At 41.5% G+C, this 142186-nt stretch overlaps 7 protein-coding genes and 1 long non-coding RNA gene across 19 annotated transcripts; 5 read left to right on the top strand and 3 right to left on the bottom strand.

The window, feature by feature from the left end:
* Window positions 1–5806: 5806 nt before the first annotated feature.
* On the bottom strand, window positions 5807–8291 carry snai1b (snail family zinc finger 1b). Its single transcript, XM_080898670.1, has 3 exons — window positions 8009–8291; window positions 7150–7686; window positions 5807–6826 (listed from the first exon to the last, which is right to left on the bottom strand). The coding sequence occupies exons 1-3, from the start codon at window positions 8088–8090 to the stop codon at window positions 6645–6647; spliced, it is 801 nt and encodes a 266-aa protein (XP_080754796.1). The 5' UTR covers window positions 8091–8291; the 3' UTR covers window positions 5807–6644.
* Window positions 8292–23872: 15581 nt separating this feature from the next.
* On the top strand, window positions 23873–35438 carry tp53inp2b (tumor protein p53 inducible nuclear protein 2b). Of its 3 annotated transcripts, none has more exons than XM_080899307.1 (4): window positions 23873–25239; window positions 31904–32242; window positions 32953–33523; window positions 33618–35438. In XM_080899307.1, exons 2-4 carry the CDS (start codon window positions 32119–32121, stop codon window positions 33880–33882), a joined length of 960 nt encoding a protein of 319 aa, XP_080755433.1. In that variant the 5' UTR covers window positions 23873–25239; window positions 31904–32118; the 3' UTR covers window positions 33883–35438. The 3 variants fall into 3 exon arrangements, with proteins under 3 accessions (XP_080755433.1, XP_080755432.1, XP_080755434.1); XM_080899306.1 differs by having other exon boundaries at window positions 23876–25239; window positions 32950–33523; XM_080899308.1 differs by having other exon boundaries at window positions 23925–25239; window positions 33367–33523.
* LOC308407562 lies at window positions 27124–39141 on the bottom strand. 2 transcript variants are annotated; one of them, XR_013973690.1, is made up of 4 exons: window positions 38194–39141; window positions 29769–29855; window positions 28995–29065; window positions 27124–27434 (listed from the first exon to the last, which is right to left on the bottom strand). It is a non-coding gene; the product is annotated as an uncharacterized lncRNA (long non-coding RNA). The 2 variants fall into 2 exon arrangements; XR_013973691.1 differs by lacking the exon at window positions 38194–39141 and adding an exon at window positions 30059–31887.
* A 3176-nt stretch (window positions 39142–42317) lies between these two features.
* On the top strand, window positions 42318–54356 carry ggt7 (gamma-glutamyltransferase 7). Of its 6 annotated transcripts, none has more exons than XM_080899303.1 (17): window positions 42318–42471; window positions 43153–43291; window positions 43449–43742; window positions 43859–44085; window positions 44268–44419; window positions 44509–44626; window positions 44737–44804; window positions 45305–45378; window positions 45480–45673; window positions 48102–48189; window positions 48609–48736; window positions 48844–48932; window positions 49032–49184; window positions 49306–49420; window positions 49516–49653; window positions 49759–49858; window positions 52695–54356. In XM_080899303.1, the coding sequence occupies exons 3-17, from the start codon at window positions 43526–43528 to the stop codon at window positions 52865–52867; spliced, it is 2034 nt and encodes a 677-aa protein (XP_080755429.1). In that variant the 5' UTR covers window positions 42318–42471; window positions 43153–43291; window positions 43449–43525; the 3' UTR covers window positions 52868–54356. The 6 variants fall into 6 exon arrangements, with proteins under 6 accessions (XP_080755429.1, XP_080755428.1, XP_080755426.1 ...); XM_080899302.1 differs by having other exon boundaries at window positions 43153–43379; window positions 43492–43742; XM_080899300.1 differs by having other exon boundaries at window positions 43153–43742.
* A 2507-nt stretch (window positions 54357–56863) lies between these two features.
* Window positions 56864–71695, top strand: ncoa6 (nuclear receptor coactivator 6). 3 transcript variants are annotated; one of them, XM_080899478.1, is made up of 17 exons: window positions 56864–56975; window positions 60137–60474; window positions 60913–61068; window positions 61214–61336; window positions 61590–61712; window positions 61809–62615; window positions 62732–62863; window positions 63974–65270; window positions 65377–65492; window positions 65791–66302; window positions 66396–66632; window positions 66766–69793; window positions 70152–70208; window positions 70322–70352; window positions 70806–70847; window positions 71096–71229; window positions 71320–71695. In XM_080899478.1, exons 2-17 carry the CDS (start codon window positions 60177–60179, stop codon window positions 71364–71366), a joined length of 7140 nt encoding a protein of 2379 aa, XP_080755604.1. In that variant the 5' UTR covers window positions 56864–56975; window positions 60137–60176; the 3' UTR covers window positions 71367–71695. The 3 variants fall into 3 exon arrangements, with proteins under 3 accessions (XP_080755604.1, XP_080755603.1, XP_080755605.1); XM_080899477.1 differs by having other exon boundaries at window positions 65374–65492; XM_080899479.1 differs by lacking the exon at window positions 70806–70847 and having other exon boundaries at window positions 65374–65492.
* Window positions 71696–75248: 3553 nt separating this feature from the next.
* top1b (DNA topoisomerase Ib) lies at window positions 75249–91289 on the top strand. The gene is made up of 21 exons (XM_080899889.1): window positions 75249–75407; window positions 75720–75744; window positions 77765–77861; window positions 78699–78831; window positions 79126–79181; window positions 80063–80167; window positions 80251–80341; window positions 80445–80530; window positions 80651–80766; window positions 80853–80974; window positions 81060–81182; window positions 81257–81444; window positions 82343–82487; window positions 82590–82733; window positions 83949–84134; window positions 84690–84758; window positions 84880–84994; window positions 86689–86816; window positions 86980–87074; window positions 87318–87467; window positions 90070–91289. The coding sequence occupies exons 1-21, from the start codon at window positions 75375–75377 to the stop codon at window positions 90170–90172; spliced, it is 2310 nt and encodes a 769-aa protein (XP_080756015.1). The 5' UTR covers window positions 75249–75374; the 3' UTR covers window positions 90173–91289.
* Window positions 91290–93558: 2269 nt separating this feature from the next.
* plcg1 (phospholipase C, gamma 1) lies at window positions 93559–124541 on the top strand. Its single transcript, XM_080899848.1, has 33 exons — window positions 93559–93827; window positions 94871–95158; window positions 103522–103674; window positions 103854–103947; window positions 104046–104093; window positions 104632–104716; window positions 104876–104959; window positions 105308–105330; window positions 105419–105488; window positions 105579–105680; window positions 107311–107429; window positions 107933–108018; window positions 108451–108571; window positions 108834–109002; window positions 109100–109222; window positions 109576–109677; window positions 109851–110038; window positions 110518–110718; window positions 110810–110929; window positions 111043–111223; window positions 111375–111452; window positions 111551–111654; window positions 111874–111967; window positions 112119–112188; window positions 113378–113541; window positions 113664–113760; window positions 113866–114090; window positions 114204–114352; window positions 114982–115096; window positions 116084–116245; window positions 119668–119756; window positions 121026–121291; window positions 121400–124541. Exons 2-33 carry the CDS (start codon window positions 94942–94944, stop codon window positions 121434–121436), a joined length of 3936 nt encoding a protein of 1311 aa, XP_080755974.1. The 5' UTR covers window positions 93559–93827; window positions 94871–94941; the 3' UTR covers window positions 121437–124541.
* Window positions 124542–126569: 2028 nt separating this feature from the next.
* zhx3b (zinc fingers and homeoboxes 3b) lies at window positions 126570–140532 on the bottom strand. Of its 2 annotated transcripts, none has more exons than XM_080897801.1 (7): window positions 140298–140532; window positions 133617–134531; window positions 133389–133496; window positions 131748–133313; window positions 130426–131142; window positions 128319–128604; window positions 126570–127843 (listed from the first exon to the last, which is right to left on the bottom strand). In XM_080897801.1, the coding sequence occupies exons 2-7, from the start codon at window positions 134355–134357 to the stop codon at window positions 127833–127835; spliced, it is 3429 nt and encodes a 1142-aa protein (XP_080753927.1). In that variant the 5' UTR covers window positions 134358–134531; window positions 140298–140532; the 3' UTR covers window positions 126570–127832. The 2 variants fall into 2 exon arrangements, with proteins under 2 accessions (XP_080753927.1, XP_080753928.1); XM_080897802.1 differs by lacking the exon at window positions 140298–140532 and adding an exon at window positions 134685–134919.
* Between the last annotated feature and the right edge of the window lie 1654 nt (window positions 140533–142186).

The raw sequence follows: 142186 nt of genomic DNA, 5'->3' as shown, positions 1-142186 counted from the left end.
GTTACACAAAGCTTTGCGTGGATATTTGGTTACCATGAAAAATGTGCATGACAAAGAGAGAGAGACAGCTTATAGAAAGTTTGTCTGGATGTGATTTTTCCAAATATACTGTGGCTTAAGTTCCCCTGTGTAATGTGGCTCAGAAAATCAGTGTTGACTCTGTTGATGAACTTAGGAAGATGGCAAACCAGTGAAATGAGGAGGTTAACGCCCTACATCCAAAATGTTTAACGGCTAGTACTTGACTAACTAAGAATATCATCACAGCAGAGGCTGATTTATTCTCCTCTGAGTTCGTCTGAGAGCTAATGTAGCCTCAAGCCCTTGTGATTTTTTTTTTTTTGCTTTTGCAGACTTGTCATCTTAAGCTGAAATGTACGCTGACTCAAGTTACAAAGTTGAAGCAATTTATTGGATTTCACTCAGCTTCCCCTGGAGCCATTAAATGTGTTATACAGCTTCTTTTTACATACACTATTGTCATCCTTAAAAGCTGTAAACAGACTTCAATTCCAGATTTTGGACCCTTAAGGTGCACCGTTGCTACATGTCCCTCTGTGCTTTCCATTTAAAAGAGTGTAAGTGGACACCAGTGTGTGTGGCACATGCGGCATTTCTGTAAAACCTTGGAGATGGGGAGATAGGCGTCTGGCCCTGGGGTGTGGATTTCAGGCAGGTGCATGTGCCTGCCCTGCGGCTCCTCAAGGGACAGGACAGGACGGGACAAAACGAAGAGGAGGAGGAGGAGAAGAGGGGAGGCAATCTGCAGTAACACACACAAACCCCAGATCCTCACTCAAAGGCTGTCCCCCACCCATCTTGTCCTCCCTGCCCAGAGCCCCTCCTTCCTTCGCTCCCCACCATATCCTTCATTGACTGGAATGTGCTTGGACAATAGAACTGTCCTGGTCCTTCGGCTGGTGCCCACCCACTCCACGCCGGGCCCACACAGGCCCTGACAAGAGGACAAAAGTGCACCTTGCACTTCTCAGCACTACCAGCAGCACCCTGGGGGCGAATACCTGAATACCTTTGGTAAAGAAAAGGAGACAGGCGGGCAAGAAAGAATGAAACAACATGAGGAGAGAGAGGGGAGAAGGATGAATTTTTAAAAAACAAAAACAAAATAATACTCAGTGCAAGATAATTTTCACTCTCAGCTGCCAAATGAAACACAGACTCCTGGAGAGATCCAAGCAAAACACAAGAGAGGTATTGCAGTTTTAATATCCTCCCCCTCATTAGTCATTATGTTGCTCATGCTTGTATATTATATCCATTTTGATACCTGCTTTCTTGGCAATATCTCACCCAGAAAGTGTTTGATCCTGCTCTTCCTCCAGTACTCCTTTATTCCCTCATGTCACGACTTGCTGGCCCCTGCCTAGCTTGTCCTGCGTGTGGTTTGCTCACAATCAACCCTTACACTCCTTTTCTTGCATCACAGTTAGTCCTAACTGGCTCACAGCTGAAATACACACCAATGCCACTGGCAGAGCAGCAGATTGGTGATTTAACTGTTGAGCTTCGAACAACTTTTCTCACCAAATTGAAGCTTCACAGCCTCTCCTTTCATTCCCTCCTCCTGTCTCTGGGCGAAGGCGTGCTAATCAGTGAAGTGAAGTGTGCTAAGCCTCAGTCACATTACCGCTGATGAAACCGTAATCACTTTTCCACCGCACGGCAAATGTATGTGAGGTCATGATACTGAAAAAGTAAAGCAACTTTTAATAGAATACGCAGTCGCTTCACCTCTGGCAATACTTCATCAGTGCTTCTGCTCTTTGCCCAAGTAAGAACTTCATGAAGCATACTGTATGCAAAACCTCTCCTCCACCATTTCCTAAACCATGCTGCTCCCTTTGCACATGCATTACAATACCTACAGGTAGTGTGCAGTTGCAAAAGGTTAACAGATAAAATAACGTCAAATAAAGGTGCACATAAGACAACTTCAACATGAATATCTGTTGGTAGACACTGAGCATCTGCAGCCAAAACTACTCTGATCCACTGGGGCAAAGACACAGGATCTCAGGGGGTTTCCTGTGGTTGCACTGGGATGTTGGCAGCAAGCTCTTTGGGATAGAGCCTCCGTGAATCGGGAATATTCCACCATCTTGAGGGATTGTTGATCAGATTTTGATGTGGGGAGTCTGGGCTCTTTTTTTCCCCCCTCCAGCTGTTCTTGAGCACTCTTTATGTGTGGCAGGGAGTCTTGTCCTGCTGTTGACTACAGGGTTTTGCATGGCGGTCTTTAACAATGTTAACGTGGGTGGTACATGTCACGTACACGTGAATTCTGAAGATCACTGCAGATCATTGCACTGTGACGAGATGAAGAATGTCTCTCATTTCACCAGCCATGTTGTGGCTCATTAACAGACCTGTTTGAATCTAAATCTAACTTGAATCTAAGTTGAATCTAAAGGAATTTTGTCCTAACATATTGGTATGTTTTAACAATTACATAATCATCTATTTATTTTTGTTTATTCTGACGAGAGATATTTGCATCCATACTACCCCTGTATTCTCTTGCCCCATATTCCCATGTAACTAAAGATTAGTAGTTCTTTAACTGTTTATGAGCAGTAGAAACATTCATGTAGAGAGCTCTGCAGGACACAAAGTTGGAAACTTCTGTTAAGCACAAAGTATCTCATTTGTTTACGCTCTTGTTTCTTTATGGCTCATCCTCTACCCTCTGACCCTGTGGGACAGAGTGTCTGTGTTTAGGAGGAAAGCACTGGCCACATAACACTGATACACTCACACACTCACACACACACACCACTGAAAGGGGACAGCAGGAGTGCGGAGGTGGGCAGGAAATGGCGTGTACCCCCTCCTGCAGGCCATATCCTGTCCTTGGGTAAAACTGGTTTATTTGTGCAGAGATCTGAGCTCTGCGTGCGCATGTCTCACATAGTTGAATGTGGATGTCTTCGGAGAGGTAATGAAAAACAAGAATTTAAAACAAACAGAGTTGGAACAAGAAATTATTTCTTTGGACTCGGCACAGGAATAAAAAATAAATTTAAAAAAAAGATCTGCACGTGATTTGCACATTGATTGTGTGTTTGTGGGAAACTCTCACTTGAAAACCTTCCATAGTCAGCATATCTCACACAGCATGTCATTGATCAAGTCTGCATTGCAACATGTAGCATTCCTCTGTAAATTCTACTCCCTAGTGATTTGATTAATGGCCCACAAACAGAAACAGTCATTCTTCTCCAGACACCCACCAAGCCACCCCACCCCCACGCTCCTCCACTGTCCAGTCTCCTCTCCCTCGTTCTGTTCCTCCTCCCGTTATTATCTTCTTATCCTTACTTCACCCTCCCATGCAAACCTCAAGCCATTACTTTCCCCATCCTGCATTATTTTCTGGAGTAGAGAGGTGGAGATTTGTCAGCCCTCTGAAAAAATTGAGCTTTTTTAATGGCTTTTTAAGGACAAAGGTAGACAAGAGTCCATTGGGACAGCTCCAGGAGAAGAGCGGTGGCATTGTGTAAGAGCCACTTGCAAAAAAAAAAGTTTGAAACTTTAACCCAGTGACTTAACCCTCCTGGCTTGAATCTGATCCTCTAGTGAATTGGTTTTGCAACCCCTGCCAATTCTGATTTCAGCAACATACCTTCTTCAATATGGACCACTGTAAAATCCCAGCAGAGACACATCAGCCCCTCACAGAGACTCACAAATGCTCTCATGCAGTATGTGCACAGAAACAGCCGTAGCCGCACCCAGATGCTTTATATCAGCACTTTTTGGGGCAGGCTGTGTTTGTACAAGACCGACAGGCCACTTCCCGTGTCCTAAACATTACCCGAAACCTTTCAACATATCGGGTCCCAAAAATGTTCATGCTACACATTTGAAAAAAGTTTATTTCATTGTTGATATCCTCTGCTGCTTACCATTTCTCAAATCCAGAGACCCGGCTTAATCCAGCCTTGTGATCTGTTCTTTTACACTCATGCAAAGCCCCACTTATGAGTCAGGGTGATTGTTTAGAGAAAGCCATATATTTTGTGTTTCCAGGATGATGCCATCCTAACAAAATAAAACTCATCCCGCTGCGTATTGTCAAACATCAGCTTTTGCATACACAAAACCAAAAGCAGGGTTTGCTCATCACTGGACACCGTCCAGCTTTTAAAATCACAGAGTTATCAGTGAATACATTTTCACTGTTTCATTTGTTGGAGCAAACTAATAACACTTCAGACATTCTTTCCATGACAGTAACACATGTGGTATATTTAAATGATCGGCAATCCCCTTTTCTTCGTAATCATCTCAGCATTACATTATTTCCTGTTACTGGAAAATCTAATTATTACTTTAATTCAGGAGCAAACTGCAATGACAGTAGACAGAGCAGCCCTCTCTGTGTTAGGCTGTGGTATTGTATGTCTGTCACTAATGGCTCAGGAATGTTAAATTAGTCAGGGGCTACATGCGTGACGATGTGAACATTAAAGCACTTTGAGGAGACCAATATGATATTACACACACACCGAAAAAGAAAGGTGACAGGTCCAGTGATCTCATTGCCTCAAAGCTACAGAGTGATAGACTGCCTCCCACACACTGCAAACCAGGAAAAATGCCCCCTGAGCAAGATGTCAGAGTTAAATTTCAAAACGGCCGAAACACATAAGAAATGACAGTCTGTTTGGTGGCATTGTTTTGGATAAATTTGGTTTGGCCAAGCTTCAATGTCCCAAGGAGAAAATGCAATATCTTTCTTTTCTATCTTTCTTTTTTCTTTTTTGCATTATTTGACATGTTTTGCATCTATCTAACACATAAAAGTGACAAGTTCAAGCTCAGTTCAGTCCCTTGTGGCGTGCTTCTCTGCTTTTCTGACTCACTGCCTGCGTAGGTGTGCAATGACTAAATGACTCTCACCTCACAATTAACAGGAGCCCAGGACAGACAAATGTTTAAAAAAAAATCCCCCTTGATCACCTCTTTATTCAGCCGGTGTGTGTTTGAATGTGTGCACACACGTGTGTAGTCTTTCGGGTGCTGTTTACATTGGACAAGCTAAGTCATGCAATCTGATCTCAAGCTTTTTGAGTGCCCCCGCAAACCCCTGTCACACACACACACATGCATCCACCTCTCAACACCGTGAGCTATTGGAGGAAACACTTTGTTACCTCACTAAGACATGCTGGCGTCAGTGTGTGTGGGTCAGGAGGGCAGTAGGGATTGGAGACACATTGCTGCCATGTGTTCACCCTGAATGTTCACATTCAGGTTGTGGAAGACTGCACTTTCACCAGAACTTCCTACCAGGTAACCCAGAGATTAACCATTCCTGCACAAGCTGCAAGTTATTTCTGCATTTGCTCATCTTGACCCCAGAGCGCTCCTTCCTCTCCCAAAGCTGGACGTGGGTCAGTGGGACTCTTCTCAGCTGATTTCACACAAATTTTCTTCTGAAAAATAAAATCACATCCTTACCATCTTCTTTGACGCCAGTTTACTTGCCTGCCTTTTTCCCCCGCACCTGCAACCGCAGTGTTCCCCGCCTCTTGGGCATGTGTCCTCCATCTGTGCATGCTGACAGCCTGGCAGGTGTGCGCAGGTGTTCCCCTCATCACTCAGCATCACACAAACCCATCACCGCTCCCCCTTAACACACATGAACCCATATACAACAACGCACAGCTCTATCTTCCCATTCAGAAACTGTCATGTCTGTCCTGATGAACTCATTTGTATTTAAATAAGAAGCCTGCTGACACACTTCTTTAAAGAACAAGAAGCAGACGAGAACGAGCTGTTATTTTAAAACAATGCTTTTATTTACAAATGACAGAAAAATTCACAACCTTTAAAAAAGGCACATTCAGTTCAATGTTTCATAAAAACTGTATGTCAACACTTATCCTAAATACAAATGTCATTTAGATTGTAAAATAGCCCTGAGCAGTTAGTCCCTGGTTCAATTCCTGGCTGACTGAACCATTTGTTGCACGTCATGAGTGTCTGTTGTATATTTCCACCATTTCCTGTGACTCTCCACTTAAAAATGACAACTTTTTTCTTTTCAAATGAGACATTTGTAAAAAGGCAAGGTGTATTTTTGGTCCTATAACACACATATATTGGAGTGCCTATTGAAAGTGTTTCTGGCTTGCAGAGAGGCACACCAGGCGGGGGGTGTCACCTGTTGTCGAGGTCACAGCTAACACATCCCTCGGCGCCCTGCCTCCACAGTGCACCATGCAGACAGCTGTCTCAACACTCACATTTGCTCAGATACACACATGTCATGTATGCATAGTATAGTGAGGAAGGACATCCCCACATACACACACACACACACACACACAAACACAAGCAGCTGCAACATTGCCAAAGTCCCGGACTGGCGGGCACCAATGGGCTCCCCTGGGAATTAATTGAATGTCCACCTGCTCTCAAATCACAATGGATGAGACAAAATTGTGCCACAGATAGGACCTCAATCTGATCCTCTAATTGATTAAGGCACATTTCATAAAAGTATAACTGCATTTTTTTTTTCATGTGTGTGTGTGTGTGTGCGCAGCTAATAGCATTGGCTCCCATCACAACAGGTAGCTTCAACTGAAAGGACAACAGGAGGAATGTGACTTTTACGAGGAAGGACAGCATCCGGAGGCGCTGTGTTTGTTCAGAAGAGACATGCGACTGAAGGTCCTGGAGCAGGAGCCACACTGGTACTTCTTCACCTCAGAGTGGGTCTGCATGTGGGCGCGCAGATTGGAGCGATCGGCAAAGGCCCGGCTACAGTGCTGACAAGCAAAGGGGCGCTCACCTGGTTAAAAAGAAAAGAAAGAAAGAGAGAGACAATCAGTGCCAGCCCAACATTCCCAACACATTAACAAAAGTTTACCCCCGAGTCATTGTTTTTTCAGATACTCTAGAGATAACAGAAAACAGTGGTAGGACACACTAACTTCATTAATGCAGAGTGCCTTTTAACATGCAAAGCACCTGTGAGGAAGATTAGATTATGTCCCCCCCCCAGCATTTGCTCACACATCAGGAAACATCAATGAATATCAATGAGAACAAGGTGCAACCAGCTGTTAAGTTAACAAGCCTACAGATCTTGGAAAAATCAATTGTCTGACATACCTGTGTGTGTGCGAATGTGTCCTCTGAGGAGCCACGGTCTGGAGAAAGCCTTGCCACACGTGGTGCACACGCAGGGCAACGTGTGTGATCGAATGTGCATTTTCAGGGCACCCAGGCTGTTGTACTCCTTGGGGCAGTGTTTGCAGTGGAAGACCGGGCGTGCTGAAGCCTCTGTGGTCATAGGAGTCTCGGGAGCACAGGGGGGGAGCTGGTGGGACATCTGATGCTGGGAAAATGCAGAGAGGCTGGTGTAGCTCTTGGTGCAGTGCAAACAGTGATAGATTGGCTGAATTGTATCTGGGCTTGGTGGATCTGAAGTACGTCCGCCGTCCTCCTCTTCCTCACCGCTGCTGCAGGAGGGAGAGCTGCTGAGGTCCAAAGGGCCCATGGGTGAAGGGGGGAGAGATTCTGGGGAAATCAGGGGGTGAGGTCGAGGCAGGATGTCCACGCTGAATATTAGCGTGGCGGGTTGGCAGGTCAGTGCAGAGCTGTTCTCTGATGGAAGCTCAGCCAGTGGAAAATTTTCTGGCACAAAAGCTGGAGATGCAAAGGAAATGAGGTCAGGTTAGTTAAATGGGACAGACGATCTAATAAACCACTAAACCTATTTTCATTCTTCGGGTTCACGTTACAGCCTATTTTAATCACAAGCTTTCTTATCATGAGTTTTTCCAGGTGACAGGGACAAGAATTAGGAATGCCCAAGCTGCTACATGACAGGTATACACCTTATCACGTCTGCCACATGACTGTTATGTGTCTGCAGGTAACTTGATGGGGAGCTCATGACTGTGATTCCCTATGTGTCTAATGCACTCGCAAATATCTTGCATACAATCACGGACAATAGCAAACTTACCTGTGTGGCTCTCCGGGTAGCTTTCCCTATTATGCTGCTTCTTGTAGGGAAAATACTTCTTGACAAGGAACGACCGAGGCATCTTGAGCTCTAGCTTCACCGATGGAATAACAATACAAAATAAAAAACGGGGGGAAAAATACAGTCCAAGGCGTTGTGCGCTCTAATCACAGCTTGAGCAAACAGCAGATTCCTGTCGGGGTGGAGAGAAAACTCTTGGAAGATTGACAAGACGACTACCAAAGTTGAATCTGTCTGGGGGATCCCAAACTTGCCTCCTCATATAGTAAGCAGAGGAGAGAAGCAGCGGAGTGGGTGGGCACGTCTCCGCCCACATACACACCCCCGTGTGTCCGGGCTGGGCGCCACCGGCTCCATTCATCACAGGTGACCAATGTGCCAAAAGCTGTTGCAGCGCCCTGATCTAATTATGCATTTCACGCCTCTAATGGCTGACTTTCAAACATCGGGCATACGCGTATTGTCATGTGAACGGCCGAGTGTTCAATTCAATGTGCCGAACTGTTTTCATACCCTACCTGAACTGAAATGTGCATATCAATGCTTTTCATTGTGAGGAAGACCCGGAGGGAGAAGTGAATATGTAAAACAGACGGAGGGGGAGAAGTTTGCCTTCAGGGCCAAAAAATTACTTTTATATTGTGTTCAGTCGAAGATCCTGATATGAGTTCAAATATGTCCACGGTAATCCTAACGGGGCGTCCTGCAGGAAAAGCACCAAAACCAAAGCATTTCCCATTTTTGCAATAATTTTGCAAAGAAATAAATCATACACCTTACCAAAAAGTCGCAGCCCTTTAAAAAAAAAAAAGGACCAGCAATAACTTGAGCGTCCTCTGTTGGTCCATACTGCAATGCAGTCAGTGGTTTGTGGTGGAAGAATATGTTTTGCACAATATATATATTCACAAATACCCGAAAAGCAGTGTTAAAAAAATAAGATTTGTGGCACTGATTTGCACAAAATATTGTTATTTCTACGTACAACCCGCACAATAATGTGCAAAAATGTCAGAAGTAATCGCATAAGCAGTTTGAGAATTTCACCATTATCATTGCATTGCAAAACAAGTGACACTACATGACTTTTACAAGCAAATGAGAATAAGCTGAGGTTTTGTCCTCACTGACTACCCCTCTCATTCTCTCTCTGCGGGGGACACGTCCGTTTGAATAAAGGCGCCGCTGTTCTCCAGATTGCTCACAGCGTGATATAAGGTAAAAAATTAACAGAGCCGACAGGAGCACATGATGATGTAAACTGAGACCTATTAAATCCACTTTAGGCGCTTCTCTCGAATGAGCATCACATGATGTTTTAGACTTCACCCCAAGGTTTTCCAATCAAAAGTCATGTCTTTGTCTCCGTTGTGTTTGTGACTAAAGTGAGCATGGGTTACAGGGACCGTTGGAAAGATCAGCAGGCAAAGGTTTATTGTTGTTATTATTATTATTATATTTTTTTTATTACATACCAGAAAGTTATTTTACCTTGATCACTTTAGAAAGCTGTATTTTTCTCTAATATCCTTGCTTAGATTGGTTATAGTGGTAAATATTGTCTAGTCTTAAAGATTTATGTATATATATAAAAAAGAAATTACCTCTTTTTGTAAATATCCTTATTACTTGTACCCATTCTGTGTTTTACGTAATAATCAATCCCAAAAGAAGTGTAATTTATGGACAGATAAAATACCTTTATGGTACTGTTGTGTTCTATTTGTTGCTGTTTCTGCTGCTCTCTTGACCAGATATCGCAGTGACACTTTTTACCTGGATAAATAAAGGATAAAAGTCACCTTGCCAAAAACTGTTTTGAAGCATCCTCCTGAAATGACAGATGTATATTTAAAAGACTCTATGTCGACGGGTTATCTACAAAATGTTAAAAACCCACAATCTTTTTTTTTCTTTTGCAAATGCCAGCAGTCACCGTGCACCCTCTAAGTGTGAATATCACGTGAATGCCATTCACTAGACAAGACCATCACAGTCTTCACTGGTCCTATTTAGCACTGCAAAAGAGAGTGTGTAAAGGGTGTATATACACCTGTCTCAAGGCGCCATTGTCATGGCAGGCCCGATAGTTCACACATCGTTAGAGCGCTCCTTGACTCCGACGCCACGTAGGCTGGAGGGTCATGAGGGCAGGTCGGCAGTAAAAACAAAAGCAAATAGCAAAGACACACGTGAAAGTGATCTGAGCGGTGCTTCTGTGCATGTTTAACCTGACTCTTAAAAGTCCGTTGAAATAATTGACATTAAAGGTATGCGCAGTGATATGATTACGTGTGTGTCTAACCCTGACACACTTTCATAAGATTTTCTCTTTTGAAGAAGTAAGAGTGAAAACAGCTGATTATACACTGCTGAATCTGCCCCTCCGTGCAGAGCAGTGTGTCTGCGGACAATTTGTGACACAACAGGGTTGGAGTGACCTCATGACACAGTGGGGACACGAAGACATGAAAAGTTTTCTGCTTGGAACAGATGTTATTCTTTTTTCTGGCCTCCAGAATAAAGCAGCCAGTGTTCTCAAAGCCTCCTCAAAAGGAAACTGTTGTGGAGGACGAGTCTTAATTCAGAATCATCTTAGAAGGGCTTTACTGGTGGAGAACCACAAAACTAAAACGAGACGCTGTCTGTCTAACGTTAACTGGGTTCTTTAGAAAACTGAATAAAGATATGGATGAAACCAAAGGGTAAAAGAAAAGGTGTCACACAGTCCAGGATAAACTGTAGTACAGAGCAGGTTACAAAAACTAAACTCTGGGCGTTTATCAATAAACTCAGAGTACAAAGAACAACTTACTGTTTTTCTATGACATTATAAAGCATCATAAATTGTCTTCTGTATGAGGATAGACCGTTTTATAATGACAGGAATAGGTCATTTCATTGAATTGTACATTGCTAAACTAGTAAATATTTCATCACCAGTGTACTGTAGATAAAATGTGTTTCTTGTATGCACACATAAATGAATGCATTCATTCATTTATAAAGTATAACTTTTTTCTGGCATTGAATGGAACATTTCAAAGCAAGCCTTACCTGTGCAGCTGCATGTAAACAAAGCATATATCAAGTATTATAAACGTGAGTTGTGAAAGTGATACAATATAAAATCAGTGGGAGTCAAACTGACATTTTAAACCTCTGTAGCTGCTGACCACTGCTGACCGCCCCCATTTCATTCTCATTAGATTCTGTGTCCTTGTGTGGGGACATCACATTGTGGCTTTTCTGCACCTTTATCCCCTGTTCTTCTCAAGAAATTATTAGCAGTCTGTTCTAATGTCATACACAAACCTTTACTTCAGGATTCATTTTTTGAGCACTTAATCCTGAAATTGAAGATCCAGAGTTTTGTACAGGGTCAAAAATTATTCATTATTTATATAAGTGATATATGTCAGGTATGTGATATTTTTAAATCAGTATTTATTGCAAATCACACAAATTTTTTTTTTTCTCTGGGGCTAATCTAAAGGAGCCACTGTGATCACTTCATAAATGTGCAAAATAAAAAAAAAAAGAAGCTTGACAGGAACAAACTGTCATTAAATCTAAAGAAAGTTAAATAAGGTCATTTGGGAATTTTAAAAGAAATTAACAAGTGCATATAGATGGGCTCGACATGGAAGAAGTTCATGAAAATAGGTTTGTTGGTGTGATAATAAATGATAAAATAAGCTGTAAATCTCATATAAAACATACAGTATTAACTAAAGCAAAACATATACTGGATCTCAAATCACTTCACATTCTCTACTGCTGACTGATATCACTGTATTCAAATTACTGTGCAGAGGGTTTCATTAGTGCTTATAAATGTTCCATATTGCAGAGAAGAAGGGTGTGTGTGTGTGTGTGGGGGGGGGGGGGGGGGGGGGGGGGCTCCTTAATACTGGATATAAATCTTAAAGGAGCACAAATTATGTACGAAGCTTTAAACAATCTACTTACTCACAGTATGCTCAAATTGTTTTCTAGAGAATAAGTTAAATTTAAAACATTCATGTATCCGTACGACATAAAAAAGGAGTGAAGCTGTGGAACACACTGAGTGATGAACCGTCCCAGCATGACTCTATTAAAAAGCAGCACAAAAATATGTTTTTGCAAGGTACAGAGTGTGCACTATTTAAACACTATGTGTGTTTATACATGTATGTGTGTGTGTACATTTATGTGTATATATACATCTGTAAATATCTAAATCTCTTTTCATGTTACTGAGGTTATAAAACCTAATTCATGTAACAAATTATAAGAAAGGATTTATGATAGGACAGGGCAAAAACAGGGGGAAACTTGTGGTTATAAGTTACTAAATAGTTTCAAAGTAGAGGGAATAAATAAGATTGTCTCCTCGTACTCATTTTAAACAGTTGTAAAGTTATTTATTAAGATTTGTCATTTTACCCTGGGGGGGGGTCTGTGTTGTTGTTGTTTTATTATTTTCAACATGTTCAAAATAAAGGCACACATCCCATCTCATAATACAATAAGGATAAACATTATAAGCTCCTAAATCTTTTATTTAGCCAACTTTTACTGGAGCTGAGCATATTTATTTAGAATGTTTTGATATGTTTTTTTTGTTTTGTTTTCTGAGCAAGTCACCATTTCATTATCTTGACATCACACATCAGATCAACATCCAAACACTTGCTTGGACATGTGTTTCTTTTGCTCAAGTGCAGCTTAAAACCCTTTTTTTGCATTTTAAAACCACCTTGATCACCTTTGGTCAGCCAGGTGCATTGTTACCATTCAGTCTATTCAAGCAGCAGGTAACAGCCACTCAAGCACATTAGCATTTGTTTATGCATATTGACTTCCAGGCTGAAAACAGGTCAAGTCTTCTTTGAACAACAATTGATGATAGGCAGGAATACTGTAGCCCTCCTGGTGTGCCTCTAATTTAATCTGGAAGAAAGGTGATAAGTCTTTAATTTTTGGCTCTGTTGAGTTTTTTTAAGGGTTTCATCTACTAAGTGATGCATTTTCACATATTAAACTGAGCAGTTATATCTTCAACTCACAGGATGGAAAATATTTGTTCCTTGAACAAAATGCTCCATCCTTTCACCACCACAAGTTTGCTTTGTTTGTGCTTGTGCATGTGAGAGTGTTGCCCTACAGTTCAGAGGTCTTTAAGCTCATCAGCAGGGAGATAAGATTATCCCAGAGGAATGCAGAGGTGGACTCCGACACATATGTTCTGTGGATTGCACATGTTTCTGTTCCAGTCTCTTTCTCCAAGACACAATCACTGGTGGTTAAACTCCGGCCCATTCAAGCACATTTTGATGTGGGGAGGCAAACCGACATATCATGCAGATTAAAGCTGGTCTACCAGGAGTTTATGCAATCGACTGGATATTGTCTGTTTTTGTAATCAGCCAAGTGAATTGCACACTCACTTACATTTACAGTGGCTCTTTCAATCATCACTAACAATTTCAAAGGCTCGGTTCAATTAGTTTTCATTTAAATAGCGCCAGTTCACAATAACAGTCTGCCACTGAAACTGTGGAGCAAAAGCGTCGTTAGATTTATAGTAAGGATAAGGTCAAGTTACATATTTAAAGACATTTTGTGCTTTACTTTAGTGGTAAATATTGTACTTTGTACTCAACTAAATGTAACTAAAAGTTGCATTACTTCAGCTACAACTTTATACAAAACCTACGAGTCTTACAATAAACCATGCGACACATGCATCATGATAAATAAAGCCTGAGCTTCGGGAATTAGCTCATTTAAATGGTTAAACATCTGTAGTGAAAGGGTTACTAGACTTTATTTCATTTTTTTTATGTCACCTTTATTTATTGTGATACTGACATTGTATCCTCTGTATGCTTTAACCACGGGTTTTGTCTTAAACAGAGACAATAACTACATTTTGGTTCTAAAATCTTTTTGTGCTTTTCTACCAGACTCAGACTGTTCAAATCTCACGTGTGCCATCTCCATCCTAAACTTGCAATGTCTTTCTGAACTCCACCCCTGCCATGAAAATATGATAGGAAGATAAGCTGCTACTTTATAAAGGCAGTTTTTCTTGGATTTGATGCTTTGTGTTCCTTATATTACATTTTGACAGTGCACTATGAAACATACAGACATATACAGGATAAGAAAACAAAACATACATGCAAACAAAAAACACATCATCATAACACAATTTACACTTCATGTCAGGATAAATACTAATAACATAGGATTTGCATAACATAACTTTAAATAAACTATTAATGCTACAGCACAAAAATGACGATGTCGAACTGAAGTGGCCAAATCAGGCGGTCAGATTTGACTTTGATTTTCTCATCAGTTATAATTCATTTACTGTGTTTTATATGCTACAAATGTGGAGTTTGTTGTGCTGAATGCCAGATATCATAATGACAGTTGTTTCTTTACAATCAGCACGTAGCAGAAGTCTAAAGAGTTGAAATAATAATTTGACAAACTGTCAGTGATTACCATGAAAATACAAATTAACAGTGTTTTTATGTTAAATATGAAGAGCTAAGTTGGTCAGATGAACAAATAAAAGTGAGATTGTTTACTCTTTACTATTATATTAAACACCGATTTTCGGGAACTACTAAAATGCTGAATAATAAGTATCATCGCTATTCTTATTCTCATCAATGTGTGTATGCTGCACAAGCGTATTGCATTATGTACAGTTTTCATACACCTGTCACCACCAGATAATAACTCTGGTGATAATAGACTTCTGCTGCTGCACGGCGGTCGTCTAAACAAACATTTGACAAGACAACAGACTTGGTAATGAGAAAACACATAGATGGAAACATTTTCTTTCTTTAAATGAGGCGATGAAGGCTGATGTTTGTTTAAAACAACTTCTGGAAATTTGAAGCACAGAGTTAGTTTCTGTGCCTTTACATTTGCTTTTCTTTCCTTCAATCCTAAAACTCGGATCAATTCCCATCTCCAGATGCTGACAGAGATGGAATTTGCCCAGATGCATTCAAGCGTCTGTTTCTGTGCGTCTGTTTGCAAGCTTCTGTTCTACCCTTATCTGGATAACATGCAGACACCACAGTCCAATCACAGGCAACCTTTGATGTAATATATGCTACAAGCAAAGGTCAGTTGATGGCCAGTTTTTTTCTAGGCAAAATTAAAGCTCTTGCAAAGAGCACATAAGGAAAGTGCATGCTTTTTTTTTCTTTTTTGCTTTGTTTTTACAGCATAGTGTGATCTAATCTAAATTACACCTTTGAAAGCCTTTTATTTTTCTTTTCATCCAAAGCTCATGTCTCACGTAAAGCTTTGTTAAATATGTTTGCAGAAAATGTGTTAATTAGAAGAAAGAAAGAAAGAAAGAAAGAAAGAAAGAAAGAAAGAAAGAAAGAAAGAAAGAAAGAAAGAAAGAAAGAAAGAAAGAAAGAAAGAAAGAAAGAAAGAAAGAAAGTTAACAACTTTATAAAAACATATGCAAATTTGGGGGATTAAATCAATAAAAAATTCAATACAATTTTTATTTAAAACATGTAAGTGACAAGCATTGATAAGCATAAAAAACGGAACATGAAACCTGGGAAAACCTTCATATTCACATTTTAAACATCTGTTTTGATCATACGGTCTGATATCTACACGAACTCTATAAATAATACCCTACAAATAGTTTACACTGGCAATACTAACCTGTACCTTTGCAACTGTGCACACAATATATTAATCATTGTTATAAACATTAAACAGTTTTATATAACACTCATACACTCTGAATGTTTTAACATGCATAACTCAATGCACATTATATTCTGACCATTATTTTCACACGCAACATAATAATTTCGTTCCCCAGGGTAACCAGTGTGTTTCACAGTGTTTAAGACAATACATTTTTTGAGTCTTGATAAATATACCTTCCCCATACACAGCCTTCACAATCACTAATTCTCTGATATCTCTTTCCACTTTAATTTAGTGATTTTTCAGGAGAGGAATTGGCGCCCCCTACTCTTCATAAACTGAACTGATATACAGAAGGGATATTCTAGGATTAATCACAGGGGGGCGACTGTAGACCAGAAATAACACTGCTGTTCACGAATCAATTATCAGGTCAGAAACAACCAAATAATCTGGCCAATAATCTGGCTGCTCCGCATTAATCTGTTATGTGTGATTAGTAGGTGAGAAAACAGGTTGGATCATAACAGCACTTAAGCTGATGACAGGGTGAAGTACAAGAATCCTACCTGCCCAGAAACACACACCAAACACACTGTTGGTGGGTTGTTGTTTTTTTCTTTAGTGGTTATCAATGAAAATCTTTATGCAAACCGACACTTGCATGCGTTCTGTAGAAAACATGTTATGTAACACTTTGATAAATAAAACACTGACCTTTTTGATAAGACGTTTTTGATAAGATTCTGATCTCTGTAGGCAATATGGTTCCTCTACAAATCCTTTATTAACTTGTTTCGCTGATGAGCTTGTGGCTCCTGCGTTTCTGTTTTTTTGTTTTTGTTGTGTGTTTTTTTTAAAGGTACACTTTTTGCACGCGTCTAAACGTGCATTTCAAATGGGACAAACACGTGGTGCAGCAGGCAGCTGGGGTGTTAAAAGTGACTGACGTTTCTCCTCCTTTCCCACCTTCAGCAATATTTGCATGACACTTTGTATGCATGTATCACACTTTGGAAATGTAAAGGTTCTTGTGATACAACATTTTCAGTTCGTAATGTGCTGTATTATGTGGGTCAGGCTGGATCTAGATTATTTTCTAGGAAGCATTTTGAAAGGAATATAGGTCATTTTTAAAGTGTTGCTTCAAAATTGTAAAAAATAAGACAAATATACACCAATAGAAATCATATGTAAATATCTGTGTTTGCAGTGGGTGTAAAATAAACATAGTTTTTTGTTTGGTTGTTTTTAATGATTAAGCTACGTTAGATTAACGTACAAAGTTTTCTCTTAGGTAAGAGAACTGTAGACTCTATGCCTCTTAATAATTAAGACTTGCAAGAACTAAGAGACAAACACGACCTGATGACATACTGCGAGAAAATGCAGGTGATTAGGTGTGGCTGTTGCGCTTTTGTCTGAAAACTCAGCACAACTTACTCATGTACATGAAAATCACCATGTGTACCACACCTTTATATTTATTCATTTATAGTTAAAGGCATCTGAAAAGATGGACCTGACTGTCCAAACCGGCCCTTCAGTTTCTCAGAAAAATGTCTTGGAAGTATTTTGCATAATGATTGTTAACACACAAATGTAACAAAGAGGCTCTGGTGCTCACGTCCCTGGGTTCAACCTTTCCTCAAACTGAATAAAAACTACAAACAAGATAATAAGATTAAGTTCAAGACCCCTCAATACAAAAATGTAAAGGACATTAAGTAAAACATAAAGATGTAGACGTGCAGAACCTGATGATGGTGTGAAGAATGTAATAATCTGGATTAGCAAAACATTACTGTGTAATATAAAGATATAAATACAGGTGCATAAATTAGAGCATGTAAGCATATTTTATAAGGTTATCTAATGAATTAAAATAGCAATTAAAACTTAAGCTTATATCAAATAGCCAATATTCACGTTTAATGGCGTAGAGCACAGACTTGTCAAGTTTTTATTTGTACAAAAAATAAAGTACCCTATATTTCATTACTCCGTATGTTAAAGTTTTGCTCCTCTGCTCCATTTTTCATAAATCTCAACGTTTTAGTGACTAGATACAGTAACATTCTTTGTTAGGCTGAAGAATAAAATGTGATTCAGCGCCTCCTGGCGGTTGAAAGAAGGGCCTGCCAATCAAAAACACGCTAAAAGTGTATCGTTTAATTTTTATAACAACATTTTATTTAATTATGTTTTACTGTGGATCTTAGGTTGCTAAAGGCCGCGTGTTTTTTAATATAAATGCACAACCCCCCCCCCCCCCCACACACACACACACACACACACACACACACACCAAAAAAAGAAAAACACACACATACACCCTCCTCTTGAAATTCTAAGTAAAGCAAACGCGATTTAATCAATGTAAGCAAAATAAACAGGCGTACATTTGATTAGCTGCTAGGCTTCTACTCAGAAAATAAATTCAGATAAAAGCTAACAGTTTATCTCAACCTGATTTAACCTGAGTGCTAGATCCAAATCAGATCACTGCTAAAATAAACGTTATCGTTCAATAATAGCTTCGTAAAAAGAGAAGGTATCGCAGTATTTGCTCGCCTTCCCCCACTCACAACACACACAAAATATAAACCCTGGTAAAACAAGTGGAGATGCCGGGGATTGAACCCGGGGCCTCATACATGCAAAGCATGCGCTCTACCACTGAGCTACATCCCCTGTTGGAAATCATGGCGCATTATTACGTATATAACAGTACGCATTCATGAACCGGAAGTTGATATTCCTTCTGTAAAATGAGTCGACGTTGAGCAGGTTATTTTTGCTCTCCTTGAGACCAGGTTATATAATTTCAGATCACAGCTTTAGCCTTTGACCCTTGCAGTATTTCTCTGGGTACAAGTACATTACTGTAAGTTACCTTTTTGAATGGATGAAGAAAAGTCCCGAGGTACTCCAGCTCAAAGGGTTTGTTTTTTTTTAGTAGTGGTTTTGTAAACACAGGAACTCAACTGACGTCAGGATGGATGAATGGGAAATGTATCTGCTTTTTTGTATCCTTGTTTTGTGCTATTTTTAGCCTGCACATCTGAGCAATCTGCTCCTCATTTTCCATGCTATCTGTAAAGCAGATAAACTGATGGTGGTGATGAGGGCTAAAACTATACTGAAAGACACAGGCACAAAGCCTGATTATAATAATTCTGAAATTAAGTGAGTTTGACACGAGTGGCTGAAAAGCAGGTCCTTCTCACCATCCTAGGTACCCTAATCCTTCAGAGAATTTAAAATAGCTCCCCTCATTAAGTTTCATAATATTCTCCAGGGGAGCACGAGCGAGGGGCTGTCGGCCCCCTCTGGAGAGCACAGTCTGTCCTCACTCATTCTGTGTTTATCTGCACACCCTTGCCAAGGACACCACTTACAGGCCCTGTTTGCTCTGCCCATGTAGGGACAGACCCGACCCATGGGATGCACGCATGGCCTGAGGGTTGAAGGAGGGCTGAAGGAAGGAGAAGAGAAAGGGTGAGAGCCTTTGTCTACACAGGGCTCTCCCAGGATGAGGAGGGATGGGCACCCACTGATGCTGTTATTGTGTAAATTGTGTAAATTTGGACTGGTGACAGAACGCCACCATGCTGAGTCTGTGCTGAGTAATAAGGAAAGGCTGACAACCGTTATGTGGTGAGGGTTATCTGGGGACTGTAGAGTGCTGCATGTACAGACAGGCTGTATGCAATATGAGATCCAAAAAGGAATTCTTTATCTAAGGCCACAGACCTCCAGACGTTACACTGGACAGTGTCAAAGAGGAAGACCCCAACTTTGGAGTTTCAAGTGTTTCATACAGTTAGTGTGGATTAGTTATAGTGTGGATTTTTAAAAGAATGGTTTGATATTTATGTTTTGACAATGTTCTTGTAGTCTTAACACTTGCAAAGTTAGATGACCTGTGCATGAGCTTTGGTGGTAGAGCTACCATATCCAAGTAAAACAGAGCTGATCAGTAAGTCTAGCTCTTACCAGATTTCAAAAAATATACTTAAAAGCCTTAAAAATAAATACATTTATTAGCAAGTCTTCTCTTCACAATCAAATTGTGGTTTTGCATCTGGGTGTCATTACTACCCTCCACTGGCTGCATTGCAAACCTCATTGAGGCAGGATTATGCAACCTTTTTCTCCCCCATATGATCAAACTGATGTAGACAAAGTATTCATAACGCCACATATTCAACAACTCATGAAAACAGGGCTACAAGCTACTATGAAATTCACTTACTTACGACAGCTCTTCGACTGCATAGGACACGGATGAATCACACTAAACATTACAGTCACCTGCCTCGAGCTTCTTTGGCACGATGATACCACTTATAGATTTTTGTGGGTTTTCTTTTGTTTTTCTGGATAGAGATGTGCAGCCAGTTTTGTACCTCTGCCTGTGTTTGTTTTACCTAAAGGTGTTCGAGGAAGTAGGAAGTAATGAATTGTTTCAACATATAACGTACTGTTAAACCCTACAAACTGCGATGTCAGTCAGTCTGTCATTTTTATACAGATTAAAATATCCTTTGTACAGAGGCTCATAATTCCTAGAGTATAAATCCTAATGATTGGTGCTCTAGTACCTACTAAATTAGCATTATCACTTCTTTTAGCAGTGCTAACACATAGGGACAGACAACCATTCACACTCACTAACACATTCACACCTAGTGGCAATTTGGATTATCCAATTAACCTATCCCCACAAGCTGCATGTCTTTGGACGGTGGGAGAAAGCCAGAGTACCCGGAGGGAACCCACGCAAACACGGGGAGAACATGCAAACTCCACACAGAAAGACCGCAGCCTGATGGTGGAATTGAACTCAGGACCTTCTTGCTGTGCGGCAACAGTGCTAACCACCGTGCCACAGTGCTGCCGCCATTAACACCTTTTTTATACAAATATCAGAAGAAACTCGCAGATTATCCAACTAGTCCTTTAAGTTCTCCACCCCTTGTAATGTGTGTCATTTACTTTACTTCTGGTACTGTTAAGTTGTCTGACCTCCTATCTCCTGGGGCTGCTGTCTTATCATCAGCTGACAGCCAGCAGAAGCAGAAAGGCCCGAAAGAAGAGAGGGGCACCAAAAATAAAGCCTTCATAACAGGGTGAAGAAGAGGTGAATAAGGTAATGCTGGGAGTCGACTCAAAACAAAGTGACATACTTTTGAAAGTATGTCAGATCAGTCGATTTGATTTATGAGCCAAAATACAAAAAGATTTTATGCAAACCACGAAGAAAATAAATTCTCTGAAGATCAAACTGAAAATGTTGTTTAGAAGTAAAACACAAATTGTCATGGTCTGGAGTCTGCGACTCCGTGTTTATGTTTAGTTTATTAGTATTCTGTGGTTTTGGTTGCCTTGGGTGTTTGTACTCCTCTGTTTCATGGTTCATGTTCCTATGTTCTGTGTCCCCCAGTCTGTGTTACGTTGGTGGGTTATGTCATTGCGTGTATGTGTTTCCTGTTTTATTGTGAAGGTCTGCGTCTTATGTGAGTGTTTTCAGTTTGCCTCCCTAGTCTCGTCACGTTAATCACTCCCAGCTGTGTTCCCCACCTGTGTGTAATCTCCCTGTGTTCTCTGAGTGTATTTAAGTTGTGTCTTCTGTCATGGTAGTTGCTGGTTCGTCTGTGTTGTTTCCCCTCGGTCTTCCTGCATCTCTCCATGTGTATTTCCCCGGATCTCCCTGCATCTTCGTTTCTGGTTTGTGTTGTTAGTTTACCCAGTTTAGGTTTCCGGTTTCATGTTTTCCCACCATTGCTGTTTGTACCCACCCTTGTAAATAAATACCCACCTGCACCAGAGCTGCTGTCTTTTGGGTCCTTTCTTCAACTCCACACGGCTTGCCCCGGCAAACCGTGACACAAATTTCTGTTAACACTAAGTCCTAATCGTCTCTCCTGCTCCCAGCAAGTCCCATCAGTATTTGTTTTGTTCCAGTCAGGAACTCACTTTATTGTCTGATTCAAGCTTCAACAGGCAACAAGCTGGACTTCCGAGTGAGCTGAATCATTGCTGCGCCTCGGTGTTTCACCACAGTGTTATCCTTCTCTTGCTGGGAACCTGGGTTAGCTGTGTTGGCCAGGAAAAGAACAGGTTTGCTGTGAAATAGGAACATGACCATGAACGTGAACCCAAACAGGGAGGGGGAATAAGGGAGCTAGAGAGGGAAATACTGCCCTGACCTTTCGCCTATATTTTTTCCAGCTGGTAGTGGAAACTGTGGGAATCCACGAATGCAGGAAAAAGCTCTATAGCCTTAGGCAGAAAATGGAAAACCGGAGCCTCTCTTCTCTGTGAGCAAGCTGGTGTGGCTGTGCTGCTATTCATTGCAGCATATTGCTAACACCTTAAAAAGCATCTGAAGCACGTCATAGCGACTGACAAAGTGTTTTACAAGGACGTACACAGGAGCGAGCCAGTGACATGTACTGATTAGTTTGAGAACACAGACATTACACAAACACAAGCACAGATAGCTCTTCCTGAATGTTTGTGTTCACTGTGTTACTGGGGTTGAGATATCATCATCACTGCAGGGTGAATGAGTCTGTGTCTTCAAGAGTTGCCAAGCACCTGGTAACCATATAGGCCGATACCTTATCAACCTGACGTTAGAAAGCTCGTGCTGAACTCATTGTCTGTGACCAGGCAGCAATTACATACCAAATGTCTAAAGCAGAAAAAACTAGCTCTCAAAGAATGTGTGTGAAACATGAGAGGTGTGGCACATTTGTTTGTTTGCATTTGAGACATCCAGTCAAAGATGCTTCAAAATATAAGACAGCATTTCCAGCTAAATCAACTATGGAGAAATTTCAAGATCATGCTCTTGTCATTGTGTAAAAGCTTCTTAACTTAAAAACATAAGCATAGGCCTTTAATAACACGTTTATTATAATCTATTCTTAAGAAATACACCAACAGATTTACAATTAAAAACTCTCACACTCAGCTGCCGGTATGCCTGTTCGCCAGCTTTTTAGTGCAAATATCTAGTCAGCGATCACATAGCAGCAGCTCAGTGCATATCTACATTTTGGTCTAGAAGAGCTCCTGAAGTTCAAACTAAGCATCAGAAATTGAAAGCAAGTGTCAGTGTCAGCTATCTCTGGAGTTTTACAGAGAATGGCCCAAAAAAGGGAAAATATCCAGTGAGCAGCAGTTCTCTGGGTGAAAATACCTTATTGATGTTAGAGGTCAGAGGAGAATGGCGAGACTGCTTTGAGCTAGTAACTCAAATAATAACCACATATTTATCTAAGGTAAGCAGAAAAGCAGCTGCACAAAACAGCAAACCTTGAATCAGATATAGCAGCAGACTGCGTGGCCTCACCTACGTTGGCTGGTCTGAGTCTCGATTTCTGCTGTGGAAAATCAGACACTAGTCTGTTGGATTTGTTGTAAACAACATGAAAGCTTGAATCTGTCCTGTTTTTTATCAACGGTTTGGGCTGCTGCTGGTAGTTTAATTGTGTGGGGATATTTTCTTGGCACACTTTGGTTCCCTTAGCACCAGTGAAGCCTTGTTTAAATGCCATAGCCTACCTGACTATTCTTGCTAACCAGGCCTAACACTTTATGACTACAGCACACCCATCATTTTGTTAACACACCATGTCACAAAGCTCAGATGAACTCAAAGTAGTCTTTTGAACATGGCAATGAGTTTGATGTATTCAGGTGGTCTGCACAGTCGCAGAACCTCAATCAAATAGACGACTTTTGGGATGTGGTGGAACCGAAGATTGATCTTAGATGTACAGCTGACAAATCTGCAGCATGGTATCATTTTAATATGGACTGTGTGGAACCTTTAGCACCTTGTTGGATCAGTGCCATGAACTATTAAAGCAGCTCTGGGGGCAAAAGGAGCTCCAATCCAGTACTAGCAAGTTGCATCTGATAAGGTGTGAATACATACAGTTATCCACTTATTTAAAGAGGACCAGCTGCTACTGAATAATTCCCAAATTTATTGCATCCATGTTATAAAATTTAAATAAGTCATTATGTGTTTGGCTGAGTTTCAGCTAGAAGAACAGAGGTATGTTTCACCCTGAATGGTGACTGCGAAGCATGCAGGTACACACCCATGGAGACATAAACATGCGTGTTGCGAACAAGAACCATTTCTATTAATCATTATACAATATGTATTTTATAAAAAACACAACACCTAAAGAAACACACATGTATAAAACACACACAGTAATGGCAACAGTCACAATGTGCTAACACAAAGAGCAGTGGATAATCTCATTGCTTTACAAACTGCTGGGTACAAAAGTGACCACAAGGGGTATTTCAAACATCTAAAAATCCCATTGGTTACACAAAAGCTGCATTCAAAATAGCAAATATGATTGGCCGATATAGGCTGAAAAGCAAAAGTCGTCCCCACCAGTGGAATGAAAAAAAAAAAAAAGGTGAAGGGGAAGAGAATGAGGTTTATTTACTATTGAAATGTAAAGTAAAACCACCAGCATCACCTGACAAGAAAAAATTAACATGATGTAAACTGCGGCTATTAAATGATTTGAATATTTGAGGTTTTAGTAAATAAGTCACCCTCAGGGAAAAACATGCAAATGAGATTGCTGTTGTCAGTGTTGTCCAGCATCCAGCATATGAGTAGAAGTAAAAACTACACCGGAAATGATACTGTTTCATATTTTAAATATCTTGTTTATAGGATTTCACCTCATATCACATTTGGGCCCCTAATATGTTAAAAATTAACTGCAAAGGCCTCACTAAAACTGGATCACACAAAGTTATTGCAAACATGTTGTGTCTGTGGTTCAAATTCCATTCAGATGGTGACATAACCGGTTTGTTGCATCAGATTCCTCTTTCTCATTCTCTTGATAGTTTAAATACTTTCATTTCTACATCCTACTTTTTCCTAGTCCTATATTAAAGACGTGTGGAAACAGACCCAGAGTCAGTTTACCTCCCCCCAGCCAAGCTTTCAAAAACCACGGATGCTGTTCGTGGAAGCTGATTAGAGTTCAGATTCCCAGTGAAGTCACCCTTTCCATCTGGGTGCAGGTTTACGGCTCATCTTGCCCAGCCCCCACCCTGTCACCAAGTAGACCGGCTTGCATCGGGTGTAATATTCTGATTGGCCGCTTTCTTTGGCGTGGGCGGGGTGATAGGCGTGGCTCTGAGTGATCTCACAATCAGCTGTTTTGTACGCTCTACATTCTGATCCGAGGATCAGCTGGAGGCAGCAATAAACAGGAAAATCTGCAGCGTAAAAACTAGAGGAAAGGAGGGGAAAGCTGCAGATGTTATGATCTGAAAACGTCCGTGTAAACATTTTTACACGAAGCCCTTCTTCTAAGAAGAAAGCCTTTTATTTTTATATAATGGTGTTCTAACTACCTCACATAAAGGCTATCTAAAGCTATGCTTTAAGAGTTGTCGTTTCTACTGTGTGTGAGATCTCGTTTACAACTTGAATAACACTGCAAGGGCAGGTAAGCTATTTCATTTTCTGTATTTTTTTATCTCTATTTCTTTTTCCAGATTAAACGCTCGGTGTGTTTTGTGTCTAACTGTGCTTATAAAGAGGCATCAGACTAACCTACATCTTTGCAATTGAACCTGCTGCTTTCCTTTTAAGGTTATTCATAAAAAAAATACCCATTACATATCAGCTGTCGTGAATCATAGAGATTCTTATTATTGAATTGCATCCCTTTGTCTTGGCCTGCCTTTGAGTGTGTGTTTTTTCTTATACTATGAAATGACCTGTTAATAGGACATGAATAAATGGGGAAGCAGTATGTTATAGGCCCAAATAAACAGCCTTAGTTGGGTCGATTCGACGTCCTGCATCTGCAGAAATGACACCAGCCTGCATAGATTAATCCTATAGGACGCCAGCAGTCGTTGTTTTGCAAACTGCACCAAATGCTGGTGTGGAGTCGATGGCGGATGTTGATGTATTTGTTGCAGGTCGACCTTTTTAGGTTTTGATTTCCACTAAAAATACACCAGGCCTAACCTGAGCTGCTCTGTCAAATAACCGACTCGCTGTGTATTCAGGAGCCTCTTTTCTCCTGTCTTTCGTGCAGTGTTGCTGAGCCACAACTGTCATTGCTTTGACCCCTCAGCTGTAGCCAGAGCTTATACGGATAATTCATGTTTAACCTGGATACCCTGCGCAGAAAGTCGCGTCTTCTCTGGGCTCGTCGATGCTCTGGCATCGAGGTCGATGTTTTATTTTACATGAAGAGCCTATTCTTTGTGTTGGAAACGTAAACACCGCTGCATATTTTTTTCATAAGCGTTTCAAGTCCAGACGACAGCCGTCGACAACAGCAGCCGCTCTCACACGGATGGTTTTTCGGTACCGTGTTGCAAAATGCAGATCAAACACGAAAACCATGTCGACTGCAAACACGCGATCAGAAAATCTTGATATTTTTCCCCTGTTTGTTATTCTGACCGATTTTCTTTTTTCCTCCGGTCGCAAAATAGGCTGGAGCCTCTCCGTCAGTGGCGTGACGTCAGACGCAGCTTGTTTTTACTTCTCGGGAGCCCCGCCCACTCCTCTTATGAAATAAATAAAATAAAAAACCTCAATCAATAGAGCTGCCTATACATCCGGAACATATTAAATATATACTGTTGTGTTACTGCCACATTTTAACAAATCCACAAAACTTCTTGTTCAACATGTAAGAAGGCTTTCTTCTGCATTATTCATGCATATATATATATATATATATATATATATATATATATATATATATATATATATATATATATATATATATATATATATATATATATATATATATATATATATATATATATATATATATAGTTCCCTGGGCTCTCTGTCCTGGTCGTTGTGTCCTTGGGTAAGACACTTTACCCTACTTGCCTACTGGTGTTGGCCAGAGGGGCCGATGGCGCGATATAGCAGCCTCGCTTCTGTCAGTCTGCCCCAGGGCAGCTGTGGCTACAACTGTAGCTTGCCTCCTCCAGTGTGTGAATGTGAGAGTGAATGAATAGTGGCATTGTAAAGTGCTTTGGGTGCCTTGAAAAGCGCTATATAAATCCAATCCATTATTATTATTATTATTTTGACCTGTAAGGTCTCCTTATTATCTAACAGCATCAGTGATCATATAAACTATAAATGGGCTACAGTTACCCTAGAGGGCCAAATGTCACCTGCTGTCCCTGGCCAGATAAGGTATCCTAAAATAGAAAAAACAAAATGTGTTATGAAAATATTATTTACCTCACAAGAAATATTCAATCAGCTCTATTTCCTACTGTACTGTACATATGCTCAGCTACAAGCAGTGATAATAAAGAAAAAGAAAGGGAAAATGTAATGAGTGAGAGTCACTTTTATTGCTTTTAACTTTCAGATAACGCATATCTTTCTGCTTTTTTACAAAACAGTCAGCATCATGAATCTTTGTCATTGTGTTAATGGGTGGATTTGACAAGGTTTCCACAAAACATACATCATCTGGTCATTAGCTATCATTGTTTCTTTGGGCCCTTTTGGCAGTGTCAGTACCTATAAGGCCAATCAGTAGCTCTCAGTTGGCAAGCTAACAAAATGGTCAGGGAAGTGCTTCTTACGAGTCCATGTTGGGTGTTTATTGTGCGGATCTCCTCTCCACCTTATGCAAAGCAGCACTGAGGCCTGAAAAACATTGTTTATCAGAATTTACTTGTCATAGTCCCATGACTTAATGCTTTATTAGTCAAGGAATGCATTAATCTTTGTGCTGAGGTATGCACTGCACCGCATCAGCTGAAAGACAGTTCCTCAAAAACATTTCATAGTCATTGTTTAGTGACTGAATGTTTTTTTTCTCACAAGATCTAAAATACAGGTCATGCAACCCAGATCTTTTTTTAATTAAGAGATAAGAGATAAGAAAGATAAGTCTTTATTGTCATTGCACAGTCATACCTAGTACAATAGTACAACAACATTGGAAACTGTCCTGCATCGGCACTATGCACAACAAAACACAACACAAATAAGACAACACAACACAAGACAATAACTTAACTGAATAAATTTAAAAGAGAATGAGTGTATGACAGTAACTTAATTATATATATAACAAGTTAAATAGCTTTCATCATTTAAAGAAAAGGCTTATAAGGTTTAGCTTTTTTTCTTTTTGCACCAGTTACTGCTTCACTTGATTTATCTCATATCTTATCGTATCACTTCAAGCACCTGACATCAGCAATCCCACAAGCATGCTCTGTATGACTGCAATTAGGATGTGTCTTCCCTTTTTTGCTCCGTTATCATGGTGATTCTCCAAATAAGGACAGAAACCCATCATGCATCCATGCATATCTGCTCCCATGACTCTTTGCTCTATAAATCCTTGTCTTTCACCTTATTTTTACTAACCTTCTCATTTATTTAGTGAGAAAGTTCAGCTTCATACACTTTACATTATAGTCAATGAGATTTCTGGGGCAAATGAGACTGTGGTTGAATGTGATGATTACTTAAATAGGTTATGGCCTGATATCGAACCTCTCCTTTAGTAAATAAACACTAACCTTGAATTCACAAACAAAAATAACTGTGTCAGACAGTTGCAGAGCGTGTTGAACAGAGGCGGAGCCAGACATTTGAAACACCCGGGGCTTAGCCCAAAAGGATAGTATGCATGTGGGATTTTTTTTTCCCTTGGGGGGGGGTAGAAATGACTGAAAGATTAATTGGCTCTGTTTTGAGTTTTGTTCAAAAAAGAATGACTTCATATAGGGAAAAATATATATCACATGTGCAGAACACCTTAAACTAGTTTTTTAATTAAGCAGCAAGGCAGAACAAAATCAGGGCTGTATCAAGACACGAGGACTAAACCCCAATTCAACCAGACCCAGAACTGATCCAGAATTAAAACAGGACTACAACAGTTCAAAATCAGGACTACTTGGGACTTAACCAAGACAGAACCAGAATCAGAACTAGATGATAGTAGCACTAAAAATCATCATAGACCTGCACTACATTTATTTTTTAATTTTACCAAAGTACAATATTTAGATTGAGAAAGGTTTATATAATTATTTAGCCTTGTTGTGCAAACAAGCCTGCATAACTTAATAAATATAGAATTTGAAAAATAACAAACCTAAAAAGAAACACTAGGTATGAGATACATGAGTACCTATGATACGGTGATACTTTTGGTAAACAACCATTTGACTAACATGTGTGTCTCACCTGCTCTTGTTCATCTCTGTTCTGTCCTCATTCTCCATCTCCCTCTCTGTTCCTCTCTCTCCCTCTTTGTGCTGACAATCATCAAATATACAGATATTTACAAACTCTTCAGATAAAAACACAAACACTTTTTAATTGTAACATCAAATCAGACTAAATGTTTATTTTTTTAGATTGATAAATATAAAAAACATATTTGTTAACTTTAAGAGTAAAGAGAGAAATCGTCTGTATTTCTTAATTGCAAATGGCACCAAATTGTATTCAAAATTGAGCCACACTTATGGAGCTCCACAGTTCTTTTCCTGGTGTTTTGGTTGACATCTCTTGATTTTCCCATGTCACAGAAACAGGCTCTGTGTTTTGCCTTATATGCATCCACAGCTGTGCCACCTGTTTACTCACATGGACTCTACTAACCTATCAGAAGCTTCTTCAGCTCAGAATGGAATCGTCTGGAGTTTTCTTATTAATTAACAATAAACTTAGTGTACATGTACTCCTAAATTTGATGAAAGTGATAAAAAACAGAAAGCTCTGTCTCTCTTTATTCTGACATTTAACTAATTCAAAAGATATTTCAATATTTATCTAAAACAAAAGTTTACTCTAAATTGATGTTGTGCAGTAAAAATGTTTTATGTTTTCTCCCTAAAGTGTATGTAAATATCTGGTTACAAATGTGAATATCCTGCTGTGTACTGAAATTCCTCTTGTTTTGCATAGAAATATACTGAACAACATACAAAGCATAATATATAAAATAACATTTACCTGAGTTTTTCTTTGAAAGAACCCTCTAATGTCCATTCTTATATTTCAGTACATAACTGAAACCGATTTAGTCGGGGAGGGTAAGAACTGAAAATATGAAATAAACACACGTAAGCTAAGAATCTCTAAAAAAAAAATAGCATTTGTTCGGCTTTTCATTTCGCCATTTGTTGATTCACTTGAAGAGCAAGTAACGTAATATTGGTCAAGTGATCAGTTTGATATCAATCTTTCGTGATGCACCGTCATATTTACATTATTTGTACGGTACGAATGATTTGCTTTGGTACCTGGTCAAACTTAAGCTCTCCTTAGTATGGCTGGCTCCGTCTCTCCAACAGCGCACTGACGGGCAGCAGCTGCCCCGCCCCCTCGCTCAGTCGCTTAGTGCCTGAGCTTGGATCATACCAATATCAGGGGGGGATTCACGCACAGTCGTAAATTCCCACAGTGTGCACTATGTGCTTCGAATATTGTGTGTACTTTTTGTTTTATACAGTTGTCAGCCAGGCATCTAACTATGAAAAAATTGCACTCCAAAATACCCCGGGCTTCTGACAAAACAACCCGGGCTTAAGCCCAGTAAGCCACCCCCACGCTCCGCCCCTGGTGTTGAACTCTGTGATCTCTTGGGTCTCTTTGCCCTATATACTCAGTTTAAATAAAACTCAACCTTCGAACATGCAGAGCGTTGTCACATAAGCTAAACTTCAGGTTAACATTACACCAGTGTGTTCACGTGTAGTTCACATCCTCGTCCTTTGGCCTCAGCACCTGCTGTCACAATGTTTCTGGTTTTCTTTGCATCTTTCACATGTGTGCACACACATTACTTGGTTTTGTAAGAGTGTGGCTCTTTGTAAATATACCTTTTTTAGTTTTGCCTACCTTTTTCTAGAGGTGGATACCAACACTGGACAGATACTTTGTTTCACTATGTTGCCTTCTTAATTGTGTTAAATAATGAATTATTTCAAAATTAATAATTTCTAAATACACGAAAAGCCGAAAGGTGTGTTTTGTTTTATTAGCTAATAATTAATCACAACCACAATAAATTACAATGAAAAGTCTTCATTCAAATTTGCACAGAAATGCAAATGAATGTTGATTCAACTCACAAACCATGACACACTGCTCTCCCCTACATAAGCTGCCTTTATAGGTTAAAAGTATCAGTATTGATACTGATATCAGTAATACTGGCCCTATATTTACTTGGTATTAGATGAATACCAAAATCTTCTTCTTCTTCTTCTTCTTCTTCTGTGCTCTGCCCATCTGCCTAGAAACTGAGAGTTGATTGGTTTTCTTGACCTAATAGGGGAGGGCAGTGTAGTTATTACACACTGGCTTGCTGATTAACTCATTAACTCCTGTTTCTTATGTAACTTCGCAGTACCTTCATAGTCCACTAGGGGGGCCCGACCCACATTTTGGAAATCACTGCACGAGATTGCTTGTAGTAACAAACCTGTAATTATTATTCGATCGTTCTCAGCTCTAAAAAATATTTCAGCATCTTTCAAGTATTTGTCCTTTTGTTTAGTTTCATCTACTATTACTGCAGTAACTGTTAAAAAAAAACGCATTCCTTACCACATTTACCTGGACAGGCAGGCAAAATTAGCAACTATCTTGGAAATATGAGGAGATGTTTAGCTGCTAAGGCCAAATATTCCCTCAGGGGTGCATGGCAACCAAAAACACAGCAGCCAGAAGTAAGATGCCAAATGAATGACAGGCACAGTGTTGATGTGCAGCCCCCAAGTGGTCAAAACATTTTTTTTCAGTTTTCTGTGACCTTTCAGAAGTGTTAAGATATAAAGTGTTTAAAGTGAGTGGTGTTGAAGTTTGTTTGTTTTTTCAAAAAAGCCCTGTTGTTTTATAAACTCATTATAAGATTCCCACCTCTTCTAATTAACACGTTAATGTTCAAAATAATAATAGTAATTTTTTTAAAAAGAGCAACACTTTTAATGCCACTAAGGTTTGAGTTCACGCTAAAAACAATGACTGCATTGCATTTTTAAATAATCCTGACCTCTTTTGTTTCTTACTCTCTTTATCTAATGTATGTTTCATCTTTTCATTGCAACTAATTATCCCCTTTTTCCTCTCTCCCTCTCCCTCAGGCCTTTGCTCCAAACCAAGTGAAACCTTATATTTGCACTACAGAAGCCTGTCCACACCTGTTTGTCAAAACAAGGTCCAGCAAGAGGCTTCAAGTTGGGGAAAAAAATAATCAAAGAACAGCGTAAAATAGCAACCGACAAGAAATTCAAAAAGGCAGCTACAGCTTTTTCTTTGTGCACCACAACAAAAGCACCAGAGTCGTCAACACTTGACAATGTTTCAGCGTCTTAGCAACCTGCTGTTTGGGGAGGTGGAAGAGGTGGTAGCTGAGCTGAAGGGACCCAACCCATGTGTGACTGAGGCCGACGAGGAGGGATGGATGATTGTCAATCTGCCTGGTGAGTCAGAGAGAGCATTGTGCTGGGCTTGTGTTGAAGGGATGGTTATTTTAAAAGCTACATCAAAAGTGAGGAAATAGTCAAATTATGCTTTGTGTGCTGCTGTGCATGTTTATGATACTGACTAATATATGAAGTGTAGTGATAACAACAGTGGGATGATGAGATGGGGTGAAGTATTATGATAAGGGCGTGGCTCAGCTACACTGCCGCTCATCCATATGGCTGCCATGCCAAAGGTTGTGTTGTCCGTCAAATGGCGGAAACACATAGCTACCTGTGAACATGCATCTCCTTCCACTTTGTTTATGATCTTGATCATGACAAAGACTATTTTAAAGTATGAGAATGTGCTTTAATGCCTGCTCAGAAGAAGCCAAGCAAACAACATAACATAAAAGTACCTCTCAGCAGAGTCAAGGCAGAAATTATGTCAATGACATAATCACAGCTTTAGAGGGTCAACACAACTAATGATGTGACTCTTTTATGTTTCCTTACCCCTCCTCCCCCCTCTTCCTTTCCTCCAATTTTTTTAAATACCCTTACATTCCTCACACTGGTATGTGTGTGCGTGCGTATGTGATCCCTTCTTTGACCTGCATGGCTTTTTGAAAAATCTGCCACATTTGCATAACTTGTGCAACATCTTCCCCCACCCTGACCCCCCTCTCATCTGAACCATCTCATCGCTGCCATGTGCTCAGAAGAGTCTGACTGCATGATGCAGGTTGATGATGAGTCAGGAATCCCACTGATCGCACAATCATTCCCAGAGAATAACTTGTCAAATCGTCAAGACGCACGTACAAGGACTGAATGCCCGGCCCCTGTCCCCCACCCCCCTCACAAGCGTCGTAGGACACATAAAGGCCGGCCACAAGGTGCAGTAGCATTAGTAGACCCTGTGTCCTGTCCCAGCCCCAGCCCATCAGACATGGGTGCTACTACACCCGTAACCCTGCCAAGACGGGTCAGACTGTCCACGCCCTCCTCCACGCCGTCAATGTCCCCAGGCTCTGGGAGTGAGTGTGGGGGCAGTGGGTGTAGCAGTAGGGCAGGCTCAGAGAGAGGCTGCATGGATGAGAGCTGGTTTGTCACCCCTCCCCCCTGTTTCACTGCAGAGGGAGCCACTGCAGAGGCCAGCCCGATGGAAGACTTGCTCATAGAGCACCCCAGCATGTCTGTGTACGTCTCCCCGAGCAACCTGTCCATGGTGTCCAACAGCAACCTGTCTGCAGTGGCAGAGGAAAGCATGGTTAGCCTGGGGGGCAGCGTGAGGTGAGAGCGATTGGCTAAAAATATACCTGCCCTTTATCCACTTTTTTCCCCAGCATCAGCATAACTATGTTATCTTTTCTCTCTTTTCCATCAGAGCGGCTGAACCAGCTTCGGTCCCCGCCACTCACGGCACTATGCCCACCAGGGTGAGCCGTGGAGCAGCTGCCCAGGCCGGTGCTCTGGCCAAGGTCACCCAAGTGGCCAGGGTCCAGCGTAGCAAAGCCCGAGTGGAACGCCGCCATCTGGGGCGCAACCGCATCCAACGCCAAAACCGCACCAGGGAGCAGATCCCTCGCCACACAGCCCACAGCAGAAACACCTTCCTTCACCAGCCCAGCAAGCGTAACTTCTGCCACTAAACTCCCCAGCGCACATGGGGCATTGTTTACTCTGAGGGCATTAGTAGTCACACATGAATAAACGCAGTCAACCACAGCATTTTTAATTTCCGTTGCACTTAAGATAACAGTAGTGTTTTGTTGTTTAGACATAATCTGACTTCACCTGGTAGCTCAATTCCCATTCTGGTGTTATGAAACCGAACCCTCTGAGTAGATATTGTTGACCTTTTTACTACTTATTGTCCGACGCAGTATCCAAACCACAAAAAAAGTCTTTAAAATCTTAAAAGAAGCTATTCGTAGTAATAATAATGCTTGAAAAGCACGAAAAACTTGATTTCTATAAAGTTTCTGTCCAATCTTGCCTCCCCAAGTTCATTCCTCCGCAGTGCATTTTATTTTAGAGAGATTAATTCAGCTAATACACCTCCGTTAAATGTATTTAATTATTTTGGAGACAATAAATTCAAATTGAAGTTTATTTTTCTCTGGCTGGAATAACAGTTTTCTGACTTTTCCAGTGGAAACAATGCAAGACAGATTTTGTCTTTATAACACCAAAAACAAGTCATCATGTCTTCAAAGCTTTATGTTAAAGAGATAAAAGAATTCAATCAAAATATGATTTTTTTTTAATAGTTCAGAAGAGGTGGAAGGATATACCGTGTGTGACGAGGGGGAGAGGAAATTCACTAGACATTTGTTTCTCTCCAATTTGGTGCGCTAATGAGCAAAGTACACGACAAAGCCCAGGAAACATGAAGCAACCGATTTCATCAGAGGAAACCAAATGTTGTGAGATTTTCTCTCTTCTTACTTTGTGAAGGATAACAGCAAGTTGATGATGGCGAGAGCAAAACAGATTAAAGAGTAAAGCAAAAAGACATGATGAATTGGAACATAACTGAATGAAGACTGAGGTGGTTTAACGAGAAAGGTTCACAGGAAAGTGTAACGTAACCCTCTGAGCAGCCTGAGTCCTTAAAATGTAACATCACATTTTATTGGAGAGCTTTTAGAGTACAGCTGCTGCTTTTGCATATTCAAATAGTTGTCGTTGGCACTTCTATAGTCATTAAAGGTGAGGATTATAAATGCAGTGGAAATATCCAAGGCTAGCCTTTGGGTTACAGGGTATGGCAGGTCATAGTAAGTGCAGAGCGGTATCGGTGGTAACTCATTATTTTGTTTTGTCATGTGTTTTTCTGCTTACTTTGTCTCGTAAACAGTAATTTTATTGGACTGTTTCTGTTTGCATGATTCCATCCGGAGAGAAAATCTAAACTGTTCCCTGCCAGATAAACAGAAAGTAGACATTTGGGCTTTTTAAAGTCAACACATTATAATCGTTTCTCCCCCCGCAGATCATAAAACAGCACGCTTATCATTATTTGTGTCCTCTGTAAACTAAAGCAATGTGCCCAGCACACACATCAGTCATTCTTTTACACAGTGTGTGCTGTGATCTTATGTTATCCATGTGAACACCAACACAGAGAGCATTTTTACGTCTGTCCCTTTTATGGATAAAAGCACTGTCTTCACGGGACTTTTTTTTTTTTTTTTTTTTTTTAAAGCCTAACACAAGCATCTTCACCCCAGATTCAACACTTTCAACAAATATCATCTTCCTCATGGACGCGCAGCGCATTGCTGATATCTCCTTCATGGTTCTCATATTTCATATTAGCACATGCAGCTCTAACAGTGTCCACTTAAAAATCTAGCTTACTGATATGTATTCAACAACAATAGTAAACAATGGTGCTGAAGTGTATACTGATGTTTGTAAATTATTTGAGAAATGGATGTACGTTTGCACTGTCATACATTTTGTGAGTCAAAAAGTTTTAGCGGTGTGCCGTGTGCTTGTTTTGTTTTTTCCTTTTGTGATCATTTTTTTTTTCTTCTTTTCATTTTGACCCGGACTGTGTGTGAGGTGCCCCGATCCGTTGAATCCTACGAAAAAGACACAAATATCTGTCATCTTTTTCTTCTTGTAAATATTACAGAACAATTTATAATGCTTTGCTAGATGTCATAGCCTCTCAGAACTCGTGTCCAACGGGACTGATGAGAATCCAGTCTCTGCCGCATCTCTGTGCTCGCTTTTTAAACCAGGAGGGCCACAAGTGGTGTCATTGCTCCATTTTCAGTGTCACCTTGTTGAGATGCACCATTTAAAAAAGAAAAAAAAGATATAGGCTCAGAGTTGACGTGCCATAGGCAAACACTGCCCTCCAGAGGGCCCACTCGACACAGCACCAGCTGCTGTGTAAATGCTGTTGAGGGTCCAGTCTTATGACCGTACTGAAGTGTTAAAAGGACAGACTGAGATACATCGAGAAAATAGATGTCCTGTGTGGTTCTTGAGTCACATGCTAAACCTTTTTTTCTGTCAATAATCCTACAAATTACTTAATTTTATTAAATTACAAATGTTTCTGCTTTAAGGGTGGCTATAATGTATCCTGTCAGTCTCTCAAGTGCAGCGGGTGTATCTGAGGTGATGAGCCTGCACACATACACATCAAGATATCTCTGTTTAGGCTTTCACACTCTCTCCAAGGGGCTTTTACTATTCTCACTGTGCCTCAGAGGAAGCATCTTGTTTGAGGGGAAAACAGTAAAAACAGGTTAATGATGAGAGATCACAGGTGGATTATGGGTGCATGCCAAATCGCCGCAGATACCTCTGATGCTGCAAATTTCATTTACTTTTATTTTCTGTCCTTTATCAGCAATGAAATGTAAAAAGGAAACATGTTTAGGTATGTTGTGTGTGATTATTGCAATGTGTGGTTTTAGGAGGCAAGGTCATTCAAAACTTGCAGGGGAGGGAGTGGGCACCCACTGTGTTGAGCCTATAGCAGATGTGGGATGTGGATAGTGACAAAATGAGGCAGTAGACATATAGTTTATATATTTAAAAAAAAAAAAGAAATGTACTATAAAAATACAATAGAACATGCTTGTATTTTCCCATATAGTTATTAGAAGAGTTGTTCGACAATATAATCTTTTAAATGAAAGCGTTGAATGTCTGGGGAGTTTCACATGTTTTACGTCGTGCCCTAATATGACGGCAGCTTCAAAACACTTGGGGTTTCCCCCCCATGTTACATCTCAGTTAGTACACCCTCCCTCCCCTCCATGAAAATGAAAGATATAGACATATAAAATTTGATGTATCTGATATCTATGGTGATTGTGCCTTTCACTATTTCTGCATGGTTTTTGTGATGTACTGATTTTTTTTTTTCCACACCCAAAGCGGACAGTTGTCCACTGACAGGCAAGACCTATGCAAAAATCAACGGATGGGTTGTCCAACATCCATTCAGAAAACACAGGTACCCGCCAAAAATACCCCCCACGACAATAACAACAATAAATGCTCAGGTTAACACCTGAATCTCGTGTCATTATTTTCATGTGGGACCGCAAAAAGAGGTGTTGGAATGCAGTCTTATATAGGAAAGCTTAAAAAGGCCGTAGTACTTATTATTATAACACTCAGTGTTATTATTTTATAGCCTAACATTTAGAATAATGCATAAGCACCTGGTTGAAAGCGCAATAATTGTGAATATTAAACTATATATGGTAAATGGCCTGCATTTGTATAGTGCTTTTACTCAGTCCCTAAGGACCCCCAAAGCGCTTTACACTACATTCAGTCATTCACCCATTCACACACACATTCACACACTGGCAATGGCAAGCTACATTGTAGCAGCTGCCCTGGGGCGCACTGACACACTGACAGAGGCGAGGCTGCCGGACACTGGCCCTCTGACCACCACCAGTAGGCAAACATGGGGTTAATATCTTGCCCAATGCCATATTTGGCATGCAGCCAGGAGGCAGCCTTCTGATTAGTGGCTGACCTGCTCTGCCACCTGAGCTACAGCCACCCGCTATATGGCTTATGACTTGGCATTATAAATATCCAAATTGGTTGGATTATAAAATTTTATAGCTGAAGTATTTAACCAAATAATTGTACAGTGTAGGGTTAAGGTGACCAGATGTCCCTCTTTAGCATGTTTATTCCTTGTCCCCCTGTCCCACATCTGGAGACAATGTCCCACATTTTGACTTGTTCTACACTCCTTCTAAAGTCTTTCTTTTACCAGACGTGTGTGAAGGGAAGACTTTTTATGATATTCAAAACACAGAGGGTCAGTTTGTTTAATGCCTGTTTAATGATTTTGTCTTTTTTTCCCTTAAGTATATTTTTCTGTTTCATGCAGTGGCAGTGACACTCAAAAAGGTATGCTAATGTTACGGGTCCCAAGGATGAAGACCACGATGACAATATGTTACCTGTAAAAGCAGGTGAAGAGCGGAGTAAGGAAGACACGATGCGTCTCTGCTTTCCTCCAGAACGTGTCTGAGTCTGATTTATTTCACACAAATAAATGCTATAAAACACTAAACATGAGCTTTCAATATACTGTTCAGCTGGTTCCTCATTCACATCAATTACATTTACTTATTTCACAACATCAGTGAAATATACTCTTTTTAACTGGTTCAGTTTCTTAAGTTCACACTTCTTTCCATAACAACTACATTCTTTTATCATATCAATAAACACATCACATTGTCTTCTGCAGTGTCTTACTGGCTAAACAGTTATATTCAATAACAGCATTGGTAAATACATTACATTTGTTCCCTCCAGTAATTTACTGGCAAAATCACTATTTAGTGCATCATGAAACACAGCTTGTTTAATTAACCCGTGAATGCCTCTGTTAGCTACACAGAGTTGCTCAGAGTGCTTGTGTTACACTAGCTAATCTACTCAGTCACTTTCAACATAACTATTAACATTCACATCTCAGAGAACTGATTCGATTGGAGCATTACAACACGTTTGCACCGAGCATAGGAGCGCACTGACTCTGCTTCACGAGCGCTCCACCCAACGAGCGGGCTCGCGGCGCGGTCGCACGGGACACTCTTCTGGCTTTCTCCCGCGTCCACATGTAACCAACTCGGGCGGACCGCCCTAACTCTCTCATTCACGTTAACGTGGGTAACCATGGTAACAATAAACAACATTTTCGGTGCGAGCACCATTTACCGACCTGTAAAAGCAGGTGAAGAGCGGAGTAAGGAAGACACGATGCGTCTCTGCTTTCCTCCAGAACGTGTCTGAGGAAGCAGCGGAAGGTGGGCTCGACTTACTGCACCCCCAAACCCCGGAGCAAGCACCAAAGTTCCGCCCTCACTGCTTTCTAACATAAAATGAATCCCTATTACATGGATTTTCTATCCTCTTAAAGAACTGAAAATAAATACATATAGCAATGAAAAATGTCCCGTTACATGAGTGTTTTACACAAAATAACATTAATGTGGTCATTCCCTCACAGGGGTGCCACACAAATCTAGTGATAAATATGAACTGAAAGTAAGAACGTGTTAGCATAGAGAAGAGCAGCTGAAATAACACTTAATATATAAAGTGGAATTTATAAAGATTGTCGTATGAGAGCATGGACACATTGTATTTGTTTGGAGAGAGAGCAGGGGATATATTTGGCATGTGCTTGCTGTTAACAATATAAAACCATACACATTTTATCAAATTTCTATTTGCAAGCTAGACGTGAAAATTTCATTGGTGGCATTGATGATGTTTTCCTCTCTGCCCACCAAAAACACAGTGTTTGTTTTGCATTAGTTTGCTGAGACCTGGCTACCAAGTAGCAAGTACCTTTAAGTACACCTATTTGAATATAGGCAGTTCTTTAAGTGTCTTAACTGCTGATGAAAGTAGGGTTTTTTTTGTAGGCAGATGTAACTGTTTGCAAAAAGGGAACAAGCAAATAGACAGGTGTGGTTAAAGAGAGTACTGTCTGTGGACTGAAACTGGGTGAAGTCCTGTTATGCTTAGCTTTGAGTACATTAGTCCAAGCTGAGCAGGAAACTTAAAAGGCTGACGAGGATTTAAAAAATAAAATAAAATAATTATGTCACACAGCAGGGTTTTTCATTGTTTTAAACAAACCAAAATACTTTTTATTATTTGGATTTCTCAAAGCTGCCACTAGTGTTTGTCCTGATCCAGCACAGACTGCTGCTGTCTGGTAAAAATGCAAACTAATGTGCAAAATACAAGTGAACAAAAGAATCTAAATGAAGCTTAATTTGGATAGCGCCTCACGTACCTTAAAATGTTCTTGTTTCAAAACCTAACCCAATGACCCTGAATGTTCTAACAAGGACAGCGCCTGCAATGTTTTAACCTCTGAGGGGTTTGCTGCCAGTCAACATCGGGCCCATTACTCCCCCCTAGCGGCCAGGAGTACTTCCGGTTTCTTTCTCGCGGTCATTCACTGTTTATGATATGTATGGAGCGCATTTCTCTTAATGTGTGTGCCTTACTCATACATCTGTTGACTTTACAGTTCTCCGCTATTACTCAGCTCTATGATATGGCAAGTTAGAGCCTGCCCCCCAAAGCTTCCTCCAAATATTTTTAATCATTAACAACAAAAGAGGATCCAAGTTAGAATGTAGAGACATAAAGGTCACCATGATAACATTTGCAAACACTTCTTTGTTTACTTTTTCCTGTTTAAATCGTGCTAACAAGACTCTTATCAAGTTAGTTACTACTTCTCCACAGTCCAGCCCTTTAGTTGGTGCAAGAAGTTTTCAGGAACTTTAAAAATGTCTTTGAGTGCAAGAAAGTAAGATTAATCACTACAGAGGATGTATTCATTAGACACTGGGGACTGACAGTTAAAAAAGTCAAACTAATGGTTTTTGAAGTATAGGGAAACAAAAAAATGCAAAGCTCAGGGTTCACATAATGCAAATAAAACACGACATTATGCTTCGATATAGAGAACAGAAATTAAACTATGTGGTGATTTTTAATATATCATTCCTCCATTCACAGAGAATATACAGTGATTCTTGAATTTGCAAAGCATGCCCCAAGCATCTTAATCTGAACGTTAGAAGATGTACTGTATGAGATTAGATCATATATACAATACGTCAACACTTCACAGTTCAGATACATATCTCAGCAGGAAGCTGCATGAACCAGATCTTCAGACTAGAAACTACAAGGCTGAATGAGACAAGTGAACACAGATAAAATGTAACTCGAGAAAGGGGACTTCAGTTAGTGGAAAATTAGGTCAGGATGACTTTAAATGTATGTGTTTGCTGGGCACAGAGAATGTGCACTGATTGTACATGCATATGGATTCTCTGTTGTGAAGCCTGAAGCTAGGGGCGTGATGGTATAATGAGTGCTTTGCATTTGACACTGTTTTTTTCTTCTTTTTTTTTAAATATCAGGTTTCAAGGCAACACTTTATAAGCAATGGTAGTCCCAGAGTAGCAGCTACACAAAATCCCATTTCATTTGTGGTCATGGGATTCATTTATCATCAGGAAATGACGCAAAAACACACAGACTTACACCACAGACTAAGAGGAATAAACTGAAGTAGCGACCTGACCTCCATAATCTCCTGGCGTGCAGCTTACATGCTTGGTGAATATAATTTATTTGGTTTTGTTTGTTTTCCTCTGCACCTTGTTTCTGAAATCTGTCAGATTTTTCAAGGTAAGTTCTTTACCCCTTTGCCTCTACCACTATTGGATTTGGTATATTCCTACTGATCTACCACAGTAAAACTTTGGTTCTTCAATCAGTCAACCAAAACTTTATTTCAAACATATAAGTAACAAATGTTCATACATGTAAAATAATAACTGAAAGCATCATATTCACATGAAAAAGAAAATGTTGACCATTTCCAGTTCAAAAGAAGCAGGAGGAAGCAAATCCTTTTTAATTCATACCCCTGTCTAGCTCATCTTCTATACTGGTTTCAGTTAATAACAGTACCACTTTTAAATATGCCCATTTAACACACTGATTCATGCTATGTTGATACATAGATCTTTACACATTGATCTATAACTATTTAACTACACTTATGCAAAAGTATTGCTTTTTAAAATAAATCATTATATGTAAATATCAATTTTGTAATGCACAGCACAAAAGTATAAACATATAACACATACCTCATCCATAAACTGCGTTATAAATGTTTTTTTTTACACAATTTCAACACTGATTCATATCCTTAGTGTCCTTGTTTTAACATATGTATTAAATATGGATTATTTTAGCCCTTAATTGGACTACTTTTCTTTTAATCAGGCTTATTGTTGTTGTTTTTAATATGAAGCATAAGATCCCCCCCCCCCCCCCCCCCAATCACAGTCAATCTAGCCCCAGACGCTTTGCTTTGAAAGAAATAAACAGAGGAATTTCCCCTTAAGAGATGGCATAAGCAGGCCACTATTGCAACTCTATCACTGAAGTAATTTCATGTCTCTTGCCTCCTATTTCACAGACGGAGGAACAAGAATAGAATAAGGCTTCATGGGAGGGACCGAAGTTTTGTGAGTAGAACAGGTTTTTGTGCACCTGCTGTGACCTGTTTGTCCAGCTCACAAACACACAGGGTGGAGGTGGACGGTGTGCTATGGTCGACCCTTGTGAAAACAGAACTGGATTAATGGTCTTCAGCTGTTCGAGGCCCCAACGCTATCTAAGTAAGTTTAATATTGGTAGGGGGACTGTCGACGAATAATTTAATAATTGTTTAATAATGTTTATTTACAGTATAATTTATTTAAATTATTAGCTTCCCTCGGTTATTAGTTCGCACTCACATGTATATTTAAAACACCCTTATCCCGAACAAGTCCAGCCGGTTATCCTGAGCTGTGGGGCTTTGGTGTGGGCTGTAACACGAAGCTAGCTTCCCAGAGCTGCGCGGTGGTGATTCAGCTTTGGCGACGGAGCTGCGTTCACCTCAGCTCACCTGCTGCTTTTAAAAATCCAAAACAACCCAGTCGGGAACGACTTTTTATTTTAGTATCACTGGTATTATTTGACTGGAGGTACCTTACAACGACGGTAAGTGACGTTAGCCGAGCTCCGAGCGCTTTGTAGCTGAATTTAAAAAAGGAGATGTGCTAGCTTGTGGCATCGCGGTGGTGGAGGCGCCGCGGAGGGAGGAAGGTCCGTGTTTAACCGGCAATAACGCTGTTATTCTGCAATAGTAATAGTTTATGTGTCTGTGTGTGTTATAGGCAAGCATGAAAATATTTAGATTAAGCCATATTTCGCGAGGGTTTAGATACATAATAAGCATGGTTATGAACATGTGCGTCTTTAAGGAAATTCATCCTCAAAAACTAGTTATTCTGCGTGGTTTCTCGTCTTTGCAGGTTGTAGAAAATGCACCATCACTGGAGCTACACATCCGCGTCTTGGCCTATTAATAACATTCCCCTAAGGAGGACAAATGAGGCTGCTGTGATCTTTTTGTAAGGGTGCCAATGTCACACTAGAGATTTACAGATCACGGTAAGAAAACTGTGATTTATTGGGACATTAAAGATAAAGCAGATGAGGTCATTCTCCAGCGCCACAGCAACACTAGCGGTCCATAAAGGTATATTTTAGTGATTTATTTGTGTTTTAGTGTGGATAATAGTAGCATGTGTGTGGCTTACTATCCCAGACAAGGAACAAGTGGGACAGTGAATATGGATATCCTGCATTAGGTCCTCAAAGATAAAGATACAGTACGTAGAAGTCATGCACAACGCTGCTCCAGAAATTGTGGCCGGATACCCGAGTGGAAGCGTGGTGGATAAAGATGCCAATCCAGAGACAACCTTGGGGAGCGCTTACTCTCCAGTGGACTACATGAGCATCACCAGCTTCCCCAGGTTGCCAGAAGATGACGTGTCTGGGGAAAATACCCTGAAATCCCGCAAGGATGATGACAACGTCCTGAGTGAGCAAGATACAGGTCAGACAGAAGTTATCAAAGAAAATCGTTTATCTCACACACAGTCATGGTTACAAGGGAGCTTTTTTTGTGATTTGCTGACTAATAGCATTTGGTATGGTGGTGCTGTGTCTCAGACCCAGATCTGTTTCTGAAGTCGGCTCGCCTCCAGCGCCTCCCCTCCTCGGCTTCAGACCTAGCTAGCCATGATGCTGTGTCGCTGCAGGAGACCAACAGAGACCCTTTTACAGAAGAATGTGCCTGCCAGCGAGATGGCTTGACAGTCATCATCACGGCCTGTCTCACCTTTGCTACAGGAGTCACTGTGGCTCTCATCATGCAGATCTACTTTGGAGATCCACAGGTAGGGTTGCATGTCATTTTTCTGTAGTCGTGTTGCAATGCTGTTGCTTCACTCAAATAAGTATGGGTTATTATAGGATTATGGGTGACTCCACATGCTTCTTAGCCTCCTTACATGCAAGCCTCTGTCATTCTGAATGTTTTTTAACTGCCTCTCTCCCTTTCTGCTTTGTCTACTGCAAGGTCTTTAACCAAGGAGCAGTGGTGACAGATGTGGCTCAGTGTACATCTCTGGGCTTTGACGTTCTTGAAAAGCAGGGCTCCAGCGTTGACGCCGCCATCACCGCTGCTCTCTGTTTGGGAATTGTGCACCCTCACACGTCTGGTATTGGAGGGTGAGTTATAGGAACAGATCAATCTCTGCTAAGCAGAACCACCATTAAGTATGAATTTGAAGACCACTTTTTGCTCTTTTGATGATCAGTGGAGGCGTTATGTTGGTGCACGACATCCGTAAGAATGAGACAAGGGTCATTGACTTCAGAGAGACAGCACCATCGGCAATCGACGAGAAGATGCTGCTGACAGACCTTCAAGATAATGTAAGGAATTACTCTGGAGGACTCTTTATTATACCTATATGGGGTTGCTCAGAGAGCCTTGTCACTCTTTTGATTATTTATGCACTGTTTACTTTGCATTGGCATTTCAGAATGGCTTGCTGGTAGGAGTTCCTGGCATGCTCAGTGGGCTGCATCAGGCACACCAGCTCTATGGCAGGTAAACAGCATATCATGCAGTCCTTTCTTCTTATGCCATAAATAGTTGTGGCTTTCTGGATTATCTGCATTCCTTTCTTCTTGGTTATTGTTTAATTCACTTTGTTTGTGACACTCCTCAATGAAACAAATCATTTTCTTTCATTGATCTTTTAAGGCAAGAATAGCAAAAACTGATATTTTGAGCTGTTGACAATGACTGTGCTTCTCTCATTGTTCAGAACTTAAGCAGTGACTCATTGTGAATGTACACCAGCTGTGTTTAAAGAAAAGCCAGTAGCTTATTTTTGTCAGATTGTTAAGCCGCAGTTACTCTAATGCTGTGTAATTATCCTGATCCAGAGGCCTCAGCTGTTAAGAGCTAACCTGTTTGATCCGTTTAGGGAGAAAATGTGGCTTCTCAATTTGGCAAAATATACTCTTTGAAAATGAGGAGTGTCTGTATGAAACATATCATATTTGTAAAAGAAGGCAGACTTGTATGACCTTTGATTTCAACAGGATCCCCTGGAAAGATGTCGTTGCCATGGCAGCAGATGTGGCCAGAAATGGATTTAACGTTACTCATGACTTTGGTAAGTATAGGGTAATATATAGAACAAATTGCTTGGTGTGAAATCAGTGGGGGTGTTTATTTTTTTTTATCTCATCTGCCTCCCTTTTGTTCTCTCCACAGCTGAAGCTTTGGCTAATGTTAAGAGCCAAAACATGTCGGCTGCATTTCGGGATTTATTCCTACCCAAAGACCAGGTTCCCCTCACCGGACAGTTCACCAGACGCCTCGATTTAGCAGCTGTTCTCGATGCTGTCGCTGTTAAAGGGATATCAGAGTTCTATAGTGGAAATGTGGCTCAGAAAATGGCATCTGCAGTAAGGATAAACATTTTTTTCACCAAGCTACAGATGTGATTATGTAAGTGGTCATGAATCCTGCATAGTCTCAGTGGCGAGTCGTTTTCCCTCTCCTATGCTAAGTCACTGTTATACTTGCCCTCTTGTTCCCTGTACGACTCGGGGAAATAAGGCTTCAGAGAAATTCAACTTCACTGTGACTCTCGACTACCTATCTTCAGATTAAAATAAACACATTTTATAAACTAGAAGTATTGCTTCTTTTTGGAAGTACTTTCATGTCTACAAAATTAAAACATATAAGAAAAAGCTTACATAAATACAAAAATATTTAGTGCAGTATTCAATATTCATAGCAGTTCATGAGATAGCCATGACCTCTAATCTACTTCTTCCTGTTCCTGGGCAATAATTTCTATTACTTTTAGGCCCCTGAACATAATTTTTCATTAGTCTTGCCTCATATGTCCTGAAACGTGTCCATCACTGTTGGGTGTAACAGTTTTCAGTAAAGGTCTAGGTTCAGTAATAACATTACAGTTATTTGTACAGTTAGTCCAGTAATTACTTACAGGTATCGCTGCGCTAATAACTGTAAGTAATTACAAAAAATATATGCCTTTTTCTTCCTGTACACTTGCGCTGCAATCAGCTGATTTCAGTTTGTCAGAAGGGAAATGATGGAGCGGTCTCCACTCTTTGAGGAGTGGAGATGTTGAGACGACTTTTATCTTTACTGCACGTTTTTTTCTGAGAAGAGCAAAATGCAAACCACAGCATTTGCTCTTTGCAAGCATCTGGTAGGTAGTAATAGGTGTGTCCTCATTAATAATAACTAGAAAGCAATGCAACAAGTAGTGTAACAAATTACTTTCTCCGGTGAGTAACTGTGTGAGTAAAATACTGCATTACATTTCAGTAAAATAATGAACATTGTGTAAAAGAGTACTTTTTGGTGTGTGTAAATCTACACAAAATCAACATGAACTGGATTAGACATTTTAAAGAACTTGTTTAGAGCTGGGGATTAAAAACTAGTGGATTAGGTTTAACAAAAATAAGATGCAACAGTTGCTACTTCTTTTACAGCGCAGATTTCTTGGTTGCCAAGGTGATCCATCTCCACTTTGTCTGAACAATATAAGTGATGTCATGATTCAGGTCAACAAAGATGGATGATGACAGAAATTGCTTTTTTGTGATTGTTTCACATTTTGCTCTGAGACTGGGCTAAAAATTACAGATCTCACAACAGAAAATCATTACACGCAATTATTGTGACAGTGACTGGTGTAGATTTAATGATATTCCAAGCAGCACTAGCTTAATAAAATAATTCATTGCAATGAAATTTGAATATGAGTTCTCTAATTAAGCATAAGTTGTTGGGGGGTTTTTTTGTTTGTTTTTTTAACATGTGGGGTAGCAGGCATCACAGCAGGTTATACCAGACCTGATATTTTCAGTCTTCAAATGTTTGTTTGTTTTTTTTACTTTTTTCTGTAAACAAAATCATAAATTACACAATCTTAAATTAATCCTGAGATTCTAAATAATAGGGCTGTGCGATATTACCAAATATAAGATATTTCTCATCCCAATAACGATATATATATATATATATATATATATATATATATATATATGTATATATATATATATATATATATATATATATATATATATATATATATATAAATAGTGCTTTTTCTGTAAATTCTGTGAATCTCTGGCAAATCGACTTATGTGAAGTGTTTTCAGCTGGGCGTCATGTACCTGGAGTCGAGTGTTTTGACCGATGCATGAAGTGATATATTTTTAGACATAAGTTGTAACAGCTACCATTTTCTTTGTGAGTATTTATTACATGGCGTGCTGCAGAGGAAAGCCTGTTCTAACGTTTGAGTCTAGGGTTTATTTTGAGCACCTGATGCCTCTTTTTTGTTTCTTATCCGTAAACTCTCTCCATTCTCTTTCATGTGATTCTTGCATAGGTGGTTGACGAGGTTTGTCGTGTTTGAGTCCGTGTTGGGATCGGTTTGTGGCATAATTTGCATAGTTTTCTGGTCCGTGTCAGACTTTTCATAACCAAACCATGTCCATGCTACAGAGGTAGCCTCTTGTTTAGGAATAATGTCCTCGATTTGTTTTGACTGATCTCTCTGTTTGGAGCTATCTGGTTCTGCCTCATCTTCACGGGCTATGCTGGTATTAACAGTGTATTTTGCGACAACATGAAACAACGATAGCGTATAATTTCAAAAGATAGATGTTTTCATTTCGTCATCCAATATATTTCTTCATATCGCACAGCCCTACTAAATAAGCATAAGAGTAAGGTAAATGAAATGTTCCTGACTCTTAAAATGTCCAGTTAGTAACAGTAACACACAGGATAAAGAATACTCGCCTCTAAATTTCAGTTTATCCTTTCATTTTTTAATAGGTGAAAGCGAGAGGCGGAGTGCTTACAGAGGATGACATTCGAAACTACAGCTCAATCATACAGAAGCCAGCAGAAATCACCTATCAGGGTAAATACCAGTTCAGCTATTTTCAAGAACACAGCACTGATCTGAAGCAGTTCTGTGAACACAGCTTGTCCTTCCAGTATTTATTTAGTAACAGCCAGTTACATTTGAAGTTGACAAGGTTAAAGGGTTAAAGCTGGGTTGGGCAACATGTTTTTGGTATCATCAGACAGAAATCCGTAACAGCCTTTCAGCATATTGTTATTTAACCGATCTGTAAATGAACTGCACCGCCTCCGGGCTTCAGGCTCTGTTTTGCAGCTAGATAAAATCCAGCCCCTGACCAGACTTTGGCCTGTTTTTTGATCAGATCAGGTGTATAGAGTGAAGAAGTCCATGGCAGAAATGAGAGTTGGTGCCCTTGGCGAACACATTTCCGATGTATATCTATTCTGTCTAATGATCTGTTGGTGTTTCTGAAGGACACCACGTGATGGCAGCCCCAGCCCCACATGCAGGCGTTGCTTTGATCACTGCACTCAACATCCTTGAAGGGTACAACATCACCAGCCAGATGCCGAGGACCACTACCTACCACTGGATTGCAGAGGTAATGCAAAACAGTTTAGCACAATTTACAAAGCCTATTAAATGTGTGTAAAGTAAATTAATTGACAGGATTAAAAAAAATATGTTAATTATGCGTTAATCTTCCAGGCTGTGAAAATATCTCTGGGCCTGGCTAGTAAGCTGGGAGATCCCATGTATGACTCCACCGTTCCAGAGATTGTTGATAAGATGCTGAGGTAGATATCAGCTCCCACTGCCTTTTATATTTTATAAATACAGCCTAATTAAGTAAGATATTTTATTTGAACCCTGCCCTTTCTTTTGCAACCTTCAAGTAAATCCCAGGCTTCCCAACTTCGCGAGATGATCAGTGACTCTCAGGCATTCCCTGTCCAGCATTACACAACAACCTTTACCTTGGAGGATGGTGCAGCAGCGGCCCAAGTCATGGTCATGGGCCCAGACGACCTCATTGTGTCTGTAATGAGGTATGCAACCCTTTAAAAGGACTGTAGGGGATTTAAACAATCCCAAAGATGTTTAAGCGTTGATTAAAATTCATGAATAATACAAGTTAAGACTTTTTTTCCTCACTTCTGCTTGTTTTAGCTCGCTAAACAAGCCCTTTGGCAGTGGGATTGTGACTCCTTCAGGAATCCTTTTGAATAGCCAGATTCTGGACTTCTCATGGACTAATAAAACACAGAGCTCATCACCCAACCCAGTAACTACGACTTTTTTCTTTCAGTGTTAACGGATTTGTTCTTAACACATTTGCAGCATTTCTTATGGATTTTGTTTTCTTTTGGTTGGCTGTAGCATAACAACCTCCACCCTGGGAAAAGACCCATGTCCTTCTTGATGCCCACAGCAGTGAGGCCAGCCGTGGGGTTATGTGGCACATATGTGGCCGTTGGATCATCCAATGGAGAGAAGGCTCTCAGCGGCATAACACAGGTTGCTTGATTTCTGGAGGAATTTGTAACATTCATAGTTATTCTTATAAATGTGGAAATACACGTTGACAGAAGTTTACTTTGATGTTATTCTGATCCTTCGTAGGTGCTGATGAATGTTTTGTCTTCACGTAAAAACATGAGTGACAGTTTAGCATATGGAAGACTCCACCCACAGCTGCAGCCCAACACCCTCCTAGTGGACTGTGAGTTTTTCTTACTGATAACCTCTTTTATCAGGTTTGATCCAAGCATAACAGTGTTGGCTCACCATTACTGCTATGACATGCAGTATACACCATGCAGAGAGTCCTGTAGTACCCTTGCACCTCTATGGCGTTATTTTTGTTCCACTCTTCTGAGCGCACGCAAAAAAAATTTGAGCACACGTAAAAAAAAGTTTGCAGGTGCAAGTGTTGCATTTTGAGGAGAAATTTATTTTGAGTGAAGAAAAGCTGAATTTGAGTGAACAAAATTCATTGCTGCTTGCAAAAAATGTATTTCTGTGTTTGCTATTATCCACACACACACAATAGCAGCCCCTCTCGCTCAGTTTTTGCATTTGCGCTTGCTCACATTGTGTTGCTCGCGCTCTCAACATTTCTGCCTGTGCGCGCTCAATTCTTTCCGTTATATTTGTGCCACAAAACCAGCCAATCACAGACTTGGATGCAAAAAAATAAACTTATATTTTGAGAGCACTTGTGCAAATATGTGATGCCTTGATAAATCGAGCAGGTATTTGAAGTTTACACAGCACCATTCTCGCATGAAAATATCTTAAAAGTTTATTTTGTGACCCAGTAAGAGTAATATTTCAAACTCCGCCACTGCCTCGTTTGAGTTTTGGACGAAATGGATTTTGGGATATTGCATTTCGTCATTTCGAGCTGATTGGAGACCAGAACAGCCAATCAGATTTTTTTGCATCCAAGTCTGTGATTGGCTGGTTTTGTGGCACAAATATAACGGTGTACAGAAAGAGCTGAGCGCGCACGGGCAGAAATGTTGAGAGCGCGAGCAAAACATTGCGAGCAAGTGCAAATGCAAAAACTGAGCGAGAGGGGCTGCTACTGTGTGTGTGTGTGTGTGGATAATAGCAAACACTGAAATACATTTTTTGCACGCAGCAATGAATTTTGTTCGCTCTAATTCAGCTTTTCTTTGCTCAAAATAAATTTCTCCTCAAAATACAACACTTGCACCTGCAAACTTTTTTTTTACGTGCGCTCAGAATAGTGGCACAAAAATAACGCCATACACCTCTGCTTACGTTGTCTTTAGGTTGTGTTTTCTGTGTACACTATGCAAAGTAGAGGAGGAGCAGGAAAAGCAGCAGGTACTTCTGCTGTAATGGGAAGCAGATGCTGAGGTTTAGTGTTTCCATGGAACAGCGAAGTGTCTTGATTAAGAGATCAGTCTTCTGTAGTTTTAGTAGGATGTAGCATAAATGGACTGGAGTGGTACTTTGTATAGCACTTCTCTGACTGAGCACTCAAAGTGGTTTTTACTACAAGCCTAATTCTTTCAGTCACACACATTCACACAGCGCTTCCATTCTATACCTTAAAGCACTATGTCTTACATTCGCACACACCCTCATACTCAGACTGATCCATCGAGAGCAACTTGGCCGATGATCAAACCACCAACCTTCCAATCAGTGGACGACCTGAGCCACACCCACCCCCTAAATCTTAAGGTCATATGTGGAAATTCCATGAGAATTTTGTTTATGAATAATAATATAGAATCAGTAGCCAATTCATTAGTTATACATAGACTAACCGATATTGGACTACAGAAGAAAAGCATTGCCTGCTCTGATGGGTCTTGATTTGCGCTGCAGCATTTAGATTCATACTTTGGCAACATGAAGACATGGATCCAGCCTGACTTTCCTCAACAGTTCAGGCTGTTGCTGGTGGTGTAATGATGGGGATGATATTTTCTTGCCACACTTTGGGCCACTTAGTAAGAATTAAGCCTCATTTAAATGTCACAGCTTAACTGAGTATTGTTGGTAACTGTTATGACCAAAGTGTACACACCTTCTGATGGCTGCTAACTGAAGCCAGCCATTGATCTGGCTAATAATGAACCCACAGTTAACATGTCCACGTAATCTAGCAACTTGGTGCACGGGCTCTTAAAAAAGAATGAAGCTTGGCAGTTTGATATCTATTATTGCCTGGGAAAATTGTGAGGATGAATACTGTGTTACAAAAAAAAAATTATCTGGTTTATACACTTTAATTCTTGTCCTCTGGCTCCATTTTTATAGCAAGAGGGACAAACTACTAACTGAAAGCTTCTAGATAGATCTAACCAATCTACAGCATTTGGCTCCAATCAGTTCACTAAAGAACAAAAGAAAAATGTGACCAGCTAATCTAGGTAGCCTGAATCTATTGGTATTAATTCAAAGGGATCCTAATGTAGAATCACGAATTATCATCTTGGTTGAATTAATAATGGATTGGATTTATATAGCACTTTTCAAGGCACCCAAAGGGCTTTACAATGCCACTATTCATTCACACACTGGTGGAGGTAGCTACGGTTGTAGCCACAGCTGCCCTGGGGCAGACTGACAGAAGCGAGGCTGCCAACACCAGTAGGTGGTAGGGTAAAGTGTCTTGCCCAAGGACACAACGACCAGGACAGAGAGCCCAGGGATCGAACCGGCGACCTTCCGGTTACAGATACGGTTCCCAACCCCCTGAGCCACGGTCGCCCATGGATCAGGGGCAATAGTCCATCTCTCACCTACCAGAGCTTATTGACTGGTATATGAGCAGCAGAGTGATGATCATTGGCTCAATCAGAGCCTCTGCTAACTTCTCACTTGTCTTAATCTTGCCCTTGAATCCATTCATAAGTCAAAAGCCAAAAAACACGTGCTTGGTTACAAACATGATATACTAGGTCCTTGTAGAATTAGAGTTTAACCTAATTGTGATCCCACAGCTACTGTGTTTATTAGCTCAACATTATGTTAGTACCGTCTTCTGTCTCACACTTTCTCTTTCTCTCTTGCAGCCAAGTTTTTAGAAGAGGATGTGGAGGGGCTGGAAGCTAAAGGTCACAAAGTTCAGAAAAGAGATATTTTGTCATTGGTGGAGGGCACACGGAGAACTAATGACCTCATCATTGGAGTGAAGGACCCCCGTAGTGCAGATGCCTCTGCCCTTACTATGTCCAATATGCCTTAGTGCATCCGTCCAATTTTACAAACATATAATGCCAAGATAGTAAGACTTACTCTGTATGATGCCTAAAGAGGGAGTAAGAAGGCTGCTGATCAGATAAAAGTAGATAGGCAAAAGATTCTGAAAGGGATCCTCTGATACTAATTTGTTTTGCTCACAAGAATACTAAACTGGTCACCATCTTGCATATCAGTCACTCTGCCACATCCTCACATAACGTCCAGTCACGGTGTACATAGTGTTGAAAATGTGTGTTCAGTACCTTTACCCTTAGTGGCATCAGTCTGCAGCCTGCATTATGCACAGCAGGGTAAAGAAATGTTAGGTGTGCTCATTAATTATTATCCAACACACTCGAGGTCGGTGATGAAAACAGTAATTTTTAAAGGTTAGAAATTATTGGGAGTAGCAGCTAGTTGAGACCTGAGTGAGCGGTTTTATATAAATTAATGAAAGAAATGATGCCACACCATTTAAACGACACATGCATGGTGCAAAGTGCATATGAGCCATCGGATTGCTTTTCATCCTTTGCACTACATTTCACCATTAAACCAGATTGCGCGTGAGATCAAGTGGAGTGGTGAAAGTGATTAAGACGTGTATTGTCACGCATGAACAAGACTGTCCTGAACTGAAACACAGAGGCTAAAGCTTTTACTTTCCTGTTCGTTATATGGTGTGTAACTGTGATTTGATGTTGTTTGGTACAGCTGCTGCAGCTTTAACTGTTGCAAACAATCAGTGGCTCTCTGGACCATTTTTAAGACTAGCATTATATGTTGTACACAAATGTGATGAGACCGTCCTATCTCAATCGATTTCCTTCATCAAGTGGATTTGATTCAGTTTAAAGGGTTTTAAATATCAGTAGAGTGAACGTATTTAAATACATAATTTAAGAAATTTGAGTTGTTGCATCATTTTGTTCTCACTTTGAACCTGTGAAGGCTTTTTTTTTTCTAGAGCTGGGTGCACTTGTTCGTAAATTTGGATTGATCAAATTCTTTAGAGATGGAATGAATGTAATGACTATTTTTATATGAACATTTGTTGTGCTGTACACATTATTTTTACTGTTGGAGCAATACATTCACTCGGCACATATTTAGGAAGGGATGTTCTGTTTACTTTTTGCCTACTTTTGTTGTTATATTAGCCAGAATATTTGAGAAGCCAGCAACTTTTGTAAAGCATTGCACTTGTACACAAAATGGGTTTGATCTTTGCGTCCAGAACGGCCAGTGCTGACTAATCAAATTGGGGTTTTCACCTTGTTTTCTCCCTCACCAGTGCAATATGACTGTTGATACTTGTTTCCTGTACTGTAGAGTGCCATGCCTTAAGGCACACATTTGCACAGTCTGATGTTGCACCTGTCTGGTTTTTTGTTTGTTTGTTTTTTTATGTTTGCATTTGTTGCTGATTTTAACAAAGATCGGCACTGTTCAGACCCAACAAATAAAAAGCTTGCACACATCCTAAACAGTAATGATTGTTTATCTGTTTTTTGAGTCTTCATACACTGAGCAAAACATTTGAGCCACCACCTATTTCCAGCAGATTTTCTTGTAATTTTTACAAATTGGTCTTGAGCAGTAGCTCTCCAGGCTTTTTGGAGACTTTTCAAAGTGTTTCTCTGGACGTTACCACTCATTTTCATTCCTATCTGTTTAACTGAGGAATCTGTTTTTGTCAGTTAAACCATTTGACACTGACCTCTCAATCATTCAAACAACAAAAACCTTAGCAAAGGATTTTTAATTGTATCTTTACATGACTATGAAAAATGCAAAATATAGAAGTTTAATTGGCATAAAATTTTCTTTTAACATTTAACAAGGTGATTCCCAAAGTGCTGAAAATTTTGGTTATCTTGGTCCTGTGTGCAATGTGTCCCTAAAAAAAATTTGAGTAAACTGGATAAGTGGAGGACAGAAGAAGTGCCAGGCTGAGAAAACTACCAGATAAAGATTACCTTTAACAAAAAGAAAAAAAGGGCAGCACGATGGCACGGTGGTTAGCACTGTTGCCGCACAGCAAGAAGGTCCTGAGTTCAATTCCACCATCAGGCCGGGGTCTTTCTGTGTGGAGTTTGCATGTTCTCCCCGTGTTTGCGTGGGTTCTCTCCGGGTACTCCGGCTTCCTCCCACCGTCCAAAGACATGCAGCTTGTGGGGATAGGTTAATTGGATAATCCAAATTGCCACTAGGTGTGAACGTGCGAGTGAATGTGAGTGTGAATGGTTGTCTGTCCCTGTGTGTTAGCCCTGCGACAGACTGGCAACCTGTCCAGGGTGTACCCCGCCTTTCGCTCTATGACAGCTGGGATAGGCTCCAGCGCCCCCCGCGACCCTGAAAAGGATGAGCGGAAGTGAATGGATGGATGGGTGGAAAAAGAAAAAAAATCCCTGCAGTTAATACATCTACTGAAGCCTGATCGCAAATGATCTTAGTGGAAGGGTGTCATCAAGGAATCATTGAGAAGGGAAATGGGGAGAAAATGCTGAGGGATGTCAAATTATGCAAGACCTGAACTGAAAATCAGTGGCAAAGAGTTATATGGATGCATGAAAGCAAACATTTTCCAAGCAAAGTATAAAGAAATGAGGGGTGGGTCAAGGCTTTTGTACTGTACTGTACTGTATTTGACCAAAAACTGAAGGAATAAGGTAGACCCTGGTAGACCAGGGTTGGTTGTCACATGCTTTTCTCTTGCACAAACTGCTCTTTCAGTACTCCTTCAGTAACCATTCCTTTGTTCAATCAAAATGTGTGTCCTTCTCATTTTTGCAATTAATTGCAACAAAACGTAATTAACCATCACCAGCACTGACACTTTGTGACAACCAACCCCATAGCAGGTTTGGTTGTACCTATAGTTATTAATTGGGTTTCAATAAAAATTGTGATTAAAAAAAGAATGTGTAATGTTGTGAGGGGGTTTTCTGCCTTTCAGATAGAGCCATCAATAAGTTTGAACACCACCTAGTGTTCTGTGTATTTAAACTGTGAATTTGAAGCAGTGATAATTATTGTGACTTATTCTACATATGAGCAGTTAAAATTAGGAATTTGCAGTGTTTTGACAATGTAACCTTTATTAAAGCCACAAAAACACATGAGAACAGATTCCACATTCATGAGTGTATTCTGAAGTTTTGTATCACTGATATCATTAAAACAGCCAGAATCTTTTTAAAATCTTTTTGTGCAGGATTTTTACCACAGGTAATCTACGCAATAGTAAACAAGTCAGTGTAAACATGTCAGAAGAAGAATGAAAGTCTGGATGGATGCTCAGTTATACATGTAAGGAAAGAGATGTATTTTAAAGTTCTAAAGATCTAGCAACCCTGTAACTTACCCAGGTCAATTATGACAAATGTACACCCCTGGACTGGTACAATATTTGTGAGATTATTTTTTTCAGACAACAAATTGGTCTGGCTATTTGTGCATGACTTAACACAAACCATTCTGCCAACCAACAAACAAAAAGATTTGTCATACCTGTGAGAACCAACCCTAAGACCAGTGAGACAACCATCCCCAACTGACCTCTTGTTAAACATTTTAACTTTTCTACCACCACGGCTTGTGAAAAACTGTTTCAAAGCAAAGCTACTGCTTTGAGCTTTTTAATAAGTGTCTATTTTTAATTACTAATATTATGGGATCTTTTAATACCAAAACAAAACAAAAAATAGTCGCACCAATTAAAATTACAAGATACAAGTGCAAATGTGTGATACTGACAGAATTCCATAGTGCTTTCTAATGTGGTAGTAACAAGTAGTGACAACCCCACTACTCTATTTGACAGAAAATGCCCATTTAAAATTATTCAGCTGGTATTTTACAAAACCGAATTATAAAATAATAATATTTATTATTATTATTACAATTTTAGAATGATGTAAATTATTTTTATTTACTTCAGTTACCTTTATTACAAAAAAACGTTGTTACTTCCTCTGTTTTTATTTTGAAAATCATCGCCGGAAGTTGTAACTTGCTGTAAATTTACACTGTATTTGATTCATGTTTTGTTAGCTAATCTAGCAAGCAGATGCCGACTGCTTCAACTTATTTTCAGATGAATATATGTGGTAAGGCTTTTGCTTTTCTTACGCCTATTTTACTTATCATATGTTGTAAGCTAAACTTAGGGAATTGGAAAGCTAATGCATTGCGTTTCAATGCATTCATGCTGAATTACCTTCTGTGCTAACCAGCTAACGTAGCTAACGATCGCTAACTGGAGCCTATGGAGAAGCCAGGGGGAACAGCCTTGACGTTAATTTTGACGTCTTTCACAGTGTGGTGAAAGCCGTGTTACTTTCGGCTATTAAATGTGCTCAAGAGGCCAAGAAAATGCATAGCAGCATAGGATATGGGCAATCTGTGGTCGCCCTGCGGATTTTGATCGCTTTACGTTAGCTTATGTTTGCGCTAAGGCCTGTGCCACGGCTGGGCCGTTGATGTAAAGCAAGTTACGGTTCATGGCAGTAAATTTATGTGTTGTAACACTTTAATTGGCAGTGATGGAAATTAACCTATACTTCAAATAACTGTACCTCTTACAGAACAATCTTCTGTTATTTGACATGTCTTCGATAATAACTTCACCATCACCGGTCAAAGTGACGTCATTGTATTACAGGTGTGTTAACGTATGATTTGCAATGATGGCCATTTACATACTTGACGGGAATTTATAGGTCTTTGCTGTACTGTGCTATTGTCTTGAGCCACTACTCATTTCTGTTCAGTTTGCTTGAGAAATGGTGCAGAGATTTAGTTAAACATGTGGAAAAATACAGTATATGAGGTGAAAGCAGAGTTTGTACAATTCTAAAAAGCTTGAAAGTCAACATCTGATATGACCACGTTTATTCTTCAACACAGCCTGAACTCTTAGGCAAGCTTTCTTTTAGGCAAGTAATTTCCTTAAGTAGCCTTTAGGAGTAGGTCTATGGAACAGAGCTAACAACCATGCCACCATGCTATTGTATAGTGGATCAAAATCTGACGGTGCTTTTCCTCAATGCAGCCCTAAACCAAGACAGAGTGGTCCACCGTGTTTGACAGATGGTTGTAGATACTTTTTTCTCTCCTGACTTCTCCCATACATTATCTGCCATTTGACACAGAACAGGGCTGTAGACTAGCCTTTTGCCACGGTTGCACTGGTGCGTCTAACTTTTTTTTTTTTAGGTGGATCAGCACAAAAGAACAGCTTGATAGCTTATGGACTATCCTCCATTGCAGTGCATCATGTTGTTAGCTTTACTGTATCTTATCAGGGAAACTGGTCAAGCCACTCTCTTCGAAATGTATACACTTTCCCCCTTTTACTTTCAGTAGGCTCTGGCCCGGAGTTGATCGTATGTGGCTCATTATCTGATGCCGTCTCCAGACCAGTATTAGACATAACCTGAGAGGATGATGGGTCCGTGTCAGAACACTGGCTATGAATTTCGGACGGATCGGGCCTTAACTTAACGAAGAAGTTATCAAGCGTTCTTTTCATCTTTTCTCATTACCCACAGCTACATCCACTTCTATCGGGCCTAGGCTACTTACCCCTTTCTATCCACCTGCACTTTCAAATGTACACACACACGTAGGCCTACAGGAATATCTGGACCACGGCCAATCAGAGAGGTCCTGCACCCTTGACTATCTCTGATTGGTTTAGACCACGATATGGGCATAATGTGTGTCTGTTGCTGACCACGCAAAGACTTTTTTTTATTTACTCGAATGGTTGGTCGCACTGGTGCAACCTAGCCTAACCCAATTTTTTTTTTAGTCACACCATTAAGAAATTAGGTCGCATGTGCGACCAAATTGGTTGCACTCTAGAGCCCTGCAGAACTTTCAAATTTCGGTTCATCAATCTGTAAGTTCATCACTCTAATTTTTGGTCCATTTCAGGCGTAATTTGGCATACCACTGCCTTTTTTCCTCTTTTCCCTTTCCTTAAGAATGGTACTGTTTTTTTGCAATATGTAGTTCAGTTTAGCCCTGTCACTTCTGTTGTACCCCAGATTTTTAAGGACAGTTTTTTTGTTTCACCTCAAACAAAACAAGATGTCTCCTGGGAACAAATTATGTTTTTGCAACAGGCTGCTTGCAACAAAGTGCCTTAAGATACATTTTAGACAGGTTCTTTGCTGTTTGTTATGTGTAGACACAACACGGGTCATTCCTTTAGTTAGGTGCCTTTTTATGTTTGAATGATTCATAGGTCAGTGTTAATTGACTTCACAAATAAAACTACATTCTTCTGAAATGGTCATGGACAGTGAATGAAAAAGCCAAAGACCAGTGAAAATCTTTGAAAGACCTTCAGAAAGCCTGGAGAACTATTGCTGGAGACCACTTAAAAAAATAAAAGCAAGTGTAGCTCCATCCTTCTATTTTCGTCCACTTAGCAGGGTTGTTGGGGGTTCTGGAGCCTATCCCAACCTGCGATAGGGCTACAGACTGAGTACGCCTTGGATAGGTTGCCAGTCTGTCGCAGGACAGACAGAGAGACAGACAATCATTCACACTCAAATTCACACTATGGACAATTTAGAATTACCATATTACTAGTTAACCAAACCTAACTGCATGTCTTTGGACTGTAGGGGGAAGCCAGAGTACCCAGAAAGAACTCACACAGATGTGGGGAGAACATGTAAACTCCACTCAGAAACTGCTCAATGTGACAGCGGTTAGCATTTGTTACCTCACAGCAAGAAGGGCCTGAGTTTAAATCTACCATCAGGCCAGGGCCTTTTTGTGTAGTGTTTCCAAAGAAAATATAAACAAATGAGGGGTCATGCAACTCTTTTTCATAGAACTTTGTGTCCTTACCTTGTTTCCCTTTAAGATTGGTGCCTACCACCTACAGCTGAGCCATCAAGCATATATATTATACTAATATATAATACATATTTAAAAAAATTCAATTATAACTCACATTTTCAGTTATTTGTCACAAACACTGATGCTGTCCAGTTTATTTTATTTTTTCAACTGAGACATTTTGGATTATAAAATGAATTTGGGATTATTTATGTATTTAATCTTTTTTCTGAACCAGTGTAGTTAGTTTGGTTTGGGTTTCAACAGAGGTCACATATCAGTTAAAATAGTTAAAATGTAAAATAAAATAATTGGCTGTATACTGTCTATCAGGCATCATGTGGCTTAACATAAACTTTGTGTCAGGCCTACCCTATTATACTCTTAATCTATGTCTAATGTGTGATTGCAGCATAAAACAGCTCATACGCCACTCCTACTAAGAAGGGAGGATGGCACACCACCGCACCCCACCTGAGACATCCCAGAGGACGGAGTACCTAGAGGCTGATAATGAATCCGACAGGGACTCTGGTGTTGGGGATGATGCAGGAGAGGATGCTGACAGTTGCCATGAAAGCACAGTAACAGAAGAAGAGAAACTTGAGAACCACGATGGCGGGGAAGGAAAAAGTGGGGAGGGAGAAGATTTTACAGTCTTTGTTGCCTTTCAAGGAAATATGGATGATGAAGACTTCATTCAGAAACTTGAGACAATCCTCAGAGGGATACCAAACGTGCTTGATATGGGTTAGTTCTATTTCCTTTAATGCTTTTATTTTGAAAAAGTTATTTGTGTTTGACAATTTGCATTTTAAAAAGCTGCTCATTAATAGATGAACAAATGCAAACTTTCAAGTGCTACTGAAAGTTGTTTCTACTGATGTCTGCATTTATATCAGTCTTGAGCAGAATCCACTTGGATCTTTCCATGTTTCTGATTGTAATGTTGACTCTTAGGGGTCTGTTGACACTTGACAATATAAAATGGCATTCTAATGTGATGAATCTTTAACGATCTATGGTACACTGACTTTGATTCTGTCTTGTAAAACAAGTTTTACAAGGATTGCAAATGCAGACATGTTACCATTTGTGTCCTGGTCTTTCCCCCCCAATAACCAGAAAAAAAATTCCCTTCTGTGCACTGTAATTGCAAGACCACCTCATTAATTATTGCTCCTCTAGGCCCTGAGCGGCTTCAACCACAGCATGTGGAGCCGTGGAACAGTGTGCGGGTTACCTTCAACATTCCTCGGGATGCTGCTGAGCGTCTCCGTCTGTTGGCCCAGAACAACCAGCAGCAGCTCAGAGACCTGGGGATTCTCTCTGTCCAGATAGAAGGTAACGGCACAGTCCTCACGGTTCACTGCACGTCAAAGCAGGATGCATGAGACCATTTTTGTCGATGGCACTTCAATATAAAGCATGCAAACAGGACTTTCTGTACAGATTAAGTTACTTATTGTTTCTGTCCATTGATGTTCAGGGGAAGGTGCCATCAATGTGGCTATGGGACCAAATCGAGGACAAGAAGTCAGGGTGAATGGACCAATGGGTGCACCTGGTCAGATAAGAATGGATGCTGGTTTTCCTGGTCAGCCTGGTCCAGGTATTACTTTACTCAAATTAACACACAGAGTAGCCATAGGAAGTTCTTGAAAATTTGTTTAATATTTCTTTTACTAGTTTTTTGAATAAATTACAATTTGTATTGGATACTTCGTTTTTGGTTCTTGTTATCCCTAATGTGGTCTTGTTAGTAATTGTGAATTTGTTTTGTTTTCAAAGAAGTATTTACACATTTTTGTATTATTTTTATTTTTGTATTTCATAATGAATAAATATGCTTATATTTCCTCTAGGAGGGGTTCGAATGGCTAATCCATCAATGGTTCCTCCAGGGCCTGGCATGGTAGGTCAGACTATGTTACCAAGTAGTAGTGGACAGATCCACCCTCGACTTCAGAGACCACCTTCACAAACAGGTTCAGGTTTCTTATTTCTCTACATGTTGCATTTTAGGATATGTTGCATTTTATACTGTACTGTAACAGGAAAAATTGCACCTTCCTGACTCACAGATGCGATGGATCCAATGATGTCAGTCCAACAGCAGCAACAGCTTCAGCACCAACAGGCTGGTCCCCATGGCTCAGGCCCCATGCCTCCTCAAGCTGCACATCACATGCAGGCTCTACAGGCTGGGAGACCGCTCAATCCTGCTGCACTGCAGCAGCTACAACATCAGCATCACCAGCAGCAACAGGCTCAGCTCTCCCAACTTGGACCTAGACCTCCATTCAACCAATCAGGCCAGATGGCTGCGCCCTCTGGCTGGAATCAGTTGCCTCCTGGTGTCCTCCAACCACCCACAGCCCAAGGAGGCCCTGCCTGGAGAAAGCCCCCACCCCAAGCACAGATGGTTCAACGCCCACCTTCCCTTGCTACAGTTCAGACCCCCAGTCATCCTCCGCCCCCCTACCCAGTTGGCAGCCAGCAGGCTGGGCAGGTATTCGGTGCGATGGGACAGGGACAATTACAGCAACAACAACAACAGGCTGGAATGGGTCAGTTTGCTGCTCCCCAGCCTAAAGGTCAACAGCCTGCCACTGGTGTTGCAGGGCCACCAAGACCCCCTCCACCCCTACCACCAACTACTGGACCACAGGGTAACCTCACTGCCAAATCCCCTGGTTCGTCCTCATCTCCTTTTCAGCAGGGTTCACCAGGGACACCACCTATGATGGCTCAGAGACCTACAACTCCACAGGGCTTCCCCCAGGGTATAGGTTCACCAGGAAGGGCAGCCCTCAGTCAACAGGGTAACATGCAACAGGCATTCATGGGAATGCCCCAGCATGGACAGCCTGGGGCCCAAGTTCACCCAGGTGAGATGCTTCATAATTATTTATTGTCACACTAAAAACACGTTTTTGGTTATCAGAAAAACATTACGTATTTGGTTCTAAGATGTCTAAAATATCAAAATGTTTTATATATGCAGGTATGCCAAAGCGACCCATAGGCTTTCCAACCCCAAACTTTGTTCAAGGTCAGGTGAGTGCTAGCACTCCAGGAACCCCTGTTGGAGGCCCCGGCCAGCAGCTACAGAGCAGCCAAGCAATGGCTCACACAGGTAAAATGTCTACAACACTGCACACATGTGGGATTTATGTCTTAGGTGCAACACAGTTATCTGCTTTTCTAATACATGGGCGTCTTTTATATAGTTATTTATTTTCTTTTGGCCATTAAACTGTTAAGACAATCAGAATTTTTTACATTTAATAAATATATTTGTATTGTTAGAGCGTATAGTTGCAGAGTTTGTAGTTTAGCATTATTAGATCACTGAGAAACAGCTTAAAATAGTTAATAATGTATAATAATGCAATAATGTATAATAAATAGCAATAAATTCATTATAGGCCTTAACTTTGATTTTGACAAACTTAATAGCGGTCGGCAGGCCATACAGTGCCATTTGTACTAAAATAAAAGGGTTCATTAAAAAAATGGCATCAGTAAGTAGCTTAATCTATTTTCCTTTTTGTTAAGAGTAATGTATTCTGTTTACCCTTGTTAAGACCAAGTCACAATTTGGCTTTTTTTTTTATCAAGTTTTTCATTAAAATATTAGAGTAATGTATTTTAAATTATTTATGCTATGGATCCACCTGTGCCGTTTCTGATAAAGATGAGAATGTATTTGTCAGTGTCAGTGCAACATGCATAAGACTGACACATTGAATAAGAGCACGATCTTAACTCTGCAAAAAGCCAGTGCTCCATTTTGTCAAGCAGGCCTAGAGACCCATCAGCAAGCCCGTAGCAACTCAGCAACCTAGGTGGTTGGCATAAGCGATAACACATTTTCCCTAGTAATCAGTGGTTGCCGATTCGTCGCAGACCGAATCGGCAACTGGGGCTTTAAAGAAAGTGATGAGAATTCACACCAAAATTTAATCGACTCTTCCTTTGGACATGTTTCACTTCTCCAGCAATTCAGATGAAAGATATGGTAGTTTTTGTGTGAACTTCATGTCAAACAAATTAACTACACCTTTCACATAATAGTAGGTGACTTATAGTAGACTAATAGTAACTTATCTCTGGACACTTTATAATCTAATTTAACAAAGCATGGCTCTGTGTGCAGTTAGCAGAAGGCATAATAGCTGATTACCTCACATGAAATCCATTAAGTTATTGTCTTTATGTCCCTCCCCAACCCATTTTGCATTAGGAGCTCAACCATCATCCTCTACACCAAACTCAATGCAGGGACCACCCCATGCTCCACCTAATGTTATGGGTGTTCAAAGTAGCATGGCAGGTTCAGCACCTGGTACAACTGCTGGGCCTAGTATGGGCCAGCAACAGCCTGGCCTCCAGACCCAGATGATGGGCCTCCAGCATCAGGCCCAGCCTGTGTCCTCCTCCCCCAGCCAGATGGTTCAAGGCCAGGGTGCAGGTCAGACTGTCCTCTCAAGGCCCATCAATCAAGGGCAGAGAGGAGGGATGACCCCACCCAAGCAGATGATGCCTCAGCAAGGCCAGGGGGTGATGCATGGGCAGGGTCAGATGGTTGGAGGCCAAGGGCACCAGGCCATGCTCCTGCAGCAGCAGCAGCAACAACAACAGCAGCAACAAAACTCAATGATGGAACAAATGGTTGCCAACCAGATGCAAGGCAACAAGCAGGCTTTCGGGGGCAAGATGCCAGCCGGGGTTATGCCTGGGCAGATGATGCGTGGCCCTTCTCCAAATGTACCAGGTAACATGGCTCAGTTCCAGGGTCAGGTTGGCCCACAGCAGATGACTCCACAGCAACAACAACAAATGGCTCAACTTCAGCAGCAGCAAATGCAACAACACCAGCTGCAACAGCAGCTGCAACAGCAACAGCAGCACCAGCAGATGAATCAGCAACAGTCTCAGCAGGTTCCTGTTGCTGGAAATCCTAATCAAGTTATGGGCATGCATGGGCAACAGATGAGACTGCCTTCAGGGCACCCTCTCATTCAACAACAGTTGCAACAGCAGCAGTTACAACAGCAGCAGAAGCAACAACAAGCCATGATGCAACAGCAGCAGCAGCAACAACAACAACAGGCAGCTCAGCAACATCCACATGCCATGGGGGATCCAAACAGTGGGACAGGAGATTTGGGAGTACAACAAATGGTTCCTGATATGCAGGCACAGCAACAGCAAAGCATGATGGGAGGCCCCCAGCACATGCAGATGGGAAATGGGCACTTTCCAGGTCATGGCATGAATTTCAACTCACAGTTTCCAGGTCAGATGCAGATTGCAGGACCTTGTGGACAGCCAGGTGGCTTTCCTGTTAGCAAAGATGTTACACTGACTAGCCCACTGCTGGTCAATCTGCTGCAGAGTGATATTTCAGCCAGCCAATTTGGACCAGGAGGAAAACAAGGAGCAGGTGGGGGAAATCCAGCCAAACCCAAAAAGAAGAAGCCAGCACGCAAGAAGAAGCCCAAAGAGGGAGAAGGTCAACAGCAAGTAGAGGGACTTGGGTAATAATTTGTACTTGTAACAGTTTTTGCCATGGGATGCAATTTATTTTCATCACTCATTGGTTAATTGTCTAATTGTTCAACAATTTCTTTCTCTTCTTAGTAGTCTTGAAGTGGCTGCTGGCATGGAGGATGCTGAACTGCCAAATCTTGGTGGTGAACATGGTATGGGCTTAGACAACGCAGGCCAGAAACACCCTGAATTTGCTAACAGGCCTGGAGGTAAATAGCAACATACATTTCTAGTTATTTTGTGCACATTTAAGTTGCATTCAGTCCAGGGTAAATACCCTAACTTTATTTATTTGCAGTAAACTTTTTTACTGCATCTTTAAAAAAAAATAAAATAAATAAATAAATAAATATATATATATATATATATATATATATATATATATATATATATATATATATATATATATATATATATATATATATATATATATATATATATATATATATATATATGTATATGTTTGTTTGTTTGTTTGTTTGTGAATCTTTTTATGCTTTTACTTAGGCTTTCCTGGCCAGCCTGGAGATCAAAGAGTATTGCAGCAAGTACCCATGCAATTTATGCAGCAGCAACAACAACAACCACCATCGCAACAACAACAGCAGCAGCAGCAACAACAACCACCATCACAGCAACAACAACAGCAGATGCAGCAGCAGCAACAACAACCACCATCACAGCAACAACAACAACAACAGATGCAGCACATACAACAACAGCAGATGCAGCAACAACAAATGCAGCATCAGCAGCAGCAAATGCAACAGCAAATACAGCAACAGCAGCAACAGTTGCAGCAGCAGCAACAGTTACAGCAACAGCAGCAACAGTTGCAGCAGCAGCAACAGTTGCAGCAGCAGCAGCAGATGCAACACATGCAACAGATACAAGGTCTCCAGAATGCACAAGGACAGCAGGGAATGACAGGACAGCAGACTACAGGTCAAGGCCAGCCCCAAATGCACCCTCATCAGCTACAGCAGCAACCACAACAGCAACCACACCTGCAACAGCAGGTAATAAAGTTATGTACATTGGTGATAATTTTTGGTATTAGCATAACAATATGTCAGTTCATACTTAGCAGTGAGCCTCATGTTTCTTTCTAGCAACAACAGCAGATGATGATGATGCTGAAGATGCAGCAGGAGCAGGCGAAGAATCGTATGCCCATCCCTCCAGGAGGGCAGCTACCTCCCCGAGGAATGGGCAATCAAACTGAGGTGCAAAGACATCCTGTCTCACAGCAAGGCAACATGCCTGTGATGATCAGCCTTCAAGGACCTGGAGGGGTGCCACCATCACCTGACAAAGCCAGAGGAATGCCCCTGATAGTGAACCCACAGGTGAGGGCCCTGTTGGGACATACATTAACATAGTGCTGAAATTCTCATCTATTTTTTTTTTTTAGCATTTAAGTTTGGAGTGCAAAGATGTAATATGAACAATTTGCCTTTGTTTTTCCTCTCTACTTTTTAGCTTGCAGGGGCTGCACGACGAATGTCCCATTCTGATGCAGGACAGGCTCCCCAAGGAACTGGATCTGAAGAAGCCCCTTCAGGTGCCCACTCAAAGCAGGACAGACCTGGTGGCCCAGAAATGGGGGGACAACCAGGAAATGGCACTCAACAGATTGTGGGCAATCAGGCCTCCAACACTCACATGATGAAGCAAGTCCCTGGTTCAGCGCAAATGCCCCAGCATACTGGAGCTAGTCCTCAGCAGCAGTTACCCACTCAACCTCAACAAGGAGGTCCCATGCCTGGTCTTCATTTCCCCAATGTCCCCACAACCTCACAGAGTTCAAGACCTAAAACCCCCAACAGAGCCAGCCCCAGACCATACCACCATCCCCTCACCCCAACCAATCGTCCACCCAGTACTGAACCCTCAGAAATTAACCTTTCACCCGAGAGGCTAAATGCCTCTATTGCAGGGCTTTTTCCTCCCAAAATTAACATTCCTTTGCCTCCAAGGCAGCCAAACCTAAACAGGGGATTTGATCAGCAAGGTCTTAATCCAACAACTCTGAAAGCCATTGGACAGGCACCTCCTAACCTAACTTTACCAGGAAACAACAATGGCAGTGCTGGTGGAAATAACACTAACAACAATCAGCAGGCATTTTCTGCTGGTTCTGGTACTGGGATGGTAGGTGCTAAACAGGACAAACCAGCTGGAGTGCAGGGTAAGAGGGCAAGTCCCAGCAATAGTAGGAGGTCAAGCCCAGCCTCTAGTCGTAAGTCAGCCACCCCGAGTCCAGGAAGACAGAAAGGGGCAAAAATGGCTGTCACTGGCCCTCCACACCAGCAGCAGTTGGTCAGTCCTCAGGGGCAAACAATGATGCTAAGCCCTACCTCAGTACTTCCAAGTCCAGTATCTATGGCTTCACAAGTGACTGGTTCCATGGAGGCGCAGCAGACCCAGAGCAACCTTCATGGAATTCAAGGTAACCCTGCTGATGGAGTCAGGGATAGTCAGGGAATGATAACAGCAGAGCAGCGACAGATACCACAGTCTCAGTCACAGCCACAGCCTTTAAGGGAGTTATCAGCACCCAGAATGACTAGCCCTCGTCTGCCTGCACCTCAGCAGCCTAAAACTGACTTGGAACTGCAGGCTTGCACTGTTGATAGGCAGCTGACGCATTCAGCGCCTGTACAGGAGTCCGAGGTCTCACCTGCTATCAGAGCAGCCCCGACTTCCCTAAACCAGTTACTGGATAACACAGGTGTTCCAAATATGTCCCTGAGAACCGTACAGAGTAGTACTGTTAGGGATGTAATGGGAAAGGACAGTCCTAAGTCTGCTTTTGATCCAGAAAGACCACTTCACAGTAATTCCCAAAGCACAGATGTGGCAGTGTCTGTTGCTAATACTGCAGAAACCGAAGCTAAACTCAAACCTGCTGTCCCAGTCCCTACCAGCAGTCCTAACTTACTGCCTGTTTCAGTTCCTGGTTCACATCCTCCCAATAGCATGAACTCCAATACCACTCCCAGCCTTAATCAAAACCCAGTTTCCAGTCTTGGTGTCATTCCTAGTTCAAATGTAAATGCAACACCTACACACACAGTCAGTACCAACACTAATGCCACCACAAGTGTAAACCCCAGTACAATTGCTTCCAGTCAGATTAGTTCTGCGTCCACAGTTAGTAGTAGTTCGAACTCTAGCTCTGCTGTAAACCCAATTGGTTCGGCTACTAAACCAAGCCCTAGTCCTAAAACTGTGACAAGTGTACACTCAGTCATACAGATCCCTGCCTCTTCTAGCACCATTTCCCCCAACCAGATCACTGTGTTTGTGGCCTCAAACCCTATCACTTCTGCCCCTGCTTCACAGCCGCCCACATCTATGGTTTCAACTATGGTGGCTGTCCCTCACAGGAACATTAGACCTCAGGACATCCGGCAGCAGAGCTCAGCATCCCGACCTCCTCAGTTCATCACAACCACCCCTGTATTTATCAACCCAATTTTCCAGGTCCCAAGTTCATCTGTGGCTCCCAATACTACAGTGGTATCTCAGTCAGTCACCATGGTGGGGTCTATCCAAGTGTCAAATGCAAATATCCAGCTTTCTGCTGCTCCAAGCTCTACCCAGTCCTCAGGGACTAACATGACCAGCAGTCAGCCCACTAGAAATGCTGTTGGACAGCTTCAGATTGCCACTAGTATGTCATCACCGGCCCCAGCACCTCCCCTAGGTCTTCAAAGTAACCCAGCAGCTAACAAAACAGAAAGCCCCGGTGAGGCTATTTCTACTCCAAAATCTCACCCAGTTCCACAGCCATCTCCTCATCCCAACCCTTCAGCATCTCCCTTTCAGCCACCTCTGGCTTCTCCTCTTCCCTGCTCTAGTCCTGGGGCTGTTAACACCGTCCGGAAAAGCCCTGTTTCTTCATCTCCAACTGCCCAGTTAAGAAGTAAGCCTGCACAGGTTGCTGTAGCTGTTTCTGTTACAGCGGACTCCCAGCAAAGTCCTGTGGAAAGGCCTGCACAGGGGCACACAGGGGCTGTGCCACCACAGGTCTTTCATCCTCCTGCTAGTCCAGCCATTCAGATTGAAGCACAAGCCCCCCATACTACTGCTGTTTCCCAAAACACCCTTGCTATATCTGCAGTTTCATCTCCAGTCCCAGTTCCTGGTCAAGTCACTGCTCCTACTCAGATTATAAGCCAGACTCAAGCACATGCACCAGCTTCAGTCTCAACCCCAATGCAAGCTGTAACATCTCAAGCTCCTGTTGTGGCTGTAGTTGGTACTCCCACTGGTGTTTCTTCTTCAGCTGTGCTCTCCACAGTTCCTCTTGTGCAAAGTCCAGTACCGTCCATTATTCCAACCCTTGCCACACCTGGACCTGTTCGCGAGGGTTCCCAGACCACATCCTCTCCAGCTGCTAACCCAAGCGGAGTTCCAGCAGGCCAGTCTGACCCTGCAACAGCTGTGGAGCCCTCCATCCCAACAGCTGGAGCAGCTGCTGAAACCACTCAGACCACAGCAGGTAAACGTGCAGCCGTGAGCTACATTAATTTTTGAAGCTGATGAGCACCTTAATGCACTACATGTCAGTCATGTGCTTAGGTCCACTTATTGTATGTTACAAAAAACGTGTATAATGCTAGCTTATGTATGAAGTATTGTTTAATGTTTATGTCTTTTTCGATAGAAAAAGGCTGTTTCTCTGTGCAAATATTCTGGCAACTGATTCCCATAGTGGGAAGAACCCACTGCTTAGCTCCCTATATACAATTACATAGCTATATCATATGTGCCCATATGTGAACAGTTAGTGGTGTGTATTTTAATGTGTTATTTATTTAGATATGTCAATTGAACTGTTTTATTCTTTCACCTCCCAGCACCTATTCAACAAGAAGCTCCACAGTCACAGGAACCTACTGCTACCGAGAAGACCGGTTAGTGTTGTCATCCTTGTTTTTGAGCTGTTAAAATACTTCTCTCTAAAATAGAATATAAGCAATTGGAATTTAAATTGCACGTGAATAATTCCTGTTTTTGTTTTGTTCAGGTGAAGAGGCTTCGACCGGTTCTGAACAGGGGTAAGATCATGTTCTTTGTTATGGTTTGTTAATTGCTGTGTAATGTGTCACGGGCTAGGGTTTTTAAGGTGTCCCTTACTGCTGATCTTTGAAAAAGCTGGCCTAATCTTAAGATTGATGCTTTTGAAGAAGAAATGCTTAGACATTTCAAGCTTCACTGAAACTCAGGGAGTTCATTTGCTTGGCCACGGAGGGATACATGGTGAAATCAATGAGCCATATGGCCCCAGCAATGGGTACGTATGATAAGCATGCAACAATATAATTATATTAATGCATGTCAAAAGGTTGAACAATGAGCAGCCCATCACAGAACAAATTGCAGCTCTCCCACTGACCTTTATGGCCATGTTTCTTTTCCTGGGGATTGTCGTGTTGTGGTGGGGGGAAGTGAAGCCATGTTTTGTTCAGCACAGTGTATAGTTTACCGCTGTTTTTCCACTTCTATCACAGATGGGCAAAGAAAAGAAAGGCGCCCATCAACTTAGTCTCAAGGTATGTATTTTAACACGTTTGTGCTGAAAAGACACAAGCAGTGATCATGTCAGCGTAGTGGATGCTGTCGGGATGAAGATGGACAGTATCTGTGGTAGACGAGGAAAAACAGCAGAGTCCTGATTGGTATTATATCTTTCTCTGACTAGAGCAGAGTTAACTCACACCGTTGTCTGTTTGGTAACACTTTCTTGTGTTGTTCTCCTTTTCTTTTCCATTTTTTCCCCTTTTCTATCTTGTTCTCCCAGAGCTGCTGTGGAGAAGCCCAAAGGGCCAAGCAGGCGCAGCTCCCGGGCTGAGAAAGAGGTGGAGGAGGAGCCAGTAGCAGACAGCAGCCTTAGGAAGAGATCGGCCAGGCCTGCAACCAGTGCTGCTGTGAAAGGTAATTAAAAAAGACACCGTATCAATCACTATATCCAAGCTGTGCCTGCTACCATTTCCCCGACACAAATGCATGTCTTCTCTTTGACAGAAGCTGGAGCGAGCCCCACGCAGGCCAAGAGAAGGAAGTCTAAGTAGGCACGACTACAGTTGTGTTTACCTGTGAAATGTACTGTAAATGTTTTTGTTTCCCCGCTGTGAATCACTTGATAATGGTTTCTCTGAGCAGGATTATAAATTTTTACTAGAGGAAGAGACCTGTGTACAGATTGTTTTAAAAGGAATCATGCTATTGTCGTGTCCACGTGAGATTGTAGTTAGGTGTGCATACAGTTTGTGTGAATGTGCTTTTTATATGAAATGCTGGATTAATCATGTGAAGATAGATGGTGCAGCTTGTCATGACGGTATAATGTAAAACAAATAAAATTTTCTACCGCTTTTTTTCTGTGGAAATGAGTCATTTGATCTGTGTGTTGCCCTTAATTCACTCTTTAGTTGCTTTAAACAGGAATGTCAGACTTTGAGTTTAAGCGGGCCAGACCAGTAAAACTATATAGAGATTGACAGACCACGTGACTTTCGCGCATTGTTTTGTGGGTACCTGTGGCAGAAATTTTAAAAAAACACTGCATCAAGCGCTAGTATTTCCAGCATCGGTAATCATTAATTCTGCGGTTTTAATCCCTACTTGCATTTTATTCGCCCCAAAAACAGTTATGTACAAAACGACGGAGAACACGGCAGGTCCAAACAAAGACAGACTTGACGAAATGGCAAAAAAAGGACGAGGAAAAAAATCAAAGGAGTGAAATGGTCAGACCCATACGAGCATACAGAGTGGAGTAAGGACGTTAGCGTGGTGCCCAACTTTCATCACGCACCTATTTATTATTATATGGTCCTAAGTGTGAGTGCATACACTCACAATATGTTTAGTAACTTCAGATCCCTGCAACAAGCCCAGGTCCAGTTTACTTTTGTGATTTGGACTATTCCATTTAACAGCTGCTGTTTTTTTCCCCTTTATCTCCTGTACAGGCCAACGTCTTTTCAGGTTGTATTACACAACATTTTCAGATCTAATATAAATAAAATGAGTGTTTCGTAATTCATTCAATTTATTGTTTTTATTTATAACTGGCATTATTGTTTCATTCTATTATAGAATCTTACAAGAAAGAGGCAAAATTGTATTCCATTATGCTTTATTAGCTGCTTCGGTAAAAAAACAAAAACAAAACTATTGCAAAACAACATACTGGAAAATCGTTATTCATCACTTGATTGCTTCAATACAACACTTGGGCACATATATGCGGGACGCTTCGTGGCTGTTTTGATATCGCTCTCTGTCTTAACCGATCAAATCCCGCTGTGGTAGCAGCTTTCCAATCGGTATGACCCCGGTTGACAGAGGGTGGATCGCATTCCAGCATTTTGTAGGCTGGTTTTCCTACAAAACACAACAAACATTAGCCCGCAAAGCCACAGTGAACAAAGCAGCATAGCGCAACAAATTCAGTTCAAATCAATATAAGACTTCTTTGTAACCTACATCAACAATTATATTAAGATAAATTACACAATCACAACTACAACAGAAGATGTACCTTTGTGGAAATGCTTGGAGCAGACTAACATGTGAGCTGGAGTGTTCTGAAACGTTATATTTGCTCTGCAATCCAGGCCATCCGTCGGCTCTTTGTTACTTCGGAAACATGGCTTAACCCTTGTGTGGTGTTCATAGTTTTGTTACTCAGCCAGTGTTCATGGGTCTGGTGGACCCGCTAGAGTTTTGGCTTTCCAAATTAACTCTATCAAACAATTTTATGTTAAATTACTCAACAGATGTTTACTTCATCCCAATTACAAGCCATATGAACAGCAAACATGGTTAATTTTTTTCCCTTTACCTTTGTTAGATCACATTTATGAATTAATGTGCTTCTCGTTTTTTGTTTCTTTTTATAAAATGTTATAAAAAAAATAAATCAGTTATAATCAAGTGGAGTGAGTGGAAAGACACAACACATTTACACGTGAAGCAATATGTTTCACAACTAAATGGGATCAGCTGCTCATCAATGGTGACATTAGGCCCAGGTTTGTAAAACAGGGAGAGGTGGTGCACACACTTATCCCACACTGTCCTGATGGCAGCTAGCTTGTCTCTCTGCCGTCGAGCTGGTCTGTCGTCTCGGTTAAAAACAGATAATCCTGGAAATTTTGTGGAAGTTTTCCAGAGACATTGATGCACGGAAAGGTTCGTGCCGGTTTCTGAATCCCACAGGGATTCGGTGGATTCCCCTTTGGACCTGAAAACTCCTGCAAGGATAAGAACCCCAAAGTAGGCCTTTGGGGTTCTTAGATGAATTTGGTCCATCTCCTTCCACCTCTCTCCAAAAAAACACCTTCCTTCTAGATTACTGCAATCCAGAATAATTTTCTGGATGGGATCTGGGATGAAAAGCTCAAATGAAGACTTGATGTCCTGCACATGAGTAACTGTCAGCTGTGTTGGCCCTGGCTTATCACAGTAACAGCTCTGCAGGGTGGCTCATTTCTTGGGCAAGAAGACCATTCAATTTCACCAGTTATTGACATCCATATTTCTTCACTTGCTGTCTGGTGGGCTTGTTCTGGTCCTGGAGCTGGCTGCAGATGGGGTGCTCGTCTTCGTTTTGTTACTAAATGGTGATCAACCTCGTCCTCTTCTTCAAAGTCACTGTCAGACTCTGAATTTTCAGAAATGTGAAATATTCTGAAACCTCTTTGTCAACATCATCATCCGAAGCCTCTCTCTTTTCCAAAATCAATTGGATGGCCCTCGCAGCAGATAATCTTTTGCCATCTTGATCAGTTGTGATAAAGAACCACACTGGCAAAGTCTTATTTATAGTATTATGCCCCTAATTTGCAGGTGGGACAGGGTATGAGAAAATAAAATTTGGATCCCTCAAGAAAGAGGGTAAAATGTGTGGGAATGTCAGAGCAGACGGTGTTGATAGTTGAATTTTCAACAATGTTGCAACTTTGTGCGGGAGCAGGAGGGGAAGAAAACACTATCAGCAGCACCAGAAAGGAGGAGGACAGAGTGTGGGAACACAGGACCTGCACTTTCAACACTTTTATTAGACCTGGGTCCAGTGGACCCGAACACCTTGTATGTAATGTAAATGCGTGGGGGGAGGTACAGTATGAGGTCATTGAAAATTAGTCCAGATTTATGTTCTTCACAGAAAATAAGCCAAAGCCAATGAATTTCAGGTTGAAAAAATAATTAATTGTTTAATTTTTCTTTTGAAAAAAACTGAAAACGGGTCTCACAGACCCGAACACCATACAAGGGTTAAACAATTTCTCTTCCACGACGTAATCCGATAAAAACCGATCTCTTTACCGTCGGCTTCCCGTGGCTGTCATGCGACCGGCTATTGCAGTTAATAATACAACAAATTCTTGCCATTTTTTGTGTTTCTTTTTATCGCTGTGTGACTGTTTTCATGTGAAAGCCTGCGTGCGCTAGTACCACTTGCCACTCGTTCCCAGAATCCTTTGCGCTTTTACCCCTGAATGACGTCACATTTTCAATGTTTGTTCATAGATGTCAAACATGGGGCCCGAGGATCAAAAGACTTCAATGTGGCCACTGGACATGACATCAATTTTGGACTTAACATAACAAAGTGTGGGGTTTTTTGTTGTTGTTTTGGTTTTTCCAATATGTACTATAGAAATATGCTATAAAATAACAACAAATGTTCACACTGAGCTAACATAACTTTTTTCCGTAAGTTTACACACATATTTATCAAATTGAAGCCCAACAGGAAAAGCTGTAAAAACTTGTGAAACAGCTAAAAGTTCAAAATCTTTGGGCTCCAACACAATTTCCAGTTTTCCGATCTTTTATGTCCAGTGTCCTCACCAACCCGGTAAAAATGGTGTTATGATAGCGGTTCAGGTAAGGACCATGCACAGCCTTCTTCCAGGTTGGGTTGCGCATGCGCAGTCGGTAAACATCGGGACTCCATTCCAGGCTGTCAGTGAGGGTTCCCCGAGCCTCGCATCCTGTGCGGCTGCATCCTTTAACAGCTGTCTACTCTTAACTTTACCTGCGTAACAAACAAAAACAACTTGACCATGAGCGGAGACCACGGACGCGGAGATTCCCAGGTAGCTTTTGGCCGATAATTAGTGTCTTCTGTACAGTTTTGGATCAATTCTCTCAGCAATAACAGACATAACACAAGTATTAACCATCAGGATATGAAATGAGCGCAAATTAACGTTAGCTGTCGCTGCAAGTTAGGCTGCTCTGTTTATTTTAGGAGAAAACTTTTACATTTTTGTGCTCTCTCGGCTCTTTGTTGTGCAGAAATACGCACATTCCTAGGCTCAGCGTATATTCCTATTGAAACTTGAATAAGCGAGCTTACCGGCGTTTTTAAAATTGAAATATTAAAAACATTTTTTCACAATTTTCAGGTCAATTCCGGATCTAAAGGAAGCGGTAGGACCTCTAATGAGGATTTTCTTGTTCATTCTGACTCTTGATTTCCAGCTGGAATCTGTCTACTGTTAGTTTTTTTAAAGGACAGAAATGGCGTCCCAGAGACTAAGTCCCTTCTCCTCCACTCTCTTGCGGCTATTGTTCAAAAAGAGGGTCTGAAATGCACCCTTGCCAGTCTCGTTTTTTTAATCTGACGGGGTATTCCGAAAGGGCCTGGCGTCGTGTAAATTTTGCATGCTTTAGACTGGCGATACGTGCGTGGAATCGCAGCGAATTTTGGAGCCGAAAGTGGCCGAATTGGGGCTGAGGACTTAGTCTCTGCGCCATTTTCTTTTTCTGTATGAAGCAGGCAGGGCGCCGAGCACAGAGCCAACTGTCTGCCGTGATATGGAGGCGAGAGCTGGGAGCTTATCGCCTCTCCCTGCCCCTATCTCACCACCACCTGTGCTCTGCCTCCATCCTTCCTTAAGAGATATTTATCTGCACTGTTAACGAGGAATACTCACACCAAACTTCAAGCCCTCTCACACACTGAAAAAAGTTGCACGGCATTATTAAAAACATCCACATTTTTTTATTTTTTTGGCACAAATTATACTTAAATTACACTTAAGTTGGGAGCAGCCTTTTTTGTTTAAATGCTTTATTTGATGCAAAGCAAAGCTGTCTGAGGGAAATTAGTTTCTTATTAAAATGTGGTATATATTACAAAAGCTGATTATGTGGTTATTAAACTGCCATGACAACAGAGAGTCACAAGGTGATGATCAGACTGTTTCAGGTCTACCTTTGGGGGGATTTTACTCAGCAGGAAGCATTTTAATATTAGGAGAACATGCAGAATCATTACGGGCTAGTCGTTTGGCTGGCAGCAGGAGTGTATGAAAACAAAATTGATCTATGTGGAAAATACCCGTGGAGGAATGATGTTTTGCTGGGTGGGTATGAAACATACTTAGCCCCCCCCCCAGTCCTCACCAGCCAAGTTCTTCTTTTGGAGATTTGTGTCTCTTATTGTCTCATTGCAATTATCTCTGCATGCATTAAGAGATTTTTGTTTTGTGTGTTTGCATGTTTGTTGACAAAGTGTTTCTCCGAGATTTGGAACCAGAAGTAAGGGAACGGACGTTTGTTGCACAGTTCGTCCTTAAGATGTCACTTCTCAGTAGATTTGTTGCAGCTTTACCAAGGCATGTACATTCAGCTGCCGCTTTATTAGGTACACTTTGTGCAGGCTGTGGCCTGCCTTCAGAGCTACTTTAATTTCTAGTGGTATAGATTCAACGACGTGCTGGAAACATTCCTCAGAGAGTTTGGCCCATGTCGACATGATGGCATCATAGATGCTGGAGATTTGTAAGTTGCATATCCATCCAGCCATGCATCCCATAGTGTGCTCTTTTGACTTGTGATCTGGTGATTGTGGTGAGCCTGTGCAAATTTTAGCCTGTTCTTAGCTGACAGGAGTGGCACCCAGTGTGGTCTTCTGCTGCTGAGAGATGCTCTTCTGCACATTTTGGTTGTAACAATTGGTTATTTGACTTACTGTTCCTTTCCTATAGGCACTTTGGCCATTCTACTCTGATCTGTGGCATCAACAAGACGATTTCTCCCAGATAACTGCCGCTCTCTGTAAATATTTTTGGACCATTCTCTGTAAACCTAGAGATGGTTGTATGGGAAGATCCCAGTAAATCAGCAGTTTCTGAAATGTCTGGGATATCTGGCACCATCAACCACACCACATCAAAAATCACTTCACCTTTCCTCACCTTTTTGATGCTGCCTGAATACATAATAAATGCTTTCATGTGAATGGCTGATTGGATATTTGCATTAACAAGCAATTGAATAAGTGTACCTAATAAAGTGTTGGTAAGTGAATGTTGCCTTGGAGGTGACACATCCTGACAAATCATGCAAATTGCAAACAGCTAATTGTGAAAGAATCATTTAAAAAGTTTTTGTTCTGATATCTTTAAATGCTTCTCAACAAGTTGATTTCTCCCTTGTACTGTAGACACACACAAACATAAAGACAAGCACAAAGACAAGGAACACAGACACAAAGATCACAAAAAAGACAAGGAGCGAGAGAAATTCAAGCACAGCAACAGGTAAGATGTCTGTTTCTTTGTCTCAGTTATTTGGTGATCTGCTAAACATCATTCACACCTGCCTTTATGTTTGGCTGTTCCCTTACTCTCTTGAAATAATCGGTTTTCAGAGTTAAGTCTTTGTAATGGTATGTATTCACTTTTGCGGTGTTATGGGAACATTTTAAATGAGGAGGATCCTGACAAAATCCAAATTTCATTTTGTCAGTATCAAACACAGTAATATGAAAGACTCAAGTGACTGCTGATTTAACTAAAATAAATACAGCAACGTCAAATTAAGTTTCTTAATGAAATCTTTCAATCTTGGAACCATTGTGGATTTGTTATGGTTTCTTTTTGTGTGTCATAAGTAGCTGTCATTAGTATTTAGTATTTAGTATTTATTTATTTATTGTCATTGTCAAGAACAATGAAATTGCGTTTGGGGCTTCCATACAACCCAAAAAAAAAAAAAAAAAAAAAAAAAAGAAGAAAATAATAAATACCCCTTAAAACCCAAGTGTACATATTTAACCCAGTGTGACTCCAATGCAATAAGACAATCCTTAGCAATAATGTTCGTAGAAATTCAGACAAAGACCTGAGAAACATGACAAAATACAACAATGCAACCCATTCAATATTATTGTACTGTGAGATATGATATCAGATACTTTGTCCGTTATTGTTGACAGCCCGCGTCTCTGTATTTGTGTGATTAAAAACGATAACCGTACGTTGCCGGTGGTTGTTTTTTTTGTTTTTTTTTGTGATGGCATCTTCTGTGTCTGCACATCCAGACCTCGTCTGACCTTTTACGCTTGATCTCTGCCTTTTGTGTCTTCTGTGTTCTAGTGAGCATAAGGAGCACTCTGAGAAGAAACACAGAGACAAAGACAAAGAGCGACTGAAGCACAGCGACAGCAGCTCAGACAAACACAGACAAAAACACAAAGACAGGGACAAAGACAAGAGGAGAGAAGAGAAGGTTTGTTTATGGGTCGTCGGTATGCTTTTAAATGAAAAGCTTTATATGTGTTTGGAGTAAAGATTGTGAGTCGTTATTTTTTGTGACAAATTGTTTTTGGTCCTGTTTTTTTTAACGTTTCTAAAATCCTCCAGAGAGATTGGCCTCATTAGAAACAAACACTGACAAGCAACCAGAGCCCCTCTGGTTTTCAGTTAACTCTGACTATATGCTAAAGTTTAAAATTAGTTTTTAAAGTTGGCAAAGGTGTGGCATACGTTTTAACATGGTTTTCTATATTTTCTCATTTCTCAGATTCAATCATCTCATTTAGAGAAGCCTAAAAGGGAGAAGGAAAATGGATATGTGAGGTAAACATGATCGCTTTGTTGCAGCTACAGACTCTGCACAAGTCCTGAAGCACATTTCATTTCTTTATCTATTACTTCTAGTGGTAAAATGCTCTTGAACAACAGTTCTCCATTATATCCGAAGGTTTTTCAAAGTTTTACTTTGAACATTGGCTGATTTTTTGTTTTTGTTTTGTGTTTTTACTTATTTTCAGTCCAGTCCTTGTACCTGACCATTTTCAGAGGAATGTTTTTTTTGTTTGTTTTTTTAAGACACTTAACACTGATGTATGCATGATTCAAGCATAAAAATGGCACTTGCCAAAATTGATAAAATTATGAACACAGTAACGTGACAGATTTTGATTGAACCTGGAATATCATTTGAAAAGTGTCTGGCAAATCCTTTATTTTTCAGCTTGCTATTTATTCCAAAACACACTACTAATATAGTTGAAAGAAAAAAAATAGAAAATGCAGAAAGAAACACGGTCAGTCATGGATTAGCCAACATCCAACGAAGAGCTTTGAATGTCCTTCTAGAAGCCTGGAGAACGATTCCTGAAGATTTAAAGAAATTACAGGCTTGCCTAAGAGACTTTATAAATGTGGTCATACCAAATATTGACTTTCATTTTAGAATTGCACAAACTCTGTTTTTGACTTATAGTCTGCAGTGTCATTTGTGCCTGCACGTTTCAGTCCATCACTGCACCCATTTCCTGTTTTTCTAGCAAAATAACAAGAAATGACAGATGGCTAAAGACCTTTGCAGTTATCATGCAGTAAAAGTACTCATGAATCAGCCGTTATTTGCTTTTAAAATAATTATACTAAAGAGCAGTTATTGCTTTGTTGTCATTTACTAAAATGCTGTTCAATGTCTTTGACGTGCCAATTAGAGACAGGAGCCCTGCTGGCATTAAGAGTGAACCTGAGGAAGACAATGGCTTCTACCCCTCACCCCAACACAACAAGAGCTCCAGACAAGAGTATGATGATGAAGAGTAGGTGTCATTCAAATGAATCCAATACGCTTGTAGTTGCAGTTCAGCTTTGGTTGTTCATGTAGTGGTGTAATTTTCTACAGATATGAATACAAGCCCAAAAAAGTCAAGTTGGAACACGACAAAAAGGCCAAAAAGAGGAAACATGAGTACGACGAAGACGAGGAAGATGAGGTTTATTACATGTTAATACACTGTAATGACAAAAATATTTTCCGGGTTGGGGCATCTGCTGTGTATCTCCTTGTAGATCTATTTAATTGAATCCATTTTTTAGGGTATAAAGCACAAAAAGAAGATAAAAGACAAAAAAGGAACAGACGGGAAGAAAGTGAAAAAAGAAGAAGAAGAGAAGTGGAAATGGTGAGTTAATTATAGACACAAATTGATCTTTTCCTCAGGAAATTACAAACCACTTATTTAGATAAAGTGCAGTTTTTTCTCTCTCATCGGTTGTGTTGTGTTGTTGTTTGTCATGATTAGGTGGGAGGAGGAAAGATATACCGACGGCTCCAAATGGCGCTTCCTGGAACATAAAGGTCCAGTGTTTGCGCCTCCATACGAACCCTTGCCAGGCAAAGTTAAATTTTACTATGGTGGTGAGTCAGTTTGTATTAAAGAAAACTTATTTTTGTGTACTTATTATTATCTTTTATTAAAATAATGTAATTTCCTGTATTTGTAGGTAAGCCTATGAAGCTGAGTGCTCCTGCTGAAGAGGTTGCAACATTTTTTGCCAAAATGTTGGATCATGAGTATACCACGAAGGACATCTTTAGGAAGAACTTCTTTAAAGACTGGAGGAAGGTGAGGAAAATGGACATGGCTCTGCAGATAGTGTGAATTTCCAAGTATTTAAATGGGGCTTCACATGTCTTCTGTTTTATTTTAGGAAATGACATCAGAGGAGAAGTCTGTGATTACTGACCTGAATAAATGTGACTTCAGTGAGATGAGCGAGTACTTCAAGGCCCAGTCAGAAGCTCGGAAACAGATGTCTAAAGAGGAGAAACAGGTATTGCAGTTAGGTGCACTCTTCCAACCTCGAGAACTCTGGGATTTCTCAATATATCTTCATACATCTTGTAGAAAATCAAAGAGGAAAATGAACGGCTCCTTCAGGAGTATGGTTTCTGCATCATGGACAACCACAAGGAGAGGATCGGAAATTTCCGCATCGAGCCGCCGGGCCTTTTCCGAGGACGGGGGGACCATCCAAAGATGGGCATGCTGAAGCGGCGCATCAGACCCGAAGACATCATTATTAACTGTAGCAAGTAGGAAATCTCTTTGTCACCGTTATCGCCACCTCAGCTGCCCTGATCTTTAACCGTTCCTGTTTCAGAGGCGAAGCATAGCAGAAACATAAAATCTGGACACAAGTTGTTGTTATCGTGTTTGGTTATGAGATTTACCACAAGGTGGCCCTGTAAAACCATTTTAGGTGAGGACATGTGAAAGATGATGAGACTGTTGTTGTTAAAGGGATAAAATAAGAGGATGTGTGCATGTGAAAGGATATAATAAGCAGCAACTGATGAGGCTTTGAGTATTGATGAAGTGTTTGGTCAGGAGGTCACAGGCATTTACCCCACACCGATCACCTTGTTTTACCACCTGTCTGCCTTGTTTTCTGTTAATCTGTGCTTCTGTCTTTTGATTTTGTGATTACCGTATTTATTTACAGACTGTGGAAATGATGTTGTTTTTGCTTTGGAGGCGGGATGTGTGGGAGAGTTTATGGGAAAGCTAAATTGTAGCGGTCAGTTGCCATCAAAGAAAAAACACTGGGTAAAAGATTGTACGTGCTGCCTGTCGCATATACAGTATGGCAGATGTATCACTGACACACACACATGCGCTTCTGGCACCATGTCAAAGGTGGTCTTCCTGTCAGTGTAAACTGTATCTGTGCAAACAATAACACAAGCCAGGGAGGACATGTTCACCCCCGCATACTGGAAGGTGGGATTTTATGTTCTCTTTGCACTATTGTCTCATAGCTGTGGTGTTTACACTGCAGAAAAAAGATCAGTTATTTAATTTTTGGTACCTCTGAGGAACGCTTTTAAATCAGCACAAAGCTCCACCGTGGGAACAGCTCCAAACATAGATCAGTGGAAATGTGCCAGCATGTTTTGCACCTGTTTGGTAACTCTGGCTCTTTTTATGTAGGGACTCCAAGCACCCCAAACCTCCCCCAGGGACAAAATGGAAGGAGGTTCGACATGACAACAAAGTAACCTGGTTAGCATCTTGGACAGAGAACATCCAGGGCTCCATCAAGTACATCATGTTAAACCCGAGCTCCAGGATCAAGGTACCCGCGCTTTCGCCGCCTTTTCCCCCAGTAACCTTTTTTTTCTACCATTTTCCCAATGATGGGACGTACGTGTGTGTGTGTGTGTGTGTGTGTGTGCAGGGGGAGAAGGACTGGCAGAAATATGAAACTGCCCGGCGTTTAAAGAAGTGTGTGGATCGCATCCGTGCTCAGTACAGAGAGGACTGGAAGTCAAAAGAGATGAGGATCAGACAGAGAGCTGTGGCGCTGTACTTCATAGACAAGGTAAATAAGAATACAATAAAATTATGGTGACTGCACCAAGTGATAAAATAGATAAAGTAGATTATAGACAAGAACGTACAGCAGCTTTGATTTAAGTAGTAGAAGTAGAACTAGTGGAAGTAGTAGGTTGAAAAGGGAAATTGCTGTAAAGTGACGTGAACTATTGTAGATAATTCAGCTGAATTTTCACATCTCGTGCATTCCCTATGCCTCCAAGCACTACGTTCTCATTTCCGTCCATCATCCCTTTAATGTGTTGTCCTCCACAGCTGTCAGTCACTCACCAGTTCCTATTCCGAGCTGAACATATTCCAGGCCACCATAAGGCCATTGCTGACTCCTCGTCTCATCTCTCACTCCAGACATCCAGGGCCGTGGGCCCACGTGCAGAGGCAGTCCTGATGTCTGTGCTTGAGATATAAACCCCACCAAATTAGAATGAATTTCCTTCCAACTTCAATCTACTTTTCACTTTTTCAACATTGCTTCTTTGGCTAGTTCCCTATCATACGTCATATCATCTCCATCTATAAAAATCCCAGCAATTAAATCTTATCTTAGACGGCTTCCCCTCTTCTTCCTCCCTCTTTGGCTGGGGTCAGTGTCACTACTGGTAGCATGAGGCAACACCTGCACCCTACAGAGGTTTCACAGGTAGTCCAGCTCCTCCAGGATGGCACATCAATACGTGTCATTACCAGAAGGTTTGCTGACCGTAGAAAGTCCTTAACCCATCAGTAGGACCAGTATCTGCTCCTTTGTGCAAGGGGCAGGGTGAGCTGGGCTCTGTGCTCACTGCATGAAACTGTGGAGCCTGATTGGCATTTGCCATAGAAGACCAGCATCTTTGTGGTTTTTGGGATGTCTTTAAATTCAGCCCTCTGTAGGCTGAAAATGTTAATTTCCATCAAACAATGTGGTATCCTTTCATTTCTAACACATTACCCAGTCTGTGTCAGCAAATGACATTTACTGTCACACAAATCATAGGTCCTTCTTTAGTTCCACTGGTAAACTAAGTCTAAGATTTCTTAACAAGTCATGCTGTTCAGAGTCACATGGGTGACATGGAGTTTATCCCAACTGTCACTGGGCCGGGGGCGGGTTACATGCCGAACAGCTCAGCAGTTCATCACAGGGCCTACATAAATCCTGACCAAATGTTCTGCTCTGAAGTTTTGCTTATGTTTGTGATGTTTGGTGTTTTTCTCATAGCTGGCTCTGAGGGCAGGTAACGAAAAGGAGGAAGGCGAGACGGCGGACACCGTTGGCTGCTGCTCGCTGCGAGTGGAACACATCAAACTGTACCCCAAGCTGGACGACCAGGAGTACGTTGTGGAGTTTGACTTTTTAGGAAAAGACTCCATCCGCTACTACAACAAAATACCCGTGGAGAAGAGGGTAAGGAAGGAAATGAGAAGGGGAGGAGTTAATGAGGGAAGAAAGAGGTGCTGTGGCAGATATTGGTTGTGTAATGACAGATGTGGAATTTAGTGTTGATGAGATAAAAATGTTCTAATCTATGGAGGATGTTTGTACAGGCAGGTGATCAGAAAGAAATAGTTTTCCGTCAGCTCTGCCTCACAGGGTGGTCTGTTTCCTGCCATTAACAGAGTGTACAAACGACACACACACACACACACACACACACACACACACACACACACACACACACACACACACACACACACACGCGTTTTTAATTGCAAATTCTTCAGCACGTCTGGGTCCTGTCTATTTGGCTGCATTTCCTCTGAAGTACCAGTTAAAAAGCACTCACACAAAGCACACTAACCTGCAGTCTATAAACCACCTGCACTTGTCATCATGGGCACAAATAAACCCACACCCTCTGCTGGTAACAATGTGTCAGTGCATCCATGGCCACAGTTTTAAGAGTTAAATGTAAGTGACTGATTTGAGGCTGAGTACATCTTCGTTCTTGTTTCCTGTCAGGTCTTTAAAAACCTCCAGTTGTTCCTGGAAAACAAACAGCCTGAAGACGACCTCTTTGACAGACTGAATGTGAGAAACACACAAGAATACCTGCCTTCACGTTAACTGTTTACTTTAACTACTTTGTATAATTCTGATTCACCTGCCCTCCTTAACTGTTGTTCCCTCTTCTTTTCTGTGTTTCCTGCAGACATCTATTCTAAATAAGCACCTACAGGAGCTGATGGATGGACTTACAGCCAAAGTTTTCCGTACCTATAACGCCTCCATCACCCTGCAACAGCAGCTCAAGGAGCTGACCTGTTGTGAGTGAAAATGGTTTCATGTAGTCTTATAGCAACTCATTGTCATCATTAAATAAGTTAGTGCTAGTCTCAATTTATTAGGTACTCTTTGCTACTCTCAGGTTTGGCCTTCACAACTGCCTTAATTCTTCATGATATAGATTCAACAAGGTGCTGGAAACATTCCTCAGAGATTTTGGTCCACATTCATATGACGGCATCAGTTGTTGCAGATTTGTCAGCCACACATCCATAACTCAAATCTCCCATTCTACCTCATTCCAAAGTTTCTCTATTGGTTTGAGATCTGGTGACTGTGGAGGTTGTTTGAGTACAGTGAACTTCTTGTTATGTTCAAGAAACCAGACTGAGATGATCTGAGCTTTGTGACATGGTGTTTTATCCTGACAGGAGCGGGGTTAGATGGATTCAGCAACAATACTCAGGCAGGCTCAGCTGGTATTAAGGGGCCCGAAGTCTGCCAAGAAAGCATATCCCACAACATTACACCAGCAGCAGCAGTCTGAACTATTATAAGACAGGATGAATCAGTGTTTTCATGTACATCAAATTCTGACTCTACAGAATGAACTCAAATCTCATCAGATGAGCCAATCTTCTGTTGTGCAGTTTGGGTGAGCTCGTGCAAATTGTAGACTCATGTTCGTGTTCTTTGCTGACTGATGTGGCACCGGTGTCATCTTCTGCTGCTGTAGCCCGTCTTCTTCAGTGTTAAATGTGTTGTGCTTTTAGAGGTGCTCTTCTGCATACCTTGGGTATAACAATTGGTTCTTTAACTTTTACTGTTTCCTTCCTGTCAGCTCGAAGCATTCAGATTATTCTTCTCTGATTTCTGACATGAACAAGGCATTTTTTCCTAGAGAAGTGCTGCTCACTGGATATTTTTTCTTTTTTATACAGTTCTCTGTACCATTAGAGATAGTTGTATGGGAAAATCCCAGCAAATCAGCTGTTTCTCAGATACTCAGACCAGCCTGGCACCAACCAGCACGCCAGGTTCAAAGACATTTAAATCACTTTTCTTTCTCGTTCTGACGCTCACTTTGAACTTGACCGTGTCTGCATTCCTAAATGTACTGAGCTGCTGCCATGGCTTATTAGATATTTGCAAGCAGCTGAACAAGTTTGCATAATAAAGTGACCTGGGAGTGTATGTGAAGCTGTAACTGGTGGCTTCTGTGCTGTGTTGTGACCAGTGACTGTAGAAGTGATTTTGTTTTCTACAGTCACTGTTTGTGACACCTGGACTCTGGAGTTTATATTCATGACAGTGCAGGTATTAAAGTATTGTTTCCACCATGTAAACAAAAGTACTGACTCCTGCTCCTCTCACACAGGTAACTTTAAGCCTGTACTTTTAAGCTGTATACCAGTCTACTTGTACTGTACAGACAGATGTCATTATACGCGTGTCTGTTCATTAAACCTGGGAGAGCAACAGCGCAGAGGAAAGGTGAAAAAGGAAGAAGGAATGACTAATAATAACTGTTCACATGAGCATTGTACACTTAATGCCTTTTTGGGCCTTTCCATTCAAAAATAACTACTTTATTACATTATGTGATAGAATTATAGTAACAGCAGGTTAGCAGCAATTTAGCAAATTGGCTAAACCCTTTACACAGCAAAGTTTGGGTCATTTTAAATTTAAATCATTCTAAACTTTTCCTCTTATGTTGTTTTTGGATCAACAGCTGATGACAGCATCCCAGCAAAGATCCTATCATACAACCGAGCCAACCGGGCCGTGGCCATTCTTTGCAACCACCAGAGAGCTCCGCCCAAAACATTTGAGAAGTCCATGCAAAATCTTCAGAACAAGGTAAACGTCTGTGTTACGATTGTTTCTGGTTTTGTTATTCCTCCATTAGAATTTGTTCTCAGTAAACAGGCATTTTTTTGGTACCCATTAAAGGTAAAGCTATCCACTCTTTTGGTGGTGCAGCTTTTAGACTTCACTCTGTGTGCATTTGTTGTGATTGTAGATCGATGAGAAACAAAATCAACTATCAGCAGCCAGGAAGCAGCTGAAGGCTGCCAAAGCTGATCACAAGGCTTCCCATGATGACAAGAGCAAAAAGTAAGAAAACATTAGCACCGCTAATGAGTACAAGAGAGTTTGATCAATTACTTAATTACTTAAACATCTTTGCTCCTCAGCAACGAAGTTTAAATGGTGTCCAGGGCATTTAAAGTCTGTCGTTATAATTCCTCGTCTCTCTCTGTCTCCCCGCCTTCGTACACCCCCGTCTTTGTTTTCCTTTGCATCTTGTGTATCTGTCTTCTTCCTTCTCTCTGCCCTGTGTTTGTTTTTCTTTGTAAGGGCTGTGGAGATGAAGCGTAAAGCTGTACAGAGGATAGAGGAGCAGCTGATGAAACTCCAGGTGCAAGCCACAGACAGAGAGGAGAACAAACAAATTGCTCTGGGAACCTCCAAGCTTAATTACCTGGATCCACGCATCTCTGTGGCATGGTATTTATTGTGCACAGAAGACATTCTGTATCTGCGTTTATTAGCTGTTAATTATTATTTAATCAGAGCATCTTTTTTTTTTTTTTTTTTTTTGTTGTTTTATACTATGACTTTATGAGCAACCCCCCTACTGATAAATAGGCAGGCAGCCTCTGGGTGGGTGGGTATGTGCAGTCCATACCTACCCTTGGTGACAGAAAGGCAGGAAATGCTTTTGCATTGTAGGAAAAGGAGCAGCTCAAGCAAAAAAGCTAACTGCTGCAAAAGGAAAATAAGAGGAAGAAAAGCGTGTGAGCGTGAGGAACAATGGGGTTTGTTTCTGAAAGCTAGGGAGCGTCGCAAAACAGCCCTCCTTCCTCCATGTGGGAAGGCAATGAGGTGCTGTCTGTGGGTGAATGGAGGGACTTGGCCATAGAGAGGGGGAACATGGCGGTCCGCCCTCCTTAACCGATGCCCCACAGCTATTTATGGAGAACCTCCTCCTCAAGCACAATGGATACAGGAATCCTCCGTGATTTTCTTGGTTGTAGGGCGTAAGGGATGGGGATCCTAATAAAGGGTGGTGCATGGGAATATGGTGTAAACTATGGTATTTGTGAGTAATGGTATGGTGAAGGTACACTGGCTTAACGGCTAGGAAATTAAAATTTTAGCTAGTTAATCATGGTTTCTCTCATTTTATTATATCTCAGTAACAGCTTTAGCTTTTGGATGACTTAACCAGGAAAGTCTTTATTGAGTCTTTATCTACAAATTTCAAAATTAACTGTCAACAAAATGATAAATCTGAAGCAAGGACTCAGAAGTTGAGCACAAAGATCAAAAACTTTAAACATTAAAAGCAGCAGCAGCAATTAAACAGAAACTGACTTTCACTAATGTTAACTGAGGGTCCAAATAATACACAAGACCCTTGAGACCATAACATAAACAGTACCGCGCTGCAGAAGAAGTATAAATACTTAATATACATCGTAATATTTATTAAGTAATCTTTGTCAAAGCTGTCTAATCAAAAGTGTTTCATTCTGTCTTTATTCTTCTTCTACTCCATTCTTGCCACATTTTATGCTTTTAACTTTGCCCTCAACAGTCACATAAAGCTGTGTGAAGTGTGATTGTTAGTTTGTTAGAGTATTGGATCCACATGTTAAGGTTTAACCTTCAATTATAAACCGTAATTGTTTTTTATGTAAAAACTACAAAATCAGAAGCTGTGTGTTTGTTTTTATGTATTAGAAATAATATGAGAGCATAACGATTGACTGTCAAACTGTCCACTGTGTACCTTTCACCCCAACACAGCCGGGATAGACTCCAGCCTCCCTGCGACCCTGAATTGAATAAACAGATTTAAAAAAGGATGGATAAATATGTTTTATGTCCTGCCACAGGCAGCAGGCTTGTAAAATCTTGTGTGTCAATTAAGTACCTTTGTTCCAGACGTCTCAGATCACAATGATGTGAAAAAGAAAGCTTTCAAAAACTCGACCCCAACAACCGCTTTTAGCAGCAATAACTTAAAGTAATTGTTCTCTGTAAGACTCGTTCACATTGTTGTGAAGAAACTTTGTCACACATTTCTTTACAGCTTTAGTTTTGCTTTAGTTCATTGAGGTTTGTGGGCATCTGCACAGCTCTCTTAAGGGCCTACCACATTTCATTCGGGTCGAGGTCTGGACTTTGACTGGCCTGTTGCAACACCTCGACTCTTATTTTTTGTAGATTTGCTGCTGTGCTTGGAATTGCGATTGCCCATACTTGTGCTGAGCTTTAGCTGTTGGACAGATGGCCTGACATCTCCCTCAAGAATACTTGAGTTCCCAGGTCAAAACAAGCCCAAATCATCACCCCTCCACCACCGTGCTTGACAGTTGGTATAAGGTGTTTCTACTGATAAGTTTGTGGTAGAAAAAGAAGCCTACACGAGGGCCGTGTAACCAGAGTGAATCATTTTTTTACCATCACCAGTAGTTCAGTGTTCTGTGAATGTGTGCATAAAACCTTTCTTAGAAAACAGAAACTAATTTTCTGTTTGCAGCTGATTTGCTCTCTAATATTCTTCTTAGACTTTCCTGTTCAGTGAGTCACATGGACACTTTCATGCCACATTGTTTAGATTGCCTGCAAACCAAGGACAAACGGCCCAGTCAGTCTCCAAGCCAAAGACGATGTGATGTCCTACTGATATCCAACAAACTGCTGCAAATTTACCAGTACTGTAACAAAAAATAAAATCCAGTATTAGTATTGACGTGACAGCAGACTTTCACTGCATGCTTTTTGTGGCCAAGTTATAACAATATGTAGAGAATATATGAAAAATTAAGTCAAATCTCTTAATCTTGAAATCGTTCATATTGTGTTTTATTGTTTTTGTCAAATGAAACACTCAAAAAGCAAAAGAGAGAGCGAGGGGATCTGAAACCGTAATTATACAGAAGCGTAAGAAAACTGCAGTTAACGGAAGCTCGCAAGACCTGACAGCAGCCATCAGCTGAAACAAAACCACTCTTTTATCAACCTATTTGTCGAACTGCCACTGTTGCATTTCACACAGTATTTCTTTTTTCATTCTGTCTTGTCTTTCCTCCAATCCCAGGTGCAAGAAGTTCGGTATTCCCATTGAGAAAATCTACAACAAAACCCAGAGAGAGAAGTTCGCCTGGGCGATCGACATGGCCGATAAAGACTATGAGTTTTAAACCTATTTAATGTTTTACCTTTTATACCCATGCCTTTGATATGAAAATGGTTTGCAGGAGATGTCAAAATGTTTCCACTGTGTTGCTGCTGCAGGGCAGTGAAGGAGGAAGGTAAGCCTCTGCTCGAGAGCCGATCGCAGGTGAATAATTGTGCTGTACATAAGGATTAGCTATGTATAGGAAAATAACTCCTTAACCATTTGACCAAGCTGCCGAAGGGCATCTCTCTCTTACAAAACTACAGTATTGCGTATGTAGCTGCAGCTATCTGCCTGTGACCCAGCAGCGACGGACGCATTAGTATTATCTTTTGTGAGATAAAATGTATTGAAATTTGTAAGCCATCAGATTTATTGAGAAATAAATCTATATTGTCATAGAATAATGAATTAAACAAATGTTTGTATGGGAGACTGTGAGACGCAACACGAGAGAGAGGTGATGTGATGACTTTTCATTTGTGTAATTTTAGTGTGAAAGATGAAATGAAATGACAGACTGGTGACAGTGTGAAGATCAGAAAACCCCCAGCACTATGCTCGCACAACTATTAGCGCACAGAATGTCGTCCTTTTTTCCATCACCTCTCTGAGTTTGCTGTTTCTTTCAGGGATGTACATATACTTTTGTCTGTTTTTTGTTTTGTTTTGTTCTTTTAGTGACTGATTCAGTATTTTTTAAAATGTGTGCTGTAAGCATTATAGCAGAAGGCTTTTCATTGCTCAAATGCAACTTTTGCGTGTTCGTTTCCTCAGTTTTACGATGAACTCTGTGTAATATGGATCTTGGTTACTTGAAGCAGCTGAAAGGCAGTGTATGTACTGTATGCCAGAGCTAAAAAAAATAAAAAAATAAATACAGGATAGCTCCTCCTGACAAAAGGGGGGTGGATTTTTGCCAAATAAGATCTCAAAAGTCTGTCATTGTAACGTGCTGTTTTTGTATTGCTCTGATAAAGCAGAACGTGTCTTTGAATTCATTTGCAAATGTGAATGGATATTCTAACTTTTGTCATTAATATTTCTTGCTATATGATCTTGTACCACACAATCGCAATCCTGGTTAGTTGAATGCTTGTTTTGAGCTTTGTAGGTTTCAGAATAAAACATCAGACTTGTCTTTTTCGTCTTTTTGTTGCCAGCTTTGATTAGTTTTCAAGTGGGCATTAAAAATAAGCTCATTGTCTGATTACACATGTCTGTGTAATCATTGTCTGATTCCTGATGTGGAGGGAATCAACAGGAATCAGTCAACAACTTATGTTTTAAAATGTACAATTATAATGGAAAAAATAACTAAAAAAAAAAAAAAAGTTTATTTAAGGCTATGTTTAGGAGACACAGTAAGCTCTGTGTTCAGGAAAGGTCTGGGTCTTTAAGAGGCCGATACCATTCCGCTTCAACTGCTCGTTGTGCCGTTATTTGCAGTCAGAACAGCAGGGTCAAACCGGAAGTGCCATGATTGACTACAAATTAAGTGCATGTCTTTGTCAAAACGTTTGCCCTCAAAAAGAGTTTTGCAGATGTTGGATTTAGAACGCAAATCAGGTAACGATGCTTTACCTCGCAGCAATTAGCAGCCATATACACATATTTTAGCTGAATATTGTAATACAGGGCTACTGACTGACTTTTAGAGATGGCAAATCAGGTCAAAACAACAACCCTTAGTCCTTGGGTTTATAAAACATGGACATTAAAGGCAGCGGGAGAAATTTAATGTCACAATTCTGTTGAGCAAATACAAAAAATATCGGGGTGTTGATAATACTGTACACTGAAGAATAATTAGGGAAACAGGCGTCAGTGGTTTCTTTGAAGGACATAAATCAGTCTGATTAAGTTATCTACCTGAAATGTAAGTGACCTTAAAGTGTAGTTATTGGTTTTATTTAGTCACTTTTTCCCACTAATAAGTGTGACTATCAGAGAAACAAACTGTCTGATGTCTCTGCTTCTCCACATCTACATACAAAGAAATCCAAGGTAAACAACAAGAAGAAAGAATGTTTCAAAATGATGCAGTAAGAAAAATTACAAGCATATAATTAGATGGTATCAGTAATAAATGGCTTGGATGTAAACTTAACATACAAGTGATAAATACCTGTTTAAAACTATAGACTGTATACAAAGATGGACATAACCACTATGACATCAACCTTGGCTTTGGAATTTTGGATTTTAACTAAAAAAAATAAATTGCCCTACTGAAGTTTGTTATGAGGGCTGAAACTGTCCAAACAGACAGAAACTGTCCAAATTGTATTTTGCAAACGTTATTTTGTAAATATACTTTTTGTGTTGTGACGCTGAACATTTTACCATAAGAGTGTATGGAATCGGACTCCATTTAGGAGCCATCTTCAAGTGACAACTACTTGTGTTTTAATTTTAATTATGTTGCACCAATTCACAACATCAGCCACCTCATGTTGTTTTGTATAGGAGAGTAAAGGCCCTACAACATTAGAAACGCTCCCCAACAATCAGAGGCTCTCCCCTATGAGCCCTGTCATATCTTGAAAATATGACAGGGTCACCATTTCCTTCAAGGAACCTCAAGGAGCGGCAGTTTTTTCTGCTTCCTCATTCAACTGTGGATGTTGCTTCCTATTTAAAACCAGTATTACAACATGCTTCACCGTCACCACAGATGATAAAGCAACTGCATAAACAAAACACCAAAAGTACACACGCTCGCCAACACTCATGGTGATGCCTCTGTTTATTTGAAATAAAGCACAACTACTTTGATAATAAACATTGATAATGATAATAAACATGCATATGTTAAATGTGTGAAAGATATGTGAAGTGTTATGTATCTGTTTTTCATACAGCTGTTGTGAATAGGGCGACCAGATCGCTATAAAATAAATGCAGACTAAACACAGTTTGTGCGAAATGCTAGCTCATAAGGAGGTCGAGTTATTGTTGAGGTTTTCGCTATATTAATGTAGTCATTACTTTACAATACAAAGCACCTTGAGGTAACTGTTTTTGAGATCTGGCACTATATAAATAAAAGTGGATTGAACTGGCATTAGGATAACCTTTTTCTGACTATATTAAAAAGTTTTTGCAAAAGCCAGAAATGTGCATGAACCAGTCAAAATGTGTAACATTGTCTCAAGATGTAGGACAGTGGGGCAAGGAATAAAACAAAAAACAAAAACAAAAAACGAATAAATTAAACTCGCTGTCCCACATAAAGAGGGACATCAGGTCGCCCTAATTAAGAAACGGGCGCGTTACACGAAATTAATCTTTTTTTAAACTACATTCTCAACCTCTTTACGCGACGCGATTACTTCTTTTATTGTGAAAAGCCGCGACGGAAGCCTCGTGACAGACTCCGGGTCGCTTGACGTGCCAGAGAGGGCCTGCGCTGGCTTGATCCGAGAGCAGACAAACTTGCGTAGTCTTACCACGGGCTTCGGTGTCTGTCTGCCTCTCTCTCTCTATGGACGGCCAGAGGCGAGAAGAGGAAACGGGAATTGTTGTTGTCCGGACCGCAGCGCCTTATGAGAGCCCGGCGATGATTTAATCACGGAAAACCTGAGTGTGGGTGGGAAAAAAAAGAAGGAGAAAAGACGCGAGGAGAGAGGAGCAGCCAGCCGTTGGAGATGTGCGGTCGGGCCGAGATTGCGGCGGTAGGTAGTTCCAGCACGGCAGCCCCTCTCCGACGTGTTGTTTTCCCAGTTAATTTTTCTTCGCACGGAAAAGGAAAAGGAGGAGTAGGAATGAATAGAACAGCTACTGCTACCTCAGCCCCCTGTTTTTTTTTACGGGTCTAGCAGGGTATGTTTGTTGTTTTCGCCCAGCGAAATGCTAGCACACACCGGCCCCGTTTCCACGCCGTGAAAATAGCCAGACGGTTCTTGTTACAGCGTTAACCCCACTCTTCTGCCATTCGCCACCAGTTGTATTCCTAAAACTGTTTTCACAGGAAACTTTTTTCCCTGTAGGGAGTTACAGGCCTGTTGGTCTTTTTCTTTTTTTTAATTGAAAAAGCAGTCTAAATAACATTAAACCTCGTTTCTCCTTTCTGTTGTATTTATCTACATCAACATGATTTCTCGTTGCACGATGGGTTTCTGATGCAGCTCTCATTTATTCACACCACTCTTAATGATACATAATGCACTCTGATGGGATTGAAAGGTTGTAGCCTAATCGTTGCTCTCAGTACTTGTACCCTTAAGTTAATAAGGTCAAAGGTATGTTTTGAAATATATTCTTTGCCCACATTTTTTGTTTAGCTTGTAAGTACGGAAGATAAGATGATCTGAGAAGTTGAATGTTTGTAATCAAGACGTACAACGTAAAATATATATATATATATATTTGTGTGTGTATGACATGACATGAGTCATTTGTGGTTTCGGGGCTGAACATTAAAGAAGAGTTTTTAGAAATATAATTTTATAAATGCTCATTATAAAGCATTATTACTGCCTACGTTCATATTTGACATGTATCTCAACATATGGGTAGCAGTGTCTTACAGTGTGCATTTATTTATAAAGATTGGATGATAGAAACATTTACACTTCATGCAATATCGTTTAAAGCATGGCTCTTGACAGCATCAAACTCTTTGGTGCCTTATAATGTGCATGCAGCACTGACACACATGAAGTCCCAGAGGAATTGTTGTTTCACGGGCTTCCCCTCCCTTCTTCTCCTCCTGTAGGTATCCCTGTCTAAGCCTGTACTGAGCAGATTGTTCTGAGAGGAAACGGATAACAAACAGGGGAAGTGAACATGGCTGGGACCTCTGGCTTCTTTTCCAATGGACCTGTGCCGTGGATGGACAACGCCACAGAGATGAACAACCTGTACCGAGACCTGGAGCTGGGGACAGTACTGACACTATTTTATTCTAAGAAGTCCCAGCGGCCAGAGAGAAGGACATTTCAAGTAAAGCTGGAGACCAGGACTATTATCTGGACTCGGGGCACGGATAAAATAGAGGGCGAGAGTGAGTATTCTGTCAGTGCAAACATGCTCATACAAATATCAGCGCTCCTGATGACTGGTAAATTTGTAAGGTATATGTGCCAGAACTGGTTGGTTGGCATACAGTCAGAAATATGATGGGTGCAGCGTTTTTTTTAAGATGCTTGAATGCCTCACAAAAGACTTGCACGATGGGCCGACATGATGGTATTGTGAACAGTTGGATAGTGTTGTCAGTTAGGATGTGATGTCACATCTAAAAGCCCCAAATAATTGAATTCATACAGCAAAGACGCAGTGAAATCTCCACTGATTCCACTGATCAATAAGAGACTGGTAGTGCAGTGATATTGTAGATGTGGGATTTTATTTTATTTTTTATACATTACAGCTAAAAGTGCTTTAAGCGTCAAGTAACTAGTCGCTATTGGTGTAAGATATTTTAGTTGATGTCTACATTGGAACCCAAGGCAACTGATTAACCTTTAAAGATGCCAAAACCTTTGTGTTGTGAAAAATGTAAGTTGTACTGCCAGGATTAAAAATTAAAGTTACTGAGCAAATACATGAGTAGTTTAAGAGGTTGGTTGGTTTTACAAGGTTTTTACACTAAAGACAGTTTGGAGAAACTGGGATCAGTACGGTAGAAGTAAAACTGAACCGGCTGCTTTTTAAGCGCATAAATCAATCTGATAGCTAAAGTTGTATGATAGAAAGAAAACATACAACCCCGCCTGTGTGTCGTAATATCAGTGTTTAAAGTGCTTCTTTACTGAACCACAGGTTGCTTAAATGTTCAGTTGTTTGGGATTATTTTCTTGCAATATAATATATTTATTTCTCTTGGAAAAAGCAGGTATGAATATCAGAGGAAGAAGAAATTAAATCACGTGTCAGGTACAAATAGTTGTAGGGTCGACGCAGAGAAGAAATACTGCTTCCTTGCGCTCTTTTGTTCCTTTTTAATAGGAATATTCTGTATAGTACCAGGAAGCTGGCATTCAGGTTAATCTTCAACAAAGCAGCGTGTCTAACTGAGGACGCACAGGCCTTTAGTGAGTCGTAATGTCATCTGTCTCTTGGGTAGCAGGATGCCTTGTGCACAGCTGCACTCTGCTCCGGATGCAACAAAAAGAGCACACACACACATACACAAAGGAGGGTAGGCTTAGTGGTGTTCTTTTCTTTTTTTGTTTTGATGGTTTTTTTTTGTTTTTGTTTTTTTTTTTGGTAAAATCAGTATCATCTTCTTAGTGAAGGGTTTCATACGCCCATGAGCTCATAGCTGCCATTTGATACTCCTGGAGAGGTGAAATTGGCCTGAGCTGCTCATTAATGTTCAGAAATAGAATACCAGGGTTTTTACTGGAAGTGTGTAATCGTTCAGGAACGATTTGGCCCCGTGTATTTACCCCCTATCAATGGCAATGAAAGAATGATGTCCATTAACTGTGGAAACGGCAGTCTCGTATGCTTCTAAATATAAAGTGCTGAGAAGTGGACCCATTTGTTCCATCCTCTCTTAAAGTGTATTTTGTGCATTTTTTTTCACCACTCCACGTGATTTGCCTTTCAGTTTTTGCCCCGTGTTTCCAATCAGATAATTGGCTGCACTCATTTGTGGCTCGCACACTTGTATATTACTCTACAGCACACTATGATGTATGTGCGGCTTGACATAGCAGGATGTGGTCTTGCAGAATGATTGTCAGTAGACAGACGTGCCTTCTGAGCGTGTCATAAATATGCAGCTTGGATACCTGGGCTTCACAGTCTGTCTTTTTAAGTGAAAAAGTTTGCTCCAGTTCTGTTAGTCACTACATGAGTGTACAGTTTGTTTTCAAAGAGACTGCTGCAACACGTCCTGCACAGCATCCTCAGTAAAACTCAGCAGTATCATGCGAATCATTTTCTAACCCCCTCGTTTAGTGTGTGACAGATACCAGGTGATATGTACATGAATCGAAATCATGTTTGAGTCATTAGGCACCATCAACTCATTTTAATATCAGAGAGCTACGGAGATGGAAAGTGAGTTCGCTGGCAAGCTTTGATGAACTCTGAGCCGCTTCTAGAGTTTTATGAATGAATACTTTTATACTCTCAACCATTTATTTGAGTTTTGTGTCCTGGTTTGAAAAAACCCCAAAACAACTTAGTTCTTGTAACCTCATAGTCATACCCTGTTATGTTTACAAGCTCTGGTTGAAGAAACTGAAATACAATTGGCAAAAAAAGGCATAAAAGCACATTATTTAACAAAAATGAAGCCAAAATGCAGAAGCAGTGTGTGAAAGACTAATGCTGCCAATCAGATGCACTTATTTGGAATAGAAGAGAGTACGTCTTTATTGTCATTGTACATGTACATCGAAACTGTGAAGGAAATATAAATAGACAATAGGACAACAGTAATAAATAACAAAGCAAGATGAAGTCACTCATTAAAAGGGCAAATTGCAAAGGACTTGGTCCGTATATATAGTCTGTATGTAAGTAGCCTGAAAGATGAGGTGCTACGTAGACAATGGCTCACATTAGTGGGGTGGTGGGCAGGTGTATGTATGGAAGACATGGTGGTGGTGGCCTTAGCTGTTTGTGAGTCTGAAATTGATCATCAGTGAGTGTGAGCATCTCTGCAAAAGCAGATGTTTCAGGAATTTACTGCTCTGGGGAATTCAGGTGTGTTAACACAGTGGCAAAGAGAAAAGACATCAGGGAAGTATATGAGGCCATTTCCAAAAAAATTAAAGTCCATCAGTCTTTAAGTGTGGATCTCCTAACAAATTCATTGCAGACCTTGCAATCCTCAGAAAACTGCAAAAAACCTAAAAGCAACATCTCGGACTGTACAGGCCTCAGTTAGCATTTTAAGTGTTAAAGTTTGTGACAGTAAAAAAAGAACAAGATGGAACAAGTATGGCTTGTTTGGAAGCCTCTTCTTAATAAAAAGAACATGACAGCACCGCTTAGGCAAAAATGCATGTGAGCAAATCACAAGACTTCCAAGGCAATGTTATTTGAACAGGTAAGACCAAACTGGAGATGTTTGGTAATAATGCAAAGCACCACCACTAGTGAAAACTAAACACAGCATGTCAGCACAAACACCCCATACCAGTTGTCAAGCATGGTGGTGGAGAGGTGATGGGTTGGGTTTGTTTTGCAGCCACAGGAGCTGGGCACCTTGCAGTCATTGAGTCAACCATGAACCATAAGTATTCTAGAGTGAAGCCATCTGTCTACAGCTAAAGCTAGGCTGAAACTGGGTCATGCAACAAAGCAGCAAATCTACAACAGAATAGTGGACAAGGCAAAGTCCAGACATCAGCCTGAGTGATATGCTGTGGTGGGACCTTAAGAGAGCTGTGCATAAATGAATGCCTGCAACGCTGTAAAGAAGCGTGGGACGAAATACCTCCACAACAATATGAGAAACTCATGAAGGCATACAGAAAATAATTACTACAAGCTATTGCTGCTATAGGCAGCTCTATATGCATTTGAATCATGTGATGTAGTTAATTTCACAGTTTCTTACTGAATTGTGGTTTATTTATTTTGTTATTCATCTGAAGTTCTATTTACCTAATTGTAAGACCTGGTAAAGACTAAATAGTAATTTATTATGTCCTGATATGAAAAATCTTTAATGTCCTTCCTTTTTGCCGTGGCGTTGGGCAACATTAAATTGCTCATCTTCAAACACAGCGTCACAGGCTAGCTGCACTGTTTAGCAGGTTATATTTAATAACATACTGTAGAAATGTTTCTGTCATCCAGTTTATCTCTGGTTGAAGAAAACCACTGTGGGTAAATTTGTTGCATCTTGATAAGCCTGGTGTGGTGTTCATTAGAAGTTCTACATCCTTTCCACTTTTGCTCAGTTGAATGTTGAGAAAATCTTCTCTAAATCTGTAAGTGTATAGTTGGACATTAAGTTTTTATGTATATTATGGACAATAATGAACAGTTTATTGCAAACATTACAGAAAAGCCCCCCCAGATTTTTGGTTTAGAATATGTAAATGTGTGTGTGTCTCTATATATATCTATCTCACATCACAGCTCAGACACTGATAAAATTAAATATAAACATTACATATTTTATTAAACACTTCTCACATGTAGTGTGAACCACGCAAGGATAAATGGTCAGCAGTAAGCATGAAATTCAACTCGTGGGCAAAGTCTTGTAGAAATGCAAGCTGCAGTGTAATATTAATTCCAGGACAAATGCATATAAACTTGCTAAGTAATGACTGACACATCGTGAGTTTGAATATGAGACTTTTTTCCCCTTTATAAACACTACATAATGATGCCGTGCTGCAACTGCTCCTAGGTTTGGGATAAAATCGATGCTGCAGTATACCACATCCGCTTCCTCCTATGGTGTTATCAATACACTAGCAACAGAATCAATTTTTTTTATTTAACCCTGTGAGGCCTCAGTCAGTACTCTGACCCCTAAGCCTATATTATCAGAGTATGTGATTTTATTTTTTATTGTTTCATTCTTTTTAACCTTTAAAAACTGACAAGCGTCTGTCCTTTAGTTTTTCTCCAAAGCTTACAGCAACGCTAAAATGGCTATGCGAATTAAACTTCTTGCGCATCCTGCCAATCTAAATGGATTCCTTAGCTAGAGCCACAATTTCTTGACTCTTCATGTTGACATTGAGCAAATAAAAGAGGTTAAAATGAATGTTGTTAACCGGCTTGCGTTGAGGAAGAAGCAGCTCGGAAAGCGACGATGGCAGACTGCAAGAGAATCGGAGAGCTAACTGAGTGAATTTACAGACTATTCAAAAGTTGAAAAATTGTGATAATACTCACTGACAATACAGTGCACTGAATACATGGATAACTCGAGTTTTTTGGTCTTTTAGGGATATTTTTCACAGATATTTGTTTTGCACTCTACTGGATATCACTGAACTGTTGCATTGTAATGACACGAGTTACTTTCTACATCTACTGTTGCATTGATCTGCTCAGTCACAGAGGGGCAGTTCACATAAATGCAGAAACGGTCAAATTCATGGCATTTGAATAAGAGCTGTAATTCTAGATGAGCACAAGAAAAGAAGCCACATCTATTTTGATAGTAATTTATGTCTTTTAACAAAAATTCCTCAAATATGTTTATAGATTTTTCTACTGTAAACATTGTTGTTTGCTTAATATGACTGCTAACTCAATATCTTTGGGCTGTGGACTCTGATCGTGACAAAATTAGATATTGAAATTTGGACTCTGGGGAAACTAGGATGGGTATTTTCCACTGCTGCCCTGAGATTTTACACTGTCATTGGGGCAATAATTGGCAGATTCATCTACAATGAAAGGATTCATTGACAACCTTTTAATTTGAATGGTGCAGGAATGTGAGGCGTGTTCAGGTGTAGACAGGATTTAGAACTGTGTTGTCGTCGTTGTTGTTATGATACGTCGGTGAGCAGTTTTGACAATAATTCAAACCACATACTGTTTTAACACGCACCACGACATTGGAGGAGTTCCTTTTCAGCAGCAGTACCAATAAATGTTCTCACCTGTAGCCTGGAAATCCTTTTTTGAGAATGAAGAAGTCTTTGGGTTGTTTATGTTAAGTTACATAACCAGCGGGTGGAATTAACTTGCACACACGTGTGAAAACTGTCGTCCTTCTGATGTGCTTTTTCCATACCTCCCGCAAAGGACGTGCATACACTGTAACACCTCAGACGTGATGTCATTTCTAACTGACCCACCTTTTTTTGTGTGTGTTTGTGTTACTCGTTTGGATCTGGCCGTAGTTTATATGTAAGAACATTTTCAACAAAATACTGAGACATTAGCCCTCAGGCAGCAACGCTGTTACTTAATCAGAAACTGCTTTCAGATTGATTGTCTGTATGAAAACGTAAAGAGCAGGCTGTTGCTGGAAAACAAGCAGAACTCAACAGCAGACTCGTTCCATTTAGAGATTGTTGGAAAGGGGAACTGAACCCTTTTAGCGGCTTGTCAGATGTTTGTCAGAGGAAAAGTCTTCTGCTGAAGTTGATCCCATATGCTGTCAGTGAAGCTCACATGGATCAGCTGATGTGGAAGTGTGCAGTGAAACATTGTCACAACATAGGCCGCATAGTCACTTGGAAATGTTCAGGGGTTTTTTTCTTGCTTTAGAATGGATGGTGCATATAAACACGATTGATCTGCTTAATAGTTAAAAAGATGAATCTGGGGCTTACCTCACAGATTTATTTCTGGCTATTTAAGGTTAAAAATATAAAATATGCAGTCCAGGTAATTTGTGGATGTGCCCCATATGCAAGAAAGATCCTACAGTGTCAAGTTCATATTGCATACCCATATGTTTTTATTTATTCTATAGTCATCTTTATATTTTCTCACTTAGAATATTTAGCAAAATAATTGCTCAATGGTCCTTTGCTGACATTGTGAACATGATTATCAGTCAAAACTCTTAAGTCTGCGTGGCCGAGTGTGACGTTTTCAGTTGCCATGAAATTCTAAGCGAATTGTGAACGTATTGACTTTTGACACCACCGTGGTTCAGTTGTAAACACTGCAAGAAGGTGTGCAATTTGAACCCATGCAGAGTTGAAAAATATGGGCTACCTGGGAAAAGGACACTGTCACAGAAGCGATTCTTAATCTCAAGATTTTGAGTCGCTGGTTGAATGCAGTTCAGTAATAATCATGCTTATGTCTTTACCCATCCAATCCAATATTTTAGGCTTTATAGCAACACTAAAGCTGACAGTTAGTTTTGATTTGTTTTATTTGTGATATTCTTTCTTTTAATTTTCTTAGTAAATGTATGTGAAATGTCAGAAAGTTGGGCCTTCTTCCTATATTTTATTTTTGGTTCGCAGTATTTTCAGTTGTATAAAAATGGAAAAGAAGAACATCCTGACATTGTGTGTGAAACAGTAGAAGTTTGACATTTTAGATGAAAAACAGAAATGTTCTTTTTGATCGTTTGCTTTTTCACAATATCATAACATTGGCTTATTTAAAGTAAAACAACAACAACAACAAACAAAAAGGAAATTGGGGGAAGGGGATAAACTTTACATTGGCCAAAGTTTAAACATCAGGCTGTCATATTTTTACTGACAATACTTTTGCTTGGGTATGAAAAATGTTGGAAGACAGGGCACAGCACAGAAGGAAGTGTGGTAGTGTTTTGCAGGATACCTCCTCTCATCTCTTTTGGTAAGGTTACACCTCTGGCTATCTCTTTCTTTCCTGCATCTGTCTGAGGCAAGCTCCAAATATTTTGACACAAATGACTAAAAGTGTTGTCTAACAGATCAGCCTGTCAGAAGTGCTTCAGTCTAAACGGAAGTCTGCTGGCCCGTGTGGCGGGTTAAGTAAACGGAGATATGATATATGATTAGAGCACAGTTTGGTGAAATTCTGTGAGAAGACATTTTTATGCTTGAGAAAAGAACATGCACATGCTCACCTATACGCAAGCACAGATGTGGTGTGTAGGCGACAAAGGCACAGGATGTGTGGTTCAGGGGCAGGAAGAGGAGCAGGAGCTGAAAGAAGTGCGTGTGTGTGTGTGTGTGTGTGTGTGTGTGTGTGTGCTTAGTAAGAGAGTCCCTGCTGTAGGTCTTGAACTGCAGTTAATGTAACACTGATAGGAACCCGCTGTGCTACTTTGCAGCCCACACACTTGTAAAGTTTCTCAATGATTGTTTATGGAGTTGAGATAAAATTATATCTGGTCTTTTTTTTTTTTTTTTCCTCATTTGTCATGTCTACAGATAAACCGTGAAGCCGTTGTGTGAAAACGTTAGCATGATCATAGTTCCGATCATATATTGTTTAAATGTTTAAACACGCACACTTAACAGCCTGCACTTACGAGCACAGGTAGGTACATACTGTGATATATTTGTCATGTATATTTATATTTGAAATCTCAATCATTTAGACCTGACCAGTAGCTTCTAAAAAAAACAACCCAAACAACAACAAAAAAACTGCCCTCTCCCCATTGCTTACTAATTGGTGGTTTTTGATCTATACTTAAATGTGGTTTGGGTCACCGCCTCAGCTTCATTGTTTTATGTGGTCAGAGGGGCTGCAGGTACTTGCACAATGTTTTTATTTTTTGTATGTTAGACTGTTAGGGTTAGTACTGAAGTGTTTCATGTTTCCTACATGAAATGGAATTAGAAAACAAGGAGAGCTTGGAGCTAAGTCTGCAGTTTTGTGCCAGATACTGTTATTTTGATTATTAACATATCATTGCATATAAGTTTTGCGCACCATATTCACACCAGAATATTACCGTGTCATGTGTTGGGAACCTGCAGCTTTGTGTTTTGCTAACTATTACATATCTGTCTGTATCTACAGTTGATATTCGAGAAATCAAGGAGATCCGTTCTGGACAGAAATCTCGGGACTTTGATCGCTATGTGGAGGACTCTGCAGCACGGCTCGATCAGGCCCACTGCTTTGTTATTCTGTACGGCACAGAGTTTCGCCTTAAATCACTCAGCCTGGCAGGTATGCTCAGAGAAGGACTGCTTACACATTGACAAGAAGTAGCCTGTTACCATTGTACCTCAATAAGATCATTAGTACCATTGATAAATCAAATCTTCACATTTTGTTTGTTGCTAGGCTTCTTGTATTTTTAGCCTGTGACAGAATTGAGTTATTTAGGTCAGCTGTTTTTGCTACAGCAACATCTGATGAAGAGATGACCATGTGGGTGCAAGGGTTAACCTCGCTTGTGACTGACACATTGAAGTCTCCAACACCTCTTCAGATCGAGCGGTAAATCTGAACTCAAAGTTTGTGTAAATAGACGGCATTATCTGTTTTCTGTATGCAAGAAATCGCTTAAGTCTTTCTTTCTTTTCCTTAATTTTAAGGTGGTTACGTAAGCAGTTCTACGCAGTCGATCGCAACAGAGAAGACAGGTAACTAAACTCGGTCAAAGGATATCAGCTGCAGAGTTAATCAGATCGCCCTCACAAGAAATGGATGTTATAAGATGTAACTCAATTGTTTGCTACACCAGTTGTGTGCCCTTTCATCTAAGAGCACATAGACTTGCTGCAACTGGCTGGTAGGTGTCTTTGAGAGAGCTCAGTTGAGGTGTAGTAAGGGAACTAACCCCTCAGCCGCACACCAACAACTCTTCCTGCAGCAGGAAACAGACTGCAGAGAATGGAGAGGAGATGTACAGAGATGTTTGTCTGTTACATCCCTGACAGGCCTTTGTTACTGTGTGTGCGCCGTGTATTGTCGTTTCTGGCCAAAATTCCAAGCTGTGTAGCAGAAGTGAAGCCCAAACCACTCAACAGAACATGCAGGGTGTCTGTTTACAAGGTTTCAGCCCATCTGTAAACTCAAAATGGCATTTCTGCCTCACAATAGTATCTACAAGTAGAAGTGTTTGCACATGTTGCACATGCTTATCCGTGTTTGTTTTATTTTTCAACAAAACGTGTTTAGGATATCCTGTAAGGATCTGAAGAGCATGCTGAGCCAGGTCAACTACAGGGTGCCCAACATGAGGTTCCTCCGAGAGAAACTTCCGGTAACCTCTTGCTGCTTACTTTTCTTATCACAAACCTCCTTCCCACTCCATCTCCCCGCCAACTTCCCTTTCACGATGATGTTGTTTGAGGCTAAAGATTTATGATTTGCCGTTAACAGTCATTTCAGTTTTCTTTCTGATTCTCTGCTTCTTTTATAGGACTCGGAGATGAGGAATGGAGACGTGTCCTTCAGCCAGTTTGCGCAGCTTTATCGTAGTCTCATGTTTGATGCCCAGAAAAACGTAAGTGCAGTCTTTTTATGTATCCACAGATAGTCCCTGTGCTTTCATCCCCCTAGCACCCCATCTGATGCTCTGCCAAGGCTCACTTCATCTCCCATCTGTCCGTCCTCAAATGGCTTCAAGATCAATATGCACCAGCTAAAAACCCACCAAACCTCTCTGGTGGAAGCCATTAGGACACACAAACACACACACACACACACACACAGATAAGAAGGCAGGCAAGCAGGGGTCAGATAAAATGGATAACCTCAGTGCCCTCCCCCACCTCACAGGATGTCTAACACTGAAAGTGCAGCGCTTTGATTAATTACTTTAAATGTTTTTTGTCTCTTTACTATCTTTTAGATGGAAATCCCATTTCTTCAAAGGTAGGCATACAAAACGCACACACATACAGTGATGTTTTCTCTTGCATCACGGTTGTTTGCTGAAATTAACCAGTACTTTTTCTATCAGGTTCATTGATAGACCAGAACAGAGGATTTCCCTGGAGGACTTCAAGAGCTTCCTCTTGGAGTCTCAAAAGGTATTCTCTCGGTTGTTGGACATTTACATACTTTATTGCCGATTTGTTTTCTTTCCATGCTCTAATGCATGTTTGTGTTTGCTGTTGCAGGAGATGTGGGCCACAGATAACAACAAAGTGCAAGAGTTTATGTTCGGCTACCTGAAAGACCCCCTGAGGGAAGTGGAGCAGCCTTATTTCCAGCAAGACGAGGTATGCGCACCTCGATGCCTCACTCTTTCTTTTCCCCCCTTTTCTCACTTGTGTTCTTGTGTTTTTTTTCTGGGTCTTCGCTCACTAACGGAAAAATGTACCATGTTTTCATAGGTTATGTTTTCCGATTTCCCCCCTGTGTTGTTAGTGTGGGAGGGAGATGCTCAGAAATTAACATGACTGGCCATGATCTTGGCCCTGAAGCACCTCCTCCTACACAGATATAAAAGGTTATTGAGTATAGTGCGGCATGACAGTTCTGCAGAAAGCGAAGGATGATTTTTGTGGTCACCGTAAATCATGAATAAAAGAGGAAAGTGGGACAAGCGAGCCTGCAGGAGGTGATGCTGTGTCTTCGTGCCAGAGGATGTTAGGTCACTGGTGCCCAGGCCTTGATTATGTGCAAAGAAAAGCCCATGAATAGTTAAAAAAAATAGATACTTTATTTTAAATATTATCACTACATGGAAATTATTATAGTTGAAGTTTAATGGGAATCTGATATGTACAAATCCTACTCTAATGTGATGTTTTTGTTTGCTGATTATGGAATCCAATGTCATTATGTGTTTAATAAATCTAAGAATCTGGATTAAGCAATTATGACAATAATTATGACATTTTGAACCCCACATGTTCCCCAGATGTTCCATCTCAGTTTTTCTTAGTTTTTGTAATTTATTCATGTTGGCAGTTGTGCATGGTCAGTGATTTAACAGTGTTTTTTTTTTTTTTTTAGAAGCATTCATATTATTTTGACATGAAACATTTATCTTAGTACTTTATCTTGTACTTTTCCTACTTGTTAGCATGTGTACAAGTTGACTGCCCTGTGGTTTAGAGCAGCGGTCCCCAACCCCCGGGCCTCGGACCGGTACCGGTCCGTGAGTCGTTTGGTACCGGGCCGCGAGAGTAGAGGCTCAGGTGTGAAATGTATAGTTTTCAGGGTTTTTTGTTATCGTTTTTATCGTTAACTCGGTTTTCCTGGGTCTTTTCACGTGTGTTATGAATAAATCTTCTTTGTTTTCGGTACCGGTACTACTTTTATTTTGTTGTATTTATCCGCGACACCTTAAAGGCCGGTCCGTGAAAATATTGTCGGGCATAAACCGGTCCGTGGCGCAAAAAAGGTTGGAGACCGTTGGTTTAGAGCATTTGTGTTGTTTAAGCATTAGGAAATGTGCCAGAAAAATTTATATTTGCAAGGTGTACCTGCTTACAGGATAGATGGGATCGTGCAGTGAAATGTTTAGGTTTTGTATTTGTTTTGTTTTTTTACTTTATATCTTGGAATTTAGAATTATATTGAAACCAAGATAGACCTTTTCACCAGTAACATAAAAATAACAATAATTTTGGTGGAAACACAAACTCAACAGTTCTCACAGTCCAAAGGCTGGATCAGAACTTGGCAGTTCGCCTCTCCTTGGGGGCTCTAGTGCATGCCTGTGCATACAAACAGGTGTTGAGCCACTTCTTAAATGCCTTAAGCAACGGTGCCCTGATTCCTGAGTATTTAGGTCAGATGTTTTTAAGAATCTGATCATTATCATTTCAGTGCCACGTCGGTATATTGCTAGGGTCTGCAATTCTTCCCACTTTTCACTGCTCCTCATTCTCTCTTGTGTAGTTCCTCACATACCTGTTCTCCAAAGAGAACACCATCTGGGATTCCTCCCTGGACCAAGTGTGTCCTGAGAATATGAACAACCCCCTGTCTCACTACTGGATCTCCTCTTCGCACAACACGTAAGCATGAAGGGCATTTATGCATGTGTCTGGTTTGCCTGCTTTAATTGGGCCCTGGGAATGCTGGAGTTCTTGAAACCTCTGCCCAAAAAGAGGTCTTTTGAACTGGCTTCACACATCAGATAAAAGTGTATTATTTAACAATCTCTTTCCCGAATGAGATCAGGCGTTTATTTTGCAGGAAAATGTATTTTTCCTCCCATTGAAAAGTGTGTGAAAGTCGGCGCAAGTAATTCTGTACTAAATGTGAAACAATGCTCATTGGAGCAACGGAATGAAAGTTTCCCATGTTGCTTTGATTAGGCTTGAATTGACTGACTGAATGAGTAAGAAGTATTTATCCGGTCAACAGAGGAGAACGAGCCCTTTTGATATGACTGTATTGATTTATTTATGTAATCACCATAAAAAGTGTGTTCGTGTGTTAAGACACTCCCTGACATGTTAATCCTGTGTGGCTGTGTGTTTTGTGTACGTACTTGACAATGTGTGCTTATTTTTAGCTACCTGACAGGAGACCAGTTTTCCAGTGAATCGTCCTTGGAGGCATACGCACGCTGTCTGAGGATGGGCTGTCGCTGTATTGAATGTAGGAACACACACACACACACACACACACACACACACACACACACACACACACACACACACACTGGAAGGTGTACGGTTTACCCACGAGTAGTAAATCACCACTGCTTGACTTTTAACCAACTAATTAACTTTTACCCACTTTCTTATCCTTCACAGCTCGACTTTTAAGCCCAGCTAATACACCCTTAACCAGGTCCTCACATGCAAATACTTATGCAACCGTTCCCGATATTGCTTTTCAGCAAACCCTTGTCAGGCAGGTTTCTATAAATAAGACTTGTTTGTTGTAGATCTTGTTTGCCTTGAAACATACAGATCCTGCAATTGTCTCGTCACTCACACACATCTGTTGATTTTCTTTATCCTTAAAGGATAAAAGATAAAATGATGTTACATGCATGTGTCTATGTTTTTTTTTTTTTTTCTTCAGTGGACTGCTGGGATGGCCCTGAGGGAATGCCAGTCATCTACCATGGGCACACCCTTACAACCAAAATCAAGTTTTCTGATGTCTTGACCACCATCAAAGAGCACGCCTTTGTCACATCTGAGTGAGTGTGCATGACAACGCGCTATTCTTGTTTTGTTTTGTTTTCTTCTCTTTTTATGACTGTCAGTGGGGATGTGGTGATTAACAAGCTAAGAGATGGTGAAGATAAAGAGATGACGGGCACACACTAATGTAGAAACACTGTAGGCAGGCCACAGTGACATCACTGTGAGAAAATAAAAGTCACATCAGAACAAAGTTAAACAAGGGGTTTCCTTGGATTTGCCACTCCTCTGAGGTTGAATCGGTGGTCCCTTTTACAGATATCCCATCATCCTGTCCATAGAGGACCACTGTAGTATTGTGCAGCAGAGGAATATGGCCACTCACTTTAAGAAGGTGTTTGGAGACATGCTTCTAACCAAGGCAGTGGATATCGCAGCAGATGGGCTGCCCTCACCCAATCAGCTCAAGAGGAAGATCCTCATCAAGGTCAGAGCCTCTTGGAGTCATGAGAAATCTTTTGATTTTTGGGGGGTGGGGATTAGTAACCTTACTCTGTCTGTCCTTCTCCTCTTATCTGATGCAGCATAAGAAGCTCGCAGAAGGCAGTGCCTATGAGGAGGTGTCCACCACCACTCCCTACTCAGAGAATGATATCAGCAACTCCATTAAAAATGGCATCCTGTACCTGGAAGATCCCATTAACCATGTAAGCATGTTCAGTGTATAAATAGTTTCTGAATCCTGCACGAGAAAGAATTTTTGGGCAGAAATGGTCAGAAAAGAAAAACTAGCTTCTGTATCACATATGCTTTATGTGGTGTTTATCAGTAAAAACATGAAAAATCAAGTTAAGACAAATTATGTTGCAGTCTTCCTTTATCATCTCTTACACTTACAATTATAACTCAGACATGCTTTATCAGCATTTTTTCCTTGGGATATCAAGTTCTTATTCTGTATCATCTTGTGCCACTTTGCACTGTAACACATGGATCTTGTAAATATTTGATCCAGCTATTTGAACTAACAATCTGTCTCATTTCTCTCCCTTCATCCCAGGAGTGGTACCCTCATTTTTTTGTTCTGACCAGCAGTAAGATCTACTACTCAGAAGAGACCTCCAGTAACCCGGGAAACGATGATGAGGAGGAGCACAGAGAGGTTAGTAGGTCTGACCTGCTGCTGAAGTACAGAAATTATTTTTGAGCGTGAACATTTGTTCGCATTGTTCGGAATTTGATGCAATTTTAATATTTAGAGGTCTGTGGGAGGCTCTTATTTAGAGATAAAGTATGTAGATACACATAAAGTGAACACATCTTGAATCTTCCCAGGTGTCCTATGGTATGGATCAACATGTGACAGAGAAATGGTTTCATGGAAAGCTTGGTGCTGGGCGGGATGGACGGCAGATAGCCGAGAGGCTGCTGTCTGAGTACTGCCTGGAGACTGGAGCTCCTGATGGCTCCTTCCTAGTTCGGGAGAGCGAGACTTTTGTCGGAGACTACACCTTGTCTTTCTGGTAAGTACACATATTTTGTATTTAAAAAAACATCTATTGGATTTCAGGGTGGAAACGGTAATTTAGGGGAAATCACTTTTAAGTATAGGAAACTTTAACTTGTATGTAGAAAACTAGCACGTGCCACTAAAATATAACCAAATTTAAGTGTCGCACTGGCAGATCAGTCACAGTGTGGCGTGTGATCTGTCTGATATTATGAGCTCTTTGTGAAAGGAGGGCAGGACAGATCAGTCTCTGTTATTTACCTGCAAGCTATGGGAACAATGTAGAGATGGTATCACAAGGCAGTTTGTTAAAGATGAACAAGAGTTCACGTGTTCTTAACTTGTTTATCAAACTGGAAGAAAAACTGACCTTTCATTGTATCTCTCTCTCTCTCTCTCTCTCTCTCTCTCTCTCTCTCTCTCTCTCTCTCTCTCTCTCTCTCTCTCTCTCTCTCTCTCTCTCTCTCTCCATGCCTCCCATCTCTGCAACAGGCGCTCGGGGCGGGTGCAGCACTGTCGCATCCACTCTCGTCAGGAGGCAGGCAGCCCAAAGTTCTACCTGACTGACAACCTGGTATTTGACACGCTCTTTGCTCTGATTACCCACTACCAGCAGGTGGCGCTGCGCTGTAACGAATTTGAGATGAAGCTGACTGAGCCGGTACCTCAGACCAATGCTCACGAGAGCAAAGAGTGAGTACACATATGCATTTTCAAAGATTACTGAGAAAGTGCTGAATTTATTACGTGATGTGCATCATATTTTTGTTTTTGTTTGTCGCAGGTGGTACCACGCCAACCTCTCCAGGAGCCATGCAGAGAACATGTTGATGAGGGTTCCTCGCGATGGGGCTTTTCTAGTCAGGAAAAGGGCAGAGCCCAACTCCTTTGCCATTTCATTCAGGTAACTTAGTTGCCAGTTTAAATCTTAGATGATCAGCATATTGAGTGTACATGCACATAAATGCCTTGTATCATTGTTATTTAGCAGAGTTCTCTCTTTGGGTTTCTTCACAGAGCCGAGGGTAAAATAAAGCACTGTCGTGTGCAGCAGGAGGGTCAGACCGTGGTGCTGGGCACCTCAGAGTTTGACAGCCTTGTAGATCTTATTAGCTACTATGAGAAGCACCCTTTGTACCGTAAAATGAAACTACGCTATCCCATCAACGAGGACACACTGGAGAAGATAGGCACTGCTGTAAGTACCACATTATACAGTCTACAAAGGAAACGTCTGGCCAGTGAAAAATGCTGTATTGTTTCATGGCATTATGCTAGTTTCATTCTGTGGTGAAATCACCACCAGCCTAGCAAAAAGAAAAACAAACTCATAATGTATTGCCCAATAGGAGCCAGACTACGGGTCACTGTATGAGGGAAGGAATCCAGGCTTTTATGTGGAGGCTAATCAAATGCCAACATTTAAGGTAAGAGTGCAGGATGGAGAAATCGACAGTTAGCTGAGATCTGCAACATCAACACTTGGACATGTAAACATGACGTAACCTTGTGTGCTGTCTTTCAGTGCACGGTGCGAGCCATGTATGAGTATAAAGCCCAGAGAGACGATGAGCTTTCCTTCACTAAGAATGCTATCATCTCTAATGTGGAAAAACAGGAAGGGGGATGGTAAGTGAGTGGCATCAAATCCATTCAGGAAGTAGCTCTTAATTATTAATTTAGACTGCAAATACGTGCTTAGCATTAGAGAACTACGGTAAATTAGTGAATGACACATTTAAAATTCTCTTAGCTGTCCTGGGATCATTTTCTAAATATGAAAGGCTTCTAAATATTTACAAACCACATCCCTTGTCTCTTTACCCCTCCCGCCTCTTCTTCTTTCAGGTGGAAGGGTGACTGTGGAGGAAAGAAGCAGATGTGGTTTCCGGCAAACTACGTGGAGGAGATCAGTCCGTCAGCAGCCGAGCCTGATAGAACTGTGAGGATCAAACCCTTAAAACGAGATGCTTACTCAAGCACATTTTTTTGTATTTATTTAAAGAGAAATGAGTACACCTGCTCCCACCACAGTGAGGTCATTCATGTCTTCATTTACAAAGATACATATGTGCTCTGTTTTCTGTCAACAGGAGATGACAGAAAACAGTCCTCTTGGAGATATGCTGAGAGGAAGTCTTGATGTGTCTGCCTGTCAGATTAGTAAGTAGCACCTTCGCTTCCTGTAGCAAGTCACCTTGAGAGCAGTAAACCCCTACTAACTGCTTTTAAAAATAAATTTAATTGTAGGACACAGTCATCACTAGGGCTGGGCAAAATGATTATTTTCCTAATCGATGAATCTACCGATTAATTTTTCAATCCGATTCTGTTTTGATTTGATTTGATTTGATTATCGATTATTTCCGCATTATTTGACTTGTATAGCAATTTCACATTTACTAATTTATGTATCTCAATGAAAACACAAATTTCTTCATTTCAACACCTTTTAATAAAAAAATTGCAAAATAAAATTGTAGTAGTACAATCTTATATTAGAGATAGCATTTAACAAGAAATGAAATGTGCAAAGTGCATAGCCGTCGTGCTTCCTTTTCTGTTAAAATATCCCCATACTGTAGAACTGCGTGTTCGGGTGGAATGATTTAAGTCGACTGCGGCTGCCTCACTCGTGTTGCCGCTACTCACTGCCGCCATGTCTGTTTTGAAAGTGACGACGCGTCGGCGTAATCGATTACGTCGACACGTCGCCCCGGCCCTAGTCATCACTCTCTTTATTGTTATTTTTCTCCATTATCAGCCTCTTAGTTTAATAAGTCTTCTCTGTTTTTATTATTACTGTTGCTTTTCTCTCCGATTTGCATTTGATATGTTATTGACATCCTGCAGCCTTGTCAGTACACCCCTATTAGGTCTGGCACATGCTGCCTTGCATTGTTAACCTGAGTCCGTTTGTCCATCTGGGTGGCTCGTTGGCACCATCTAGTGGTAGTATGAAAGATGAGCTAAAAATGCTCAGAAAGTAATTGCATTCATTTACAAAAACATGAATGTTTTAATTAAAAAAAAACCCAACTATATTCTAAAAGGGATTATTTGGTTTTATATAATCCTTTCATTCTTTAAAAATAACTCCTTGCTGAATGTTATCACTTATTGTCTAATACTGGATGATACAGATGGTTTACAATAATTGCTATGGATTTGTCATCTTGGGCTCTTCTCAGGTGGTTCTTCTCCACCATGTTTTCTTCCTTTGCTTATGGTCTGTTAGTCTAGTATGTCCATGATTTCAGCACCAGCCTCATTTATTTACTTTTTTAAAACCGTCATTACTTCCATTTATTGGTTCCCTTTTTCTAACTTTTTTCTTTTTTTTTCTCTTCAGATGTTCGTACCGAAGGGAAAGGCAGCAGGCCTTATGTTTTCACCCTGACACAGAATACCCCTGTGCGGATAGGCATACCGCTCGACATCGCTGCAAACACGCAAGAAGAGCTCAAGGAATGGGTGTTCAAGATCCGTGAGGTCACCTTGACCTCAGAGGCCAAGGTAAATATACAGAAATAATATGCTTCACATGAAATGCACTCACACTTTGGGTTTAAGCTGAGCAGTGATGTGCCTCACTGTTGGTACTACTATATTTATACTTGTGCCATGTCTGTGGCCAGATAGAAGAGGGGAAGATGATGGAAAGGAGGAAGAAGATTGCACTGGAATTATCTGACCTTGTCATCTACTGTAGGCCTGTGCCATTTGATGAAGAAAGTAAGAACTATGTGCACTCACTCACCTGCACACATAATAAAAAGAAAAACACCAAATGCAGATGGGGTCACATTTCTCTTTTGTCGTCGCTTTTTTTCTTTTTAGAGATTGGCACAGAGCGAGCCTGTTTCCGGGACATGTCATCCTTCCCTGAAACCAAGGCAGAGAAATACGTCAACAAAATCAAGGGGAAGAAGTTCCTGCAGTACAATCGGCTGCAGCTGTCCAGGATCTACCCCAGAGGCCAGAGATTAGACTCTTCTAACTATGACCCGCTCCCCATGTGGCTCTGCGGATCTCAGCTGGTAGCACTTAACTTCCAGACAGGAGGTATCTTCTCTTCCCTTCTGAGAGCAAAGCTGGAAGACAGACAGTACATTTCATTTGTTTACGTGTTTTTTACATTTTTTTCCTTCTATTCCTTCCTCTTTCCCTCCCTGCAGACAAGCCCATGCAGATGAACCAGGCCCTGTTCATGCTGAACGGAAGAAGTGGCTACGTCCTTCAGCCGCCCATCATGAGGGACGACAACTTTGATCCCTTTGACAGACAAACACTACGGGGTGTGGAGCAAGTCAGTCTAGAGATTGAGGTACAGTAGACTGAGGACTGGATTTTTCTGCTTTCGGGTGTGATGCAGTTGTGCAGAAACGAGTCTGCCCTTCATCTCTTTGGGATAAATGAAGCGGGTGGTGGTTATGGAGACAGACAAGGTGAAACTGACAGGTGGTGTTTTGTTAACAGTGTGATTGTAGTTGCCCACTGGAGCAGCAGCAGTGATTGTAACACAGCTCGGAGAGGTAACCGAGGTACTTTACAAAACCTAGCAACCAATTGCTGCAATTTACATATAAATACATTCCCCTTTAGTTGCAGATGTAATAATATTTTTTGATTAAAGGTAACTCACTTTTCATAAATTATGAATAAACATTCATGAACTTGTTTAGAAATCAAGTCAGGAAGCTCATTGTTGTTTCTTCACTGTGAGACTCACTGACTGCTTCCAATGGTGTACTGCAAACACTGCTCATAGTCATGCTTTTAATTACACATGTTTAAAGGAGGAGTTCAACCTGTAGTTCAAACACTCAGTTAGCAATTGAGCAGAAAAACACATTATAAGATGTCACTGATGGAAAAGCATTGTGTGTTTGTGTGTAGCAACATGTTAATGTAAACAAAAATTCCAAAGACGTAATCGCTTTTTGTCCTCTGAAGGTCTTGGGCTCCCGGCATCTGCCCAAGCATGGACGTGGCATCGTTTGCCCTCTGATTGAGATCGAGGTGTGCGGAGCGGAGTACGACAGCGCCAAGCAAAAAACAGACTCTGAAGGTGAAGCTGCTCTTATTTAAACACGAGTTCCTCTGCCAGTAAAGACAGGCCCTGCCAAAACTGGGGAGGAAGAAAAAAAAAAAAAGCAGTTGCTGTTTACTGGATATATTTTCCTCGTGTAATTTCCTGTATGGTCTGAGGAAAAACAGGAAGTTATACAAACAACTGTGCCATGTGTGGGAATACAAAGGGAAAACATTGAAACTCGCACAGCTCTCATCAGGTCGTTATGACAGAAGAAACACTTTTTTTTTTTTTAATGTTTTGATGGTTTAATGCATAGATTTTGTTTGCTACATACTTTGATGTGGATACTGGGAAATTTTACTGCAACCTATACTTTATTCTCTAAAATTCCCATCAGTGAGTAAGGACAGGATTTACTTTAGTACAAATTTAAGAAATGTAATCTATACTTATAACAACTTTTTTTTCAGTATATTACTAAAAAGTGGTATATCGGCATATTGTACTGTGGGCTCTAGCAGCATTTGTTCCCATTTATATTTATTTGCCTGTACTGGTTGTACACACACTTTTTAAATGTCAATCATTTTATCAGTGAAGTTCATCACCCCTTTGAATTTGGCACTTATTCAAAACTAGGTCATCAGATAACTTCTGTTACTTTAGATGGCAGATTCTGATGTAAGCCCAGCTCACTTTTAAATATAAATGCATAAACATAAACTCAAAATTTTAACACATTTGGCATTTCCTTCTGCTGTTTTTTCCTCACTGCTCTCTGGTTCTACAGAAAGGGCAGCGAGCCAAGGAAAAATAATTTTCTGTTAATGACATACTCTCTTTTTTTTTTTTTTTCTCCTGGAAAGGGTTTTATTTCCGTGTAATGTAGAGGTGCAACCTTTATCTAGCAGCTAATTACAGAAGTCTTTATACTGCTGTTACAAGGGAAATATAATTGCACAAATGTTAGAGAATTGAGAATACACCCTTTACATTTTCAATATTTCTTTTCTTCTGTAGCTGATAATGGTCTCAATCCCACTTGGCCGAGAAAGACATTCCAGTTCACCGTGTGCAACTCTGCTTTTGCCTTTCTGCGTTTTGTGGTGTATGAGATCGACATGTTCAACGACCAAAACTTCCTGGCTCAGGCTACGTTCCCCATTCACGGGCTAAAGACAGGTACGCCTTCAACATGTCTGTAAATAGTTTTTACATGTTTTGTTGCTGACTTTAAGTATCTCGGGGTCTTGTTTGAGGTGAGGGGTGAGTAGAGCGGGGGATTGAGTGTAAAAGTGAGTTTTACCAGTCGATCTACATTTATCTGCTCACTTACAGGCATGAGCTTTGGTAGTGACCAATGCAAGCACTGGAAATTAGCTTCTTCTATACAGGGAGTGCAGAATTATTAGGCAAATGAGTATTTTGTCCACATCATCCTCTTCATGCATGTTGTCTTACTCCAAGCTGTATAGGCTCGAAAGCCTACTACCAATTAAGCATATTAGGTGATGTGCATCTCTGTAATCAGAAGGGGTGTGGTCTAATGACATCAACACCCTATATCAGCTGTGCATAATCCGGGCTCTAGACTAACTTTTTGCCATGGGCGTGCCGGCACGCCTAACTTTTTAAAGTTAGGCGTGCCGGCACAAAAGTTAGGCGCACACAAATTTTATAATAATTGATATAATATAATGTGTTTTTCTGGATACACTGTGCTTTTTCAGCATTCAAAGATTGATGACACCGTGTCAGAGCACTGGCTATGAATTTCAGAAGGATCAGGCCTTAACAGAAAAGTTAGCAATAGTTCTTTTCCTATTACAGCTACATCCACTTCTGTCGTGCCTAGGCTGCTCACTACGGCTGGGTATCATCACTGATTTCTATAATCCCTTCAATTCCGGTTTTCAAAGTCCCGATTCGATTCAACTTAGCCTCAGACAGTCAGAAATATTATAATTCTGATCATTTATCAGTACTGACTTCATCAGAATTGTGAACATCACAGCAGATGCCTTTGTGTGAAACTGAGAATAAAACACAGAAAAACATGAAGGAGATTTTCCTGGTCTGGCTTTTTATAGCAGATAACCTTAAATATATTCTACAATGTTCTGCATATAAAGTTTAAATTTCTTCAGTATTGAACAACAGAAAAAATAGGCTTTCTTGTCCGAGGTCATTTAAGTGAAGAAAAGAAAAAGACAGCAGCCGACAGCGCTGTAAACAACGGTAGACTGGTGGGCAATAAGCGAATGAATAAAACAGAAAACAGAGATTGGAGACGGGAAACTGTTCTTGAAGTACAGAGAGAGATAGAGAGAGAGAGCTAGCTGTGCATGAAGTGTGATTTTAATAGTCGTGGAAGCAAAACAGCAAAATTCATGATGACACTGACCAAATGTGAAGCGCAGTTTGCTGCTTCTTTTGCTGCTGGCTCGGTGAATTTTGGTTCAGCGCAAAAAGACGTAAACACAGCGTGGACCGGACGCATCAGGATCGCTAAGCTCCGACAGCGTGTCCGTCTACGGGCCGTCAGGTGAGAAAGCCGAGAAAGACAAAGTTGATTCTGATGCGTCGGTCCGCTCTGTGTTTACGTCTGTGTGTGGAGTGCGTGTACCTGCTCTCATCTGCTGTTTGGTTGTTGTTGAAATGGTTTTGTGAGCTTTAATCTGAGAATCTGGCGTTTATGATAAAACACAGTTATATTTAAAAGTCGATTCAGGATTTAATTAATTGATATCGCTTTATTCAAGCTACTCACCTCCATCTATCCACCTGCACTTTCAACTGGACCACGGCCAATCAGAGAGGTCCCGCCCCTTACTATCTCTGATTGGTTTAGTCCACGATAGGGGAAGGTTGCAGATATTTTTTTTTTTTTTTTGCTACCCGAACAGTTGGTCGCACAGGTGCAACCAAATTAATTTTTTTTAGCCGCACCACTGAAAAATTTGGTCGCATTTGCGACCAAATTGGTCGCACTCTAGAGCCCTGATAATTATTAGGCAACGTCCTTTCCTTTGGCAAAATGGGTCAAAAGAAGGACTTGACAGGCTCAGAAAAGTCAAAAATAGTGAGATATCTTGCAGAGGGATGCAGCAGTCTCAAAATTGCAAAGCTTCTGAAGCGTGATCATCGAACAATCAAACGTTTCATTCAAAATAGTCAACAGGGTCGCAAGAAGCGTGTGGAAAAACCAAGGCGCAAAATAACTGCCCATGAACTGAGAAAAGTCAAGCGTGCAGCCGCCAAGATGCCACTTGCCACCAGTTTGGCCATATTTCAGAGCTGCAACATCACTGGAGTGCCCAAAAGCACAAGGTGTGCAATACTCAGAGACATGGCCAAGGTAAGAAAGGCTGAAAGAAGACCACCACTGAACAAGACACACAAGCTGAAACGTCAAGACTGGGCCAAGAAATATCTCAAGACTGATTTTTCTAAGGTTTTATGGACTGATGAAATGAGAGTGAGTCTTGATGGGCCAGATGGATGGGCCTGTGGCTGGATTGGTAAAGGGCAGAGAGCTCCAGTCCGACTCGGACGCCAGCAAGGTGGAGGTGGAGTACTGGTTTGGGCTGGTATCATCAAAGATGAGCTTGTGGGGCCTTTTCGGGTTGAGGATGGAGTCAAGCTCAACTCCCAGTCCTACTGCCAGTTTCTGGAAGACACCTTCAAGCAGTGGTACAGGAAGAAGTCTGCATCCTTCAAGAAAAACATGATTTTCATGCAGGACAATGCTCCATCACACGCGTCCAAGTACTCCACAGCGTGGCTGGCAAGAAAGGGTATAAAAGAAGAAAAACTAATGACATGGCCACCTTGTTCACCTGATCTGAACCCCATTGAGAACCTGTGGTCCATCATCAAATGTGAGATTTACAAGGAGGGAAAACAGTACACCTCTCTGAACAGTGTCTGGGAGGCTGTGGTTGCTGCTGCACACAATGTTGATGGTGAACAGATCAAAACACTGACAGAATCCATGGATGGCAGGCTTTTGAGTGTCCTTGCAAAGAAAGGTGGCTATATTGGTCGCTGATTTGTTTTTGTTTTGTTTTTGAATGTCAGAAATGTATATTTGTGAATGTGGAGATGTTATATTGGTTTCACTGGTAAAAATAAATAATTGAAATGGGTATATATTAGTTTTTTGTTAAGTTGCCTAATAATTATGCACAGTAATAGTCACCTGCACACACAGATATCCCCCTAAAATAGCTAAAACTAAAAACTACTTCCAAAAACATTCAGCTTTGATATTAATGAGATTTTTGGGTTCATTGAGAACATGGTTGTTGTTCAATAATAAAATTATTCCTCAAAAATACAACTTGCCTAATAATTCTGCACTCCCTGTAGTGTGGCAGATATCTTCCATAGAGAAGGCCGCTACTCTTTCATATTCAAAGGAGCCAGCTGAGGAGTTTCACATATCTGACTAGTTAGGGTATCTCCCCAGAAGACCTGGAGGAGGTGGTGTGGGCCTCCCTGCTTAGACTGCCTCCCCAATTGGCAAAAAATGGATGGATGGATCTTTTTGCAGACCACTAATAAAAAATAAATAAATAAATCTTTTGCTTCTGTCTTTATAGGTTACCGGTCAGTACCTCTGACGAACAGCTACAACGAGGACCTGGAGTTAGCTTCTCTGTTAGTCCACATGGACATAACCAGAGGAAGGGTGAGCTCCACAATGTTTGTACTGTCAACAAACCACTCAAAAACATGCAGACACAAGTTGAAGAAGGCCAAGCAGACATATTGCTGACAAATTAGTAATGAGTGCTGTGAAAGCCAGATCTTGATTTTTTTATTTTATTTATTTTCTGCTTTTTAAAATTTTTTAATTTTTTTTATGGAAGAACAAATAGTCAAATGAGCTTTACACAGATTTCGTTACCTTTGGATCGAGGTAAACGTACTCCTACCCTGTTTCATGACTTTATGTAAAGCTAGGTGAACATGTAGCTGTACAGTTACTGAACAAACATGAGAGTGCTTTTACTTTTTGCATCTAACCTAGGTTTTAATTTCCATCGTGTTTAATTTCCTGTATGTTAATAATACCACAGGACAGCCTCTTTTTTTGATTCTTACTTTAAAAGCAGGGGTGAGTGTACCTCATGTCTTAGTAGTGATAGTATACTGTACATTTTTCTGTATTACATGATTTGTATGAAAAACAATTAGCTACTAACTGGTGCAAAAATGTAAGGGCAGTGACATTAAAAGAAGAAGAAATGCATCACTATTTTAACACTTAAACCATGAGCCCCGACCCCATCACACCCTGTGTATACAAACATAACCCTTCGTTTAACTCAGCCCACCACCCCAGGCTGACTGAGCTTCGGGTGGGATCGCACAATTGAAATACGAGCAGCCACAAACAAAAAAACAAAAACAAACCACCAAATGTATAGTCACACATTAGCCGGCAGGTCTGCAATGAGATTCGTCAGATAGTGAATGGTGCAAAACACCCAAATGGGCCATAAAAGGCTTCCATGTATGAAAAAATATCTCCCTTGGGCCTCTCAGTACAGTGGACTGATGTTTCTGTGTACGAAAGGTGAACGCAATTATTTTTGTTTAAAGCTAATGCTTCATTAGCGGTCCCAGAATTTGCTATTAGTGGACATTGTTGCAGGGGACTCTACTGCTTTTATCTCGAGCATCAATATAAAGCACAGATTTGGAAAAATGAGTCCTTTTAAAAAACACTTCTGCTTGTCTGAGTTAAGTGCTTGTATGTTCTTTGTCTGTAGCTGCCTCCCTCAAATTATTTCTTAATCCCTCCCCAGCTTTTCTTCCCATTTACTTTTGCCTTTATAGTTCATCTTATGTTCTTGAATGACCTGACAAAATTATAAATGCAAGACTTTAAGCTCATCTTTGATTATACAGAGAACCACTAGTGTTTACTCCTTTGTTTTGTTTTTTATTTCAGGATGAAAACGGTGAGGTTCTCAGCCCATTCGCTGCAGTCGGGGCCTCATCAGTGTCGGCAACAGCTCAGTCAGTGCGGGAGCGTTTTGGGGAGCTGAGCTCAGTCTCCTCAACGTCCTCCAGCATGTCTCCTTTGCCTCAGTCTCCAGCCCAGGCCATGGCCTACAGAGGGAGGGAAGGCTCTTTTGAATCCCGCTACCAGTCCCCCATAGATGACTTCAGGGTGTCCCAGGAGACACTGCTGGACATGGACGCGCAAAACAGAAGGTGTGTGTGTGTGTGGTGTGTCTCTCTTTGTGGTGTTAGATGCCTGTCCAGAGTGTTTTGGACGTGTAGAAGATTACAGACATTATCCTGTCTTTGTCTTCACTTCAGGATCCCGCGGAGGACCAGAGTGGAGAACCGTGTCTAAGTCCAAGCCAATCAGGACGCATTTCTGTTGCAACCCCCCCTTCCTCCTCCCCATCCCCACCACCCAGTCGCCTCTCCCCCGTACCGATGATGTCACTGACTGCTGTGAACAGTTTCCATGGAAACGCCCACCACCGCTTTGGCCTACATTTCAGGCAGCTCTCTCTCCCTCCATTCGCCCAACCCCCCCCCCCCCCCCCCCCCCCCCTCTCTCTCTCTCTCTCTCTCCCACACTGTCTTTCTGTCTCTGCCCCTCCCTGCCTGCTGCCCAGCCTCTCTTCACCACTTGCCAGATGAGAAGGTGAAGGGTGCATACTCGGACATTAGAGGGGCGAGGGGGGGTCACTAAGAGGAAGCTGACCGCTGTGGGCAAGAAGAAGAAACGACATTCACAGTAGAACAAAAAGCAAGACTGAAAAAGTTCCAGCTCTGGCCTGACTGTTTGTAATCTCTCGTGTTTTCAGTGTGCACAGCTGCTTAGTTTGAAGGCTAAGATGAAGAAAGGGGACAGTTATAGAAGGTATCAGTTTGAAACTGTTTCCAGTTAAGTTTCTTTGCTCTTCTCTATTTGGCGAATATGAATATATATATATATGTATATGTATATATACACATATATATATTTATTCCTGCTGTGCTGTTGGCCAGAGAACAGCACCAGCTCACCTGCTCTCAAAGAGCTCCTGTCTCTATGTTTTTAATTATTACGATTATTTAAACCTTTAAACATTCATAATGTGATTTCTTTTTTTATGTACATGTGTAAAACATGAGGGCTCTCACTGCTTTAAAAAAAAATTCTCTTCTTTTGTTTTGGGGGGTTTTTTCGGGGTTTTTTTGCAGAGGAAATAGTGTGCCTCCAGCATATCTCCTACCCTAAACTTGGAGTGATATAAAATTTTTATTTTATGTTTTTTTTTTTTTTTCCTGTTTGTGTTTGGAGCAGTGAGAGAGCAGATCATATGTTATGCCTGCACATATACACACTTATTTCTAACCTACATTCCAGGAAAAACAAAAAGTGCACATCATTCCGTGTTTGCTGCGTTTCACACGCATTTACAAGCCAGTGTGACACATTGAGACATGTCCTGGGAATCCAACACCTCACTGTGTGATGAAGCAGGACCAGGGATAAACGTTAAGCCAAAAAAAAAAAAAAGGTCTTATTGTGAGAAATGTGCTTTTTTTTTTTTTTTTTTTTCCTTCCACTTCTTACTTGTACTACCAATGTGTTACAGGCCATATTTACAGATGTCCTGTCACTCAGAGGGACGAGTCACAGGGCTGTGGGTTACAGCCAAAACATTATCCTGTTCACTCCCCTCAGCAGTGGTTATTATTTACAGTCGCAGTCAGACTTCATATGAGGGACATGAATGTGTGCCTCAAACTACTATAAAAATAATCTAATTAGATTAATTTACAGGGAACACTGTAAATGTTTTAAATTTGTCAGTGCGCCATGATTACTGTAATTATGATGATTGTAATAGTTACCCTTTTAACTATGCAGCCCTTTGTTGCCAGGATTTATGAAGCAGTGGATACTCCTTTGAACTCAGATTTCACGTCGTAAAACTATGTCTGGCCACTTTATTCTGAGCATTTTAATTTGTTCACATTATCTCTTGGCGTAATGGCCACAGATCGGGGACAGTTCATATTAAAGAAAGTGTGTTTTGATTACAACAAATATGTATTCAAATGGTTCTAAGAAAGTGTTTTACTGTAACCAAACAGTTTTAGATATTCTTTGGTTCTTGTTTTGTTTTGTTTTTTAGTTAAAAAGGAAATCTGTATTGACCAGCAGTGGTTGAGTGAGAAGGGTTGAGTTGCCAGTGTTGGGAATAAAGTAATCGTGCCATCTGGTACCCATCACTGGGCCACAGCGACATAAAGGACCGTTCGTGTTTGTGCTGTTGTGGTATTTTTGGGCAGCTTTGTCATAGCTACATGCTGCTTCCAGAATCCAGTGAGGATTACACTGCCTAAGAGGTAATTAAATTGCCACTGCCCTTGGTTTTATTTGTAATGAAATGTGCAAACAAAACAAGAGGGAAAGAAATGGAGGCTTTGTGCAAAACACTGACTGATGGATCGAAGCGAATGCAGAATGCTACATTTCATTATTGTGAACGTTTGTCCAGCTGGTGGATCAGGACCTCCCTTGTGCATTAAGTTCAGGGAGATGTTCTTTCCTGTGATTCTGGGGTAAGAGCAAGATTGACATGAACAGGCAGAGTTAAAGCTTGAATTTTTCTTTGTTTTTTTCTGTAGCTTAGTCATGGATGACAAAGGTAATCTGCGCCTTCATTGAACCCAGAAGGAGCACTTATGGTGTTATCTTTCTAGGTTTGTACTCGAAACAGTGTTTTCTTTGCTTGTACGTGGTGACTATATGATGTAAGCTCAATATTCTTGCTCAGTGTTCAGTCACTGGGGCACACCTAAGCCATATGCTATGATTAGAGGTAAAGGCAGGGTCAGGAGTGAATACTTGAGGTCTCAAAGAAAAAGACAAATGTTGCATTTGCACCCCCATACTAATCCCAAAGCTCCTCCGTGTAACATTTATTTCTCCGATGGATAAGAGCTCACCCTCCAATGCTGCATTGCTCTCATTGCTGAACTGTCTGCTAATGTCTATGTGCCTCGATCTGTGTACACATCACATTGAAGCCACGTCTTTCACCTGCCCCGCTGGGCATAAATCACCTGCACAGCCATGGTACACCCACACAGGTGCTGTCACTTTGCTTCTCTGCACCGTGTGAGCCTCTGCAGACCACGTTTGACTGACATGCCCCCGACTGTACTGTTCACTTCTGTCGAGACAAAACGTACTCCCGCCAACCTGTAATGAGCTCTAATCTGCCAGAATAACCGAGAACACCTGTGTGGGTGCACAGAGCCCTTAACTGTAATTTGAGTTTTGCATTTTTGTTTTTCTCCAGACTTGTCTGTTTAGTTAGTGACAGCTCCATTTACAACCGCCTTTCTGTAATGTGCCTAAATATGGAGAGGAAGAGTATTCATCTTAATTTTGCCTTTCATATGAAACATATTCAAGCCTGAAAAGTAAATAAAATACTTATTACTTATACATCTTTGTTAGCCTTTCTTTTTTTAAATGTGCTGGTGTGACTCAGTGAGGTTAATTCTTTTCAGTTCCAAGACCAAAATGTAACTGCAACAGGTGTCACTAACTACACTACGCCACAGGAAATCTGTACTGTAGTTTCAATATGAGAATGTGTGAACAGCAGCCTGAAAGTGACCAAAGTGTTGCTGTGCTGAAAGTTTATTATCAATACCTTAAACCCAACGATCTGAAGGCAATTCTACTGTAAAAGAAACATAAGTACATTATTGGAAAACAGGGCAAAAGGCCACGTTGCGGTAGATACACCAGGGGGGCGACCGTGGCTCAGGGGGTTGGGAATCGCATCTGTAACCGGAAGGTCGCCGATTCGATCCCTGGGCTCTCTGTTCTGGTCGTTGTGTCCTTGGGCAAGACACTTTACCCTACTTGCCTACTGGTGTTGGCCAGAGGGGCGATATGGCAGCCTCGCTTCTGTCAGTCTGCCCCAGGGCAGCTGTGGCTACAACTGTAGCTGCCTCCACCAGTGTATGAATGTGAGAGTGAATGAATAGTGGTATTGTAAAGCGCTTTGGGTGCCTTGAAAAGCGCTATATAAATCCAATCCATTATTACTCGTATTGAGTTAGACTTGCGTTCTTGCTAAACTGGTGTAATTCTTTGTGGGAAAATTATTGGGTTGAGAGCTGGCGCCTGATTTCAGTACACTGAAGTCATTGTCATGTTCAAGAAGCTTTGTGATATGGCGCATTATCAGCCATCAGAAGCCATTGGAAGATCTGGGATAGACCGCAGCAATACTTGGGCTGTGGCACTGAACTCGGTAATAACGGACCCAAAGTGTGACAAGACTACATCCCTCACACCATTCATTACATCATCACTCCCAACCTGAACCTTTGATAAAAGGGAGGATGGAGTCATGTGCGTATTGTAGCCCCAGTTTCCTAATCTTAGCTCAGAGGATTGGCACCCAGTGTGGTCTTCTGCCGCCCAAAGATGCTCTTCCCCATACCCTCGTTGTAACAAGTGGTTACTTTTGTGGCTGTTGCCTCCCACTCAAAGCAGTCGAACCATTCTCCTCTGGCACCAAAAGGCATTTTCACCCAACTGCTGCTCTGGATATTCTTTTTCTGACCCTAGACATGGTTGTACGGAGAAAGAAAAAAAATCACAGTAAATCAGCAGTTTTTCATATACTCAGACTAGCCAGCGGGTGTCCACCCATATGGAAAAGATATATATAAATCTTATAAAGTTTGTATCTGTCTTGTGTGAAACTTGTATGAAAAGCATACAAGAGTGAAAACACATATAAGATCCCTTGAAAAATTATATAATGAAAGTTGTATGTTTTGGATACTTACTAAAACAATGTATGAAAGTAATGAGAAAGTGGCCACTTTCAGGAGTAAATCATGTAATCCTTATATGATTTACTCCTGAAAGTGGCCACTTTCATGAGTAATCACATATAAGTTTTTACTATTTCTTTTCCATATGGGCAACTCCAGTCCTCAAGAGCTACGGTCCTGGAGCTTTTAGATGCATCCCTACTAAGACACACCTGAATCAAATAAATGGATTGTTTATCGGGCCTTTGCCAAACGTGATGGCATGCTGAAGAGGTAATCCAACCATTTGATTCAACTGTGTTGGAGTAGGGATGCATCTAAAAGCTGCAGGACAGTAGCTCTTGAGGACTGGAGTTGGACACCCCTAAACTAGCCCATACAACACACTACTTTTAAAGTCACTTAAAGTCAGTTTGAACCCAAGCATGTCATCTTGACCATGTTTACATTGACTGATTAAAGATTTGTGTTAATGAGCAATTACAACAGTACCTAAAAAAAGTGGCTGAGTGTTTGCAACAAAGCTAGCTCGACAGGGACTTAAAATTACTTATGAGGTAAATCTTTCATCATAAGGCCTCAGTGTTCTTATTTGAGGTTTAGTCCTCTTAATTTGCCTCAGTGCTGTAAGCCATGTAGAAAACTTTACTTATGAACAGACACACTGAGCCACAGCTTTCTGACATTGCTTTTATTCTGAAATGCCATCTGTAAAAATTATACATCAAGCCTATGGAACTCTGGTAGTTCACAGTTTGTTTACAGTGTGATTTATTTCATAACAAAGTCTCATAAAAACAAATATACGTACATATCCGATAGGTAAAGAAGCACTTGATGCTACAACACAAACCGTATGTCATGTAGTCTAATATACTGTGTCACTTTTTTGTTTGTTTGTTTGTTTGTTTTAGACCCTAAAGGGTGCTTGCCCTCTTTGGATGAAACAATCCCCGATGTCGTCCCACGCTGAGCAATTTCATGTTAAATGAAAAGTATGTACAGATACGAAAAGTGTGAACAAAAACATGTTCCAAAATAACCTCGGGTTGAATGAGCGTCAGTGCTGCTTTTCACATTTGTTGCTGTGAACAGAGCAGCTAGCACATTTCTAAAATAAACTGCAAGCATGAAGTCAGAGTTTGTGATGCAGGGAAAAAAAAAAGCAGCATGAAGACGGCACAATGGGAAAATAAGGTTGATTTGATTTACGATTAAGGCCTAGGCAAGCACCCTGCAGCAAAACTGCAGTTTTTCGTACCCCAAAAAAAACAAACAATGAACAGTCTCAACGCTTCACTGAATCGTGTCTCAGCTTAGTCGATAAGAGTCCAAACCCAACCCCCACCTGATCAACATCTGCCAAGTTTGCAGTCTCAAACACACTTTTTTCTCCCTCTTCTTCTGCTTCCACACATCCACCCCTCTCTTTTTTTCCTTCCCACCCCTTCCTTTACCCCCATCACAGCAGGCAGTTGGAAAAAACATGGCAGCAAAACGCTGTCAGCCTGAACGCCTACACTGCCACCTCCACTCCTGCACCTCAGTGTCTACTTTCTCCTGAAGGGAAAATGGCGGAGGGGAGAATAGTGGAGAGTTGTAGTGGAGATCTAGACAAAACTGGAGAAGGAGAGAAGGGAGTGGGCGGCTGGGTGGGTGGATTTTGGCGGGGGCGGGGGGGCTGCTATAGCGTCCATCTCATGTAGGCGGTTTGGGGGATGTGGGGTGTCATGCCCACCTCGAGGGGTGTAAGCGGTAAGGAGAGACAGAGAGAGGGAGAGATGGGTGGGGGGGGAGTAAGGAGGGGTGGGTGGAGGTGGCTCCAAGATCCATTTCCTTCCAGTGATCTTGTTACAAACGCATCTGCTGTCTTTTAGTCAGGCTCCCGGAACAAAGACCACCTGCGATGTCAACTCCATCCTCGCACAAAAAGGCCTCTTCAATCAGTTCCTGTTGCAATTAAAAAAAGAAGAAGAAAGAATAAAAAAAAAAAGCGGAAAAAGAAATTAAAAATCTGTCACCCTGACAACACGCTCCAGAAAACACGTCTGAATTTCCTTCATTGCTACACAGTGTGCTGGAGTTACACACGCACTGGTTTGAAACACAAACCTACCACAGCATGCCTCATTACTCATAATTATGATGAATGTGTGTGTTTGTATATTCTATCTTAGTGCTTCTGTATCACCTGAGTGACGATCATAAACATTTAGGTGTGTTTAATTATCACCTTTTAACACCTAAACCCTGCCACGAATAAAATTAATTGTTACGGAGGCGCAAATAATATTTTCATAATGAAACACCTTCTGCTTCTGCTTTTAGAAGTTCTGCAGCTTTTCTTTAGGTGTTTAATTGCTCAAATCAGGATATTTGGTCAGACCCTGCAGGGAGAGCTTACGCTCACGCTGATGAAGATTACCTTTAGTAGCATTCACAGTCTCGTCAGCGTTTGCGTCCTCTGCTTCTGATGCGACACTGCACACCGATGCCTCCGTTTTCTCCTCCATCCCACCTCCTGCCTGCGACTCCGGAGGGGAGGATCCTGTTGTAGGTGGCTCTGCAGCCACACCCGGTGCAACCGGTCGCGTTCCTGTTGTATGAGCAGCGGCACTGGCAGCGGCAGTTTGTTGCAAAGACGCCTTAGTGGTAAACCAGTGTCGCACCAAGTCTGTTGTCAAACTGCTACTCTGAGCAAGTTCCTGCAACTGTGCATACAGAAGGGGAATCAAGAGGAAGGTTCACGGTTATTTGAGGTGCAAAGTGGACACTTAGATGACACATTTCACCTTTTCATACTCATACCTGTTTGCAACCCAGTTCTTTTAGAATTTAGACAGTTTTCCTTTAATGACATGTTATTGAAAATACCCTCAATATATTGCAATAACATTACATCTTACACTAGTCTAAAACGTCTTATTTGATTTTCAATGAACTCTAAAGTTTTAATATCATTTTTATATCATAGTTGCATATACATGTACATATTTAGTTCATATTTATTTAGGAATCAATGAAAATCTGAAGACAGATGCTGATGCTAAATGGCAACAATTATATTAAGGCCAAAAAAAAAAAAAAAAAAGGATCAAATTTGAAGATTTTTTGCAATTTGAAAATGTTCATCAAAGATCCTGATGTTCACAGGAGCCTGCAGCTCAGTTTACGTGACTCGTGAACACAAGTGTAAATTTGAACAAAAATGTTATGTTGTAATAATGAAACTCTTCAAGTAGCACTGCTTGCTTCTGTTCACACAATGCCATTTTTTTCATCTCTTTCACTTTTTTGTCAAAGCTCTTTAAAGCTACTTACAGAGATGGAGAGAGCAACACGATCAAATTTTAGCCACATGTGCAAAAATAAAAAAATAAAAAATAAAAAATTGGTGCACTTGTAGCTATGACTTTGTTTTAGTTCCTCCTGACACCAAGAACGAGTTCTGAGAGAGATCGAGAGGTCTCACTCCTGTCCAGACAGGACATGAAGAATGCATTAAAAAAAATGAATGAATAAATACATTTTTATTGCAATTTAGAAACAGGCTGGATTAGTTGTTCACTAAAACGTACGTGGATTGAAATCGATTTGCAAATGCTACTAGGTGACACACTGACAGATTAATAGAAAGGAATGCATGTGTCAGAGTGGCTTCAGAGACATTTACATATATTTACTTATAAAATAAGATATAATCCACACACTGCTTTGTTGGTGAACTGTATCCAGAATTACATCACATGATACCGTTGTATCCTGCATTTCCTTTTCTTGGTTTGGAATAAATGCATTTTACTTCATGTAAAAGTAAAATGACCACGAAACAAATAAACAAAAGCATCAATTAGCCAACATGTTTTTTTCTTCTAAAAAGCACAAGCTCGAGCCCTCCTGAGGTATGACCCCAGTTCTACCAATCAAATTCCAACAGACCCTTGAATGCATCCAACATTTTCACTGTTTGCAACCCAAAACCTTCCTTATGACCTCACAACATCTCCAATCAAGCACATAATCCCATATCCACTTCCTGGATTATATACAGGAGTGTATAGAAAAATGAGTGGGGTTAATTTTGTTTGAAGTGTGTTGCCAGAAAAACATGTAAATTAAAATATATAAAGCAATACTTTTGCCTTCGCAGGTCAACACTGAAAGAATTGATGGGAAAATAACACTTTAATCATGAGTAAACCACACACACCAACCAGAGGAGATGATTTGCTAAAATAGCGAATGCCCCTAACATTGATATAACAGGAAGTGAGTCAGGGTTTTTCTATCACATATGAGGTTTCAGTTATTTACACCTAAAATCCCCAAAATATCTATCTAATGCAACAGAAGCATTTTGAAAGTGGAACTCTAAAAGCCTAGTGTGACTTTCAGGAGTGACATGCCTGTATAATTAGAGGATATGCTGTCAGCTTTTATAAAAGCAATAGTACAGAGAAATCGTTTGATTCTCAGGTTCCTGTGTTTCTCAGCTACTGAGCTATAAAAAAAATGTTTGGTGCTGTTGATACCTGTGAGTCTTCCAGCCTTCCGTGGACGTCAAGGTGAGCCTGGAGGACGTGCACGTTCCCCTTCTGTAGGTCTTCCTCCAGAGCCATGTTCTGGTACGACTCCAGCCACTTCAGCTGCCCATTCTTCTGCACATAACGGCAATCTCCGAACCAGCGCACCACTTCAGGCCTGGGCAGCCCAGTGCTTGAGATGAGTTCATCGTACTGAGTGGCGCTGGGCCACTGGGTCCGAGCGTAAACTTGTTTCAGCAGATGCAGCTGGTCCGCTGTCTTCTTACCTCGGACGCCTGTGGGTTTGGGGGAGTGAGCTGGTTTGGGTGTTGGCGTGGAGGTCTGCGATGTTTTGGGGGTGGCAGATGAGGCAGGACCCAGGGAGGATGCGGCCGTACTATCCAGCCCTTCGCTCTCAGTTTTCCCATTGGCCTCTGTCACCTTCAGCATCTTCAGATTTATTTTAATAGGGTTGACTTTTGGTTCCCCTGAACTTTCATCTCTCTGCCTCTCTTCTCCATCAACCCCGATATCCTCACCCTTCTCCTCCTCTCGCATTGCCCGCTCAGCCTCCTCTTTCTTTTTCTCAGCTGCCACTCTCTTCCTCCTCTCAGCAAACCAGCCGTGGATTTCTCTTCTGGTCATCTTGGTCTCAGACCGCAGTCTATCCACTTCCTCGCCTGATGGGTCTGAGTTCTGGGAAAAGCTGCCCTCTAGGGCTTTAACCTAACATAATAAACGCAAGTTAATTATTAGTATCGTCTTTTTTTCAATGAAGACAAAGAACTGGCATGTGTGAGATATTTGATTAATGATTTTGTTATTCAAGTTAAAAATAAAACTAGCATCTGTAACAGTTCAGACAGAGTGAGATATTTAAAGACATCATCTTTGTAGTTTAAAAAACAAAACAAAACTCTGAATACCTCATTTTACAATTTTTCAAGCCTTCCAAGACCAAAAACTAATTCACTTATTCATCTTATAAGCTGTGCATGGAAAGAAAATAAAACATATCCTCTTTTAGGTTTGAACTTTACTGTTTACATTTCACTTGCACATTCAAGATTGTTGTGGTAGTAGCAGCTAATGTAGATGAAGTCTACACCCCCGGAGACACACTATTTATCTAATTTTGTGCAGCTCCATCTGGAGCCACAAAAGTAAACTCTTACAAATAGAAAGCTGATCTCCCCTGCATTTATAAACAGACTTTGATGTGGAAATCCACAGAACTGAGTAATCACGACAAAAAACAGTGAGGAAACCTGGCCACCTGCTAAGCTTATTACACTTATATTACACAGGAAGCTTGCGTAGTAAGGCCTCACCTGGTGGGGTTCTCTCTCCTTGTAGCGGATGGCTGTGAAATCAGGTGACGGTGGCCTGGGGAGTCGGCGGGAAGGTGTGGTGGGAGAGGTGGGTGTCTGTGATGATGCAGATGGGCTCAGGGGTGCAGCGCTGTGTTGGGGAGTTTTCGCACCAGAGTTGTTGCTACTTTCTGACAGATCGATGGGGTTGGCACTGCCAGCGGCGCTTGTTCCTGGCGTACTCGGACTGCTGCCCGTTCCGGGTGTGGTGGCGGGTTTAGTCTGCGGTCCTGAGCCGGCACGTGTACCTTTCAGGTTGCGAAAGTGGTAGCGCCGGTCACTAAACCACTTGCGAACTTCTCGCACTGTGAGCCCCGTCAACGCAATGAGCCGGTCCACCTCCTCCTGGTCGGGAAACTGGCACACCTGAAAACTGTCCTTTAGGGCATTGAGCTGCTCCTGAGACTTTTTGCCTTTGTAAAAGCTGGGATCCAGGAAGGGGTTGACGGGCGTCCTGGATCCCAGCGTGCTGCTCGAAGCAGATGCAGGGGATGGGGAAGAAGACTTGGAGGCAGGGGAAGAAGCCTCCTCCATCTTCATGGGTGGGGAGTCACTGGCAGAGGGGTCGACGTCATCTGCGCTTGTCTCACTATTTTTGCTGCTGCTCCCATTAGCATCTTTGCTCTTCGGTAAACTGTTGCCATTGACGGTTTTGATGTCTGTGATGTTTTTGCTTTCTGTGGTTACTTTGTTGTCACTCTGCAGCACGCTGGTGTTGTTGGCATTGCTGACATCTGTGTTCTTGGCATTTACATGCCCAGTTGCATCACCGTTGCCCTTATCGCTGGAGTCAACATTACCGCTGCTGTCTTTACCATTGACACTGCTCGCCTTAGCATTACTATGACTACTGCTTCCCAAGCTGAGGTTGATCACGCTAGTTTGACTGCTGCTAAGAGCACTGCTAGTGCCCCCTCCCCCACTCCTACTACTATTACAGCTGCTAATGATATTCGTTCCTGTGCTGCTTCCCACTGACCCCACCACCATGCTCACGCCTTTGTCTGCCACCAGGGCCGCTGCAGGTCGGGCCTGCATCATAGGCCGCGCTGCTGCCTGGGGCTTAGGTGTGACAGCTAGGGCAACAGGAGTACTGTTAACCTGGATACCGTTTGCCATGACCGGCTGTGTGACGATTACCCCTCCTTGGCCGACGAGAGACCCCTGCAGGATGTGAGGGATCCCTGTGGCCCCAAGCGATGCAGGCAGGACTGTGATGGTTTGCTGGGCTGGGCTGTGGTGACTCTGTGGCTGGTTGTGAGAGTTGGAAGGTGCCGTTTGAATTATGGTGTTGAACATCTTCCTCCTGGCCTCCTCTATCTCTTCAGGAGACCAGCTGATGCCTTGCTTCAGTCTCTGGGCTGTGAACCAGATCTTGATCTGCTCTTCTGGGAACTTTGTGACCACAGTCAGGTAGCAGAGCTCAGCTTTCGTGGGGTACGGAAATTTGCTGAAGGAGGTCTTCAGGAAGGAAGAGGAATCCATGGAGGCACTGTAGGTAGGGATGCTGCTCAAAGGAATCATTACCTGAGAGAGAAAGGTTGAATATCAGCCACTGATTTTACATTTAAAAATTCATAAGATTTGGATAGAAAGAATTACCTTTGGGAGATTTTCTGAGGAGGAAGTTGAGGAACTGGAGGAAATATTTGAGGAGGCGGTGACTGGCGCAGAATGATGAAGGTTTCTGTTTTGAACTACTGAAACCACCTGGAAAAAAAAAACATTCAAGAATCAGAACAAGTGACTCCAATAAAAAATTTTTTTTTCTTTTTTAAAAACATGTTTCATCTAAAAAAAACCCCAGGAGAAATAAAAACTGACATTTACCTGTGTGATTGGTGTCTTTAACATGGGTAATGCTCCTGAGCCATTCACTATCTGGATTGCTGAAGGAAGTGTGACCTTAGTTGTTCCATTGTGGACAATCGTAGGAACATGGGCGACTGTTACTGAGGCAGTTTCTTTTCTCTCAGTCTCTCTAGATGCAGAGATAGTGTGTGGGTCTGAGGACGCCTCATCGGAGACTGGGTGAGACACCACAATCCGTTTAGGCTCCGATCTGCCCTTCAGCATCCGCATAATTGGGGTTTTAGTGATAGAAATCTCACTGTCCTTCCCGCTCTCTGGCCCAGCCACCAGATGTTGCTCCACCACCAGCCTCCTGTCTCTCTTTCTCAGCCGCAGAGTGGTGTTCAATGTGCTGGGGTGAACCCTGGCGTTGTGCAATGCTAGGCCCTCAAACTTGGGTGCTGAAACCCCACAGCTGACACAAAAGAAGCTGGGGTCAGCACGGAAGTCTGGGTGCCCGGAGTAGACGTGATCCAAAAATAAGTTAAGGTCATGCGTTTCGAAATTACAAGGCTTACATGTGTAACTGCCTGCACCATCTTTGACTGCATCCCCCGCCTCTGGTTTGGAAGACTCTCCAGGGTCTAAGGGGCTCTGTGTGTCACTGCCAGAAACCCTTGGCTGACGGAGAGCAGGAGAGTCCTGCTCAACCTCCTCTAAGGGGCGAATAATCTTGCTAGGTATCATACAGGGAGTGGACGACTTCCTTTTGCTGGCCATGGTGTGAAAAAAAAAATGGGGCTGGGGGTGGGAGGAGTGGTCAAATGGCTGAGAGTGAGGTGTGAAAAAGAATATGGGTTTCTCGTTGACTATAGACCAGGCATGGGGGAAGGGGGGTGGCGGGTCTTGTCCGTGGGTCCACTTGTGGTTATCACTTGAGTTTTTCGGGAAATCCTGCAAAAAGAGAGTGAAACACTGATTAGTTTGTCAATCACCAGCCAACAGTTTAGTCAAGTGGTTTGGTGAGTTACAAACACACAAAAGAGAGAAAATTTACATTTTAAGTGCAAATGAGTTGGGCGACTGAGAGCAAATGAAATATCTTACTCAGCGCAGCAAAACCCAGGTCCATCTCAGCAGAGGAAAACACATCATTGCTGACACCGTTTCCAGGTAAAATGTCAACAGCACAGGTAATAAAGGACACCTCGTGGAAAGATTGAGCTCGAGCGCTTTAAAATCCACAGATCTTGCTGCTCAAAACCTCTGATCAGAGAAACCCAGGGCTGTCTCTCTTATGAAGGCCTACACACAAGCTCACTCTGCATCTTCACTGATGGCTTGTAGAGAGAGCTCCTGTCCTACCCCCTTCTTTCCCCTCCCCCCACACAACTCGGTCTCACTTCCCCTCTTTCAGACACACCCCCAACAGAGAGGGCACATTCTGTTTATTTTTTTTTAATCCAGGGCCTCTGTAGTTTAACTGAATATCTTTATTTAAATTCCTACAGCAATATAGTGCACGTAACATCTGGGCAGTTGAGCAGTTCAGATGAACAGATGTTCTGCGGAAAAATGGCTCCATCCTAACAATGGTACACACTGTACAGACAGGAATCACACCTATATAAGAATTCAAATCTTAAAACCTTCACAACACCTCTTAGATTCTTTGTCTCCATTAAGAAAAAAAAAGCTTCGTCTTTTCCCTCTCCTTCCTTCCTTTGCACAGAGAGGTAGTGATGCAGTACTAGAGGACAGCTCTAGGGCAATTACTCTCCCAGTCACTCTGCCCTGACATGACACCTCATGCGCAGAGCAGCAAAAGCTCAACAAAGTTCAGCGGCTTAGAGAAACACAACAGGAAAATGCTTAAAATCTCACCCAGTCCAGCCCAGATACTTCACAAACACATCCAGTTTTCACATTTCAGCGCTCAAAAGCTTAAACCCTTTCGTGCATGCAAGCAGAACAACTCCATGCTCATATTAAACTTGGCTGGGGGGTGAGGGGGTGGTATACCTTCAGATGCTTAGCCTCATTGTGCACGAGGCTGTTCACTTATGACAAGGTGAGCAGCAAGCTCGATGTCTCCATTCGACAAATCCGCTAATGATGAATGTCCTCTTTCTAAAGTGCCCACAGACACATTAGCAGATCTTCGATTTGCCATAGAAAAGATCACAGTACACTAATTCAAAACCCAGTTAACTATTGCAGGACGAGGGCTCCAACTGTGACCGAGCACAGGTATGCAGAGTTGACTCTCCTGCACTCAGAAGCCTATGACAACCCAGACAGAGGCGGCAAAAGCAAGTTAAAGTTCCCATCATCTGCTGTCTGCCTTAGTACTGCTAATAGTAAAATGTTTTCTGAGCAGTCTCTGAAAACATTGCTGGACTCAAAACAAATAGTATCTTCTTTGTTTATTGTATTTTATTTTTTTGAACAGCAAGACTGCTCCCCTCTCTTTGGATCTGAATGTGAGGGGTTAACAGCCAAATTAAGTTTGCTACTGTGGAAGGAACGTGATGCCCCTTGTCCCCCACCCCGCGTGCACCAACTTGGGCTGTTGTGCACCCCTTCGACTCCCCCTGCCATTGGGTTCTGCATCAGGGGGCACCACTCTGCCAAGGCTGGCTGGTCACATGACCGACACAAAGGCTTATGGGTGGGCAGTCTCAACCATCAATCACGTGGTTCTGCTGGGTGCGGATGGCAGGCGAGAGGAGAGGGACAGCGAATGGGAAAGGACGGTGGGGGATGGGCGAGTCGGTATGGGGTGAGGAGAGTTGTTAACTATCGTTGAGGAAGCACTGAGGTGTTTCAGTGAGGAATTTTCCTACCCGATACCCCCCTCCAACTAGCCTGCCCAACCCTGCCTTCCCCCGCGCTTCAAAGCCCCCTTCTAGCTCCAAACTACAATCACAGTCCTTCCCTCTCCTCCCTCCCTGCTGCACTGCAAAAGCCCAGAACATTCAGCCAGCGGACATAACCTGGAGTCCTGCTTCAGCGCCTGCATGTGGCGTGCACACCCGGGCAGTCAGCAGGCATGTGCAAAATAATCACTAACACTAAGACACCCAGCAAAACACAATGTCAGAGCTGCTAAGTATGTAATCCTATTTCCACGACTGATCAAAAGCTGCAAACACTGACTGACAGACAGCAACTACCAACTTTACACATCACACTGTGATGGGCCTGTGAAAAATCAAAAACCACATCTGTGCGAACACAACTCCAGATAAGCCCTGGGCCTCAGCGAATGCGAAAGCAACCAGCAGAGACGCAGAGGCCTCTCTCACTCTCTTTCACACACACATACAGCCGCACACAGGTGAGCATCAAAACAGCACAAGCCCGAGCTATAATTGGCGAGTCGAAATGGGCAGCTCATGCCAGGATCAGATGAGCTCTCTGTTGACTCATGGGTGTGAGCGCATCAGCTGAAAACTTTTCATTTGAATGCCGCACATGCGTTGACTGACCATGCAGGGGACCGTGGGTTCGTGTCTGTTATATGTGTGTGTCAGCATTTGCATGTGTTGGTTTCCTGTGAGATTGAGAGTAAAGGGGGTGGGGGGTAGGAGTGGGGTGCGTGTGAGCTCTTGGTGAGTGTGTGTATGTGTGTGTGTGGCGTGTGGGGGAGGCTGGCTAAATGCCTCTGTGTGAGGCTTGTTTATCGAGGTAGTCAGGCTGCAATTTTTCCTGTGTGTGAGAGTCAGAGAGCTCTCCCAGTGACACACAAAGACATTATTTTTGACCTCACGGTTCATAACCTGTATTATTCTTAATGTCATCATTGGCTCAGCAAGGCGTGACCTCCTTTCATCCGGTGGCCTGACTCTCCTCTAGGCTGGGGATGGATCCTCTGAGCACAGACCAATAATAGCTCTCTCTCGCACGCACACCTTTGTATAGCTTCACACAAACTAAACTAGTCATCTCGTCACCTCGCTGAGAATGCAGGTGTAACACTGATGTGTGCGTGTAACAAATGTTCTCCCAGTAGGATGACGAAAAGGTGTACAGCACAGGCAGCTTTCTCCTAGTTTCCTCGCTCTTCCTCGTCTTCTTCACCCTCACTCCCCCTCCCTTTCTCCAACAGCCTCTGCACCCTCTGCTTCCCCTCCCTCCGCTTCCTCCTCTCAGAGCAAGTTTGGCCCAGGGAGACAGGTCGGCAGCGCCACTGGTGTGTTACTGTCCCCATGGCAACCACCTCCTACCCCCTCTTTCTCTCTCCTACCAGCTCATTTCTCTGAAGTACACGCATGTGGGTAAACACGCACACGTCTCCTATGCCATCCAGTCTCTGGCTCTAGTGGGGCTTGTTTGTTCCACACGCCCCTGTCAGTGGTATTTGGAGAGTCCCTGCCCTGCTCCTATTTCAGTGCCTCCCTCACGCAGTGTTCATGTCTCCCTGGTAGGTGTGGTCGCCGTCGCCAAGGCACACTACTCTCCAAAGCTGATGGCGTCTCTTCCTGTTAACTCAGTGTCTGTGAGTCTTGGTTCAGGCATCTGCCCGGGCTACTGCTCTGGGGGCTCCTGTGTTTCAGCCTACAGGGCCCTAAAGTCACGCAGGGCTCCTGTAGTCACTGTAGGCAATGCAGCCATGAGCGCATAAACAGGCCTGGCCTATCTGCCAGATGCTATCCTTTCAGGAGATGACAACCTCTCGCCCCTGTGCGTTTTCCCCAAGCCCACCCTCAAAAAAATAAATAAAAATCCTATGCTGTTTTGTTCTGCCTCAAAACAAACAAACAAAAAACGACTTAAGCTGCTAACCTTCTCTCATCAATCATTTTCAGGGTCTTGTTCGCTCATACACCCCTGCTCTCGAACAACCCACCACTAGAAATGCTCACAGGTTCTCTGCAGCCCAACTTCTTTCCACTCCCTCTTCGGCTCGCACACAATGCAGGCAACAATCAGAGCGCCTCTGAGCCTCAGTGACAGCGCAGTGTCATTTTCATGTGATCCTGAGTCTCAGGTCAAGGGAGCGTGTGGCTGTGTGGGTTGTGCACGGCCGCATTGCTGTGGCCGCTGCCGGTGCATGCGTTAAAATTGGGTTGCTGAGAGGGGAGGGAGAGAAAAATGGCGGAGCACCATGCCTCTGTGCTGTCCAACCTAAAATGGCTGACATCACAAGCTGTTAACCAGCCAAGCAGAGCCAAGAGGCTGCTGCCGCTGCTGACCCAGACCTGAATGCTGTGGCTGTGCGAGTGGCTTACTCTGCTCTTCCCCAACAACGTGAAAAGGCTCTTCAGTAGCAGATGACTCCTGTTTTTGATTTTTTTTGTGTGGCCATACTTGGTAGAGATCTGTAAATAAACTGTCTTACATGGGTCTGCAGGCACAGATGTGATGGGAAGTCATTACCTACAGACTGACACCCTCCAAGAATTGTTCAGCTTTATTAAATCATCAGCACAACATTTAATACTTAACAAGGGTTGCCAGTAAAGCATTTAAAAAGTTGTCTAAAATATGCAAAGGCACCATGGATTTTAAATAAGCGACGTACTGATTAATCCTTCCACACAAAGCCACTCAACCTGTGTCAGCTACTAACCTAAATCTGAGGAAGAGAAAGGGAGGAGAAAGGAGGGAGGGAAACAGGGCCCAGGAGGTGGAGGTGGTAGTGATGATGATGGCAGAAGAGGAGGGGGGTAGAGTGTACTATTGACTGAAATCTACAGCCATCAGCACACCAGCACAAAGAAATACAGCAAGATAGTAACAACAATAACAATACTAATCATCACCTACAGCTCCCCTCACAGCTGATCCACGTGTGATCTGAGCAGCAGTGTGGAAAACCTGGCCCGTTTCTAAAAGTGTAAAAAGGTGAGCTGGATTAAGCTAAGTGTCCCTGGGACTCACGTGGACATCAGACACAAATTAGCGGTGTGGGAAATCTTTGCTCTAATCCCTGCAGTCAAACTCACTCATGACAACAGTGAAATAACAAATAAGACAAGTGGCTGCTAGAGAACAACAACAACAAACTCAGCTGGTGGAAGAAAAGAAAAAGGTGTGATTTTCATTTAAAACCAAGGTCCACACACATAGATTTTTCAAGCTAAATTAAAAAAAATGTAAATAGATGGTAGATATATGATGGAAGTGACTGGGACTTTTAAAAATGACTCCCAAACTTCATTCATAGCACGGATTGACGGATTGGAAGAAATTTTGGAAATTCAGCGCATTGTTTACAGGACATATTACAGGATTTTTTCCGGGTAAGCGGGTGGGGGCTACAGTGCACCCTGACAACATCTAATTGGCGCTAATTTGGTGATTAATCGGCGATATTCCGCGAAAATAGGAGGTACAATAAGAGTCTGCGCTGCAATGTTTCGGTCTCTGAGCGCAGCAGCGTCAGATATTTCCGAAAAATGATGCGTGTTCATCTTCCGCTCAAGTTAGGCGGAGTGAGCCCCAACTTAAAGGGCTTGTCTGCATTATAGGTTTGAACACTACGACCAATTCATACCGGAGAGAGAGGAAAAAAGGTAAGCCGTGCCCCCCTCCAAGCTTTTAAAAAAACTACTCTCTCTACCACCCCCCCAGGTTGGCTGTCGCCATTTTAAGCAGGCGACATGCAGCTGGCCAGCGCCGCTGAGCCACAAGCCCGTAAAGGTAAGACAGCTCGCGCACAAGTTTAGGAAAGGTGAACACTTAAGTAAATGCGTATCAGTGAAGCACACTCACCTCGCTTTGTCGGAGCTCAGCGTATGCATCGCAGGTATTAAAAAGTTTACACTGGTGCGGGTTCAGTGGAGCCAGACACGGACGGGGTCGGCTTTGGGCTTCTCTGATGGTAACTTATAGGTGTAAGGACCCCTCTGACAATCGGCCGCTGATAATAATAAACGTGACTGGAGCCGGACCGGTCCCCCCTCCCTCTCACAACAACAACGGCCCCTCTCTTATTTTTTTGCGCTTGTTTATTTCGAGTGGCTCTGTGTTACAGCAGGCAGTGAAAGGGGAGGAAAATACGACGGACGTACCGAGGGAAGAGGCAGACACGTGACGCCGACGTCACTGACGGTGGAATTGGCGTGAGAGCTCGAGCTCCGCCGAGCACAGAGTATGAAGTGACTCACGTATCCCGTACTGACTTTGACCCCCTACGCCCCCTTCCTCACCCAGCATCACCCCACCCCACCCCACCCCATCCCATCCTATCCTATCTACACAGGTGGGGGGTCCGTGTTTGAGGTTTTGAAAGGGTCACAGCACCGTTAACCGTGCACGGTAACGGTTACAACACATCACACCTGTCCCCCCTCCCCCCCTCTCCTCTCCCCTCCCCTCCCAGGTGGGCTAGCCGCTCTTAAAGAGATAGAGCCAAACGGGTGCGTGGCAAAAGGTTAATAAAGACGCACAATAAATATGAATCTGCTCTTAAAGCTCCATTCAAACATATTAAACACCCACTACAGTTAGACGTGTTTTAGTCCACGTGACCTTTTAGCTGTAATTACGCAAATCTCAGTTTACATAGCCTGCAATTTATGGATTTCACTGAGCGGGCAGTTATCTGTGCTGTGAGAGTGGCGAGCTTTGAAGCTGAGTGGACAAATATTTAAATTTGCCGGGTGACCACTCAAATGACAGTTTATTAAGTACAGGTGAGGTAAAAGCTAATTTCTTTTCGTCAGGCTGCTGTATAGTCTTCCTTTGTTCACAACAATGACTATAATAATAATGACTTTGACTTTGCCACCAGCTTTGACTTTAACAATAAAGTTTAATAATAATAACTCTTTATAGCTTTAAAAAAAAAGAGTCCAAATAAACAAAAGTATATAAATTAACAGAAAGGCTAGAAATTAAAGGCTTTGGTGAAGTGATGAGGTGCTGCAAAGCATACTGAAGGCTCTGTTCCCATAGGTTTGGAGGTTGGTGCAAGGGATTGAAAACATTTGTTATATAAAAGGACAGAGACCAGCATATCCTCTACATTGGTGTTACAATTCAACTGCAACATAAACCACATCCTCAGCTGGCCCAGCACTTGAGGCAACTTTAAAAGAATTTAGTTTTGCTGCCTGTTGCATTGTAACGGGTATTTTGTTAAACCTGAGAGCTTTCCATGCACGTTGGTGAACTCGCATCACAAATCCCTAAACTGACTAAAGTAGAAAGACAACCAAAACCCAGCAAAGTCAGAAATGCTCACAAAATGGACCACAGTGCAAAGCCAGTCGGCAAAAAGCAGCTGCATGGGAGCATCACTTTAAAGACATTCGTTTAAACTCATTTGTAGCTGATAAAGCAGATAAAACACATCATATAGTATTCTAGTGTTACTGATTTTCCATTGGGCCCTGTTTGTTATATGTATGTTCAGTAAGCTTCAAATTAAACACGATGTCACATCCCCCACATCTTTCTGAATGAGTCACTGCTCAGTGGGTCAACTTAAAAGAGTCAAAGTGAAATTCTCTTAATGGTTTTCAATAGTGCAACAAATAAACTGTAGCTAACATTAGAGACCCATTAATAATATATTGGAGTCACTAGTCAGACACATTAATCAATTATTTTGCCAAACTGCTTTATTTGCAGTGACTACATTAGTTGTTCAGCTGACA

The sequence above is a fragment of the Rhamphochromis sp. 'chilingali' genome, assembly GCF_963969265.1.
Source record: "Rhamphochromis sp. 'chilingali' genome assembly, chromosome: 12".
NCBI lineage: Eukaryota > Metazoa > Chordata > Actinopteri > Cichliformes > Cichlidae > Rhamphochromis > Rhamphochromis sp. 'chilingali'.
The sequence above is the reverse complement of the archived record's forward strand: the minus strand, read 5'-3'. Positions and strand labels throughout refer to the sequence as shown.

Excerpts from the sequence above, each read along its gene's own strand:
- snai1b (XM_080898670.1), bottom strand. The coding sequence starts at position 8,090 with ATGCCTCGGTCGTTCCTTGTCAAGAAGTATTTTCCCTACAAGAAGCAG. Across the intron at positions 7,687-8,008 it reads CTACCCGGAGAGCCACACAG|CTTTTGTGCCAGAAAATTTT; the intron begins GTAAGTTTGCTA and ends TTGCATCTCCAG. Across the intron at positions 6,827-7,149 it reads ACACATTCGCACACACACAG|GTGAGCGCCCCTTTGCTTGT; the intron begins GTATGTCAGACA and ends CTTTTTAACCAG.
- top1b (XM_080899889.1), top strand. The coding sequence starts at position 75,375 with ATGAGCGGAGACCACGGACGCGGAGATTCCCAG. Across the intron at positions 80,342-80,444 it reads ACGAAGACGAGGAAGATGAG|GGTATAAAGCACAAAAAGAA; the intron begins GTTTATTACATG and ends TCCATTTTTTAG. Across the intron at positions 84,135-84,689 it reads AAATACCCGTGGAGAAGAGG|GTCTTTAAAAACCTCCAGTT; the intron begins GTAAGGAAGGAA and ends GTTTCCTGTCAG.
- ncoa6 (XM_080899477.1), top strand. The coding sequence starts at position 60,177 with ATGGCACACCACCGCACCCCACCTGAGACATCCCAGAGGACGGAGTAC. Across the intron at positions 62,616-62,731 it reads TGGGGCCCAAGTTCACCCAG|GTATGCCAAAGCGACCCATA; the intron begins GTGAGATGCTTC and ends TTATATATGCAG. Across the intron at positions 66,303-66,395 it reads AACCACACCTGCAACAGCAG|CAACAACAGCAGATGATGAT; the intron begins GTAATAAAGTTA and ends GTTTCTTTCTAG.
- zhx3b (XM_080897801.1), bottom strand. The coding sequence starts at position 134,357 with ATGGCCAGCAAAAGGAAGTCGTCCACTCCCTGTATGATACCTAGCAAG. Across the intron at positions 133,497-133,616 it reads TAAAGACACCAATCACACAG|GTGGTTTCAGTAGTTCAAAA; the intron begins GTAAATGTCAGT and ends TTTTTTTTCCAG. Across the intron at positions 131,143-131,747 it reads AGGAGAGAGAACCCCACCAG|GTTAAAGCCCTAGAGGGCAG; the intron begins GTGAGGCCTTAC and ends TTATTATGTTAG.
- tp53inp2b (XM_080899306.1), top strand. The coding sequence starts at position 32,119 with ATGTTTCAGCGTCTTAGCAACCTGCTGTTTGGGGAGGTGGAAGAGGTG. Across the intron at positions 32,243-32,949 it reads GATGATTGTCAATCTGCCTG|AAGAGTCTGACTGCATGATG; the intron begins GTGAGTCAGAGA and ends CCATGTGCTCAG. Across the intron at positions 33,524-33,617 it reads AGCCTGGGGGGCAGCGTGAG|AGCGGCTGAACCAGCTTCGG; the intron begins GTGAGAGCGATT and ends CTTTTCCATCAG.
- plcg1 (XM_080899848.1), top strand. The coding sequence starts at position 94,942 with ATGGCTGGGACCTCTGGCTTCTTTTCCAATGGACCTGTGCCGTGGATG. Across the intron at positions 111,453-111,550 it reads ATCAAATGCCAACATTTAAG|TGCACGGTGCGAGCCATGTA; the intron begins GTAAGAGTGCAG and ends GCTGTCTTTCAG. Across the intron at positions 119,757-121,025 it reads TGGACATAACCAGAGGAAGG|GATGAAAACGGTGAGGTTCT; the intron begins GTGAGCTCCACA and ends TTTTTATTTCAG.
- ggt7 (XM_080899303.1), top strand. The coding sequence starts at position 43,526 with ATGCACAACGCTGCTCCAGAAATTGTGGCCGGATACCCGAGTGGAAGC. Across the intron at positions 43,743-43,858 it reads CCTGAGTGAGCAAGATACAG|ACCCAGATCTGTTTCTGAAG; the intron begins GTCAGACAGAAG and ends GCTGTGTCTCAG. Across the intron at positions 49,185-49,305 it reads CTCATTGTGTCTGTAATGAG|CTCGCTAAACAAGCCCTTTG; the intron begins GTATGCAACCCT and ends TGCTTGTTTTAG.